Genomic DNA, 144,179 nt, shown 5'->3' with positions numbered 1-144,179 from the left:
TGTAAAACAAAGAACTAATAACTACATAGAATCAACTCTGTGAGTACTCATATTAGTAGCTCTCATCGTGCACCCGAGAGATGTATTCCTCAATAGGATTGATAATCTTGATTGTAGCAACCAAAGCTTGTGCGTGACTATCTGTTTTCCATATTGGAATTGGAAGGAATGACTTCTAATTTAGAGGATTAGTCAATCGTGAGAGTCAAAGATAACTATGTGCTTGGATCCTCAGACTAATTGAAAGTAGTCTTGGTCTTAGAAATTCCAGTTGTGTTCTTTACAATACTCTCAAAGGGAGGTTGTCGATCTTTGGTTGTCCCTTGTGGATCCTTTTCTTTATTAAAGCAATTGCACTAGGTTGCTACTAGATTTTTAATTTCTCCTTAGGTGAAGGTCCGTTGACTTTGGGAGCATCTTGGGCTATTGCTTATTATCAACATTCAATGGCTCTATCATGTTCTTCTTGTGACTTTCTCTTTAGATTGAGCAACCTCACATGGATGTGGCTACTTTGTATCCTCCTCTTGGATTGATGACCTCTCAGACACCCACAGGTTCCTCATGTCGATTATCAACTATCTTAAGTAGTTGCTTTGTTGGGGGTAAAGTCACCTCCACCTAGTCTCCCGTGTATTACTACAGTGACAGTACCCGCCACTGCACACTACACGTGGGCGCCTATCACCTTCACTTTATTCTTTATTCTTTTAGTGACAGTTTGAATAAAGGAAGGCCCGGTCACACATTATGACTGTTGGAATTCCCATTTGTGTCTCTCTCTCTCTTCTTGCTCTTTCTCTCTACCATAGCTCACTTCCAAGCAAGCTTCTCTTGGATCGTGGCATTCTTAGCTTCCATTCAAATACCTACAGCATTGGGTCTCCTTCTCGGCAACCATAGCCAACCTTCCTGAGCTCCATCACTCCCTGGCTTCTCGAGCTCCATCATTCCCTGGCTTCCCGAGCACCTTCCCGCCCTATTGAGGCACCCTCAAGGCATTACTACAGAGGTATTGAAGTGTTCTTTAGTGTTTTTCTTCAATTCTCAGGTTGCAATCAAACAGGGCAGCCATAACCTTTAGAGCTTGGATCTTGCTCCCTGTTGCATTTGAGCACTTGAGGCTTGTTATGGGCCTCCTTGGGCAACCCTCGGAGCCTCCAACCACTACCATTGAGGCCACATGGATGCACACGAGTAGAAAAAGGGATCAGCAAATTTGCACCATTTTTTGGCTCTTCTAGACAGCACACTACAGCAGCTCACCTACTCCTCATTGATGGCTATGTCATGCTTCTTGGGGCTTGGCAATGCACTTGGCAATGGTCTCTAACTTTGGTTGAAGCCTCCTTGATCATTGGCATAAATTTTGGGTCCGATTTGTACATTCCCATGACTATTTATAGCAATTCCACAGTCATCTTATGCAAAAGTAACATTGGCATCTAATACTATGCTTGTTTGGGCACTTCTACTTAACCAGTTTGGTACCTATTGATGCCCTATTGTTTGGGGGATGCAAGGCACATGTTATGCCATCATTTTGGACTGATTTTCTTGCTGAAAATACTCAGTTTTGAACAATAAATCACTATTGTACCACAGTGGGCTGAAGCCTTTTATCTCATGTTTGGTTATGCCTATTGGTTTCGGGCTATGTCTTTGGGATATGCAGTGAAGTATTGACCTTTGAGGTATGACATCGATCTTGTCTTTGGTTTTGGATCTTTATTTGTACTTGACCTCGGTTTTGGAATGCATTTGATGCTCCGTCTTGGATGTGCATATGGCATGTATGTTACCTATGTCTGACTGATCTTGACATGCTTGGTCTATGCCACTACTACATCCTAGTTACATTGTTTGGAGCCAATTGCTACAAGTGCCTTGTCTTGGCTTGCATCTAGATTCTCAAAACTTACTTGGGATATTTCTTGGCTTGCCAGAGTTGTATTTGGGATACATTTGATGTCTACGGATGCTCTACTTGGAGGCTACAAAGCCTATATGCTCATGATGTCTTATTGATGTCTAGTCTTGGATCTTTCATCACTGGTACTCTCATATGCCTTTCTTGAGCTTCTTGGCTTGATCCATATAGCTTTTGTGCCAATGGAAGCATCATTGGATGTTTGACAAACATTGAGTAGGTGGTTTATGCTATTGAGCTTTAAGTCTTCTGAGACTGGGATCTTCTTCACTTGGATGTTGCATGGTTGATATACCGTGGTCTGTATACATGTACTTGGGCTGATTTGGGCTTCGCACTCCCTGAGCATACACCTCTTTTTGTCAGGTCTTACCAATGTTGTGTACACTTTGCCCTATTACATAGGGGGTGTGCCGGCTTACTAATGAATTCATTTGACATGCTTGGATGTTTGCTCAATGTCCATATGACTGTCATATGATGATTTATGCCCACTTGATGTTGGTTATGCTTTGACAGTCTGTGGTTGACTTGGTGCATTGATTTTGCCTACAATTTGCTCTCATTGTACCTAGCTGTAATTTATTACAACAAGCAGTTATGTATGGATTGATGTGGAATTTTCATGCTGAATCATCTTGATTTTAAGTACTTTTGATGGTACTTGGTGGGTAACATCATTAGCTATCAGTTCATGGTCATTGTGCCTTGATTTTGGTGGTATTTAGGCTGTTTACAACAGAAAACAACAAGCAGTTTTGAACTGTCTACACTATTTTGGACTGCATTACGGGTTCTTCTTCCACTAACAGTGCTATCTTCAGCCTATTGGAAGAGCCAAGTTTGGTAGGTATTGGTGCAAAAATCACAGATAAAGCCACTAAGAATGCATAGCGAGCAGCCTAAAACTATGACTAATGACGAATTGGATGAGCTTGATGAGATATACAAGTCCACCCTCATCTTGTCTCTCATTGAATAGGTCCATTACAATGTGGTTGAGGAAGCACAAAGTGCTTGGCATCTTTGGAATAAGATCAAAAATCTCTATGACAAGAAAAGTCTAGTAAGTCAGATATATTAGTTGAAGCAACTTATGGACCTGCGCATGAAGGAGAATATGATGATGTCTGCTCACTTGAGCCACTTCCATGCTATTCTCAAGAACTTAACTTCGCAGGGTATTACCTTTAATGATGAGGTTACTCGATTGTTTTTGCTTGGGACTCTAAGTGAGTCATGGGATGTATTCCGCACTACCTTATGTGCTCTTGTTACTATTTTGAACTTGCCTGATGTAGAGAGTGCTCTTCTATAGGAAGAGATTAATCGTAAGAACTTGGATGCCTGTCATGTGTCGTATGCTTTGACTGTTAGAGGCAGAGATGGTACTGGCAAGAATGACTGTGGGAATGGCCGTAGTAGAGACTCGTAGAAGTCTAGGTCCAAGTCACATGATAAGTCATACAGCAAGTCTCGTGGGAGAAATGATAATGTGGCATGTCATCATTGCAGTAAGAAGGGTCATATATGCTTACCGTGTCATGAGTTGCACAATGATAAGCGCAAAGAGAAGGGGAAAGACAAAGTACAAGAAAAGTCCTCTGATCGCAACATTATGCCTGTGAAATCCAATGTGAAAATCAAGGAGATAAATGTCATGCAAACTGATGACTTCGATGGGGAGTACATACTTGCAGCTAGTTTTTGTGCTGCTACATCGTTGACCGATATTCACTCTATGTATGTGCAGTGCTAGCTTTTGGATTCTAGTGCTTGATTTCATGTTACACCATGCCGTGAGTGGTTCCACTTCTCCTACCGCACTGTCTCCAGTTCAATTTGCCTGGGTGATGATAGGTCACTTGCTATTGTTGGCATTGGGGATGTACGGCTGTAGTTCTCTACTAGCAGTACTTTTCTGTTACAAGATGTACGTCATGTACCTGCGCTTACACACAGTCTTATGTCTGCAATGTAGCTTGATGATGATGGGCTTCATGTTTCATTCAGGGATTCTGCCTAGAAGATCACCCGTGGCAGATTTGTGCTTGTTAGAGGTGCCAAAGCTGGCAGCCTCTATCCTCTTGTAGTTGATGGGTCCTCTGTTGACCATGTTTTGTCAGTGGGTTCCATCCCACATGTATCTCTTTGGCATGCCCGTTTGGGCCATATGTCCCTGAAAGGAATGAAAATACTTTCTAGTTTGCAATACTTACCACCCCTTGACTACACCTGTTTTGATTCATGTGAGCATTGTCTTTATGGCAAAAAGACTAGGAATACGCATAAGAAGTTTGGTAGGACACACATGAGTGAGCCCCTAGCATTGGTACATTTGGATGTCTGTGCGCCCATGCCCTGTCAGTCTATGGGTGGTGCAAAGTATTTTGTGACGTCCATTGACAATTTCTCACGTAAAGTCTAGGCTTACCCCATTAAGCTTAAGTCCGAAGTCTTGGCTGTGTTTCAGAGATGGCTTACATTGATTAAGAACCAGACTAGGCATAGACTGAAATGCCTTAGGACTGACAATGGGGGAGAATATGTGTCACATGCTTTTGAGAAACTATGTGATGAGAGGGGTATTAAGCTCAATTGACTGCCCCCTATATCCCACCCCAGAATGGTTTGGCTAAGCAGATGAATAGAACCATCTAGGAGTGTATACGCAGTATGCTTAGCCATGCAGGCTTACCATAGAGCTTTTGGGCTGAGGTAGTCAATACAGTTGTGCATGTCATAAATAGATCACCTTCCAGTGGTTTGGATTTCTAGGTTGCAGAGGAGGTATGGACTGGAAAACCTCTATCTTATGCGCATCTATGTGTCTTTTGATGTGAGGCATTCTGCCATGTGCCCAAAGACAAGCATACTAAGTTGGATCCTAAGAGTGTCAAATGTATTTTCCTTGGCTATGGGGATGCAGGCGAGATGGGTTACCGCCTCTAGGAATTGCAAGCGTGAAAAGTCATCCACAGCCATGATGTAGTCTTCAATGATGACAAGATGCATAGGCAACTTGAGAAGGTGGTAGAGATATGCAGGGTTATATTCCAAGAGGATCCCCGTGCTCAAGTACAGTCTGCACAGTCAAATCGTCAGCCTGTCGTCGCAAAAGTTGGTACACATGGCTAGGGTGTGGGACAAGCAGTAGAGCTTGCCGCAATGAGACGGTCTACTAGAGATAGACGTCCCCCTGATAGATTTGAGACCTCAATGCATTATGTCTTGGTTACAGATACAGGAGAGCCTCTCACCTATGATGAGGCTATGCGTAGGGGTGATAGTCACTCCTGGGAGAGGGCTATGTAGTTTGAGATAGACTCCTTGCATAAGAATATGACTTGAGATTTGATTGCCTTGCCTCAGGGTAAGAAGACTTTGCCATGCAAATGGATGTACAAGCTGAAAAGTACCCCTGGAAACCCCAAGATGACTTATAAGACAAGACTTGTCGCTAAGGATTTTAAATAGGAGAATGGAGTTTATTTTGTTGAAGTCTTTTCTCCTATGGTCAAGATGACCACCCTATGCTTGGTTTTGGCCTTAGTCACGCAGCTTGACTTGGACATGTATCAGATGGATGTCAAGACTGCATTCTTGCATGGGGATTTGCATGATGAGATATACATGGAGCAGCCTAAGGGCTTTGCAGAACCTGGCAGGGAGCACCTGATGTGCAAGTTGAAGAAAAGTCTTTATGGCTTAAAGCAGGCATCTAGGGAGTGGTATCATAAGTTTTGCACCTTTATGCGGCCATAGGGCTACATCAAAAGTGCTATGGATCCATGTCTTTACACGAAGACAGCCCGTGATGGCTCCTTGCTTATTTTGGTACTTTATGTGGATGATATGTTGATAGCAGGGAAAGCTTGTGATGAACTGGATGCTCCTAAATCTCAACTAAAGAAGAGCTTTGAGATGAAGGATTTGGGACATGCCTCTCACATTCTTGGTATGTGTATTAAGTGCGATAGGCATCAGGGACTACTCTACTCTCATAGAGGGAGTACATTCATAAAGTCCTTGAGCGTTTCTACATGCAGAACGTAAAGCCTATTGGCTATCCACTACCTTCTTATGTGAAGGTTTCACACACCGATTGTCCACAAACAGATGAGCAGAGGGCCAAGATGGCCAAGATCCCTTATGCATCAGCCATGGGCAGTTTGATGTATGCCATGATAGCCACTATTTCCTTTGCAATTGGTGTTGTGGCACGCTATATGGCTACACTTGGCAAAAAGCATTGGGATATCGTAAAAGGTATCATGAGATATTTGAAGTGCACAACAGATATGTGTATTTGCTATGGCAGCTAGGATACATGGGTTGTAGGCTACACCGACTCCGATTATGCAGGACATGCAGATAGTAGGAAGTCCACTTTTGGCTACTTCTTTATCTATGCTGGAGGTGCTATTTCTTGGATGTCTAGGGTTCAAAAATGTGCATCTCTCTCTATCACTAAGGCGGAGTATGTTGCAGCCACTGAGGCTTGCAAGGAGGCTATATGGTTGGGCCGTTTGGTTCAGGACCTTGGGATTGGTAATATCCCTACGCTACATTCGGATTCTATGAGTGCTATTCAGCTAGCCAAGAATCCAATCTTCCATGCAAAGACAACTGACAAAAATCATGCATATCTGCTCATGAAAAGCCTCACTACTGAGCGCTTTGCCTTCCGAAGGAGAATGATGGGCATTGGATGAGATGACGTTTTTCCTCATCCTATTGTAGATATGTACATTGTTTTGTCTTTTTTTTTTTTCCCTCCTCACTGGGGCATATTCACCTTTAAGTGGGAGGTTGTTGAGGGTAAAGGCACCTCCACCTAGCCACCCATGTATTACTACACTAACAGTACCCGCCACTAGACACTGCAGGTGGTGGGCGCCCGTCATCGTCACTTTATTCTTTATTCTTTTAGTGATAGTTTGAATAAAGGAAGGCCCAACCACACATTGTGACTGTTGGAGTTTCCATTTGTGTCTCTCTCTCTTCTTGCTTTTGCTCTCCACCATAGCTCACTCCCAAGCAAGCTTCGATCCTTCTCACCTTTCATGCTCTTTCAAAATTATGGGCTTAAGTCCCACAATAGCTAGCTTTTTGATTGCTAACTTGTATTTTTATATCTCCTCAACCATCTTGGTTCTTGATCTAGATCTATGCTTGAGTCTATTTCTGCTTCTCTTCAAATCTACTAGGGTTTTAGCTATGGTCAATAGAAGTGGTTGTGTGAGCACTTTTGTTAACCAAATCTAATAATTTCCTACATAATACCCTTGAGCATGTAGTAGTGCTTTGAAAACCCATCATGATTTAGTGCTAATTGTTTGTGGATAATTCTAGTTGTATGCATTGGGTCTCCTCTTCCATTTGGATATGGTTGTTTTCTTGACATTGGTTGTGTATTCTCCTTGATCTAGGAGGATTCAAACTAAGTAGCTCCCTCTTCTCCTCATGTGCCTTGAGTAGTTCCTTCAAGACTCTTTGGTTATCCTCACTAGGGTTCTTGTTTCACTCTAAGGCAAGCCACTTGACCTTCCCTTGAGAAGAGACAAGGTTTCCCTTATGGAAAGTGGCAACAATCTTGACACTTGGCAAGCTCACGTGTATTTAGTGTGCCTTATAGTCCACTTTGCATTGGGTTGTGTGCTTGAAAGGACTTTGATTAGGACTTGCTTATGTTGGGGGTAAAGGCGCCTCCGCCTAGTCGCTCGTGTATTACTACATTGACAGGACCCGCCACTACACACTGCAGGTGGCAAACGCCCGTCACAGTCACTTATTCTTTATTCTTTTAGTGACAGTTTGAATAAAGGAAGGCTCGGCCACACATTGTGGTTGTTGGAGTTCCCGTTTGTGCCTCTCTCTCTTTTTGCTCTTGCTCTCCACCATAAGCTCACTTCCAAGCAAGCTTTGATACTTCTCACCTTTCAACTGGTATCAGAGCGAGGCTTCCCAACTTCCCGAGCTTGGTTCGTGGCATTCTTAGCTTCCATTCAAATACCTACAGCATTGGGTCTCCTTCCTAGCAACCATAGCCGACCTTCCCGAGCTCTTATCACTCTCCAGCTTCGCGAGCATCTTTCCGGCCTATTGAGGCACCCTCAGGGCATTACATCAGAGGTTTTTCTCCATTTTATTTCAGTTCTTTATTGGCTTACAGGTTACACAGGGTATTCACAGGAAGGGGGCAGTCATATCTCATGCTCATCGGAGCTCCTATGCCTCCTGCCTTCCCTAGAGCTCTTTGGGGCTAGCTTGGGCCTATTGTAGACTAGCTTTACCACCATCCCAAGCCCCCAATTAGCCACATTGGAGCACAAAAGTGCTACTATCCAGCCACGCCAGTTTGCGCTTGTTTTCTTGCAAGTCTGGGCTGCTTCTCCACTACAAGGCTTTGGCTCCCTGGTCATTACTCTTTGCATCGAGCACTAAAGCAATGCTTGACAATGTTGTAAACAATGTATTGATGCTTTGCTTGAGCTCTAGAACTTTGGTTTGAGCACACATTTGTTGTAATATACAGTAGATCTGTCTAGGTTTGCAGCAGAAGTATACAAGTCCTGGAGCTCATCTACATACACTATCTCATACCCATATGCTATACCATTGATGCCTATGCATGGTAGATGTTGGGCTAATTCTATGCCATCATTTTGGACTTATTTTCTTGCTGAAAATACTCAGTTTTAAATAGTAAATCATTGATGTACCATAGTGGGCTGAAGCCTATTATCTCATGTTTGGTTATGCCTATTGATTTTGGGCTATGTCTTTGGGATATGCAATGAAGTATTGACCTTCGGGGTATGACATCAGGCTTGTGTTTGGTTCCGGAATGCTTTTGAGCTTGTATTAAGCTTTGACTTGGTTGTTCTTTGCTGGCATTTGGCTTCAGTTGGCATGCTTTGGACCGGTCTATGCCTATTGTCACTGCTTGACATTTAGGCCTCTTACATTTATGCTTTGGTCAGATATGGATGCCACTTGGTTTGCCCATGCTTGACAGTTACTTGGAGCTTCATCTTTGGATGTATTTGAGCATTTTGGATCTACTGGGCATTACATTTGGTTGTCAGTCACATGCTCTTTGAATGCTTTTAGGCTTATACTTTACGAATCTGAGATAGCTTGGGATTTATGCTCTGGACGTACCCTACTGGGATCTGGTATGTCTGATGCTATGTATTTGATATATTAGAGTGTTGCTTACTCTCTTTGCATCTGACTTCACTTTCAGTGGAAGCTTCTTAGTATATTTGGATGTACACAGAGTCTTATTTACAGATGAGCTTGAGCTTGTGGGACAGTTACATGCATTTACTCTCTTGAGAGCTTTATGTCTGCAATTTGTCTGTAGTGGGCTGATTTGATGCGACTACTGAGGCATGCACCTATCTCTGTCCAGGTTTGTTAGTTTTGTATGCATCTTGGATGGTTATGTATTGAGCTTCTTGCTCTATCAGTTGTGCTTGTGCTTGGTCTCTTTCTTACCCCGAGACCCATTACATGCATGACTTCTAGACCTATGAGATATCTCTTGTCTGACAGGTTATTGGTTTGACAGTTCTTGGTACCTTCTTGCCCCTGGAAACTCACTGTTGGATGTATCTTGTTACCTAGCAGTTGCAGTGACATATGTATCAGTGTGATTACTTCATTTTTAGGACAATTTTACATACTACTATCATTTATTACAACAAGCTGAAATCTACAGATTTTGAGCCCTTCTATAAGGGTCATGCTTACTATTTGATGTTATCTTGGTCATATTTGGTGGATATGTGCTTCTCTTGGTGAAATCCACCCTTTCAGCCAATTTTAGCAGTGCTTTTAGTGCATTTTCTGCTAATTACAACAACCTACAATTTTACTTTTTTGGTTTGATTTGGGATAGTATGGCTAGTCATTTGAAAGATACAGCTCTCTTTAACATTGTCAAGTTGGATGGTGCCAACTATGGGTATTGGAAGTCCCAAATATGGCAGGTTTTGGTATAGAAGTTGCAGATTAAACCCTTGCATTTCAAGGTTGTTAAACCTAAGGATATGGATGATGATGTTTGGATGGAAGTTGATGAGCTATGCAAGTCTACCATTATTTTGACACTCTCATCATAATGTTGTTGAAGATGAGAATCAAAGTGCATGGGATTTATGGGAGAAAATTTAGGAGCTCTATGCACAACCGAGTTCTACGTCACAGATGTATTGGCTGAAGTAGTTAATGGACCTTCGCATGGAGGGGACCTCCCTTTCATCTCATTTCAGTCAGGTTCATGCTATCATGAAGAGTTTGTTGTCATAGGGTATTGAGTTCAAAGACAACTTGCACCCATTGTTTCTGCTTGGCACCTTGCCTGAATCATGGGATGTATTCCGTACTGCCATATACACGAGCAAGCTTGATGGGTTGAGAATCAAAGATGTTGAGAGTACTTTATTGACTAAGGAAATCAACAGGAGAAACAATGATGCTTCCCGCTCTTCACGTGCATTGACCGTTAGAGGTGGCAGAAATGGCAGGCATGCTAATGATCATAAGGGCCGGGACTCTCAAAAGTCCAGGTCCAAGTCACGTGGTCGCAGTAAGTCTCCTGGACTGAAGTATGATCTTAGCTATCATTATTGTGGGAAGGCAAGACATATTAGGCCGCAGTGCCATAAAATGCGCGATGATAAGCGCAAGGAAAAGGGAAAAAAAAAAGTGTACGAAAAGTCTTATGAGCGTAGTATTGTACCTGCAAAGTCCAGTGTGAAGATAGAAGAGGTTAATGTCATGTAGGCCACTGATTCAGATGATGATTACATACTTGTAACTTCTTCATGTGATGCCTTACAGGCTTCTGAGATACATTCTATGTATGCACAGTGATGGCTCTTGGATTCGGGTGCATCCTTTCATGTGACACCTTGTCGAGATTGGCTTCATACCTACCGTACCATGTCTAGTTCTGTGTGCCTTGTGATGACAAGTCTCTTGACATTGTGGGCATTGAAGATGTCAGGTTACAGTTTCCTTCTAGCAGTTTTTTTGTTTTGCATGATGTACGCCATGTACTTGCATTGACATGCAGCCTTATGTCAACTGGACAGCTTGATGATGTAGGGTATTTTGTGTCTTTTGGAGACTCTACATGGAAGATTACTTGTGGTAGGCTTGTATTTGCAAGAGGTGCCAAGTCTGGCAGCCTCTATCCCTTACTTGTATCAGGAGCTACATTGGATCCTGTTTTGTCTGTGGGTTGTATTCCCCACATATCCCTTTGGCATGCTCGTTTGGGGCATATGTTTCTTAAAGGAATGAAAATGCTCTGTACTTTGCAGTATCTTCCGCCTTTTGACTCTTCGCATTTTGATTCTTATGATCATTGTTTGTATGGAAGGCAGACTAGAAATACACATAAAAAGTCTGGTAAGAAACGCATGGGTGAGCCCTTGGCTCTTGTGCACCCAGATATATGTGGGCCCATACCCTGTTAGTCACTTAGTGGGGCAAAGTACTTTATTACTTTCATAGATGATTACTCATGTAAGGTTTGGGCTTATCCCATAAAGAGAAAATCCGATGTCTTAGACACATTTCAGCATTGGCTTGCATTAGCAGAGAACCAGTCTGGGAAAAGGCTCAAATGCCTAAGGTCAGATAATGGGGGTGAGTATGTATCACGTGCTTTTGAGCAGTTTTGTGATGAGCGGGGTATTAAGTGTCAATTGACCGCCCCTTACATCCCACCCCAGAATGATATGGTTGAATGCATGAATAAGACCATTCAGGAAAGGGTCCATAGCATGCTTAGCCAGGCTGGCTTACTGCAACACTTTTGGGCTAAGGTAGTTACTACTACAGTGCATCTCATTAATAGGTTGCCTAGTAGTGGCATTGACTTTCAGGCTGCAAAGGAGGTATGGGCAAGTAAGCCCCCCTCTTATAATCATTTGCGTGTCTTTGGATGTGAGGAATTCTGCCATGTGCCCAAGGACAAACGCAATAAGCTGGATCCTAAAAGTGTCAAATGCATTTTCATTGGCCATGGAGATGCAGGAGAGATGGGTTACCATCTATGGGATCTGCAGGTGCGAAAAGTGATTCACAACCATGATGTCAACTTTCATGAGGACAAAATGCATATGCAGCTTGAGAAAGTGGTTGAGGTATGCCACCTGCTCCCGTTCAGCCGGCTCCATGGCCCGCTAAACAGCGTGCAGCATCACCTGATGCTCATGGCCCAAATGCTAGACATGCTGATGTTAGACAATATGTCGATCAAGCAGCAACAGAGCCTGGGTTGAGGTGCTCTACTAGAGATAGATGAGATCCTGACCATTTTGCACCCTCTATGGATTGTGCACTGGTTACAGATGCAAGAGAGCCTCTTACTTATGATGATGCCATGCACAAGGGTGATTGTCACTCTTGGGAGAGGGCTATGCAGTCTAAGCTTGACTCATTGCATAAGAATAAGACTTGGGATTTGGTTTCCTTGCCTTAGGGTAATAAGGCTTTACCATGCAAGTGGGTGTACAAGCTGAAAAGTACCCCTAGACACCCCAAGCTAGCATACAAGGCTCGATTGGTTGCTAAGGATTTTAAGCAGGAGCATGGTGTTGACTTTGATGAAGTCTTTTTTCTTGTGGTCAAGATGACCACCCTACGCTTAGACTTGGCCTTGGTTGCACAGCTTGATCTAGACTTGTACCAGATGGATGTCAAGACGACTTTTTTACATGGGGACTTGCATGATAAGATTTACATGGAGCAGCCTAAGGGCTTTGCAAACCCTGACAAGGAATACGTAGTGTGCAAACTAACTATATGGCTTAAAGTAGGCAGCACCTAGGGAATGGTACCATAAGTTTGATGCCTTCATACAATCACAGGGCTACAACCGCAATGCTATGGATCGGTGCTTGTACACAAAGAAAGCCCGTGACAGTTCTTTATTGATTTTGGTACTCTATGTGGATGACATGCTTTTAGTAGGGACAGCTCATGAGGAGCTAGATGCTCTTAAGGCTCAGCTCAAGAAGAGCTTTGAGATGAAAGATCTGGGACAAGCCTCTCATATACTTGGTATGCGCATTACATGTGATAGATCTTAGGGACTACTCTATCTGTCACAAAGGGAGTACATTCATAAAGTCCTTGAGCGCTTCCGCATGCAAGATGTTAAGCCTATTGACTATCCATCACCTTCTCGTGTGAAGGTTTCACAGGCCGATTGTCTACATATAGATGAGCAGAGGGCCGAGATGGCCAAGATTCCCTATGCATCAGCCATGGGCAGTTTTATGTATTCCATGATAGCCACCTATCCAGATATTACTTTTGCAGTTGGGGTTGTGGCACGTTATATGGCTACACTTGGCAAGAAACATTGGGATGCTGTAAAGGGTATCATAAGGTACCTAAAGGGCACAACATATATGTGTCTTTGTTACGGCAGCAAGGATATAGGAGTCATGGGGTACACTGACTCTGATTATGCAGGACACGCAAATAGTAGGAAGTCCACTTCTTGCTATGCCTTCACTTATGCTGGAGGGGCTATCTCTTAGATGTCTAGGGCGCAGAAGTGTACGGCTCTTTCCACTACAGAGGCCGAGTATATTCCAGCCATAGAGGCTTGCAAGGAGGCTATCTGGTTAGGCATTTTGATTGCAAACCTTGATATGACAGATGCTATGTCTACACTGCATTCGAATTCTATGAGTGCCATTCAGTTGGTCAAGAATCCGGTCTTCCATGTGAATACGAAACATATTGAGGTGATGTATCACTTCATTCGCGAGGTCGCTGAAGACAAGTCTATTGACCTTGTCAAGATTTTGACTGAGCAAAATCCTGTAGACTTGCTCACGAAAAGCCTCACTACCGAGCACTTTGCCTTCCTTAGGAGATTGATGGTCATTGGATGAGATGACGTCTTTTTCCTCATCCTATTGTACATGTGTACATGTTGTACTATCTTTTCTTTTTTCTCTCTCATTGGGGGAAATTTGCCTTTAAGTGGGAGGTTGCTGGGGGTAAAGGCACCTCCGCCTAGCCGCCCGTGTATTACTACAATGATAGTACCCGCCATTGCACACTGCAAGTAGCGGATGCCTGTCACAGTCACTTATTATTTATTCTTTTAGTGACAGTTTGAATAAAGGAAGGCCCGGCCACACATTGTGGTTGTTGGAGTTCCCATTTGTGCCTCTCTCTCTTCTTGCCCTTGCTCTCCGCCATAGCTCACTTCCAAGCAAGCTTCGATCCTTCTCACCTTGACTTGCTTGCCCATATCATCTCAATTTAGAAGCATGTAGAAAGTAGTGCTTTTCTCTTGCACTAGGTGCAATTGTCCTTGGGCTTTTCCTTGATGTGCTTATGTGCTTGGCTTGGGGTTTGATGTTTCTAGATTAACTAAGTCAATCACTTGGCCAATGAGATCCTTGAGAGATGTGGTCACAAGGATTGAGCTGGTGACTAGATGGACTTAGAGATTGATGTTGTAGTAGTAGTTCGTTTTGTGCCCATAGTGAAGGTATCAAAAGAGCATAGATGGAGGGCAACTACTAAAGTTTCATCTTTGTGCTTATGCGAGAGCTTTTCTTGAGGTTGAAAGTATCATAGCTTCTCTTCTTTCATAATCTCTTGAATATTCTCTCCTCTTCCTCTCTTGCTCACCTATGCGGTTGTGTTGAAAGGATCAAAGGAGTGAAAATGGAGAGGAGACTGAAGTTTCATCATGAATCCAAAAACCATTGGAGCTTCTCCCCAAACCACTAGGGTTATGGTTGCAAAGTTTGAGGAATCAATGAGTGCTCATTAAGCTCTTTATATTTCTTATTATTTTCTCACTTATCCTTTGAAAAGGAGATTGAGGTATCAAAAGTGCTCGTCAGGATCTTGAGAAATTTTCTTATTTCTCTCATGCATTCTTGGAGTATGAGGAGACATGTGGAGATAAAGTAATCTATGTGAGAGGTAGATAGCTCCTAAGTGTAAAGAAGCCCCTTAGAAAACAAGTGGCTTGTATATTGAGCTTGTGTTCATCAATATACTATATACATAAACACAAAGATCTCTTTTGCTCTTTACTACAACATAGACAAGTACCTTTTGTTGCAAATTGCAAACTAGGAACTTGTGTAACATATAGTGACCAATATCTCAAAGTAGTCTTATTTATACATACTAATAGCCGCATCAATATCTTCTAAGTTATCCATGTCCCCATGACTAATTGGGTCCAATTCACTCATGTGATAAAGGGAACAATAATGTACTGGGCTTGAAATGTCATCATATTAGGGTGGAGATAAGCACAAAGACTTTGTCTAACATTGGACATCAACACACCTTGGATGCACAACTTAGGGGGGAGCTTTATTCCTTTACCAACAAGTGGTGCACTAATTGTGGGGCCAACCTAGTTCACATATATGTCCATTAATCATTTAATAGTGAGAAGTACTCACTCCTAGGAAATAATGAGATGGTATGATTTATTCACTATGTTACTTATGCCCTCCTTAGCAACCTAGATCCATCCTATTCCCTTATCCCCATTGATTTGGCAAATTTTGTGACCAGGATAGAAAGTAAGTACTATCCTAGCATGCCTCTCTCCACCAATATTCTTTCTTCCTTCCATACCTACCAAGTTCACCAACTATCTTGACCCCTCCTTCATTATTATACTACAATGAGTTATTTCTACTCCTCATATTGCTTTCAAATACCCTTTGCGTTATTATGAATATCACTTCCCTCTCACCTTTTTTGATACTAATGCATGAATAGACCCACTCACAATCATGCAACTCTATCTTCGTGGCCTTGCTACTTTCCACCTACTACATCAAAGTTTTAAAATAAAAATGAGAGCCAGCTCAAAGCCTTGTCTCATAAATTTCTCCTTTGAGCTCCTCTCCAATGGAACACACCTCTCTGCACCTACCTTCTTAGTTGATCCTTCAAAATCCCTTCAATCTATATATCTTTCTTTATTACCATCCCCATAACTTGCATCTTCCTTTATCCATGTACATGTGGTTTTCATATTTAAAATGAAATAAATTAATAAGAGCATCTAAAAAGAGAGCAAAAGCTCTAACCACCCGACATTGCAGACACAATCACTGCACATAGTGATCCACAAGTTAGTGATAGGCCTAAGTCAGTTGAAATGCACTCACTTGAATTGTTTCCTAGGGGGTAACATGAGTAGTTGCTCAGGGTCCTATCCTAATTGATGTTGTACAATTCCCATAGGATTCATGAATTTCACTAATTAGATAGTCCCTCGGTCTATCTCTCAATGAAGCACCATATCTTTAACCCACGAGGACCAACTTAAGGTTCCAATGACTCCTTGGTCTCAATCAACAATCTAATTCCCACTCATACACCCAATTGTTTTATGTTTTCTAAACCATATGTGCTACTCATGTTGTGAAATAATTGCAACCATATTCCTTAATTGATCCTTTAGATTGGGTTTTTAATATGTCTAATTAGAAGTAGGTACATGGATATGAGTAAAATAGTCTTATAAAAAACAATATTTATTTTACTATATTGGGTATCTACAAGTCCATAGTCTGCTTATGACTAGCTATATTAATAAAAAAGAAATCACCCTTCTCGAGGGTAACCACCTTGCCATTATCTAGTTTGGGCCTTCAAATGTTTGCCACATCAAGGTTGAAGTGGATTCCTTCCCTATTGTATGACAGGATGCGAGAATTACCCTATTGATGACTACAACCATGTTGGTTCTTGCTTCACCATGAGGAGGAGCCTTCCACTATGGAACCACTATCTAGCGATTGGTAAACCAATCTCAATTAGCATTTTTTGGCTCAAGATGATGGAGCCTTGATGAGGCCCTTGGGTGTAAAGCCCATTAATCTAGTTTGCTAACTAGAAGCATATACTCAATCAATAAATTATTATTCTTTGGAATTCACAAACAAATTTGATGCTAATTTAATTAGCATTTATTACCAAACAAGGTAGTAGAATGACACTATCCAATACTTTAGATTTTTGCATAAAATAGCTCAACTTTGGAGTAGTAATAAATGCATACTCATTAAATTAAGATTTCTACCTAAAGGGTTTTCCTTATAAATGTGTCAAGTCACTATTGTCCTAATCATTTTAAATTTAATCCATTTCTTGCAATTTTGTAAACTCAACTCTTGATTGCACTATTTCTTTAGGGATGAAACCCTATTTTCCTACATGCAACATAAATTTATGTTTTATAAATCTATTTACTTAGCATCTTACCCATCGTTTGTAGTCTATTTTTTCTATTCATTTCAAAATCCAAGGTTGGCTAAATAATTATAAGTTGTTTATCTATCATGTTTGATCACTTTCTTTCCCTTAAACTTCCTTTGATTTATGTCAATAGCTCTAAGTCATTTTCCTTGATTTGACATTGGAGGTCTTTCACTCATTACAAGGATTTAAGCCTATAGCGATGGCGGGTAGCAAAGCAGGTACCGGCGTCGCTATTTGCGTCGCAAAAGCGTCGCAAAAAGCAACGCAAATAGCGACGCTCCGCAAGGAAAAAAAAACAGGCCGAAATCGAGCGCGGCTTTATTTCGCGTTTTTGCGTTTTGTGTTTTGAGAGCAAGAGCGAGAGAGAGAGAGAGAGAGAGAGAGAGAGCAACCGTCATGAGAGAGGGAGAGGAAGAAGACTTGTCGCCGCTGCCGCCATTGTTCACGAAGGAGAGGAGGAGCCTTCATTGCGAAGAGGAGCCACCCCACAGTCGCCATATCTCATCGATAAGTCTCCCTCTCTCCTTCTTTTGCTTGTTTAAGGTTTTCTCTTTTGCTTGTTTAGGAGAGGAAATGAGAGAGAAAGAGAGGGAGAGGGAGAGGGAGAGGGAGGGAGAGAAAGAGAAAGAGAGAGGGAGAGGGAGAGAAAGAGAAAGAAACGGAGGGGGAGAGGGAGAGGGAGAGGGAGAGGGAGGGGGAGGAAATGAGAGAGGGAGAGAAAGAGAAAGAGAGGGAGAGGGAGGGAGAGTGCACTCTCTCTCTCCCTCTCCCTTTTGCTTTTGGAGAGTGTTAGGATATATTGTGAGAGGGAGAGGAAATGAGAGAGAAAGAGAGGGAGAGGGAGAGAGAGGGGGAGGAAATGAGAGAGGGAGAGAAAGAAAAAGAGATGTATACTCAAATGGATAGCTTTATGGAGATGTATGTCTACTCAAATGGATAGCTTTTGTCTACTTAAGATGTAGTCCACCTGTGTGTGTATATATTGAAACTATAACATATCCATGATTATGGTAATGGTATGCACTTTGCTTTTTTTATGGGTACCATTACATCGACTCCATAAGAGGGCTAAAAATTGGTCATACACTTTATAAAGTCTAATTAGGAGATTTAAGATGCACGATAATGGACTTATCGATAATGGTATGCAATGTGCTTTACCATGGGCCACGTACATTGGTGACTCTTTAAGATGGCTTAAAATTGGTCATATCCTTCATAATGTCCAAGTAGGGGATCTAATTGTGATATGCATAATTCCTTGTTTTTGTATTAACTTTATAGGCATAACAAATTAGTAATCATGCCAACTAGTCAACGGAAGGACTAAAAGAAAATGATCCACTAGCTAGTGGTCATTATGGTACTTCATCAAAATGAACCCAAAAGTATTGCCATAGAAGAAGAATCCCTTAAATTGAGCATAGGATATTTTCTTCAAAGGTTATGACTATGAGTATAATTGATTGGAACAAATTTTATAACTATGGTACACACACACACACACCCCCACACAGGCACAAACATTTATACTATTTGATATTGTCTTTGACATGGTAACCTTGTATTACATTGTTGCATTTGATGTCTTCCAATCATTACAATAAAAGTTGATAAATTTCATAGATGGCATTAATTTTATACCTAGGACAAAAAAACCACATTACTAAGATGTTTTTTGTTGAGATTGGTTTATTATTAGACTAAGAGATCCTCAATGATACTCATAAATTTTCTATACCATCAATGTTGATGTTGTGCTAGAAAGAATATATGAATATATGGGTAAGTGTACATAAGCATATAGAATTTACTTGACATCTTGTTATCCCATAACTAGGGTGCACGTTGACACATATCGCTACTTCATGATATTACTTCACACACGCACACGCACATGCACACGCGCGCGCGTGTGCGCGCACACACACACACACATGCATGATTAATGCATGTTATGATATATATGTAACATTTGAGGGATGAATATGAATGTTCCCTATTGTATTTCTCTTTAATTGATGATTATTTTCTTTAGTTTATTTTATGGCCTCAATAGACCATAATAGAAACACAGAAACACTAGTTTTGCCTAAAATATTCCTACTACTACATATAACTTCTTGAATTGATTTACATACATATTGATCATTAATTCTTTAGGACTAATATGCAGACATAAGATACATATCATAATCATTTACAAAGCACTGCTCACCTAAAAATTATGAATCAAAATACTCTCAGCACAATCGTTCTTGAACAAATAACTTATTATAGATAGGACTAATTTCTAGGAAAGAAGAACAGAGTAGTAGAATCAAGCATCATCGACTCTATACGGGCACTGCCCTAAAGATCTTTCATTCGTCATGATTGAAAAGATACTTATATTAATTTCATGCACCTACATGCTTACAAGTACTAAGATAGATGATGCAATTTGAGCCCTAACACATGGCACAACCCAGTGTATCACTGGGATAGTCAAGACTCAAAACCCACTAGTATGCAATTAAGTAGTATATAGCATGAAAACTAAGGAGCATGAAGACTAACGCATAGAACATAGTTGTACCTTGCTAAAGGCCTTGCATCCCTTAATAAACCACACTGAGCAAGCAACATTGAGTAGAGCCCCTCTAAGATACTCAAAGCCCTTTAGTGTAGTTGTATAAGTAATCCTAGGTGTCAACAAAATGAGACTAAGAAAGAACTATGATGAAACAAAGTGGAAAGTGATATTCATCAATGGCACCTAGGATTACTTATACGACTAGGATTACTTAAAGTACATAACCTAGAGACCATTGATGCCAGGAGGCATATTCCACGGTGGATTCCGTGAGGTTTTACGGTGGATTCCGTAAACTTAGATGACCGGGGCTCATACGCAAAGAGGATTCTTTGTGCGAGAAGTTGATGGGAACGCCTGTCCTTTCCACTGGTGCGCAGATCGGTCGCAGATAGCTCACGTGGTGAATCCCGGAAGGTCCCCAAGAACAAAGTACTCTACCTTTTTGCACAAAAAACCATGTAAAAGCATGCACGACAAGAGGCAAGAGACAAATTGGGTTCAATCTCCCCCATGCCTTGTGTGAGCGCTTCACAAAGCATGTATTTTATGTATATTTCCAATCTTCATGCTCAATAATAGCCCAATTACAAAAATATGACAAGCTTTTTAGCTTTTGAGTTTGCTTTCTACAAAAATAGGAAAATAAAGCTAATGGACGGTGCCCATAGTGTCTGGCACGCCCAATCTCAATGTCCAAATAGAAATAACATATCCGGGCGCATAAGCACATACGAAATAATAATAAATAATCGATGTCTCTATAGACATAACAAAATATAGGCGTGGCGCCTATCAAAATCTAGTCCAAATGTCGAATACCCGCTAGACTCCAATGCTTTCCTCTGCCACTGCTGCTATCTCTACACATCAACTGAAGCATTCACAATCGTTAGTAAAATAATACAATTAAACCGACAAAAGTGAATACCTAGCAGTCTTCAGCTACATAAATAAATCAACTGGTTAGAAATAAATCCTAACCTTAATTTATTACGAGTGCGCACTCTAAACTCATAAACGTTTATTAATTTAATATGCATTTTGCGGAATCACCCGCTATGGAATCACCCATGTACACACTAAATTAATGAAACACCCGAAAAGGATAGGCGTCCCCATCAACTTCTCGCACAAAGAATCCTCTTTGCGTATGAGCCCCGGTCATCTAAGTTTACGGAATCCACCGTAAAACCTCACGGAATCCACCGTGGAATATGCCTCCTGGCATCAACCATAGCTAGGTATATAAGGTATAATGGCCATACAAGAAGACACCTCAATAATTGACTGATCACCACTAAATCCCAAAGAAGAATCGTGTTCCATCCCCTTCAACTCTATATTCACCTCGTGAAGAACTTCATTAATCATAGCATCCTTGTCACCAATCTTTTTGTTGCAATGATGAAGTAACATATTCATCACTTTTCCTTTTAGCATCTAAGGCATTATCCAATCTTTTAGTCAATTCCAAACATTTAGTCTTTAACTCATGAACCTTATGAACCAATGCCTTTTTTTTCTACAATAATGAATAATTATCTACTGGGACAAACAAATCCTTGAGCATGGTATATATATGGCCGAGATATAACATCAATAAATCTCTCAACTACTATGTCCCATGCATTTTTTACATCAATCAGTAAAGCATTTCTTATATCTTGAAGTTTAGATTTGAGCCTCGTTTTCCCAAATTGTATTACAAGTCATTAAATTGTTTGTTGTAACGTAGACAAGATGGAAAACGAAGAAGGTCATGTTGTTCAAGATCACAAGGCGTATCTTAATCAGCGTGTCCCATGTCCTTATTCTCAATGCAAGCTAGTAATTAGACGAAAATGCCAATTGTCTATAGAACACGTATGACGATTTGGCGAGTTTCAATCTGAGATCATTGATCAAGCCTTGTGAATTTTCAGCAAACGGTAATTTGAAGTTAATATCAATCATGCATTGTACTTGCAAGCTAATTGAATACCATATACAATAAGATTGGGTCTCGCTAGTAAATTTTCTATCCAGGGAGGTGATGTCTCGTCCCAAGGGGGAGTGCATCCTTTGCATCCAATTAGAAGAGTTCGTGGGCGTGCGATGGATGGAGTGCAAGAGCCTATCCATCACTCGCAAGGCCAATCTATACCGTCAATGCCAGAGGAGACAGGCAACCTTCCAGACCTACCTACAATCTTGGAGCCTGAGATGGAGGCAATGATCGGATGCATTGATTCCCATGGATGTCGAGACTTCTGATCCACTTAGAGAGGAAGCATCCATACCATTATATGATGGGTGTCGAGTATCTCGGCTGAAGACGCTGCTTGCACTCTTAAGTGTGCAAGCAAAATACGGGTGGAGCGATACGAGTGTGACCAAGTTGTTCAGGTACCTTGTACATACGCTTCATTGATTATTTTTTTCGACACTATTATTACAAACATTTGTGCTTTTTCAAGGTGTTTTATGATTTTTTTTCAGGTTATTGAAATATCATATATTACCACTTGCAAATACCATGCCAGAGTCTCGTGATGATGCACAACATGTTTTATGGAAGCTTGGCATGGACTACAATAACATCCATGTATGTATCAACGATTGCTGTCTGTTTCAAGGAGAATACGAGACTATGGAGACATGTCCAAAGTGTGGTGCTCACAGGTATCGACAGGACTTGCAAGGGCAAACCATCCCTCAAAAAGTTCTCAGACACTTTCCGCTCATCCCATGCATAAACCACATGTTTCGTACATCCGGCATGGCGAGCTTGACAATGTGGCATGCGCAGAATAGATCCACGGATGGAGTTCAACAAATATCAACGAATTCGCGCGCATGGAGCCACATTGACTCTACCTTCCCAAGCTTTGCGCGAAAGCCAAGGAATCTTCGGCTCGGTCTCGCAATGGATGGCGTGAACCCATTCGGTCTGCGCTCAACTTCTTACAGTGTGTGGCCTATAGTCCTTGTCAACTACAACATCTCTCCATGGTTTTCTACGAAGAAAGGATATCTCATCATTAGCTTGCTCGTCCCAAGCCGCTACAAAGTAAAAAATATGGATGTATATCTTTGTCCATTAGTCGATGAGCTTAAGATTTTGTGGGAGGAGGGCGTCATTGTGCAAGATATGAGCAGGCGCGATGATCGGCGGTCGGCCAATATTCGAGCCATTCTCATGTGGACGATGCATGACTTTCCGGGATTGGGAGAGTGCTCAGGTGAGCAGACCTTGGTTCTCACTGGTAATATCTATATTTTGTCTCATTCAATCAAGTATTCACTAGGTCGTGGTGTTGGAACAGGTCTGGTTACCTCAGGTTATCATGCATGTCCATTGTGCGGGCCACAGTTAGACTCCCGAAGGTCACGAACCATAGAGAAGATGGTATATCGAGGACATGCTGCTTTCTTATCGGAGGATCATGAACTCAGGGAAGGTTTTCTTGGATTACCTCCAACACGTATGAACGCCACAAGCTGGTACAAGCTGAAAATGGTCCACGTGGAATCACATCCAAATGAAATGCGGTGATTCTCCATCACAGGAAAGAGAGACACTATAGGGGCACGAATGGATTTGAAGGAGGTAGGTAAGATGGAGGCACTTTGGCCGCAGTCGAGTGCTGATGGTCGCGTGTAGCTTCCTCACACTCCTTGAGTTTTGTCCACTAAAGAAGAGCGCATTGTGAAGCAAGTAATCAAGTCTATCCGCACTCCGATGGGTATGATGCGTTCTCTCAAGTCCGCATTTTCTAAAGATGACCAATTATCAGGGCTAAAATCCCATGATTGGCATAAGATATGTCAAGTTTGTACTACGAATGGATTGTAATTAGCATGGGCATTTTGCTATTTGGAATGTGGCCATTATTCATAATGCTTTCTCATTTGTGGCAGTTTGTACTATTGATCGCGATCGCAGGATGTCTTACTCCAGAAATTCACGGGGCCATTTACAAGTTGTCGACTTTGGTGCAATGGATCTCACAGAAGGAGATTAAGACGTCCTCTATTGAATCCGCAAGGCGGAGAGCAGTGGAGATGGTCTGTCTCTTTGAGAAATACCTGCCCACCAACATGCTCACAATACAAATCCACCTTCTTGTGTGGACGAAGTGGAGATTGCTGGACCTGTCCATACGTGATGGATGTTCTTCTTGGAGCGCTTCATGAAAACCCTGAAAGGCTTTGTGCGACAACGAGCTCGGCCAGAAAGTAGCATGACCGAAGGTTGGTTGCGCTAGTGCATATTTCACAATGGCTACCAACAGTGGAACTAGACAATGAAATGCTATGGTGTTGAAGGACGATGATAGACTGACTCGAGATGTGGTGGTTGAAAATGGGGTAGAAAAAAGAATGGATGCCTCAATAGAAGAGAAGGTGAATTGCTTTTGTATGTTACACCATGCCTCCATGGAGACGTGGCTCGCCAAGTACCAGATTGCAAGGCAAGATCGAGAGGAAGCCCGAGCTGAATTCCGACGTATTATGCGTCATCGACCGATTTGATATCCAGAAGGCATGGAGGAGATGCCGCGGTTTATGTCAATGCGATGGTTGCATGAAGCCTTGACCGTAGCATCCCGCGAAGGGACAAAAGGTCTCAATGGAGGAGTGGGAATTCTCAAGGGGATGTAGTCCAAAGGTGATGAGGGGTTTAGAATCTGTCGTATCTAAATTTTATATGCGACATATAATTTGAGTGTTTCAATGTATAGTAAAAAATATATAGTGCAGTGTGGTCGTGCGGATGGCATTTTCACGTGGAGCATATTGACAAAATGCGCTCCACAATGGACTGTGGTGTCATGGCAAGGTTCGAGCAAGAGAGCCGGCAACAAGCAACGGATCCAAACACGGTTGTGGATGAGATGGAGTATTTTGGGAACTTGTAAAGTATTATTACGGTGGATTACCATAGCTTCTCCATGATACTATTCGATGTGCAGTGGTTCAAAGTGGTACTTGGAGGAGCTCGAGTAACAGTTCGACGAGGTCCATCTAAATTTCTCGAAATAGATTCCGAAAAAAAATGGACGGATTTGCGTGACACCTTTGTGTTGCCGGCCTATTGTGAACAGGTGCATGGAGTCATTTGCTTGCTAATTGTATTACAACATGGTTTATGTCACAATGGTTTGAACTCTCTTGTACGTGTTTGTGAACAGGTAATCTTCTATCCAAACCCCCGACAACCTCGATGGTGGTATGTTATACCTTCAACTCCCCGAAGTGCAAGAGTATATGATCAAAGCGATGTTCCGAGCATAGATGAAGATAATATGCAAATAGAGGGGTCGATATTGCAAGGGGTGGAGGCCGTCGAAAGCTTGGAGCCAGTATCGACTAACAATGATGGAAATACAGGAGTCCAAGAATTCTTTGAGAATGAGGCGGACTCATTCTTTTGTGGTGACATGTCTATCGACCTTCCAGTGTATGCGGAGTTGTGTCAGGAGATTAACATGGGACCATAGGATACTTCATACTTAGAGCATCCACTTACTCAATTCGTTGACCAATCGCTTATAAGGGTACATAAGATATGTAAGTGAGATTTTTTTAAAATGATTTATATTACTATGCTTTGTATGATTTAAATTCATTATTCTAACATCATTTTTTGTTTGTGCAGGTGACATTTTCAAGATGAGTTGAGGGATGAGCGATGAGGAGTTACACGACATCTTCGTACGCATGTCTCCAGACCAGATTGCCAGATTCAGAGAGATGGCAGACCAGGAGATGTCTCGTTCTTCGTCAGGGCGCTCTACTAGATCTGCTTCAGCACAATCGGATGCTTCGGCTTTGAGCTGACGGTCTCGACAATCACGACTTGGGCCAGAGGAAGGGAGTGCATCGGGATTAGGGGGATGCTGCAGAGATACAGAGATAGTGAGCTCGCGGTCGATACGGGATACAAGTGCGACTCCTCGCTCTCGTGGCTCAGGTGGATGCTGTGGAGACAGGGATGTGGTGTCTCCGTCTCGTCGTTCAGCTGAAGCTGCATCACCTCCAGGATTTGTCACACCTGTGGGGACGTCTACTCCAGTTACTCTGGCTTTTGTGCAGCCGTCAGTAGAGGTGGCACCCCTTTGGGTGCCACTCCGAGAGAGATTACCCCTGTCGGTACACCGGATGGAGAGGGGTCTCCTGGATATGCCCAAGAGCGTGGACGTAGATGGGAGAGGAACCATCTTAGGTAGACTCCTAGGGGTTATGGATATCTGGTTAATAGTAGGTTAAGAGCCATCATCATGAATGATGAGGGAAGGAGGGTGATGGCTCGCATGAGAGAGTTGTGCCAACAAGTTTTTCGGCACAACGTCTTGGATCATTGGAAGAACATACCAGAGGGGAGCAAGGACTATATAGTTGGAGCACAGATCGGATGTTGTACGCTCGCGTAGTGAATGCCGGAAGGTCCCCAGGAACAATAGAACTCTACTTTTTGCACAAAATTCAATGTAAAAAGCATGAACAACATGAACAAGAGACCAATTGGGTGCAATCTTCCCCCATGCCTTGTGTGAGCGCTCCACAAAGCATGTATTTTATGTATTAATCATCTTCAAGCTCAAATAATAGCCCAAATTACAAAATAGCAAGCTTTTAGCTTTTGAGTTTGCTTTAGCACAAAATAGAAATAAAGCAAACGGACGGTGCCCAAAGAGTCTGCCATGCCCAATACAATGTCCAAGTACAAATAACATAATCGTACGCCCATGCACATACAAAATAATAATAAATAACCAATGCCTCAATAAATAGGCGCGACAAAATATAGGCGCCATGCCTAAGGTATGCGCCCATCAAAATATAATCAATAAATCGAATACTCGCTATCCTCCAATGCTTTCCTCCGTCACTGCTGCTATCTCTACACATCAACTGAAGCATTCACAATTGTTAGTAAAATAATACAATTAAACCGACAAAAGTGAATACCTAGCAGTCTTCAGCTACATAAATAAATCAACTGGTTAGAAATCAATCCTAACTTTAATTTATTACGAGTGCGCACTCTAAACTCATAAACGTTTATTAATTTAATATGCATTTTGCAGAATCACCCGCTATGGAATCACCCATGTACACACTAAATTAATGAAACGCCCGAAAAGGATAGACATCCCCATCAACTTCTCACACAAAGAATCCACTTTGTGTATGAGCCCGGTCATCAAAGTTTACGGAATCCACCGTAAAACCTCATGGAATCCACTGTGGCACGGAATCCACCGTGAAATATGCCTCCTGGCCCACTCTAAACTCAATTCCATCAGATGATACTATATGATCTAAATACTCAATTTCTGTTTTAAAGAATTCACTCTTTTTCGAATTTGCATACAGTTGATTATCTTTTAATAACTGGAAAACCAATGACAAATGCTCATAATGTTCTTTCTCATTTTGACTAAACACCAAAATATCATCAAAGAAGACAATTACACAATACTGATATTTCAAAAATATAAGGTTCATCATTCTACTAAATGTGTAGCAAGTGCATCAGTCAATCCAAAAGGCATCACTAAAATTTCATAATGACCAAATTGTGTCCTAAATGCAGTCTTGAATATGTCAGACTTATCTAGTCTCACCTGATGATAACCAGATTTAAGGTCTCTTTTACTAAATATAGCAGATCCTTGCAGTTTATCCATAAGGTTATCGACTCTAGGAATTGGATATCTATTCTTTACTGTGATCTTATTTAAAGCACGATAGTCAATGCACATACGATAAGTATTATTTTTCCACCGTAAAACCTCACGGAATCCACCGTGGCACGGAATCCACCTTGAAATATGCCTCCTGGCATCATATTAGATATTTATTATTATTTTGTATGCGCATGGGCGCACGATTATGTTATTTATACTTGGACATTGTATTGGGCATGCCAGACTCTTTGGGCACCATCCATTAGCTTTATTCCTATTTTGTGTTAAAGCAAACTCAAAAGCTAAAATCTTGCTATTTTGTAATTTGGGCTATTATTTGAGCTTGAAGATGATTAATACATAAAATACATGCTTTGTAGAGCGCTCACACAAGGCATGGGGGAAGATTGCACCCAATTGGTCTCTTGTTCATGTCGTTCATGCTTTTTACATTGAATTTTGTGCAAAAAGTAGAGTTCTATTGTTCTTAAGGACCTTCTGGCATTCACTACGCGAGCATACAACATCCGATCTGCGCACCAGTGGTATCAGAGCAAAGCTGAGATCAAGAGCTTTCAATCGCTACCCATCTTGTGAAGGCGGAGCTCATGGAACGATCGGGCTCTACGGTCAATCTCGTTGCAAACGGTCGATACAGGCGGATTCCTGGCGATCAAGAACCTCTGTTTCCATCATCAGACTGCGAAGGACCAGCCTGCAGAGGCGGAGGACCACTCCTACATCCTCTTTTTCAAGTCGTCAAGAACAGAGATAAGCTCTCTCTTAATCTCAAAAGTTTTAAAGCCTAATCAAGCTTCATAAGCCTAATAAGCTTGATTTAAGCTTAAAAAGCTTAACTTAACCAAATCGTCAACATCTGGTACAAGAGTATGGCCGCGGAATTTTCGGCATCAGGAAAAACGCCCCCCCCCCCCCCCTTGATTTTATGATTTTTATCAATTAAGCTTAAAAGCTTAGTTACTAAAGCCATAAATCACATAAGCCTTACAAACTCTGTAAGTTTTGCAAGTATTCTAAGTTCAAATCCTGCAAGTTACATAAAGCAAGCAAGTTCTGCAAGCCTTCAAACTCTGCAAGTCACATAAGTCTGATACTCTGCAAGTTAGACAAGTCATCTGAAGTCAAAACTGACTTTTGTTCAAAACTCATAGAAGGACTGTTCCTGCGCAGAAACTCCAAACTGCAAAGTTGTTCATTGGAAGGTACTCTACGCATACGCAGGTTTGCTAAAGCATTTTCAGCATATGTAGAAGGAAAAAATGCAGATCTTTCAACGATTGTGAAAGCCACACCCAAAAATATATAAGCCTTGTATTCCCGAACTTGAGCTACGCTCATCCCGCTAACCTGATTTTGAGAGTGAGAGGTATTTTGAGTTTTACAGGATGACGGAACCACATATGGATGATTTTATGGCTGAAGGCGACCTACCTAAACCTACGATGGAGCAAAAGCTGGACTTAATTATGATGCAATTGGATGAAGAACGACGAGCTAGGCAAGCATTGCAAGTTCAATTGGCAAATTTACAAAGATCGTCTACCGACAAAGAAGAACCTCAATATGAAGATCTTATTCGACATACCATCAACGCAACTCTCGAAGCTCAATCCATCCGCAAGGAATCAAAGATAAGTAAAAGAAATTTCAAATTCCGTACTTTCAATGGCACTCGAGAGGAAAAAACTGTTATTGCATTCATTAGTCAGTTTGATGACTGCTTTCATGAGGAAACCTTTGCAGAAAAAGATAAAATCAAGTGTGTCACTAATTATTTAGTGGATAGAGCATCTATTTGGTGGACTGTGGTATGCAAGAGTATAGATTGTCCCGCTACTTGGGAGAATTTCAAGAAGAAGTTTATGCAGAATTTCCTTCCTCCATAATTTCATGAGAAAGCCACAAAGCAATGGGACCTTCTTCAGCAACGGGATCGTGAGCCTATTCCTCAGTACACCGAACGTTTTTGGAACGCATTACTCGAGTTACACATGCTTGAAGACGTACCTGAAGCGACACACAAGCACAAGTATATGTTTGGACTCCTTGAGCATTACTACGCTGAAGTTAACATGTTCAAGCCTGCAACTCTTGAAGACGCAATTTCATTAGCTCATGACACTAAAGACAAGCTGCGAGGTAGAGACAAACGTTCACAGCAATTGCCAGGAGGCATATTTCATGGTGGATTTCGTGCCACGGTGGATTTTGTGAGGTTTTACGGTGGATTCCGTAAACTTTGATGACCGGGGCTCATACACAAAGTGGGTTCTTTGTGCGAGAAGTTAATGGGGACGCCTATCGGGTGTTTCATTAATTTAGTGTGTACATGGGTGATTTCGCAAAATGCATATTAAATTAATAAACGTTTATGAGTTTAGAGTGCACACTCGTAATAAATTAAGGTTAGGATTGATTTCTAACCAGTTGATTTATTTATGTAGCTGAAGACTGCTAGGTATTCACTTTTGTCGGTTTAATTGTATTATTTTACTAACGATTGTGAATGCTTCAGCTGATGTGTAGAGATAGTAGTAGTAGCGGAGGAAAGCATTGGAGGATAGCGAGTATTCGATTTATTAATTATATTTTGATGGGCACATATCTTAGGCATGGCGCCTATATTTTGTCACGCCTATTTATTGAGGCGTTGGATATTTATTATTATTTTGTATGCACACGGGTGCACGATTATGTTATTTATACTTGGACATTGTATTGGGCATGCTAGACTCTTTGGGCACCATCCATTAGCTTTATTCCTATTTTGTGTTAAAGCAAACTCAAAAGCTAAAAGCTTGCTATTTTGTAATTTGGGCTATTATTTGAGCTTGAAGATGATTAATATATAAAATACATGCTTTGTGGAGCGCTTACACAAGACATGGAGGGAGATTGCACCCAATTGGTCTCTTGTTCATGTCGTTCATGCTTTTTACATTGAATTTTGTGCAAAAAGTAGAGTTCTATTGTTCTTGGGGACCTTCCGGCATTCACTACGTGAGCGTACAACATCCGATCTGTGCACCGATAGTAGCATCCTTGCACGAGGAGTTTCCGGTGCCAGCCGCAGTAGATAGATTCTCTATGGGCTGGATGATGGATTGCATGCGTGCATACATGTCACATAGACGATCCGACGCACGCAAGGCAATCAAGAGTGGGGCTGCAAAGCCCGAGTGGTTAGATGCAGACGACCGGCGCCGACTGAGGGAGGAGGCTACAGATTCTCCAGGACGTTGGAGTCAGCAGCGCAAGGCGGCGGGGCACGACTTGAGACTGGAGCGGTCCATCATCTTGGGAGTGGCGGCCACAAGACATATTTGGAGGACTTTGTAATTTTTTCTTTTGTTTTGCTTGTTTGTTTTTTGAAATATTCTTTGTACTGACAATCATGTTTCTAACAATTAGCATTTTGTTTTCTTTGCAGCACTCCATTACAAATTGTGATCCGTCTGGCCTTGAGACTCGATATGCAGAGAAGCACGGTCTCAATGCATTGATCGACTAATTGTATAGACGCAGCGGCCCTGTAAGTCACTCATCTTTCTTGTCCATAATTACCATGAGATAGTTGAATGCATTATTGTATGGTGGACTGATGTGTTGTTTCTTTTTCTGCAGAGTCCGTTCGATGCTCCTTTGCGGCGAGACGAGCTTTCGGGGGACGAGGATGCGTAGCTCGCCCTTGGATCCTTGGAGCTCACACACCTTTATTTTTGAGTCGCCTGATCTATGTAGACATGTTCTATGTATTAGTGATATCCTGTCATGATTGTACCAATCGCTTTTTATGCGATCATGTATTTATTTCATGTATTAGTTTTATGATTTCAGTATACATTCTTTTTGTTTGCAAGCGCATTGTACACACTATTTTGCTACCTTGCCATATTTTTTTTTTAATCCTTGTTACCGTCACTATTAGCATCACAAATTTTACTGCTCGCGTCGCTATTGGCGTCACTATGCATGTCACAAACCGTCGCTATCAGCGTCGGTATTGGCATCGCTATCAGCGTCGCATTTGTGACGATGATAGCGACGCTAATACCGACATTTTCATGGCATCGTTAATAATGACGCTTTTTGCGACGACGGGGGCAAATTTTGTTGTTTGTATTTTCGTCGCTTTAAACGTCGGTATAAGGCCTATATCTTGTAGTGACTTGTGTTCATAATACAACTAGAAACTTCCAATAAGCTTCCTGAGTTTTATCCCATCTTTCCTATAGATCCAGTCTTGTCACTATGGCTTCAGATTTATCTCATTTAAGGCTTCCACCTTGCTTGTTACACTTGGTCCTCCCATAGGTAGTTCATGGGTGTTTGTGGCAATTTTTTTGGGCATGTTTTGTCATATAGACTTATGGTTGTGATTTCCTTTACCTTAGTGAGCTCATCAAATTGTGCTTTCACACTCCTCCAAGGCCTCCACCTTGCTTGTTGCACTCTGTCCTCCTATAGGTAGTTCATGGGTGCTTTTGGCAAATCTTTTGGGCATGGTTTGTCATATAGACTTATGGTTGTGGTTTCCTTTACCTTAGTGAGCTCATCAATTTATGCTTTTACACCAACCGAGTCATTAACTAATGAAGAGTTGTTGACTCAATAATGGACTCCTCTAAGACCTTTTCTTTCTGCTTGTATGAATCTCCTTCCTTTTTGTCCCAACCATATGGTCATTTTTGTTATAATTTTCTAATAGCATTTCCTTTTATTCTTAATTCAAAACCCTTTTTCCATTTAATGCATACACCTATTTTACTAATTTTTTGTCATTCAATTTTGCCCATATTTTAAGTTTTTAATATTGAGATTTATTTTAATTTTCCTAAACATGTTATTTATTTATCCTTTTATTAGATGATAGTTTTATAAAATTTACAAATAACTTTTAAAGCTAAATATGTGGGATAACCCGAACTTCTTCGGTTATGTTTAGGTGCTTGGATTTGTTATTCATAAACGAGGATGGTCCTGCAAGTCTCTACAGTGCCATGATGACATAGGATGAAGTGAGAAATAAAGAAGAGAAGATAAACGGGTTATTGATGTAGAGCCCCCATGCACATATGGTCTCATTCATTTTTCCGACATGTATTGGGTCCATTGAGCTCTTGTCCCCCCGCCCGCCCTTGTGTGTGTGTGCGTGTGTGCGTGCGTGTGTGTGCCATCTTTAACATGGGAGGGGAACAAGTGGGGAGATGTGAGGTTTAGTGAATATGCATTATAAACTAGAGTGTCGAAGATTCTCATGTGCAAGCTTTAAAATCCCATAATAGTAAATGTTGTGAAGGCCAAGGCAAATAATCAAATATTGTAATCCTAGGAGATGGGCCAAAGAGCTTAATGAGGACGTGGAAATCCTATTCAAACTTGTGTCTAAAGTTCAAAACAACAATGAAATGTTAAATCTTGTGTGTACAATCTTGTACATTGTTTTTCTCGATCTTTTTTTCTCTTCTCTATATTTCATTACTTGAGCTTGAATGAGAGTGAGGTAGTGTGCTTGTGTGAGAGCTTACTTAAGCTTGAATGTGAAAGCTCCTCAATTATTTCTCTCTTAAGTGCTCTCTCTTGTCTTCTCTCTTGCTCACTCGTGTGCTCATAAGTGAAGGGATCAAAACAATGCAAAATGAGGAAAACTACCATAGCTTGCACTATAGATCAAGAAACTTACCAAAGCTTGCATTATAGATCTAGAAACCATCACATTTCTCTTAGAACCATTCAAACTAATGCGGTGGGGGTTGAGGTACCTATGAGTGCTCATTGAGCTCTTGAGGTATTTTTTTTCTTTCTTGCTTGCATTCTTGGGGTAGGAGCAAATTTGGAGAGTGTGAGTGACGATGAGGTTGTGTCCTTGTATGAAATCTTTATTGAACTTGAAAATGTGAGATGTTCTCATCATTTTCTCTCTTAATTATTCTACGCTCTTTCTTTGTTAAATACTTACATGCTTACATTGAAGGGATTGAAGGAGCACAAACTAAGAGAAGCTACTTAGAGTTGCATTTATGTGCTTGTGTGAGAGCTTTTTCTCAAGGTTGACAGAACAAGAGTTTCTCTTATTTCACAATGTCTTGGATGTTCTCTCCTCTTTCTCTCTCAACACCCATGTGCTTGTGTGAAAGGATCAAAGGAGTAAATTGAGAGGAGCTATCAAAGTTACATCATGAATTAAGAAACCATTGAATCTTCTTTGCAAATAGTTTGGATTACAATGGCAAAGATTGAGGTACTGGTGAGTGCTTGTTGAGCTCTTGAGATTCCATATTTTTTTCTCATTTGCATCCTTAGGAAATCGTCAGGATTATAGTGGCATGATGAGTGCTCATTGAACTCTTGAGATTCCTTATTCTTTTCTCAAGGAGATTGAGGTACCAATATAGGGACCTTTAGAACTTTTGTTATTTTTCTCTCAAAAACTCAAAGTAGTAGGAGAGATGTGGAAATTAAGAAATCTAGGTGAGAGGTAGATAGTTTGTGAGAGCATGGAGAAACCCCTTTAGAACATGCAATTCCATCACAATGTTGAGCTTGTTCCTCACCATGTATATACACATAAACAAAAAAAGCTAAAGTAGAGGAGCTTTTGAAGTTGCATTATGAATCAAGAAACCATTGGAGCTGCTCCCCACACTATCAGGGTTATGATGGCAAAGATTGAGGTACTTTTGTGAGTGCTCATTGAGCTCTTGAGATTCCTTATTCTTTTCTCACTTGCATCCTTAGAAAAGGAGATCAAGGAACCAAATGTGCTCATGGGACCTTTAGATATTTTTTTAATTCTCTTGCTCAATCTTAGAGTAGGAGAAAAGATGCGGAAAAAAAGTAATCTACATGAGAGGTCAATAGTTTGTGAGCATGGAGAATCTCCTTCAAGAACATGTAGTTTCATTGTAATGTTGAGCTTGTTCCTCAACATGTATATATGCATAAATAAAATGGGCGAAAGCAAATGAGCTATTGAAGTTTGATCACTAATCAAGAAACCATTGGAGCTTCTCTCCAAACCATTTGGATTATAATGGCAAAGATCGAGGTATTGCTAAGTTCACATTGAGCTCTTAAGATTCCTTATTCTTTTCTCACTTGCATTCTTAGAAAACGAGACTAAGGTACCAATGAGTGCTCATTGGGATCTTTAGAAAATATCTTATTTCTCTCCTACAATCTTGGAGTAGGAGAAGAGATGTGGAGATAAAGCAATCTAGATGAGAGGCAGATAGAGTTTATGAGCATGGCGAAGCCCCTTAAAGAAAAGGTAGTTCCATCGCAATATTAAGCTTGTTCCTCAACATGTATATACAAACAAACAAAAAGAGGTAGATAGTTTGTGAGTGTGGAGTAAATCAAACTTGTTCCTCAATGTGTATGTAAATCAATCTAGATGAGAGGTAGATAGTTTATGAGTGTGGAGAAGCCCCTTAAAGAAAAGGAAGTTCCATTGCAATATTGAACTTGTTCCTCAACATGTATAGATAAATAAACAAAAAGAGATATTTAGCTATTTTCTATGATAAAATCAAACACCTTTCTTTTTTAAGCATAAATCAATAACTCATGTAAGATGAGGTGACCAATATTTCAAAGTACTATTCTTGATACGCACTAGTAGCCACATTAATATCTTCTGAGTTCTCCATGTCCCATGTCTAATTGGGTCCAATTCACATGTGACAAAGGGACCAATCATGCAGTATGCTTAATATGTCATTATATTAGGATGGTACAAGCATGAAGGCCTTATCTAAAAATGGCACTCACATATTTTTTGTTGCCCACCTGGTCTTACATTTTGTAGCCATTTAGGACTAGTCAATCAGCTTAGAAAATGTAACTTGATTAGGTAGTAGGGTCCAACACAATTTATACCATTTTTTGTAAGGTGTTTCCTTAGATATAATAGTAAGTGCGGTTGATTTGTTTGATGTTTTCCTCCAAAAATCTTGATCCTACAAGTTGAACTCAATCACAATTGACAACCTTCATGTTGTAGATTTATGGTTGGCAAGAATAAATCACCATTGATCTCCCTCACCATGGTCTTTTTACCTAATCTTTCCACCAATTCAATATCAATGTAAACAAATATGACAGCATCAAATAAAATCTTCACCTCGCCATAGTCTTAATATCGAATCCTTATAAGTGAGTCCCATTCTAATGAGGCACTATGCTTCAGTGGCATTGTCCATCTAGTCCCTCGAGTCTACCTTGAATCCAATGCATCTTGCACACCATATTTCCATGTGTTACACGTGCCATCTGTGTACAATGTAAGATGATTGATGCTAGCATTTCATATGTGAGGTCAATCTTACAGTTGTAATTGAGATATGAATCATCATCATCAATCATCAATGTGCATAATCGAGCTTTGCAATCCTTGTCAAGTAAACTTACCTTTGAGGCACTATCAATCATCAATGTGCATAATCGAGCTTTGCAATCCTTGTCGAGTAAACTTACCTTTCAGGCACTATTAAGTAGTGACGTCGAGAAGACCAACACGATGGGCGGCCGGATGACAGAGGGACGGGGCCGACATGGCTGCTGGTTTTTGGAGGAAGCGAGGGAAAAGAGAAGAGAGCGGTTGGCACAAAACATGGCTTTCAGTCTCGTGTCAACTATGGCTTCACCCTAGCTTTACCTTACGATGATGAAGGGGCCAGCAGGCCGAGGATGTAGGCTTGAGCATCGCGGCCGCTAGCAGAACCGTGCCGTCTTGCGTACCACCATGAGGGGCCGTATCTCTCCCTGCGACCAGCCTAATACTTCTAATAAACGAAGTTGCATCAAGGACGACCAGGACGACAACCTCAGAGAGAGACTGAGGCAGGCCATCTTTGAGCAAGAGCAGGCATTTCTGCACCTTGTCGAAGAGCGGCGGTCTCAAGTACGCCGGTTCGAGGAGCAAGCTCGAGACATTCAGGGACAGGTACACTTCCTTACAGCTAAAGATAGGACTTGTGTAAGTTGCAATCCAAGCAATAATCCAGCGTTCGACCATTGGACTACATGCCTGTTGCATTCAACAGTGTCTAGCATAGTGCAACTATACCAGACACGGGCACTGCAATGGCATAGGTACTCTTCTTACAGCTAAAAGATTGGACTACATGCAGGTTGCACTCAACCATGTCTAGTATAACGCAGCTTTTTGACATTTGGCAATGAAATGGATTTAATGCGTTCAACCATGTCTGCCCATGTGCAGCGCTAAAAAATTGGACTGCATGCAGGTTGCACTCAACCATGTCTAGTATAGTGCAGCATTTTGACATTTGGCAATGGAATGAATTTAATACGTTCAACCATGTCTAGCTATGTGCAGCTTTTTGACATGGGCAATGCAATGGATCTCCATTATGTAATATACATGTGGCAAGGGATGAAAGAACAGAAGAGGAAACTTGAAGTATAGATGAAGATGATGATTGACCATTATTCAGGCCCTTTCTGGTGTGATGCATGCCACCGGTGGCATCAAACCATGTGTATCATCAAACTGGTCACAAAAAAAATCCTAACATACTAGTCTGTCCACTAGAAACATGCCACAAGAACTGGTTATCAGTTAGGAACAGGCCCTTTTCCTCTCTTCCCTTTCCCTTCTAACTCTTGGCTTCAGTTGCTAATACAGTGCCAGTGGGGACATGCTAGAAGGACACTTGAAGGAGGTCCTTAGCCTATTATCCCCTCCCTTCTGTCACCAGCATATACAGTGGGCAACTTGAACTGTTGAAAAATAGCTCTCAAAAATGGGCCATAAATGACAAAAAATTCTAGCAAACACTCCATGTTCTTGATACCAATGGTGTGGGGCCATTCTACTCCATTCAAGATGCCTTAAGTTGCCCTACAGACTATGTGTAGCTGCTAACAGATCATGTGATGTTGGATAACAATGTTGCCAATCTTGAATTAGGTGAGTGGCATAAGATAGACTGCCATCTTCCCCTTAAATTTCCCAAGCAATAAGTCCAGCATTAAATTTGATGATCTCACAGCATAGAGCAGTAAAGTGACCAATAATCTAGAGAATGGTGCACCATTGCCACCTCATCTATTTGTAACTCACAAACCTTGTTGCCATTTGACTTTCCCCACTATTCATTCATATGTTTGGAAGTATCCAGATTTCAATGACATAAGTAGGCCTTCGGGCTGCTGCTCACAAGTTGAAGTTCTTTCATGGATAGAATGGCCACAATTTTGTGGCCTTGCTTGCTATTTGTGGTTCCCTCTAAAGGCTTACTCCCACGAGGATTCTATAATGTGTAGGAGTCCCCTATCTAGACTTTGATATGTCTACAATTCTTTGCCTTTGATCACCTCCTTCCATCTTGGGTTTGACCATATTGCCTTTGATCACCTCCTACCATCTTGGATCTAACTATAGTGCTCATCATGGTTTCAGAATAGAAGCTGTCTTTGGGCTTTCGTGACACATTAGCATACCTAGGAGCTGTTTGTCAATTTTGGGTAAAATGGCTTTGACTTCCCATTGCAACTAGAATATCCTTTCTCTTTCATTTTGTTTTTTGGACTAGCCTTTGGGATATATGGAGGATAGTGATTAGGTATCCTTGGTCATATTGGTTGTGTATAGCGTTGATTTGTTGTTGCAAGTTGGTTGTCTGATTTTTACTAGGATTATGCTTTGAGAGGTTGTTGGTCCATGGCTAGACATTGTTTGTTCCACTTTTGTGTGCCTCCTTTGTGGTGTGTCTTCCTTCTGTTACTAGCCTTATGGCTTCTTAGATCATATCTTGGCAAAAAGGCTAGCCAAAAGGCCTTGTTAACCTACCTTAGATTTAGCCTAAAGTTAATTCCAAATTATTGACTTATTGGAGATATTTGCTTTAATTGTGGAAGAGGAAGATTCCTACTAGGGCAAGGTCTTTGTTTGGAGGGTTTTGATAAGTGGTTTCTGTGTAGGTGATTGGCTATGACTCCCATGGTAGATGTGTTTTTTGCACCTCATGTGATGAGATTCCCTACCCATCTTTTCATTTCTTGTGCCCAATGGCTAGTTGTTTATGCCATAATTCTTTTGAGTGTTGACTTCTGCGACACCTCTATCCATTCGCAGCCATTCTTGGAGGATTTCTTTCATTTTTTAAGCTCTTCTTTGTAGCCATAGATCTTCACGTTCAAAATACAACACTCTCTTGAGTTCATCTCTACCTTGGTCCACTTTGAGACATGGAGTTTCCAAGTTGTTGTATTCACTTTGTGTAGAATGTTTTCGAACATTTGTTCTTCTTTCACTTTGAGTTCTACTATTTATTATTGTGTTTTATTGTATGCTTTGTGCTTATCTTTTGAGCTCGAGTATTTCTTGATAAGGTCCCTATATTTGCATTCCATGTAGTTATGTGGATGTGACCAATGTATCAAATAGCCATAGCTTAGTGGGGGCAGTTGGAATTGTACCTTTGAGCATATTCTCTCCAACCCACCCAATGTTGTATACCTCCATGTCAATCTAGTCCCTATTGTCTCTCTCATAAGGAAAGTGCCTTGTGAATAAGACACCAAGATATGTATAAGAATCCACATACTACCTCCTCTCGCCCATAAGTAGAAACTCTACGTTGATCCCCTAACCGGTTGTGGTATTGATATTAAACACTAGAATCTTTGTCTTGCCAATGTTGATTGAAAGGCCATTGTCCTATGCATAGGAGTATGGTGCATCCAAATGTCTCTATAGTCCTTGCAGAGAATCAGCTATCAACATATATTTGCATATAGCAAGAGGGTTATCTAAGTACTTGTCAATTCGACTCCTCTATCCCCTTGAAGATATAGTTGGAGATCTCATATAGTTGCTCAAAATGGTATTTTGGTCCTTGAAATAGAGATGGGGAGATTGAAAGGTCTTGGGAACTTTGAAACATATTTCAAAATCGATTGCATATGTTGTTGTCTTTTTTTTTGGGGGGGGCGATAGATATTTTTTGAAAGAAACTTTGATTTTTTCTCGGGGGGAGACCTACATGTGTTTTTGGTTTTTGACTGATAGGCAAAGTGTTACAGTTTTAGCTTTCATTTCCAACCTTCAAATTTTAGTTTTATTACATGCATTTGCATGGTAGTTTCTCTTTAATTAAGCCATCTATAGTGAGAGGATGCATGGAGTGACACAAAGATTTGTATAAGTACTAACTTTGAAGTCTTGCGAGCAACATTACTAAATAGTGAGTGTAATGTGTATGTTTGGAAATTGGCGATGCAAATATCTACTTGTGTCAGGGCTAAAGTTGTAGCTTATACAATATACTGCAACTACATATGTTCACATTAATATTTACAAGGCTCAACTTGTAGCTTATACAATATACTACAACTACATATGCACACATTGATATTATTTGTTTATTTATTTATTTTTGGGTTCCTATTTTGCGATTTCAAATTGAGGTTAAAACACTATTTTGCGACTTTGAAACACATTTCCATTTCCCATACTCGAAACTCTTAGTGACTAGGCATCTCATCAATACATAATTCAAAAAGTGTTAGTGAGAGAGAACATCACACTTCACTCCAATGGAGGATTGAACAAGGGTCAAAAGACTCTTAGATGTGCTGACTCGATCGAGCACCTCATAGAATGCCATAAACAGAGCAGCGTAGAAGGGCTGATTGATTGTGGGTAGACCTGATCAGGAGGATTCTTTGCGACAAATGTTTGAGTTTTTAGTTTGTAAAGTTGCACTGAACAAGTTGTGCGTGGAGAAGGAGCGAAGTTGCTGTTTTTTGGAGGTCTTTGCTGTTCGTGGAGGAGGAAAGGTTGTGTTTTTCAGCCTTCTAGCACCATGTGCGGAGTTAGAGGGGGCTGCCCTTGTTTTTGTGTAGGTCATTCTATTTACAATGTCGATCGAAATTGACGTGGAGTTTCAGGCTATTATGGACTGTAAGGTCCCTTGTTGCTGTCTCTTTCTTTAGATCAAAGCTTGATGGGGGAAAATTCTTGCATATGGCGCATAATGATGCTTGCCATCTTGGAGTCTTATGATTTGGCGGAGCTCCTGACCGAGGCTATAGACCATTCTACAACTCGTGATGCCTCCAAGCTTTCTTCAGATGAGAAAGCCAAGTTGATGAAGGTATGGGCGCATTGGGATAAATTGAATGCCCACATCCATTCTTTCCTCTCTCTCCTGTACTCCAGTTGTCATTACTCACATTGAGCACTTTATTGTGGCTTGGGACATATGGTTGGAGCTTGATCAAATGTAAAATCGGATAACCGTGATCAAGCTGATGTCTCTGGAGGTTTAGATGAGGGCTTTGAGTCCGAAAGATTCTTCCTCTATATGGGAGCATGTTAAAAAGCTTTGACAATTGCAGATGTAGGTCCAAAACAATGGAAGGTGGTTACCTCGAAGGACATGGCAATAACTCTTCTTTCTTAGTTACCACCCCGATTTGGTGCATTTTACTCTGCCTTGATTACTTCAAGGTAGCCAGAGACTCTTCATTGGGAAGAGTTGGTTTCTATGGTTTTGGACCAAGAGGAACAATTGAAAGGACAGAATGCTTCCAAATCAAAGGCATTGATGGCTCAGTTCTCTCGGAAGAAGGGGAAGGACAAAAAGGAGGAGGACAAATCAAAGAAGGACAAAGAGAAGCATTCCACTTGTCACATCTGTGTGGCAAGACAGGTCACTAGAAGAAGGATTGCCTCGACAAGGAGAAGAGGAACAAGGAGAAGTCTTCAAAGGATTCAGGAGCGGTGGTTGCTACCTCATCAGGTGCCTTCATCCACTTGGAGGTGATTGAGGCATATGGCCCTACACCGTCTTGAGTGGATTGTTGACAGTGGTGCCTCTCAGCACATAACTCCTTTTGCAGCAGGTATTGCACATTTGCGGCCTTCACATGAATAGATTCTCATTGACAATAGCTCTTTTGTTTCTATCTAGGGGAGGGGTAATATATAGCTTATTCCAAATGGGCAGGGTGGTGCCTATACTTCAAAGGTGCTTTATGTGCCAGGCTTGGGTTACCATTTGCTTTTAGTACACAAGATTTGTGCCCTAGGCCTCTTGGTCGAGTTTAATGAGGATTCCTTTTGGATTCTTGGTTGTGGGTCAAGATAGGTTCTTCCTTCCGGTTATGAGGAGAATGGAGTCTACAAGCTAAGGTCTCCTTTGACCTCGACCTCTTTTCTTATTACCTCTCTGACACAATCCAAGCATTGGCACGCTTGATTTGGCCACCTAAATTATGATTACCTTTGGAAGGTTCCTTGAGGACAACTTGCTTGAGGTATGCCGAACATTGTGGTGAGCTATCAACCGTGTGTATCTTGCATTTATGGGAAACAACATCGTGATGCCATTCCTAGCAAGGCTTTGAGGTGGTCTTTAGCACCCTTGGAGCTTGTTTCTATAGATTTGTGTGGACCTATGAGGACGGAGTCCCTTAAGGGGAGCTTGTATTTCATGCTGATTGTGGACGATTTTAGTAGGATGACATGGGCTTATTTTTTGTAGCTAAAGTTAGAGGCTTTCTCCCACTTCAAGGATTGGTTAATCTTTGAGGAGAACCAATCAGGTGTCAGAGTGCAGCGATGCAGAAGCGTAGGACAAAGACTGAGAGAGAGTGAACACAGAGAGAAGAGAGAGAGAGAGAAAAGGAGAGTGTAAACGTAGAAAATCTGTGGTGTAGTATGCTGTATAAGAGTGCAGAAATACACAAGAGGGCAAAGGAAATATTTGCGTATGTCTCCGACTTAATGACCTCAATCTCCGTCAGCCCAAGCACAGTCTGTCTCAGCCAACAGATCTCAAGATCAGAATCTGAAAATAATGAATGCTGAAGTGTGCCACAAAAGCGACTATCAAGAGCTCTTGGTGACTTTTGAGATGGAGACTTGTCGGCCCATTACTACTCCTATGGATCCGAATTGGAAGGCCACTTCACACTCAAATTCTCCCATGATGGATGCTTCACGCTACTGTCAGATGATTGGATCCTTGATATGGCTTCTCAACACTCGTGTTGATCTTTGTTTTGCTGTGCATCTTTTGGCAGGGTTCATGACGGAACCCAAACAGGTGCATTGCAGGCTGCCCTGAGGATTCTTCGGTATTTGAGGAGAACCTCTGACTTAGGGATTTCTTATCCCGCAGATACAGATGCTTCAGATCTGGTTCTTGCACGTTGGAGTGACTCGGACTGGGCGTCACACCCAAAGATCCTGAAATAAGAGACATCAGGCTTAGTCTCAAAGTAAGCGTCAAAAGGTGTCATCTTGTCAATGGCTGAAGTGGGAGATTGATTAAGGATGTGAATTGCGTTAGCCATTGCCTCGGCCCACAGAAATTGAGGTGTTTGTCAGTGCTCCATCATGGTGCGTGCCATCTCGATTACTCTGCGGTTCTTCCGCTCCAAAATGCCATTCTCTTGGGGAGTGTTGGTGTTAGCAAACTCCTGGTGAATGCCCTTATCTGCACAAAAACGAACAAACTATTAGACATAAATTCACCTCCCTTGTCTGAACGCAAGGTCTTCAGTTGCCGGTCAGAATGGTTCTCCTCAAAGAGAAGCCAATCCTTGAAATGAGAGAAAGCCTCCGACTTCAAAGTCAATAAATAGGCCCAAGTCATCCTGTTGTAGTCATCTACGATCAACATGAAGTACAAGCTCCCCTTCAAGGACTCGGTCCTCATCGGGCCACAAAGATCTGTAGATACAAGCTTCATGGGTGAAGTAGATCTTCTAGAAGCTTTGTTGGGAATCGCATCTTGATGCAGTTTCCCACGAATGCAGGAGACACATGGTTGATGGCTCACCACTATGTTCGGCAAGCCTCGGACAAACGACCTTCGTGACGCCTTCCAAAGATACTCGTAGTTCAGGTGGCCAAACCGAGCATGCCATAGCTCGGACTGTGTTTGAGAAGTAAGAATAAGAGAAGGAAGAGCTGAAGAAGACTTCAATTTGTAGACTCCATTCTCCTCATACCCTGCAAAGAGATCCTTCCTCGATCCATGATCAAGGACTCGAATAGTATCACTGTCAAACTCCACCAAGAGGGCAAGAGCTCAAATCTTATGAATCGAAAGTAAATGATATCCCAATCCTGGCACATGCAACACCTCAGAGGTGTGGGTACCACCACGTCCACCTGGAATAAGCTGCATCTCACCCTGCGCAACAATAGACATAGAAGAGCTGTTGAAGTCGATGAGGCACAAAGATAGAGGTAGACAGACCTTACGCTCTGAGAGAGAGACAGAGAGAGTGCGAGTAAGCAGAGTAGAGAGTGAACACGTTTCTTGGTACAAGGACGAGTGTACCACTTTAGGTTTTAGATAGATATATGTATGAAAGTACAATGTGCTAAGGGTGTGTTCACACCCGTGCACATGAGCGACGCTTCCGTACACTACGTGGAGGAGTCCAGTGACGAAGAGACCTACATATACCCTTACGTCTCGCATCACGACGAGGGCAATGTGGTCCTCATGGATTATCGATCCGTGCTGGTGATGGCGTTAAGACGAGGACGGGTTAGAGGCCTAGGAGGGCAGCCACAGGATTCGGTCACTTGTTGGACTTGCGGACATCTCAGTCATGTCTCATCGCGTTGCCCTGAAAGAGAGCAGCAAAACAGGGACAAAGCTGACCAAAGGTGTGCAGAATGCGGAATCACCTATCTTTTCATAGACTGCCCAAAGCGGAAGTTATCCTCCGGTTTAGCTGTGCGAGTAAGAAAAGTAGAGAGTGAATACATTTTTCGGTACAAGGACGAGTGTACCACTTTAGGTTTTAGATAGATATATGTATGAAAGTACAATGTGCTAAGGGTGTGTTCACACCCGTGCACATATAAAAGGCACGATGGCCCTTTATTTCCAACAACCTTCCACCTAAAGGCAATGTGCTTTAAGAGGAGAAAAGAATCAGCTAAGTCTAAGTATGTACAAAGTTGAAATAAATATATCTATCCAACTTCCATCATCCGTCAGCAATGAGCAAACTGCTTTGCTGGAAGACCCTTCGTGAGAAGGTCTACAGGATTATCATCTGTATGCACTTTGACAAGCTCAATGCTCTTGCTGTCAAGTACATCTCTAATGAAGTGATATTTCACCTGTATGTGCTTTGTCTTTGCATGATAGACATGATTCCGTGCTAGCATGATAGCACTCTGACTATCACAATGGAGAACATGTAACTCTGTGATGCCAAGCTCTCCCACCAGATGTGAAAGCCATAAAGCCTCCTTGCATGCCTCAGTGGCAGCTACATACTCTGCCTCTGTAGTAGACAATGCAACACACTTTTGTAGCCTGGAGATCCAAGAGACCGCTCCTCCTGTGAAAGTAAACACATACCCAGAAGTGGACTTCTTGCAGTCCGCATGACCAGCATAGTCTGCATCCGTAAAGCCAACAACAGATGCCTTCTGCTTTCCAAAGCAGATGCACAATTCCTTTGTTTGAGGTATCTCATAATACCTTTCATTGCATCCTAATGCTTCTTGCCAGGGGTTGCCATGTATCTGCTAACCACTCCCACTGCAAAAGCAATATCAGGACATGTAGCAACCATAGCATACATCAAACTGCCAACAACTGAAGCATATGGTGTCTTGGCCATTTCAACCTTCTCATCATTAGATGTAGGGCTGTCCTCTGCACTGAGTTTCACATATGGAGGCAATGGAACCCCAATTGTTTTCCCCCCTTCCATATTGAAATGCTGCAAAACTTTGGAGATATACTCTTGCTGAGATAGATAGAGTAAACCTTTAGATCTATCTCTAAGTATTCACATGCCAAGAATGTGATTTGCATCACCGAGATCCTTCATGTCAAAGCTGCCATGAAGACTTTGCTTCAATGAATCCAAGGCATGAGTATCCCTGCCAGCAATCAGTATGTCATCAACATACAAAACCAATATAATCAGGCTGTTATCTACTGCCTTCTTGGTGTACAGGCAGTGATCCACTTGACTTCTATGAAAGCCTTGGGACTGCATGAATGTATCAAACTTATGATACCATTCTCTTGGTGCTCGTTTCAGGCCATACAAACTCCTTTTGAGTTTACAGACCATTTGTTCTTTCCCTTGTTCAACAAACCCTTCAGGTTGCTGCATATATATGTTTTCATGCAGATCACCATGTAAAAACGTAGTCTTTACATCCATCTGTATGAGCTCCATATCCTCAACTGCAACCAAGCCCAAAATGGTTCTTAATGTAGTCATCTTGACTATAGGAGAGAAAATCTCATCAAAATCAATTCCATGCTCTTGCTTGTATACCTTTGCAACCAATCTTGCTTTGTATTTGGTGAGGAACCAGAAGTGACCTTCATTTTGTAAACCCATTTGCATGGAAGGGTTTTTTGCCCTTTAGGCAACTGCACCAAGTCCCAAGTGCCATTTTTGTCAAGAGATTCCATTTTTGACAGCATGGCTTTATACCATTTCTTGCTGTTCTGTCTGTCCATTGCTTCCTTGAAGCAAGACGGTTCACCACAGTATGTCAACATGACATATTCAGCCACATTAATTGCACCAGGAACAAATCTGTTAGGTTGTCTAGTAGCCCTAGACGATCTTCTAACCCAATGGTCATTGTTTGCTGGCTGTTCTTGCAAATTTCCATTTTCAGCATGCTGTCCTGGCATTTCAGCTTGCAAATCAGCATTAACAGCTTGCTGTCTTGGCTGTTCTTGAACATGTAATGGCTCATTTTCATGGGCAATAGCTGGCTGATCATTTCCAGCATCATTTCCTGCATTTACAGGTTCATTTACAGCAGGTATTTGCTGCTGTACAACGGGCACATTTGGCTGTCCAAAAGGTATTTCTTCCCGGAATATAATCCTACGGACCTCCTCAGCCTTTTCGGGCTGTTTGTGCATGCAATCTTCCTGGAAGATAACGTCATTGCTGCGTACTATTTTCCTTTTCTTGGGATCCCACAATTTATACCCCATTTCACCCTCGTCACCATATCCTAGGAAAATGCATTTACAGGGCTTTGGCTCAAGTTTGCTGCGTTTTTCTTTACGAATGTGCACAAAAGCCTTGCAGCCAAACACTTTCAGATGAGCATATGAAGGTGGTTTGCCCGACCACGCTTCTTGGGGAACTCCCCCACGCACCCCCCCCCCCCCCCCCTGAAAGACCTGTTTGGTGACCGATTAATCAAGTGAACGGCTGTTATAACAGCCTCTACCCAAAAAACATGGGGTAATGCAGCATGAGACAGCATCGTACGGACCTTATCCTGTATGGTCTGATTCATACGCTCGGCAACTCCATTTTGGGGTGGATTATGAGGGGCAGTGAGCTCCCTCTTTATCCCTTTGCTGTCACAAAATGCTTGAAAGGCTTTGGACACATATTCCCCACCATTGTCAGAGCGAAGACACTTAAGTGTCTTATCTGTCTGATTTTTAGCCAATGCCAAGAATTTTTTAAACTTATCAAGCACTTCATCCTTGCTACAAATAGGGTAAATACTTTCCGTGTAGCATCATCGACAAAGGTGACAAAATATTTCTTTCTCCCTAAAGATAATCCTGGCATTTGACATACATCTGAATGTACTAACTCTAAAGGAGAAGATTTCAAAGAAAGAGACTTTTTGTGAGAAGTCTGTGCATGTTTGCCATAAATACAATGATCACAGTGCTCAAAATCAGCATAACAAAGACAAGGCAAGTAACCCAAACAAGAAAGCACTTTCATTCCTGTTGGACTCACGTGTCCCAACTGGCTATGCCACAAAGAAACACTTGGCTGCTCGGTCACGGCAACAACATGGTCACGCACACTAGATACATGAAGTGGCTACAATATATCACTCTTTCAACCTTTGGCAATAACCCTAGATCCCATATAGATATTCCATTTTCCATCACCAAAGGTGATATGAAAACCATTATCATCTAGTTGCCCTGTGCTGATCAAGCTCTTCTTGAGCTGAGGTACATGCCGTACATGCTGAAGTGTAAAGACAGAGCCATGCTGAAACTATAACTGGACACTGCCAATACCTGCAATCTCACATGCATAGTTGTCCCCAAGATGGACAACACCATGTCGACCCCCTGTATATGCGGAAAACCACTCACGGTGAGGGGTGACATGAAAGGAAGCATGCGAATCAAGAATCCAGGTATGCATGTTATCATCTGTATTTGCAAGTAGAGCATGTGCACCAAAATGTGAAGAGACAAAGAGTACATCACTGTCACTGTCACTGTCATGAGTGACTACATTCACCTCTTCAATTTTTTACACTGCTTTTCTTAGGCTGTCTGTCCTTCTTCTCTTCCTTGCAATCATTTGTCTTCTTGCCTTTTCCTTTCTCTTTCTTCCATTTGTAGCAGTCATGTTTAAAGTGACCCTTCTTGCCACAATGATGGCATTTAACATCTTTGCCACGTGATTTACTGCGTCCCTTGCCATCATATTTGCCCTTTTGCTGTGATTTGCCCCTAGTATGCAAAGCACTGTAAGACTTGCATTGTTCTGCCGATTCATTTCTTCCATAAGTAGAGCACTCTCTACATCAGCATACAAAAGGATCACATTAGAATTGCTCATGGCAGTCCTGAATGTATCCCAACTCTCTAGTAGAGTGCAAAGCAAGAAAGTAGCCTTAAAGTCCTCATCAATCATGAACTTCAAGGCAACCAGCTGGCTGAAAATGGATTTAAACTCACTCAAGTGAGTAGACATTGCTGTACCTTCTTTTATACACAAATCCATAAGCTTTTTCAGCCAATACACTTTACTTGCAGCGCTCTTCTGTGCATACAGTTCTTCCAGTTTAGTCCATGTAGCATATGTAGAATCCAAACCTTCAATGTTGAAGAGCAAGGCATCAGAAATCGATAGCTCTATGGTTGAGCATGCAAGCTCATTCAACTCATCCCAGTCATCCTGATCCGTGTCCACAAGGCTTTGCCCCTTTAGTTTTGATCGGCTTGGCCTGCTTCCTTTGTAACAGGATATCGTAGCACTGTTTTTGCCACACTGCAAAATTATGTGCACCTTCAAGCTTCGTTATATGCATCAAATTACTGCTGTCATTGCTGCCAGCCATGGTTTTCAGCTCAAAAGTGACAAAAAAACCAGTAAATGCAGGCCCAAATTGTCACCCAAGTGACCAAGGTATAGACAAGTATCAATCAGCAATAAATGACCATGCAGAAGTACAGATTTCAGATCTGTAATTCAGTTCAGAAGCACCAAACCAAGTGCTACAGCATTATCCAACTGATTATAGCTGTTCCAAAGGGCATGTGCATCACATTACATGAGAAATCCCGAAATTTCAGCTGCAATTTCTGTTGTACGTGTATCCACGGGCCTACAATTTGACACGAACGGTCAAAAGCCCCAAAATTTTGTGCTCAAAAGCCTCAAACACACATCTGCATTTCCTTTGTCATGCATAGGACTGTCCAATTTTGCCAAAATAAAGCAATTTCAGCAAACCCCCGAATTTCACCAAGTGTTGATGTCCAAATTGCGCGGAATTCAACTTGCATGTACATAAAATGACCAAATGCTGCACAAATTTTGCCCAAATTGCAAAAGCCCCAAATTGCACGTGGTCCAATGTGCCTCAATGTCGAGAAATTGGGTTAATTTCAGCCCAATTCGTACATGTACATGAAAAGCCCCAAATTTCGGGGACAAAATGTCACAAATTCCTGCAATTTTTGAGACAAATTTACTTGTCATGCATCAAAATTTTCAAATCTGGAAACCCCCCCAAATTTATGGGCTAAATGTTGAGAAATTTCACTCAAATGAGCAAAAATTCAACAATTTTGGCGAAATCCCCAATTCAAATGCGCACAATGTCTGCAATTCCGACGCAGATGCCTCAATTTTCCACGAACAGTGCTCAGTTTGGCAAAGCCCCAGCTTTCTGGTTCAAAATTACACAAAGTTGATGTTTTGTGCTTGCACGCGCGAACCCCAATTAGGGGAAGGATTTTTTTTTTTTTTTTTTTGGTTTTTTTTTTGGGGGTTTTTTTGGGTGGTTTTTTTTGGGTGGGAAAAAAAAAACGGCTTGAATGACGAGTCCCTTGATCCGTCAGGCCTCCCTGTTGCGCGCTCGTCCGCTAGCTCCGTCACGCGTTGCACGCCCCGTCAAGTCTCCTTGCCCACTTGCCCGCTGGCGTCGAGCGTTGAGTGCTGCCTACTATCGCCCATCAGTTACAGCCGTTTTGGTCCACGCTGTTGCAGCCCGTCACGCTACTGCCCGTGCAGTCGACTATTGCCCGCCTGTCCTGCCTGACTTCCTTGCAGATGTTGCTTACCGCTTGACTACTTGCTGGCGCCGTTGGTCTTCTGCTCGACCTACTCGCTTCACTTGTCAAGTGGACTTCTGTCAGTCCTGCGACTTGATACTCCTTGGAAACGCGAACCTTGTAACCACCGCTCTGATACCAGTTTGTTGAAGTCGATGAGGCACAGAGATAGAGGTAGACAAACCTTACGCTCTGAGAGAGAGATAGAGTGCGAGTAAGCAGAGTAGAGAGTGAACACGTTTTTCGGTATAAGGACGAGTGTACCACTTTAGGTTTTAGATAGATATATGTATGAAAGTACAATGTGCTAAGGGTGTGTTCACACCCGTGCACATATAAAAGGCACGATGGCCCTTTATTCCCAACAAGAGCTATCTCCAATGAGAATTTGCCCACGCAAAGGTCGCAAATGGGCAATACCAACGGAAGGAGTCATGTGCCGTGAGGCACCACTGTCCACAATCCACTCACGAGCCAGGAGAGCTGTCATCGCAACATCATAAGTCTTCGATGTAGAGTCCTCAACGACTGCTAAGTGTAGAAAAGCAGTTGATGAGGGTGCAGCCGCCGCTCCAGAGTCCTTCGTGTTCTTCTTGGTATCCTTCTTGTCTTTGGCGGGGCTATCCTTCTTCTAGTGATCTGTCTTTCCACAAATATGGCAAGTCGATTCCTTCTCCTTCTTCTTTTGGTCCTTCCCCTTCTTCTGAGAGGCTTAGCCAACCAATGCCTCTGATGTGGAAGCATTCTGTCCCTTCAATTGTTCCTCCTGGTCCAAGACTATAGGAACCAACTCTTCCCACCGAAGAGTCCACTCCCGCCTTGAAGCAATAAGAGCGGAATAAAAAGTACCGAATCGTGGCGGCAATTGGGATAGTAAAGTGATCGCCATGTCTTCCGAGGAAATAAGCTTCCTCGCATTTTGAACCTGCATCTGAAGTTTCCAAAGCTTGTTGATGTGTTCTCAAAGCGAAGAAGACTTATTCACAAACAAAGTCTGCATCTGCACCTCCAAAGAAACCCTCTTCATCAGGGTCATCCGGTTGTACATCTGGTCGAGCTCCAGCCATATCTCACGAGCCACCGTCAAGTGCTTGATGTGAACTATCATGGCTGTGGTGCAAGACAGAAACAGAAAAGATTAAATCTTGGCATTCAGTTTGTCCCAATGAGATTGGGCCTTGGTCAACTCCGCACGAGCATTGGAAGAGAGTTTGGACTCATCCCTCACCAAGGGCTTGTTAATCTCCTCCATCACCAGTTCTGCCAAATCATAAGACTCTAAAATGGCCAACATCATCGCCCGCCAAATGCAGTAATTGTCACCATCAAGCTTTTGATCTGTTGGAAGAGCCGGTAGGACAGGCACCTTCCTGTCCATGATCGACTGGAACTCCAAATCAGTCTCTGTAGACATGTTAACCTGCAATACGCAGCTGCACAAACGTAAAATCAGCCCCCTTTGATTGTGAAAACATAGCCTTCTAGGGCTGGTTCCTCCGCTGCCCAAACCTTCTTCACCCGCTGGAGGCGATGAAAAGGTAAAATCTGCAATGAAAGGCCTCAAACGCAGCCTTCCTCCCCTTCGAACAGCAAAAACCTGCAGCAAATTCACCGATTAGACTCGCCCTCGAATCTTGGAAACACAGCCTTGTGTCGTGCTGAAATCTCCTCTTCAGATAGGTTCAACGGTCAGCCAGTCCATCTTCACCGCTCTGATACCATGTCAGAGTGCAGTGATGCGGAAGTGTAGGACAAAGACTGAGACAGAGTGAACACAGAGAGAAGAGAGAGAGAGAAAAGGAGACAGTGTAAACGCAGAAAATCTGCGGTGTACTATGCCGTATAAGAGTGCAGAAATACACAAGGGGGTAGAGGAAATATCTGCGTATGTCTCCGACTTGATGACCTTGATCTCCGTCAACCCAAGCACAGTCTGTCTCAGCCAATAGATCTCAAGATCAGAATCTGAAAATAATGAATGCTAAAGAGTGCCACAAAACCGACTAAAAATAGCCGAAAAAATAGGAAATAACTGCAGCAGTTTGGCTGCATTAAATGCAGCCTACTGCAGTAAAACCTGTCCGATTGCAGGTGCTGATGTGGCACCTGCTGATGTGGCACTGTCCAGGAAATGACTGGCTAACATCAGGCCGGTAACTGAAGACAATATGATTGGATAAGGGAGGAGAATTTGTTTCTTATGAGCTTGCTAGATTTTATGTAGATTATGGTATCCACTAGGAGTTTGCAAACACAAACATACCTTAAGAATATGCCATATTGGAGTGGTAGAATTGAAGTGTGATTAAGATGGCTTGCACCATGATGGAGCATAGATAGATGCTAGCAGATTAGTCAGCTCATGGTTGAGTTGAAGTATTTAGGCATTTTATTTGCCATTGTTTATTGTGGATTGGCATTATTTGCAGCCAGTCGGCTAGCGTTTAATGCTGGCCGACCAGTCATATTTTGGGCATTTATTTGTCCTATATATTTTTTGGCTCCCTCCTCCACATATTCATTCATCACTGGATAGTTCTTGGAGAGAGGGAGCAGGAGCCAGTGCCTCCACAGCCGGTGACTCACATTGTATCTGTACTGTCTCATGTCTTGGTATATGGATTCCATTTCCCAAGTATACATCTGAGTTCTCATCTGTATTGTGTTCTCTCTTTCTTTTCTTTTGTCTTGTGTTCAACAGTTTATTTCAGCACATGTTTATGCTTCCACTACTATACCACTTTTGACATAGTATCAGATTTCAAGATTTGTGTTTCTGCTATGTTTTCTTGCTGATTTCAGGACTGTTTTCACCCTTGCTGATCAGGTGGCTGCTGCTCCATACAGGCGACCTGTTTAACCTGCGTTTTCTGCAGATTTGCCATCGCCTGCCGTCCAACACCTCCTACTGCTTGTGTTTATGCAGTGTGCAGCTTGCATTTTGTTGTTTTCAGCACTACTTTGGGCTGGGTGACTGGCAGAACAGGCCGTTTTTGTTGCTTCTAGCAGTTTTTAACTCATTTTTTGACTTTGTGCAGCAGATTTTTGGCTTATTTTGATCAGATTTTGAGTTATACTTTACGTGAACTCTTGTTTTTTGTAGTCTGTGCTCGTGTTTTGGCTGTGTTCCCTCCCTAAATACCTTCTTTTCTCTAGTTCTCTTCTACATCCTCTACATATGGCTCCTCTGTGCACATCCACTGATGATACGCTACATGAAGATTCTAATGAGGCTTTTACAGCTTCAGGGAGGGGTTTGAAGACATAGAAGTTGAAGGCCCAGTGTCACCACTGTGGCAAGAAAGGTCATTACCGAAGGACTGCAAAGAGTTAGCGGCTTCCAGGAAGACACAGGAGTAGAAGACGATGCGGGATGCAGACTCCTCTGATGAGTCCTCATCTGCCTCAAATTCCGATTCCAATCCTCCGGCCAAGGTGAAGTCCAAGGTGCGGAAGGGATCCTCTTCTTCGGATCGTGGAAAGGGCTTGGTGGCCCCTTCCTCAATTGTTTTCTAGTGGTGGTGATGAGGTGATCCCTCGCGACTCTCCGGTGCTGGAGAGGGAGTGTGAGAGGGTGGTGAGATGGGGTAGCCGCGCCTCATTTTTATTTCTGTATAGATGCACAGGATCCAGAGAGGGACGTTCCTGACGCATCGACCGAAGTCTGGCATGTACAAATCCTGGAGCTGGGATTGATATCCAGGTTCATGATGGGCTGGTTACTTGACAGAGAGCGGGTGGCTTTCGTCTGGAGCTCACATGAGGGGACACTTTGGCGGTTTGCCAAAGACAGGGAATCCATGGTCATTTATGTATTGCGGCATTGGTGATAGGATGGTCACGTATGCTACATTAGAGGCATTGTTGATAGACATTGAGAGCTGCTATGATCTTCTCTATCTTCTGGAGTTGGTACGATCGGCATCGACATCAACATCAAGTTCTCTCCAAGGCACCTTGGTGGTGGCTTGCGCACCCACTACTTGGGTATCCATGGTTCTACTATGATGGACATTATTGTGTGTACTATGATGGTACATTATCATTGTATATTTTATTGTATCAGATCACCCATGATCTGAGAGAGGGTGTTAGCAGATTAGTCAGCTCATGGTTGAGTCTGGATTATTTAGGCATTTTATTTGTCATTGTTTATTGTGGATTGGCATTATTTGCAGCCAGTCAGCCAGCATTTAATGCTGGCCGACCAGTCGTATTTTGGGCGTTTATTTGTCCTATATATTGTTTGGCTCCCTTCTCCACATATTCATTCATCACTGGATAGTTCTTGGAGAGAGGGAGCAGGTGCCAGTGCCTCCACAGCCGGTGACTCACATTGTATTTGTACTATCTCGTGTCTTGGTATATGGATTCCATTTCCGGAGTATACATCTGAGTTTTCATCTTTATTGTGTTATCTCTTTCTTTTCTTTTGTCTTGTGTTCAGCAGTTTATTTCAGCACATGTTTATGCTTCCATTGCTGTACCACTTTTGACAATAGACACCTCAGTGTCTTCGGGTTGAGGCTGTGGCTATTGGAGTCCACATCCCTAATTGATCCCCCCACTTCTGCCATTGTTGGTATGACACCCTATGAAGCGTATTTTGGGTCTAAGCTTGATGTTCCTTATTTCAGGGTTTTTGGGTGTGACGCCTATGTCCACATCCCAAAGACACAACGTGATAAATATGAAGCGGCTTCTTAAAGACAGGTGTTTATGGGCTACAACTCGCAATCCTAGGGTTACTGATTGTATGATCTCATTAAGTAGGATATCTACACAAGTCGAGATGTTCGGTTTGTGGAGGTTCCAATCTCAAAGGTGGGTGAGAAGCACCTTGTACTTAGAGATCTAGGAGATAGTTGGGTGCTAGTGATTGTACCTTTGGAGTCCTCGCCTCGTGGAGATGCTTCGTCTTTGGATGAGGATACTACTTCCCCACCAACTTCCCAATTGCATCCACTTCGGTGAATGTTCCAGAGACTTTAGTAGATGGTGCATGTAGAGGAGAGATCCAGCCTTCTCGTTGGGCACGAGACACACTCCATGATTCAGGGATTGAGGGAGCCCCTGAGGAGTGGCATCTGCAGGATGGACCTTGGTGGTCTCGGAGGAACCAGGCACATGCTACCGAACTTGTTTGTCCTAACTATTTTTTGATGACCCGTGTTATACAAGATAGGGAGCCCACCTTCGTGATCACAGCATTGGAAGAAGGCTTTGGAGTAAGAGTTGGATGCTATTGAGTGGAATGGCACTTGGGATCTTGTGCCTTAGCTTGTTCATCAGAAGGTGATTGGTGTGAAATGGGTCTTCAAGACCAAATATTACGGTGATGGATGGTACTCTGGATAAGCACAAGGCGCAACTCGTTGCAAAGGGCTTCACATAGCAACCAGGGGCGGATTTCCATGATACCTTTGTACCAACAGCTCGGATGGCTACCATTTGGGCCGTTCTTGCCTTAGCTAGCCATAGGAGATGGCCGCTTTATTAGATTGATGTGAAATTTGCCTTCCTCAAGGGTGATTTGAAGGAGGAAATCTATGTTGAGCAGCCTCGTGGCTTTTCCTCATCAGATGGACATGCATATAGGTTAAAGAAGGCCCTTTATGGCCTCAAATAGGCTCCATGTGCTTGGAATGAGAAGATAGATTCGTTCCTCCAAGAGAAGTTGGAGTATCGACGTTCCTCTTCTGATTCACAATTGTATATCCACACCTTAGTTGTGTCGGCACACTTCAAATATTGAATCCAATTTTGTTACCAAATCCGGTTATTCCATTTATGACTTGCATTGGAGTAACGAAGTGTTCATGCTTTATGTGGATGATCTTATTTTGATATGTGACTATGTTTGCCTAGAAGGTCAAGGAGACTAAGGTAACACTACATGAGGTGTTTGAGATGACGGATATAGGCCTTCTTCATTTCTTTTTAGGCCATGAGATTTACTAGACTCGTAGGGCGGTTTTTATCTCCTAGTAGTGGTATGTGTAGGAACTTTTGGCCATGTTTGAGATGGAGGGATGCAAGGCCATTTCTACTCCTATGGATCCAAATTGGAAGGCAATGGCCCATGTAGATTCTCAAGTGGCGGATGCTACCCGCTATAGGCAGTTGATTAGGTCCTTGATCCTGCTTCTTAGCAGGGGTTGATTTTTGCTATCCTATAGGTCTGTTGGCTAGCTTCATGAGTGAACCCAAGATGGTACATTGGAAGGCTGCCATGAGGATTTTGCGGTTCTTGTGGGGGATGTCAGAGTGCAGCGGTGCGGAAGCGTAGGACTGAGAGAGAGAGAACGCAGAGAGAGAAGAGAGAGAAAGAGACAGTGGATGATGAAGATCTGCTGTATAAAGAATGCTGAATACAAAGATATGCAGATATATACACGGGCGCAGTGCGCTGGACTGCGTGTCTCCACCTCGACGATGCAACCTGCTGTTCACCTCGAAGTCCGCTGCAGTCTGCACTGTCTGCTGTCTGAAATCTGCGAACAAAGACGGAATTTGTGCGTGTCACCGGTCTGTAATCTGCGAGCAGAGAAGTGCACCAGACTGCTGAAAGTGCCAGGTATAAATAGCTGAAAAACCGGGGGAAAGAGGGCGCCAAAAATAGCCAGGCGGCTGCAGGTCGGACTGCCATGTGGTAGTCCGACTGTGCAGTCTGACTGCCAGTCCGACTACACCAGCCTGCTGCCCTTGATCAGGCTATGATCTGATCTCTAACACCCCCTCTTAGAGCCTGGGCAGGGCAGAAGCCTGAGGGATCTGGAATGTCTCCGAAGTAGAGCTTGAGGAAGCGCCTTCGTAAACAAATCCGCAAGATTGTCCTCCGTCTTGCAATACTCCACAGTGATGGTCTCATCCAGAAGCTTTTCTCGGATGAAGTGGTACTGGATCTCTATGTGCTTCGTCCGGGCATGAAAAACAGGGTTCCTTGCCAAGGCAATGCAACTCTCATTGTCACATCGCAGCAATGTAGGACGAGTCTGGGGGCACCCAAGCTCCTCCAATAATCGCTGAAGCCACACAACCTCGCATGTGGTGGAAGACGCGGCCCGATACTCTGCCTCAGTAGACGAAAGGGCTACCGTGGGCTGCTTCTTGCTACTCCATGAAATAACGCCTGCACCCAAAGTAAAACAGTAACTTGTAGTAGACCGCCTGTGGTCCACGTCACCGGCCCAATCCGAGTCGCTCCAACCTGCAAGTACAAGATCTGACCCATCTGTCCCTGCGGGGTAATGAATCCCTAAATCAGACGTCCCCCTCAGATACCGAAGTATCCTCTGAGCAGCCTGCCAATGCACCGTCTTAGGTTCACTCATGAACCCTGCCAAGAGCCCAACAACAAAACATAGATCAACCCTGGTGTTGAGAAGCCAAATCAAAGACCCAATTAACTGTCGATAGCGGGACGCATCTGCCAAAGGAGAAGGTGAATGGGAAGTGGCCTTCCAAATCGGATCCATAGGAGTAGATAGGGCCCGACAATCCTCCATCTCAAAAGACACCAAGAGCTCCTGTACATATCTCTGTTGAGAGATAAAGATCCCCCTCTGAGACTGATAAATCTCATGGCCCAAAAAGAAATGGAGTAGACCCAAGTCCGTTATCTCGAACGTCTGATGTAAAGCTGACTTCGTCTCTTGGACCTGCTGTGCATCATCACCTGTGACAATCAAATCATCAACATATAAGACAAACAGCACACAACCATCCTCGGAAGTGTGAACATACAGCTGCGGATCGACCTTGGACCGCCGATATCCCAACTGAGACTGGAGGAACGAATCAATCTTCTCGTTCCATGCACACGGAGCTTGCTTGAGGCCATACAAGGCCTTCTTGAACCTGTAGACTTTCCCATCTGAAGAACCAAAGCCAGGAGGCTGCTCAACATAGATCTCCTCCTTCAAATCACCATTGAGGAAGGCCGACTTCACATCCAACTGATAAACAGGCCATCTCCTATGGCCAGCCAAAGCAAGAACAGCTCTAATGGTCGCCATACGAGCTGTGGGGGCAAAAGTATCATGACAGTCAATACTTGGGCGCTGTGCAAAACCTTTAGCAACAAGGCGAGCCTTGTGCTTATCCAAAGAACCATCACTAAGGTATTTGGTCTTGAAGACCCACTTGACTCCAATCACCTTCTTCTTCGGGGGGCGGGGCACGAGTGACCAAGTGCCATTCCTCTCAATAGCCTCCAACTCAGCTTCCATAGCTTTCTTCCATGGTGCGGATTGTAAAGCCTTCTTCACGGAGGTGGGCTCTCGATCCTGCATAACATGGGTCATCAAACAATAGTTGGAGCAAACAAGCTCCGTAGAGTGTGCCTGGTGCCTCCGTGACCGCCGCGGACCATCCTGCGGTCCCCACTCCTCAGGAACCCCCTCGATCCCTGAATCACGGAGTGTGTCACGGGCCCAGCGAGGAGGCCGAACCTCCCCTCGTCGTTCTCCATCAGCAGAAGACTCTGGAATATCCACCGGCGGTAACTCCTCAGAGGTGTCCGGTGGAACAGTAGACTCTGTGTCAGAAACAGAATCATAATCAAAAGGCACGGGCTCCAGTGGAACTGTAGAAGGAGCCCAACTCTCCCCTGGATCTCCAAGAACGGGATGCTCCTCACCCGTTGAAGTAGTCGGAACCTCCACAAACCGCACATCACGGCTAGTGTACACATTCCGCTTGACGGGATCATACAGTCGGTAACCTTGGGACTGGGAGCTGTAGCCAACAAATACCTGTTTTCGGGAAGCTGCTTTAAATTGATCACGGTGAGCCTCGGGAATGTGAACATAAGCATCACACCCAAAGACCCGAAAGTAAGAAACATCTGGCTTCGTCCCAAAATAAGCCTCAAATGGAGTCATCCCTTCCACGGCCGAAGTAGGGGATCGATTAAGGATGTGAATTGCAGTAGCCACAGTCTCGGCCCACAGAACCTGAGGGGTCTGTCGGTGCTCCATCATGGTGCGCGCCATCTCGATCACACTGTGGTTCTTCCGTTCAAGAATACCCTTTTCTTGAGGAGTATTGGTATTGGCAAACTCCTGGTGAATTTCTCTATCTGCACAAAACCGAGCAAACTCATTAGAAACAAATTCACCTCCCTTGTCGGATCGCAAGGTCTGCAACTTCCGGCCCGATCGGTTCTCCTCAAAGAGAAGCCAATCCTTGAAGTGCGAGAAATAGGCGCATGTCATCCTGCTGTAGTCATCCACGATCAGCATGAAGTACGAGCTTCCACGCAAGGACTCATTTCTCATAGAGCCACATAGACCCGTAGATACTAGCTCCATCGGTGAAGTAGACCGCCGCGAAGCTGTGTGGGGAATGGCATCCCTATGCTGCTTCCTCCGAATGCAGGAGACACATGGCTACTGGCTCACCACTATATCCGGCAACCCTCGAACAAGCTGTCCACGTGACGCCCTCCGAAGATAGTCATAGTTCAGGTGACCAAACCGAGCATGCCATAACTCTGACTGTGATTGAGAGGTAAGAAGAAGAGTAGAGAGGGCGGTGGAAGACTTCAGTTTATAAAAGCCATTCTCCTCATATCTGGATGAGAGAACCTTCCTCGATCCACAATCAAGGACTCGCACCGTAGTACTGTCAAACTCCACCAAAAGGCCAAGGGAGCAAATCTTATGAACTGAAAGGAGATGGTACCCTAATCCTGGTACATGCAAAACCTCTGAGGTATGGGTACCTCCTCGCCCATCGGGAATAAGCTGCATCTTACCCCGACTTACAATAGAAACTGAAGAGCTGTCTCCAATGAGAATCTGCCCATGCTAGGGTCGCAATTGGGCAACACCATCTGATGAAGGAGTCATGTGCCGTGAGGCACCACTATCAACAATCCACTCTCGAGCTTGGGGAGCCGTCATCGCAGCATCAGAAGCATTCGGTGAAGCGTCCTCAGTGACAGCTGGATGAAGAAATGCAGTTGATGAGGGTGCAGCCAGTGCTCCAGAATCCTTGGTATCCTTCTTCTTGGTGTCCTTCGTGTCTTTGTTAGGGCAATCCTTCTTCCAATGGCCAGTCTTTTCACAAATATGGCATGTGGAATCTTTGTCCTTGTCCTTCTCCTTGTCCTTCTTGGACTTGTTATACCCCTTCTTCTTCTTTTGGTCCTTCCCCTTCTTCTGAGAGGCTTGACCTGTCAACGCCTCCGACTTGGAAGCATTCTGTTCCTTTAACTGTTCCTCTTGGTCCAAGACCATAGGAACCAACTCTTCCCACCGAAGAGTAGACTCTCGCCCCGAAGCTATAAGGGCAGAGTAAAATGTACCGAATTGTGGTGGCAACTGGGACAAAAGTGTGATCGCCATGTCTTCGGAGGAAATCGGCTTCACCGCATTCTGAACCTACATCTGAAGCTGCCTTAGCTTGTTAATGTGCTCCCGCAGCGAAGAAGACTTATTTACGGACAAGGTCCGCATCTGTACCTCCAAAGAAACCCGCTTCATTAGGGTCATCCGATTGTACATCTGATCAAGCTCCAACCATATCTCCCGAGCCACCGTCAAGTGCTCGATGTGAGCGATCACGGCTGTAGTGCATGATAGAAAGAGAAAGGATCGAATCCTGGCATTCAGTTTGTCCCAATGAGACTGGGCCTTGGCCAAATCCGCACGAGCATCGGAAGAGAGTTTGGACTCATCTCTTACCGAGGGCCGGTCAATCTCCTCCCATACCAACTCCGCCAAATCATAGGACTCAAGAATGGCCAACATCATGACGCGCCAAATGCGGTAGTTGCCGCCGTCGAGCTTCTGATCTGCAGGAAGAGCCGGTAAGACAGGCACCTTCCGGTCCATAATCGCTTGGAACTCCAAGTCAATCTCTGTAGACATCTTCACCTGCAATGCCTTCTCAAACGCAAAAGCAGCCCCCTCTGACTGGGAAAACTCAGCCTGCTAAGGCTCTTCCGCGTCTTGAACCTTCTTCACCCGCCGGAGGCGATGAAAAAGCCAAAACCTGCACTTGTAGGCTGAAAACTCAAACTTCCTCCGCGTCAAACAGGAGTAAACAGCAGCAAATCCACCACCTGTACTCCTTTCCTGTGCGCCCACACTCGTTTCAGCCTTGTTCCAAGGCGCAGCCCTCCTGTCTGCCCTTAAACGCAAAAAACACAAATTTGTGTCGCGATGGAAACTCCTCTTCAGGTTGATTCTGCACTCAGTCAGCCCTCAAACACTGCTCTGATACCATGTCAGAGTGCAGCGGTGCGGAAGCGTAGGACTGAGAGAGAGAGAACGCAGAGAGAGAAGAGAGAGAAAGAGAGAATGGACGATGAAGATCTGCTGTATAAAGAATGCTGAATACAAAGATATGCAGATATATACACGGGCGCAGTGCGCTGGACTGCGTGTCTCCACCTCGATGATGCAACCTGCTGTTCACCTCGAAGTCTGCTGCAGTCTGCACTGTCTGCTGTCTGAAATCTGCGAACAGAGACGGAATCTGCGCATGTCACCGGTCTGTAATCTGCGAGCAGAGAAGTGTACCAGACTGCTGAAAGTGCCAGGTATAAATAGCTGAAAAACCGGGGGAAAGAGGGCGCCAAAAATAGCCAGGTGGCTGCATTAAATGCAGCCGACTGGTTGCTACAGGTCGGACTGCCATGTGGCAGTCCGACTGCCAGTCCGACTGCACCAGCCTGCTGCCCCTGATCAGGCTATGATCTGATCTCTAACAGGGGACCCCCGATCTTGATATTCATTATCCCACAGGTACTCGAGATTTGCCTTTGGTTCTTCCAAGCTGGACTGCGGATTCAGATTGGGCCAGTGATGCTGATCATTGGAGGTCAATGATAGGATATTGTTTTACTTTGGTGGGTGTAGGTGTTATCCCGTGGAGTAGCAAGAAGCAACCCATTATTGCCCTTCTTCCACCAAAGAGGAGTATTGAGCGGGATCTTCCACCACATGTGAGATGGTATGGCTTTGGAGGTTACTAGGAGAGCTTGGCTGTCATGAGATAGGTCCTACGACACTTCATTGCGACAATGAGATTTGCATTGCTTTGACGCAAAACCTAGTGTTTCATGCTAGGTTGAAGCACATTGAGATTCAATACCATTTCATTCAGGAGAAGATCTTGGATGAGATCATTGTTGTGGTTTACTGCAAGAGAGAGGATAATCTCACAGATTTGTTTACGAAGGCGCTTCCTCAGCTTCTTCTCCGACAGCACTCTAGATCCCTGAGCCTTATGCCACATCTAGGATCTGAGAGGGGTTTTTAGAGATTTGTCATCCCCTAGACTAGCATTTCTCAGGCTACCATTGGTGCAGTCAGTTCTCTTGAAGGTACTCTTGGAGGGCATTATTCATTATTCTTGTCAATTGTGGGCATTATTTCTAGCTAGCAGCAATGTAGGTTTCATGGGCAGGATGGTGCCATGTAGGCAGGCTGTATTTGTTGCAGCTGTTTAGTCCACCATTTTCGGTGGTTATGACCAGATCTGGCAGGTTGGCCAAATCTGGCTGCAGTCAGCCAGATTTGGCTGGTTGACCTGCCTTATTTCTCCCTTCTTTTTTGGCTATTTATAGCCCATTTTCAGCCTGCCCTCTTTTAGTTCATCTTTGCAGGGATTGGTGGGACTGGTCCGGCTTGAGGAGATACATTGACACCCCTTGTATATCTGCCCTCTTCATTTCAGCATTCATTAACTGCAGATTTCTGCGTTCTTTTGTCTCTCTCCCCCCCTTTCTCATGTTCATTATCTTTTAGTCTTGTCCATACGCTTCTGCATTCATTGCATTCTCACAATCACGGCTTTGAGTTTGAAGATACGATCAACGTTGAAAAGCCTCTCCTAAATCCAGACAGTCCTTATATTTTGAGGCCCACCCTTTGCCCATCGACTCAACTCCTACTAGAGTATGGAGGCATATAACTTGGCTAATGTGTGACTAACCATGATGGTTTTCAAATTACTGGGTAAGATGGATCACCTGGCTTGAGAATGGGTACGATAGGGTTAGTGCTCTAGCTCTATGGGAAGCCTTTACACATGGCTTTATTAAATTTGTATGCAAGAAACTTTGCTACCATATCCCCAGTATGTATATTAGGTGCTCAACTACAAGTCATCATGATCATGTGTCTTGTGCAAAGTATATCAATGGCCTCTCAGACCATGCTCTTTGTGAAGAAGGTAACTGTTTGTGGGTAGGTCTCAATGGAGGTTTGCTACTATGTAAAGATTGGTTGTATACTATCCTTTTTGATCAAGAGATGTAATGGGCCATGTAGGTAGTGCTCTTTGAAAATTCTCAAGCTTGTCATGGTGTTGAAGTTCCATAGCCAAATGACATCAAAGACACACACACACACTCTCTCTCTCTCTCTCTCTCTCTCTCTCTCTCTCTCTCTCTCTCCCCCTCAAACTCCTAGTACCCAAATGTCCTTACCCATGATTGTGTATGGTGATTGCCCCATAGGAGGGACATATTTGAGACTTCATAGGAGGGAACATATTTGAGACTTCATAGGTGGGAAGTAACATATATGGCAATATATAAGGTGCACTCATCACCACACACCCTCAAACCACAAATTTGGCTTACTTATCTATATGGACTAGGTGGATCAATGGATATGGTTCCTCTCCAGCCATGACTACCACACCACCCAAGCCACGATTGTCGTGCGTGGTACATGCCTCCATCTTGTGTACTGACTCTTGCTTGTATCTAGCTATGTGTAGGAGCATACAAAGTGGACTCTAATGTGTCTTTGAATAGAAGATAATGTCACGACCTCTAAAAGTCTTCTCAAATGTATTGACACGAAGCCATAGTGAGCCGTTTGTAGTTCCATATTGCTAGTTTTAGGTAGGTCTCATTTCTCGTATCATCATTTAGTGGCTTCTCCAAAATCACAACTCTTCCTCTCTTGTAAAAGGCTAGCTTGTTGAGAAACCACATCATTCGATACAGTTTCCCTTCTTTGTTCCCATTTTTGGGTTTTCGTTTCTAGCCCCAAATGGCTTTCTAGGGCCTTCCAAGAGAGTCGGAGTGCCTTTTGAGAGACTTTAGTGGGTGCGATTCGAGACTGTTTGTGCCTATATATTCGATGCCACCTATTCATTCACCACAATTACCACTGATTCATTCCATTAGTCACCCATCATCATATCTCGCTCTCTCTTCTCTCTTTTCACCATCATCATCTCCTGCTTTTGGGCGCTAGCCTCCACCATCATCTGGGCTGCGTTTTAGTGGCAGCCTACCTCCTCCTCAGTTAGTGCTTTCCTCCACTACATGGCGATAGCTTCATTGAGCCCTTTCCTCTTGCCTTTTGTGCTCACCCCCACCTAGCGTCAACTTTAACTTGCTTGGTGACAACTTCCACCCTTTAGGCATCATTGCTCCTTGCATTTGGCTGCCCGGGAGGCCTCCTTCACCTGGCGTCTTCATCATTAGCGTGGTGTCAATTTCTATGCGTGCGTTTGCTTCTTGGCTGCTCCATTCTCCATTAGGTATCACTTCTCCAACCAGCATTTCCATCACTAGAGGTGGTTCATCCTTGTGTTTGGCAATTTCAGTATTCCTTCCTTAAGGCGACGGTGCACAGTCCTAGGCAGTATCTATCATTTGCGTTTGAGGTGTCTAGGAGGTCTTCATCAACCATCCATCATCATGCTTGCGTTTGTAGATTCAGGGCTTCTTTGGTAGTTTCCTTGCTCCATGGCATCTTTCGTTCTACAGTACCCTTGTATCAAATTCACTTCATTATTTCATTCATTCATTATCTTGTTCATCTGTGTTTCTCTTCTCTTCTTAGAGTTTGCTGTACACTTTGTGTTTCCCCCGCAAACCCTACTTTCTCTTTGGTTGCTTGGTATCAAAGCCAGAGGTGTTCGCCGCAAAGATCGTCTACGTTGGAGAGGGCAAAGACAGGTTGCAGGTTTAGCATCAACATTTGATTATTACTCTGTTTCGGCTACGTCATTGGGAGATATCCTTCTTCTCCCTCCCACCCTCCCTTTTATAGGTTGTCACTCTGGGACCATGGCATCTCCATCGATAGATGGTGTGTTTATTGGGTGCTCCTATTGGGGCAAGGACGGTCGTACCCTTGATGATTGTCGACATCAACCTTTGCTCCCCACTCCACGGGAGTATGCACGTCTTTTGCCAAGCACTCCTTGTGCTACCTCTCCTTTTTGGGCCACAAAGATTGTTTTGCATTGACTCTTACCTTACTACGCTCAAGGCAAGTAGATGCATACAATGTGCACCAAGTCCTCATGAGCAGTCGAAGGTTAAAGACCTCACAAGGCGATCGGTTCTCTTGGAGACCACCACACTACGTGGAGGTTTTCCCTACCCATTTTTGGGTCTAGTGGCTTCCATGGCCCACGTCTCCTCCATAGTCCACTCTAGTGAGAGCCGGCGACTTCTTCCCACCCTTGGCTCACACCCTGAGCCTCCTTCTATCCCACCCTCTTCTACTCAAGTTTGAGAAGACACCTTTGGGCGCTTTTGTGCCTATATATTCCGCACCACCCATTCATTCCGCTACACTTACCACAGATTCATTTCGTCAGTCACCCATCATCTCTCTCTCTCTCTCTCTCCCCCCCCTCTCTTTCCACCATCATCATCTCTTGTTGCTGCCAAGTGCCAGCCTCCATCATCATTTGGGCTGCGTTTTGGTGGCAGCCTCCCTCCTCCTTTGCGGGCACTTTCCTTTACTACCTAGTGACGGCTTCCTTCAGCCTTGCCCCTTGTGTTTGGTGCTCACCTCCACCTAGCATCAGCTTCCACTTGCTTGGTGACAAGCTTCCACCTGTAGGCATCATTGCTCCTTGTGTTTGGCTGCCCTAGAGGTCCTCCTTCACTTGGCATCTTCATCATCAGCTTGGCGTTGGTTTCTTGTGGTAGTTGGTGCTTGTGTTTGCTTCCTGGCTGCCCCATTCTCCATTAGGTGTCGCTTTAGTTGGTACTTCCATCATTAGAGGCTGTTCATCCTTGCGTTTGGCAATTGGGGGTATCCCTTCCTTCAGGCGATAGTGCACTAGTCCTAGGCGGCATCCAACATCTGTGTTTGGGCTGTCAGGGGGGGTCATCTTCATCAGACATCCATCATCAGGCTTGCATTTGCAGACTCAAAGGCTCCTCACCCTTTGACGATAGTCTCCCTGCTCCAGGCAACACCTCATTACCCTTGCGTTTGTAGATTTAAAGGCTCCTCACTCTTTGATGGTAGTCTCCTTGCTCTAGGCGACACCTCATCACCCTTGTGTTTGCAGACTCAAAGCCTTCTTTGGTAGTCTCCTTGCTCCAAGGCATCTTTTGTGCTATGGCACCCTTATATCAGATTCACTCCATTATTTCATTCATTCATCATCTTGTTCATCTTAGTTTCTCTTCGCTTCTTAGTGTTTACCATACACACACTGTTTCTCCATGCAAACCCTAGTGTCTCTTTGGTTGCTCAGTCACTTCTTGACACATCTTACCTTCCTCTCTAGCTGCCTTAATTTTGGGTTTACACTTCCTCATGGGCTAGATGAGTGGGGGCAAGCTTGTCTCCTATAAACACGTGTTCGTTTTAATGTCTTGCGTCATGCTAAGGAGTCTCTCTTAGCTTGTATTGTGGGAAAGTGCAGGATGAGAGCATGTTCCTTTGAGCTCTTGCCCATTCCATTGTGATTATCTAGCCTTTTAACCAGTCTCTAGGTTGATGTGTAGGGCTTCTTTGATACATCTTCACTTATGAAACCTTGGTGTCCTCCTTTCCATGGACTTATAGCCCAACCCACTCGTACATGTAGTGTATGTACCTTCTATCATTGTTCTTCTTCTAGAGTGTGATTAGTGATGGTGGTGGTGGGAGTAGAATTTGTGAGCTTTTCTTTTGCCTTCTTCAGTACCTGAATCCATTTTTCTGCTTCCTCCACCTGCTTTTGTGTCTTCTTGAGTACCTCCACCCAAGAAGTGGCCTTTTTTTTAGGACTTTTCCTCCTCTTGTAATAAATGGTGTACCTCTTCTTTGATTATTGTAAGCTCATTGACGACATTTGACTGTATTTTTCCTTCTTTCAATTTGAGAGCCCCTTTCAATTGTTTTTTAGTGTGTTTATTTTTTCATCTTGAGCTGAGACTCTTGAGTGACACACCGAGTTTTCAGCTTGTTGATCATCTCCACAAGCTGCCTATTCACTTGGCAAGGGCATTGTTGGCTTCTTTCTTTGCCTTGCTGTAAATGGTGCACATCTGCTTTGATTCTCATAAGCTCATTCATGACATTTGGTTGTTTTTCTCCTCCTTTCAATCTGAGAACCTCTTTCAATTTGTCTTTTAGAGTGTTTGTTCTTTCATCTTGATCTGTGGCTCTCTCATGGAGTGAGACACTCAAATTCCAACTTCTTGATCCTCTTCACAGGCTGTCAACCCACCATGTTAAGGGCATTGTTGACTTCTTTCTTTGCATTGTCTATATTGTTGGTGAGATTAATTATTGCCTAAAGGAATTGTGGAAAAGGACAAAGTATCTTTTTTAATTAAGAAGGAAATATTATTAGCTATATTTTGGCATCGTTTCCTTCGTTTTCAATCTCCACATGTTTCATGTAGACCAAAGGGAGCTCCTAGTTCTGAGTGTAGGGCTTGTCTTGGTTCAAATTTATGTGCTGGTTGGATTATGTGCCATCTTTTTCTGAAGAACAGGGAGTTATAATGCAAGCAATGTGGGAAAATGGCAGTGCATACAGGCTGCAGTAAAGCAGGTGGCAGTGGTTGCCTAGGATGGGAGGCAGGTGGCGCTGGTTGCCTAGAACAGGAGAGGCAAATGGCGGGTTCAGGAGCAGCTGAGTGGAGCAAGAGTAGGTGGTGGTGGAGTAGAGATAGGAGGTTGGGGAGTGGGAGCAGGTGGTGGGGAAGAGGAACAAAGATGGCGGGAGCAAGAGTAGGTGGCTGGGGAGAAGAGACTGGTAGTGAGAGCAGAAGCAGTTGGCAGGGGAGGGATAGAGATAGTGGGAGCTGGAGTAGGTGGCGGGGGAGCAGAGATGAGCGGCGGGAGCAGGATCAGGCGGCAGGGGAGAGAGGTAGAGATGGCAGGAGTTGGAGGAGGTGATGGGGGAACAGTGATAGATAGTGCGAGTAGAAGCAGTTGGTGGGGGTGAGAGACACAGGTGGTGGGGGAGCAGAGCAGTTTTTTTTTTTTTTTTGAGAGAGAGAGAGGGGGGGAAGAGGGAGGGAGGGAGAGAGAGAGAGCCTCATCACTTGGTGGAAAAATTAAAATGAAAGTGAAAATGAAAATGAAAGCAAATGCTTGCAAGTTACTCTCCAAGAGTAGTACAACAACAAAATAGGGAGGTGTTCTTTTGGTATCAGATGGATGTTACCTATAATGTAAGATTCAATTTACTTAATGATGTGGAAGAAATAATAACAGCTGTTTAGATAGTGCGAAATATTTTGGCCCGACATGCATTAAAATGGTGATAGGGAATGTGCACACAAAGTATGAGAAAGTGGTTAAAGTCTTTTAATGTATGGCAAACAGAAACTTTGAAGTTTGTGCACGAGGCCCCCCACACACTAGCCTGTGCTGCACAATATGCCGTGATGAGGAGCCTCAGTGCTTTCATGTGCCTGATGCATATCAATGTAGCGCCGATTCACCTTGCTTGACATTTTTGATTGCCCAGTTATAGACATCTACTCATTGTATCTCAGTGTGTAACACACAGCAGCCAAATCCAAGGTTAATAATATAGAACCCATTTTATAATCCAATAGAAGGATTCACATCTTTGTTGAAATGGTGTGTAGTTGTGAGTTTCAAGTGAAAGTGCTGAAAAGAATATTGACTAGCTCTCGATAATCATACTATTGAATATCAAAAGAATGCTGGCTGGCTAAAATACTATTAAATCTTGGTTGTTTTTACCGCAGTTGCTTGAAGCTCAACAAAAACTATCAGAAGCAGAAGCTCAATTAAGTAGCTTTTGTGGGCGAACCCCATCAAGTAACTTTTCTAAAGGGGCAAAGGATGCTTGCCCACTTCTCGGCAAAGTGAGAACTGAGTCATACAGGGATGGTTCTTCAGACAAAAGTGCATTTGGAGGTGTGTGATTTTCAATCCAAAGCTATCAAAGTCTTGGTTTTTGTGATTTATTTCTTTTTGAGTTTCATTGTAATTTTATTGGAGAAAAGCATGCAGATTGCTCAGCTTTGTCTCAGGAACCAAGTTTTGTCAAAGCTAAATGCATGCAGGGGGGCACATCCCTATCAGATGTGAGTGTTGCAAGTGATTCAAGGTCTAGTCCCACACTAAACAGTGCAATCCATAATCAATCTGGCGTCTTGAATTCATCATTCAAAATACAGCCAATGAATGTGAAATTAGAATCTGGGAGATCATCGGATAGAAAAGAGACAATGGAAGTAGCAGGTAGGTCAAAAAGTTATGCTTAGTCTTCACAATGATTTCTAGCTACTTTGGTTGGTGTACCGGTCAAATTGTCTTGTTGCTAACTTTATTTTGTTAGTATTTCTCTTAAAATATGTAGCCATTTTCTAGAAACATAAAGTGCATCCATGTTGATTGCGTTAATGTTTTTCCATGTATATTTTGACAAAGCAAAAACAACATATGTTCTCATGTAAAGGAAAAGATTTGGAGGTTCTGTATGCACATTTGTGATTGCTTAGCATCTAATATCTGTGACAGCAGAGTCTGAATATAAGGGTATTGAGTCACGTTTCTCAAGAGGCTGTTGCAGGTGACACTCGTGATAAATCTCTCTTAATATGCTTGGAAACAGGACATGTACAAGCGGTATGCTCTTCATTGCCTATGGCTTATATGCCACATTTCTTACCCCTCAATTTGCATCTGAGTATTATGCCCAAGCCATGATCTTACTGCTGCAATATTTTGTTTGAATCTGCAGTAATGTGGTGGCTCTTCTTGGTTTTCCTGGAATTAAGTGTTTGATGTATGGCTGAGCTCTTTGCTATCTTTCTTCACATTGCAGCCAATATCCTCGCTAAATATCTTTATAAATAATGTGCCATAGGATTTTTCTTACCAAGGCTGTTTGGAAGCTTCTACTGCAAACCTTCTTTCTTTATATCTGTTGATCAGAGATATATATACGTTTGAAACACCACCTTATAAACGAGCAACTTGTGTTGTGTACCCAATTGTTTGAGAGCATTTTATTTTCGTACCAATAGAGGCCCTTTGGAAGCTTCTACTGGAAACCTTCTTTCTTTATATCTGTTGATCAGAGATCTAAGTACATTTGAAACACCACCTTCCAAAACAAGCAATTTATTTCATTTACCCAATTGTTTGAGAGCATTTTACTTTTGTCTCTTTTGTGGTTTCAAGCTCACCTTTCTGAGCCACCTTTTGTACTCATGCAAGCGTATGCATGAGTTTTTGTATGTGTCACTTGTACAATCATTCCAGTCTAGCATTTCTAAGGGTTGCATCCCCATTTCTAAGAGCAGCATGGAGTGGAAGGACAACTCCATATATATTATGTAAATGTTTACCGCAGCACAGAGGAGCGGGAAAATGGAGCAGAGGAGCAGGAAAATGGAAAAAGGAGATAACCAAAAGGGCACAAGACAAAGGAAGGAAAAGGCGCCCCTGATGGAAGTCAGACCTTGAAAAATTTGAATGACGACCTCTCCAGAAGGCCTCAATGTCTCCTCGAGAAAAGAAAAGAGTAAAAGCGTACCATTAATTGTGAAAGTGCTTCCGAATCCTTGTAAAAGAGTGCTAGGCTCACTCTTGTGCAAATTGTATGCACTAGTTGGGAATGGGATAAGTTAGAACGGTGGGAAATAGGAAAAGAGGGCCTAGGCTAATGGTCGGCCATGTAAAAAGTGGAGATGACCGCTCAAAAAGTAGAGCATGTATGTAAAGTTCGAAAGTGAATGAGAAGATCATTCTTGTGTGTGGTCAAAGCTTCTTCTTCTTCTTCTCTTGTTTCTTGTCTTCTTGCTTGTGCTTGAGTGAGGGATTGAGGGAGTGAGTGTGTAAGAGTGAGGGATTGTGGAGAAGAAGCTCCCTATCTTCTCTCTTCATCCTCTCTTCTTCTCTTCTCTTCTCTTTTTTCGCGCGGCTATGGAGGATGGAGCTTGACGGAGAGAGCTTGAGGTTGCTTGAGCTTGCCGCAAGGATCATGGAGCTACCGGAGTGCAAGAGAGAGGAGGGAACTCAATCAAGCATAAAGGTAAGCTCACTACACTCGTAAGATAGGTATTGCACGTCGGCTATGTGAGAGGTAGCCATGGCATCTCGGCTTGAAACGCTTGATCAATAAGCGGTCCGTAGGTCTCGGGGTAGAGCTCCGTAGCTCCCCTTCAGTAAAGAAGCTCGTAGGAGAACTATTATAAAAGCCAAGCTTTTGTGGACAATTTTGTCAAGAAAAACAGATATGCTCTGATACCATGTCAAGAAATGACTGAGCAACTAGAGAGAGAGTAGGGTTTGCAGGGAGGGACATAGAGTGTGTACGAGAAACAGTGAGAAGAGAAGAGAAATGAAACTTAGATGAACAAGATGAAATAATGAAGTGAATCTGATAAAAGGGTGTCGTAGCTTGAAGGATGCCTTGGAGCAAGGAGATTGTTGAAGAAGCCTCTGAGTCTACAAGCACAGGGATGATGAGGTGTTGCTTAGAGCAAGGAGATTGTCGTCGAAGAGGAGCCTCTAAATCCACAACTCAGGGGTGATGATTGGTGATGCTTGGAGCAGGGAGATTGCTGTCGGAGAATGAGAAGCCTTTGAGTTTGCAAATACAGGCCTAATGATTGACGCCAACTGCTCTAGAGTGATGTTGGAGGTGAAGGAAGAGCTAGAAATTGAAAATGCAAATGTAGGCAATCTTTGAAGATGGAAGCGCCAGCTGGAAGTGTGATGCTTGATGAAGGGAAGTGGCTAGGAACCAAAACGCAAATGTGTGGAATCTAGAAAGCTAATGCCAGACTGATGATGTAGACACCAGGTGAAGGAGAAGTGTCCATAGGTGAAGGAAGCTGTCGCCAAGCTGGGGATGTTGATGCCAAGTAGAGATGAGCCGTTGCCAAGGTGAAGAAGCTGACACCAGTAGGATGGGCTCCAAACGCAAACCTGATGTTGAAGGTGATAGGGTGCTTGAAGAAGATCATGGAAGGACAAGAGAGACGAAAGTTTTGGAAGAAGTGAGAGAGTGTGTTGAGTACAAGTGAAGAATGAATGGGAGGTGCCATATATATAGGCACAAACAGTCTCGAGTCTCGCCCACTGAAGTCTCTCATAAGTAGTAGTAGTCCCCCTTGGAAATTGGAGGAGTAGGAGCTCCCTTTGAAGCTGAAGAAAAATGAGATGCTTCCCTTTGAGGGCAAAGGAAAAAGATCCTCCTTTGGATTCTCCTTTGAAAGAGATAGGGACGCTAACTCATGGATCATAGACTCTGAAGGAAATCAAATGTTGATGCCGAACCTGCAACCTGTTTTTGCCTTTACTGATGTAGAGGAGATTCACAGCTCATTGAGTGTCTCTGGTTCTGATGCCATGTCAAGAAAAACAGGTATGCTTTAATACCATGTCAAGAAAACAAGTATGCTTTGATACCATGTCAAGAAAGACATCTATGCTCTGATACCATGTTAAGAAATGATTGAGCAATCCAAAAGACAGTAGGGTTTGCAAGGAGGAACACAGAGTGTGTATGACAAACATTGAGAAGAGAAGAGAAGTGAAACTCAGATGAACAAGATGACAATGAAGTGAATTTGATACAAGGGTGCGGTAGCACAAAGGATGCCCTAGAGCAGGGAGATTGTCGAAGAAGCCTTTGAGTCTACAAACACAGGGATGATGAAGTGTTGCCTAGAGCAGGGAGATTGCCGTTGAAGAGGAGTCTTTGAATCTGTCACCAAGCGGTGATACTTTTTGCAATTGCTTTCCTTATTTACTTATATAAATATTTTATTTTTCTTTTCTTTAGTTGCTGTTGCTTTTTACCCCCAGAGTTCTCTTGGATTAAGCCGAGATCTTTGTATGGCCAAAAGAGGCAGCCATTGAGACAAATTGGACTAATGGTTTGTTTGAGCCTTGGGACCGGTTTTATATTGAATAGGCATTGAAGAATAGAATGCCAGTGGTTTGGGATTGTGTGCTTGGCCATTGGAGATGGTGCACAACAATGAGCTTGGCCAAGACAGAAGATGCACATGTGAGAATGCCCACGGAATAAAAGTCACTATAATTGAGTCACATTACTCTTTTTGATGTGGTTGCAATGATAAAAATTGCTCAAAACAACTTGAGGAATGCAAGGGTCACCATCCCTAAAATTTGGGGAGTTACTATTTTTGGACCCCAAAATCTGTTCGCGTCATTATCTTCATTTTTGCATGAGAATTAATTCTTTGGTTTGTGCCGAGGTAAAATTTTGCACCGATCATGAAGAATTTTAGGACGGAAGGTTTAAATGGGAAAATTGTTACATGTATGCCATGTGTCACAATTTGGGCACAAATTCCCAAAAGAGAGAGAGAGAGCATTTTAAAAAAAAGTAGTCTTTCTCACCTATAATCTTTGTAAAATCTGTGTGTATGGCCTTTTTCACCCAAAACTGCACGAGCTTAAATTTTTACAAAAAAGAATTCAAATCCTGTCTCTCTCTCTCTCTCTCTCTCTCTCTCTCTCTCTCTCTCTCTTTCTGTCCAAGCTTTATGTGTTAATGAGCTTTTAGAGAAGGGACTAATTCAGCCTAGTATTTCTCCATTTTGTTCACCTGTGTTGCTAGTTCAGAAAAAGGACGGCTCTTGGCGAATGTGTTTTGACTATAGAGTCTTGAATAAGAACACAATTAAGAATAGGTTTCCGATTCCAAGGATTGATGACATTCTTGATCGATTACAGGGAGCAGGAATGTTTAGCAGGATAGATTTGAAAAGTGGGTACCATCAGATCATAATCAAGGTAGAGGATATCCATAAGACTGCTTTTAGAACGACATCTGGTCTCTATGAATTTTTAGTCATGCCGTTTGGATTGACCAATGGCCATGCCACGAGTTTTGTCGGTATATGATTATCTTTTCAAAGAATAAAGAGGAGCATAGAAAACACTTAGTTACAATCTTTAATGAGCTTAAGCGTAACCGATTGCTCATTAATGGCAAGAAGAGTGAATTCTTTTTGGAAGAGATTCACTTCCTTAGCCACATAGTTTCTAAAGATGGTGTGAAGATGGATCGTGCAAAGATAGAAGCAATTGTCGCTTGGCCAGACTTGAAAACTGTTCATGATGTCCAAGGAAATCCGCAGTTTCCTTGGCCTATGCTCTTACTATAGAAGATTTGTAAGACACTTTGCAAAGATTGCTTCTCCTTTACATGTGCTTGAAAAGAAGGACGTCAAATGGCAATGGATTGACAAAGAGAAATCAGTGTTTAGATGTTTGAAGGAAAAAATGACTACAGATCCAGTATTTATTTTGCCAGATCTATCTAAGCCATTCGTAGTGCAGTGTGATGCATGTGGAAACATTGTTGCTGTATTAATGCAGAATGACTCAGTTGTGGCACATGAGAGTAGAGTACTCTTTGTTGTTGAAAGGACTTACCACCTTTACATGTGCTTGAAAAGAAGGACGTCAAATGGCAATGGATTGACAAAGAGAAATCAGTGTTTAGATGTTTGAAGGGAAAAATGACTACAGATCCAGTATTTATTTTGCCAGATCTGTCTAAGCCATTCGTAGTGCAGTGTGATGCATGTGGAAACAACATTGGTGTTGTATTAATGCAGAATGACCCAGTTGTGGCACACGAGAGTAGAGTACTCTTTGTTGTTGAAAGGACTTACTAAATTTATGAGAAAGAGTTATTGGCTGTGATCCATGCACTTTCTAGCTGGAAGTACTATTTGCTTGGTGCTGATTTTGTAGTGCAAAAGGATCATCAAACACTTTGGATACTTTCTCTCACACAGGCTAAATTGTCAGAGAAACACATGCGTTGGGCAAATTTCCTATCTATGTTTCATTTTCAAATAGTGCATGTGGAAGGCAAGAAGAATGTAGTTGTAGATGCTTTATCTCATAAACCACAGGTGTTAGCAATTTCAGTTTCTTATCACTGTCAGCAATTTTAGTTTCTTATCACCATGAATTGGATGATATGAAAGAGTAGTATACTGATGATGAAGATTTCTCTGAAATCTATGAATAGTTGATCAATGGCCAACATCATGATCATTATGTATTCAAAGAAGGCTTTATCATGATGCATGGAAGACTATGCGTTACAAAATAGCTAAGGCCAAAACTTTTATTAGAAAGTCAAGCTCCACCGTATGCAGGACATTGTGGTATAGATGCTACAGTCAAAGCGGTAGAGACTTCCTTCTATTGGCCAGCCTTGAGATCTAATGTTGATGCATATGTCAGATCTTGCCTTATATGCCAAAATGTCAAATTTGATAGACAGAAGGTACCAGGGTTATTGCAACCACTGCCTATTCTAGAAAGGCCATGGGAAAGAATTGCCATGGATTTCATTTTTGATCTTCCAAGAATTTCTTCAGGGAATGATGAAATCTGAACTATCATTTGCAGATCCAACAAATAGGCACATTTCATTCCTGTAAGGAAAAAGATTAAGTCAAAACACATGGTAAAGATATTAATGCATAATATCTTCAAATACCATTGAATGCCATGGTCAATTGTCAGTGATAGAGACCCAAGGATGACTAGCTTGTTTTGGAAAGCATTGTTTGAAAACATGGGCACTATGTTGAAATTTTCGTCTTTTTTCCATCCACAAATTGATGGACAGTCTAAAGAAGCAAATTCGATTGTTTTAGATCTACTGAAGTGTTATGTTTCAGATCATAAGACTTCTTGGGAACACTACTTGCCATTGGTTGAGTATGCATACAATAATACTGGCAAAGCACCTTTTGAGATTGTGGAAGGTGGAAAGAAATTGCCTCCCATTTTGCAAACAAAAGATAACATTTTTGAAGTAGATCGTTATGTAAAAGATTGGGAAGAAGCATATAAAAAGGTCAAGTATGCCTTAGAAAAGTCATAAGCTAAACAGAAAAGAGCTACTGATAGTTATCGTCGGAAACTCTTGTTCAAAAAGGATGATTGGGTCTTATTGCGTTTTGGAAAGGCACGTTTGAGAAAACAGAAGGGCAAGGAACGTTTGTTTCCAAAGCTGAGTATTCGTTACTATAGCCCTTTTCAAGTCTTAGAGAAGATCAATGATGTGGCATATAGGCTGAAATTACTGGAGAATTGGAAAATTCATAATGCATTCCATGTGAGCCTATTGAGGCCTTTTATTGGTGAAGTGCCAGAAGATATGGTTCAAGAGGAACAACCTGAAGTAGAGGAATTAGATGAGATTCTAGTTCGTGAGTAGATCTTGGCACATAAGGATAGGAAAGTGAATGGTAGAGTTATAAGAAGATTTTTAGTGAAGTTCAAGAACTATTCACCAATGAATGCCAAATGGATGGAAGAGGCTGAATTGGTGGATTCGCCTCAGTTATTGCAACTTTACCAAGAAGCTTTCTTGCTAGAACCTACATTGACTTAGAATGCTTTTTGAAGCAATGTACATTCTCTATTGTACAGTTAAATACTGTATCTCATCGAATAATGCACAATGTATGGTTTACACTTAGCATTAACATGTGTATCATTGAATGAAATCTTAGTGCTTTGAAGTTGTATTTGTTACACTTTAGTTGAGTGATTGTACATGTTGTGACACTAATAGTTCGGAGATACGTGCTATCGCCTTGTGTTGCATCCAAAAACATGTATATTAGAAAGACTCCTAGTAACCATAGTTGGATACATGATGTGATTCTCCATCTATGTGAGACTTGAACTTGCAATGGCACAAATGGTAGTGGGGAAACTCTTACCATAGCCCTGTGTCATTTGTTAGCAAGTGATACATGCGATGTCACTAATAACATGGAGAATCTTATTATCGTCCTGTGCCATCCATTAGCATGTGTGGCATGCAATCGAGGTCGCTTGCTTCTTTCAAGAGGGGGGTATATTACTAGGTGGTGATACTTTTTGCAATTGCTTTCCTTATTTACTTATATAAGTATTCTATTTTTCTTTTCTTTAGTTGTTGTTGCTTTTTACCCTCAGAGTTCTCTTGGATTAAGCCGGGATCTTTGCATGGCCAGAAGAGGTAGCCATTGGGACAAATTGGACCAATGGTTTGTCTGAGGCTTGGGACCGGTTCCATATTGAACAGACACTAAAGATTAGAATGCAAGTGGTTTGGGATTGTGTGCTTGGCCATTGGAGATGGTGCAGGACGATGAGCTTGTTCAAGACAGAAGATACACATGTGAGAATGCTCACGGAATAAAAGTCACTGTAATTGAGCCACATTATACTTTTTGATGTGGTTGCAATGATAAAAATTGCTCAGAACAACTTAAGGAATGTAGGGGTCACCATCCCTAAAATTTAGGGAGTTACTATTTATTGACCCCAAAATCTGTTTGCGTCATTATCTTTGTTTTTGCACGAGGATTAATTCTTTGGTTTGTACCGAGGTCAAATTTTGCACCGATCACGAAGAATTTTAGACCGGAAGGTTTAAATGGGAAAATTGTTACATGTATGCCATGTGTCACAATTTGGGCACAAATTCCCAAAAGAGAGATAGAGCATTTAAAAAAAACGTAATAGGCATGAGGGGCAGATTCGAGAGTGAAGTTTTTAGGGCTGAGGGCAGATTGTTGTAAATACATCAGTTATGGAGAGCACTTTTTCGTCTCTAACTCATGTACGGAGGTAGAGCTTGCTCCCTCTGGTCAACTCTCTCTCTATTCTTAGAGGAAATGCCTCATTGTTCAGGTTCCATCAAATGTACAATTCTGTGTTTAATTTGCTCTTCTACTGTGGCAAGTGCCTCATTGTTTAGGTTCAGAGCAGTTGGTTGCTCCTCCAATGCAGGAACTAAAGAAAGTGTTGATCACGACACACAAGAACAGGGTTTTCAGCTCTGATTTAGTGTTTACTACTGGAATGATGCCAGGGTTAAAGGGTTTGTAGTCCAATTGATATGGAAGAGATCTGGAATGGAATAAGACTGAGAAAGGTCAAGAAACAGGTGAAAAACAGTAAATAGAGAGTTTTGCAAATTGTAATTCTACACTTGAATTATTGAGTTGTGCTCACAAAAAATGTTTTCCTACTTGGGATGTTCTTCTAGATATGTTGTATTGTCCTTATGCAACTGAAATTTACTTAGAAAGGGATGTTGTTCCAGATATGCTATACTGTTGTTATGCAGCTGAAATTTACTTAGAAAAGATAAAAGCCAACTGTTCACAGGTTTTGTACTTTGAACATTTCATTTTTTGTAACTTTCCATCTTTTAATTGATAAAGAAATACTGAAAGGGGTGCTGTACTTCGGGACGGTGTTAAGCGAGGGAGTGAGGTCTCTGTTTGTGTGTGTATGTGAAAAGACCAATTATTAATTGAAGGGACTACCGCTTTATGTGAGTCATAGACCGGTTTCAAAATTCGCAACTTAGGGATGATGATTGGTGATGCTTGGAGTAGGGAGACTACCGTTGGAGGATGAGAAACCTTTGAGTTTGCAAATGCAAGCCTAATGACTGACGCCAATTGCTCTCGAGCGACATCAAAGGTGAAAGAAGAGCCAAAAACTGAAAATGCAAATGTAGGTAGTCTCTGAAGATGGAAGCGCCAGTTGGAAGTGCGACGCTTGATGAAGGGAGTGGCTAGGAACCAAAATGCAAATGTGTAGAGTTTGGAAAGTTGATGCTAGGCTGATGATGCAAACACCAAGTGAAGGAGAAGTGTCCACAGGTGAAGGAAGCTATCAGTAAGCTGGGGATGTTGACGCTAGGTAGAGATGAGCTGTCGCTAGGGTGGAGAAGCTGATTCTAGTAGGATGGGCTCCAAACACAAATCTGATGATGCTGAAGGTGAGATGGCACTTGAAGAAGAAGATGGAAGGAGAGTGGAGAGACGAAAGTCTTGGAAGAAGTGAGAGTGTTGAGTACAAGCGAAGAAGTGTTGTATGTATAGGCACAAAAAGTCTTGAGTCTCGGCCATTGAAGTCTCTCGTATGGCGCTCCGACACTCTCGGAAGACCCTAGAAAGCCTTTTTGGGGCTGGAGACTAAAACCAAAAATGGGAATGAAGGGGGGAAATTGTATGGAATGATGGGTTTCTCAGCAAATTCTTGTTGGTCGGAACCCTTTCATCCGTCTTTTTTAATATTTGTTGATGAGAGATACAAATACATTTGAAGCCCCACCTTGCAAAATGAGCAACTTGTGTGTTTACCCAGTGTTTGAGAGTATTTTTCTTTTGTCTCTTTTGTGGTTTCAAGCTTATTAGCTTTCTGAGCCACCTTTTGTACAACCGCATTTCTAAGAGCAACATGGAGTGGTATGGGAACTCCATATATATGATGCAAATAAGCTTGTAGGAGAATTATCGTAAAAGAAACTTTTGGGAGATGCTATTTTGAAAAGAAGCATTATGGAGAAGCTCCTATGGAAGTTAGCTCGTGGAATAGGTGACCACGGTGGAAACTATTGGCACAAGATTTTTTGAACAATTCTTGTTGGCGTAGAGACCCTTTCATCTTTCATTTCATATCGATGCATTTATTTTGAGTGCTCGTCGTCGTCTCTCTTTCCCGTTGTGTCTCTTTCTTCTCGATTGCCTTTAAATATGTGCAAAGACTTTACAGGTTGGATAAGCTAGGTATTCAACCTTAAGTCCTGTTGATACCACGCTGGCACAAAAATTACATTGCTACTGCAATGGTACAAAGAGATGGAATATCTATGCTTGGCTCTTCAGCACACGAGTGACTCAAGCTAGTAACTTCTCTAAAAAGCTTCCTTTCATAAGCTGCACCAAGAAGCTTTCCTTTATAGTAGCTTCACCAAGATCATATGGTTGTGACCAATCAGCATCACATTGATTTGCAGTCTGTTTCTTCTTGCCATACAATGACTTCATGATTATTCACCTTTGGTTGTTGATGCTGTTAGTATTTCTAGCTTGCTTTGATTTTTTGGCTCTTATGTTTGGGCATTGAGTTTTCGGGTATGCCCAAAGGATGGCTTTAGTATTTGGTGTAATGGCTGCCTAATTTTTCTTATGTCAAGCTATTTCTTTCTTCTTGTCTCAAACTCATTAGTCATTGCTATCTACTTCGTCCGCCCGTTAGAGTTCTTGTCAATCTTGGCTTGCCTCTTTGAAGAAGTGGAAACTGAAGTCTGCTTTGAAGATGAAAGAGGACCTGTAGTCTTATTGTTGACCATTTGTAATGCAAGAGCTGACACTTTAATCTATAGAATGGGACACAGCTTGTTGAGACCTAAGATGATGTGATTGTTGTCTTGCTTGGGGGAGTCAGTGGTGGCAAACTCAGTGAGTATATGCCGATATTGAGCTAGGTCAACTTTCAGGTTATCTCCTTTCATAATGGGAAACTCTTGATAGTCATTTTCAAGATTGCTAAGACTATATCATGGATAATGAGATGTCTATAACTGCAAGGGGGAAATGATGCAATGATAATGGAACTCAGGTAAATCCCCTGCATCAACTCAACATCAGATGTAGTATATTGAGCCTTCCATTGATGGACTAGATTAGGGTGTGCAAGTTGAAGATTGGGCAGCTGATGCCCAGCCTACCATGTCATCAGAAAACTGCTGGCCTGCTGTCGTCATCTTGTGGAGAGCCATTGCTGTGTTTTCCTGGCTGCTTCTGCTCTGTTTTGATCAAGAGCAGGCTGCCCTGCTAATATCTTCACCTATGACGTGCTGTGACCTGCTGATGTCATCATTGCACATGCCACATGATACAACGCAAATTTGGTCATGCTACATGCATTTTGTTAATCCACTGTTTCCTTGACATAGGGCACACTCCGGAGGGCTTCGCTTCGCTTCCTCTACTGTCGCCTACAGGATCATCATCGTTGATGGGCTGTTGCTGCTTCAATTCTGGATCCTTCACAAGTATGACACACTCCGACACCATTCTCAGTCAACTCTGCCTCAGTCCTTGAGACACCAAGGTTGGAGGCCCCCTTTAGTAGGGAGACATGCATGGAGATGAGTTTGCAAATGTTTAAGTCATGCCTAATGGGCTCTATATGTGGCCCTAGTAATTATGTACCTATGTTTTGGTGGGTATTACTTAATACTTCCTAGATTAATGACTCTATAATTTAAAGGATCCAGTACATTAATTGTGCAACATCCCATGACAGCAGGAACAGACTTAATGTATTCATGTCATGACCAAAATGCTATCTCAAAAGCAACAATTAAATTCTAGGAAGGAATTTACCTACTCAATTTCTTTTAGTTCACTGTTGACACATCTTTAAATTAGGGTGGTTTGTCTGAGTCAGCAGCAATAAGTGACCCTCCCCTATTTTTTCCACGTGGCTAGTTTAAATCACATCCATGCGTATCTAAGCTGGCATCCGTTTTTTGGTAGATATAATACCTTTCAATTGCCTTGTGCACCTTCTCCCAAAGTGTCAAGAAACGTGATGATTAAAACAGTATTTTCCAGTTTTTGAAGACCAGTATATGGAAAAAATATTGAGGCTTTTGAAAATATGAAAATTTTGGGGCAATGGAGATCTCATTCAAATTTTCTTCAGACCAAGCTGTTGCCTTACATCAATTGAGTACCCAGTTTTTGAAGACCAGTGTATGGAAAAAATATTGAGGCTTTTGAAAATATGAAATTTTTGGGGCAATGGAGATCTCATTCAAATTTTCTTCAGACCAAGCTGTTGCCTTACATCAATTGAGTACAAGAATGACCCTGTCATGATTTAGAGCATGGTTTTATGGTCAAACTAAGCTGCAGCTTCAGTGGTTGTTTTGTAGGGACAGGTCATAGAGTTAAAAAATACTCCACGCTTTGTCAGTTTGCTTCCCATAAGGCAGGTTGTGGAGTCCATGAACAGTTTATGCTTTCTCAGGATTATTGCACAGAGGACACCTCTTTGTGTCTTACTCTTTCCATTTTACAGTTAGTGATAGCTACTTAGGTCTTCAGTTTTCTGGTGCCTTTTCAATGAACTATATGCATAGGTGTCTCATACAAAAGTACCCCCCTTTACTGAAGTTACATAGTAGTGTCCTGATGCAGGGTGTGATCTTGGAGCCAGTGCAGATTTGGTGTGTCAAGTTGGTGCTAAATTGGCACCTTCCTTCATTAATGTGCCACAACATCTCTACATTTCGAGTCAACACAAGCGCAAGCTTAGGAGTTTGGAAGTAAATCCTGTTTCAGCTGAAATGTGTGTTACCAGGTGGATCACATATGCTTTCATTTTTGTCAAGTGATATGTATGAAAATAATCTGGCTTGGATTTTTTCTTCTCCCGTGCATGCTTACATTTTCAAATTTCTGGTTGATTTTTAATTGTATTGGGAAATTGCATATCATGAATTGTCCTGCCCACCATTAATATCACATGACATTAACATCCTATACCTCAAGTTCCCCATAAAGAACTGGTCTGTTCAAATTCTCCAATTTGATAGGGTTTGCTTGCTTTTTACATGGAAAGGAAAAATTTCTTAGTTTTCACTTTTATTGGCAGCCTAATTTCATGGCTGCAATACACAATCCTCTAAGCAAAGGTGCATATGGTTGTGTATTGTTCTGATAGAAGCATCTGAAGTGGCTTTTTGTATTAGACAGTGGGTCCACACAGCCTTCAATTACGCTTTGAACTACTATCCCAATTTGAAACATCTTTCAGTTATAGTTCTGTTTCCATTTGGGGTTGTGTGGTGGGGCGGAGGGCACATTGGTGGCTTGCAAGGCCAATGTATCTCAACACCTCCAAAAAAGTCAAGAAATTTCAAAGAGGGCCACTTGATAATAAGTCAGACAGGTGGTAATAGCTAGGCGTTCAGTCATAATGATTGCCCAAAAAACTGCTTTTTGGTTCCCTTCCAAATAAAAAGTGGTTTTTACTTTAGGCAACACTTAATAAAGACTCTGATCATGTTGCACCAACAAACTAGTTTTCTCTTCCACAGTCAGCATCAAATATTCTGTTTCAATGTCACATAAGGTGACATGTTCCCTATTACTGGTGCCAATAAGTTGATATGGATGGATATTCAATCTATTGTCATTCTTTAATGACGGTTTGCAATCTCCTGATACTTTGGTTTGTGATGCTAAAAGTGCCAAATTTCTGAAATTGGACTGCAAACTGCCTGTTTATCTACACTCTTCCTCTCTTGTGCATTCCTTGTCAGTAGCTTGACAAGTAGACTTACAAGTAGAAGTTACAAATAGAACAGCAATAAAGTAGTATTTCCAGACATAATCTGGATGCTAGTGGTTGCTTATATGAGAAAGAATGATTGATCAGTATCTTCTGTGTTATTGTCACTACCAGAACTAAATTGTAACAATCTTTTATCTGCAGTGCGCTGGATGGACTTGTCAATGTTTGGAAGATTGAAGGCAAAGGGTATGTAAGAAAATGCTTACATATGTTGTTATGGAGTTTTAATTGTAATTCTGTTGTTCAAAGTGCCAAGATTGCTGTGGTTTGCTGAAATAAGAGTAATAGTTGTATTAGTTTGTGAAGTTTATTCCTAGTTTTGAGATCATCACCATAGTATTGCTTGCATTAGAAGAATTGCACTCACTTTGGTTTTTGCCATTGGGAAGCCTCCTGATATGTAAGGAGGAATACTTGAGTGCAGAAGTTCTCCAAGATTTCACAGCTCTTGTGCCCCGTAGGTGATGGCCTAGGGTTTAAAACTTAGGCTTTTAACTGTGAGGTTGTGGGTTTAAGTCTTTTGGGTGCATCGCTCGGCTGAAACCTATGCTCACGTGGTGTTTATATAAGTCCAGGCTCATTGCCATCCCAAGTTCGAACGTGCTTCTTCTTGGGACAGTCACCAAGGAGGAGAATCCTAGTGTGACCAAGCTCCACATTCTTGTGGCTTGTGAGCTATTCTATGTGCACATAGGAACAATGTCCCCGCGCGCCCCCCCCCCTGTAAGGGCTTTGTAGCTATACCATGCCGTTGCTACCGATTGCACCTATATAGGGAGTAGTAGTGACTCAAAGTCCTGCCTTGTTTCCACTCTACGCGTGATTCCCTATGCCCAGTGGTGAACCCTCTTATGTGCGGCGTCACGAGGGTGTAGTCCTGGGATGTGTCTATGTTGTCCCGCTTTTGGATTGAATAATACAAGAGTATACCTTGAGCTCATATCGTGTTACCTTTCTGTGCCGTGTTGAGTGCGTAACGAGTGCAGGTTTATCACACTTGGTATCAGAGCTACTCTTGCCCGGAGTGAAGGAGTGCTCACGGAAGTAGGAGACAAGATGGAGTGCCTCGAAGAGATTGAAGTCGTAACAACCCACAGCGCGACGCCCCACGTCGCGTTGACCCACGTCGTGTCGCCCCACGTTGCGACGCTCCCCCGACGCGTCGCCCCGGCGTGACGCCCCAACCTCGACATCCCACCGTCTGAAGACGTGACGCGGCTTCCCCGCGGCACAACCCACACCACCATAGGCGAAACGCGGCTTTTCCGCGTCGACACCACCACCAACCACATGGAGGAAGAAAGGGAGAACATCACCCTCCCGACACTGGAGGAGAGGAAGAAGAGTAGGGGACAAGAATGGAGAGTGGCCCAAGAGGAGAAGGTGGCCGGACTAGAAAGACAATTAGATAGTATGTCAGGCATGCTAGAATCAATATGGAGAAACATGCAGATGAAAGAGGAAGAGGAAGAAAGGAGGAAAAAACTAGAAGTAGAGCAGGGCTATAGAGAATGGGTGAGTCAACAACAAGAAGAGGAAAAGAGACACCGAATGCAAGAGGAGATGGATAGAACGGGTAGAGAGGAGTCATCTAGGAGGGCGCAAGATACAAGGAAGGAGAAGGAGAAAGTAGTAGAATTAGGAAGTAAAAAGAAAGACAAGAAGAAGGAGAAGAAGCACCATTGCAAAGAAGAGGAAGATAGCAGTAGTTCAGAAGAGGAAAATTCAAGATGCCCCAACCCGCCAAGTACAAGGGAGAGAGAGATGGGTTGGTTCTGAAGAAATGGATCGCAGAGGTGGATAGGTACTTAAAGTATTCAAGAATTACCGAAGACAGGAAGGCAAAAGTGGCAGCCATTTACTTGGAGGAGGACACTGCTAGTTGGTACCTGTTAGAACAAGAGCAGGGCCACACAATCTGTTCGTGGGAAGAACTCCAGGAAGAACTGAAGGACTACTTTATTCCAAAGCTGGAAAAATTCAAAGTGAGAGATGAATGGAGGAACCTCAAGCAAGCACAGTGAAAGATGAAAGAGTATGTCAGCAAATATAGGCAAATCATGCTGCAGGTACCAAACATGGATACCGATACTAAGCTACATGGATTTTTGTTTGGGATGCAAGAATGGGCTAGAAGAGATGTGGAGAGACAGGAGCCAATAAGCTTAGCAGAAGCCACGAGAATGGCCGAACGACTGGTGGACCTGGAAGGCAGAAGAACAGCACAAGGGAATCAAAACAGGTTCAATAACAACAACTTCAACAACACCTTCAACAACAACAACTCCTGGAACCAGAGGCCCAATGCTCCTAGAGGGGTATTCATAGATACAAGGAGTCAAAACACCACTAACACCACGGCCGTATCCCAAACCGCATTAGTACCAAGAGGAGCAGCAGGGAGATGGGGAAACAATCACTACAGGTCAACCCCTAGCACATCATATGGGCCCGCAGGATCAAACACATCATGGTGGAGACCCCCAGGCCCTTCCACGGGCATCAGATGCTTCAAATGCGGGGGTCCACACTACCAAAACAGGTGCCCAATAGAAGACACAGCTTCATCGAGCGGATCAAGGGTGAATGCAACTTGTGCATATGGAGGAGAAGAACCACTATCACCGTGTATCCAGGAAATCCCAAATGGGGGTGAAGAGAGCATGGATCACCCAAGGGTAGGGTCAGTTAGTGCCCGACCCCAATGCATGGCAGCCAGGGTAGCGGCAGTCCACCATCTATATATCAAAGGCCGAATGGGCGAAGGAAACCAATCTACCATGGTGAACACAGGAGCAACACACAACTTCATGACACCACAGTGTGTAGCAAAACATGGATTGAAGCTATCAAAAGCCCCAGAAGGATTAACAGTGACATTTGCACAAGGAGAAGCCAAGGAAGTAAAACAAGTCTTTGCAGTCCAAGTGGAAGCCGACAAGTGGAAAGCGAAACTCAACTTCTTAGTAATCCCCATGGATGATTTTGAAGTGATATTAGGCTTATAATTCTATGACAAGTATGTCATTGCAATGTTTGGTAAGGGTGTGAATGAAATGATGCTAGATATTCAAGGAGAAGGCGTAAGAGTACCATGCGAAAGAATGCAGCTACCTGGTAGGACCCCAATCAAGGTGCAAATGAAGGAGAATAAGCCAGGAGTATCATACCAAACAGTGAAACCAACTACAAACCAACCAAAGGGCCAGACCCAAAAAGCACCGGTCCAAGGGACCGTTATCAGGCCACGTATCATGACATGCAGTGCAAAGCAAGTCGAGAAATCAGTCAAGCAAGGAGATATGGTCTATCTGTGTATGATCCGACCAATTGAAGAAGAAGAAAATGGCAAGAAACCCAAACAATAGAAGAGGAACACAGAAGTGGCAGAAATACTTGAAGAATTCAAAGATGTAATGCCAACCGAACTACCCAAGGGTTTACCACCCAGACGAGATGTGAATCACAAGATTGAGCTGGTTCCAGGGTCTGCCCCACCGGCCCGAGCTCCCTATCGCACGAACCACACCGAGCTCATGGAATTGAAGAAGCAACTACATGACCAGAAGAACAAGGATTCATCCGCCCTAGCAAATCCCCCTTTGGTGCTCCAGTGTTGTTTGTAAAGAAGAAGGATGGGGGACTTAGACTCTGTGTAGATTATAGGGCTCTTAACAAAATCACCATAAAAAACAAATACCTTATGCCCCTAGTGGAAGACCTCTTAGATAGATTGCACGGGGCTAAGTACTTCAGTTGGATTGATCTTAGATCAGGATACCACCAAATCCGCATAGCCGAAGAAGATATCCCAAAAACAGCCTTCCGTACCTGATATGGTAGTTTTGAGTGGTTAGTATTAGGATTTGGCCTAAGCAATGGGCCAGGCACATTTTGTGGCCTCATGGATGGAATTTTCAGACCGGAGATAGATATCTTTGTCATTATCTACATAGATGACCTCCTAGTCTACAGCAAGACCTTAGAAGAGCACAAACAACACTTACGCAAAGTTTTTGAGAAATTGCGGCAGCATCAATTATATGCCAAGCCGGAAAAATGTGAGTTCGCAGTGAAAGAATTGAAATTCTTAGGCTTTATTGTAGGAGCAGATGGAATCAAAGTGGACCCTAAGAAAGTGGAAGCTGTCCAAAGATGGCCTGTACTGAAAACTGTAAGAGAAGTGCGGAAGTTCCTAGGCTTCACAGTATTTTGTCGAAGATTCATCAAAGATTACAGCCTTATCACTGTCCCCCTCTCCCACCTCACTAAAGAAGACCACTCTTTTACATGGGGGAATGTGTAGCAGGAAGCCTTTGAGCAGATGAAGAAGTGCATGAGCCAAACTCCCGTCCTAAGGGTGCCGAACTTCACCAAACCCTTTGAAATCTCTAAGATGCATCTGACTATGGCATAGGGGGTGTACTTGTCCAAGAGGGTCACCCCATTGCGTATGAGTCAAAGAAATTTACCGATGCTGAAACAAGGTGGAGCACACATGAGAAAGAAATGTTGGCAGTCATCCACTGCCTTAGAAAATGGAAGCACTATGTTCAAGACAAGCATACAATAGTCTTCACCGACAATATCTTCCTCAAATACTTCCAATCCCAACCCAAGTTATGAGCAAAGCAAGCCCGCTGGCTAGACTTCCTAGCCGAATTTGACCTGGAGATTAAGCACAAACCCGGCTCTACTAATAAAATAGCAGATGCCTTGAGCCGGAAAGTTGACCTGAAAGATGTCAGTGTGGTCAGCAGCAACTTCATAGAACTTGTCAAAGAGGCCCTAGAACAAGATCAAGAAATGCACAAGATAATCAAAGATGTGGAAGCAGAGAAGACACCACATGGAATGTACACCTTAGAAGAGGATATTCTATTTTTAGGCAAGAGATTGTATATCCCCAACAATGTGGAATTAAAGAAACTCATCCTGCATGAGATACACGACGGCAAGATTGGAGGCCACAAAGGGCAAAGCAAAACCTTGGAGGCCCTTAGGAAGCAGTTCTTTTGGCCGAACATGAAGGAAGAAGTGATAGACTACATCAAAACTTGCCCCACTTGCCAAATGGTTAAAGCACCAAGATCAAGACCAGCTGGACTACTACAACCATTACCAGTACCTAACCGCCTATGGGATATCATCAGCATGGACTTCATTGTGGAGCTACCGGAATCCCATGGGTACACAATTATCTTTGTAGTAGTGGACTATTTCTCTAAACAGGCCTACTTCATCCCGGCCAAACCACCACTGAATGCCAAGGAGGTAGCACGCCTCTTCTTCACACATGTATTCAAACTGCATGGCTTACCACTGGCCATTGTATCAGATAGAGATGGAAGATTCATGAGCGACATGTGGAAGGAACTCTTCAAGACTCTGGAAACCCAACTGAGATTTTCATCATCCTTCCATCCGGAGACAGATGGACAGATAGAACGAGTCAACCAAGGCAACGAAGATTACCTCCGCAGCTATGCGAGAGTGGATCAGAAAGATTGGGCCTTGTACCTTGACGTCTTGGAATTCCACTATAATAGCTCCATCCACTCGGCTACGGGGTACACTCCCTTTGAGTTAGCCACAGGAAAAGAAGTCATTACACCACTGGCCTTAGCATCCGGAGCGGCCAAAGCGGAGGATCAAGATGTAGAAGAATTTTTGAAGAAATGGAGAGATCGCAATGCAGTAGCTAAGCAAAGTCTCGAGCAAAGCAAGATAACAATGATAGAGCAAGCAAATAAGAAGAGAAAGGCGGTACTATTCGCCAAAGGAGACCTGGTCCTAGTGAGCTCTAAGAATATATCACTTCCCAAAAACATGACCCCCAAGTTCAATCACCGCTACTATGGACCCTACCGAATCACTCAAGTGCTGAACGAAGTCACCTACAAATTGGACCTGCCAGACAGTGTTTGTGTTCATAATGCATTTCATGCTCGTCTTTTGCGCAGGTTCTATCCCGACAACCAATGGGGACGGCACGTACCAATGCTCCATTCCAATGGTCCTTTCGAAGTAGAAGCATTCCTCCGACGCCGGGAACAAAGAGGCTTCCCCAAATACCTCACCAAGTGGCGCGGGCGTCCACTCAAGGAGGCCCCTTGGATCTCAGAAGCGGAGGCCCGTGAACGCGGAAAGGTTGCCTTCGCCCTTTGGCTCGAGGAGAATCCCCCTGCTCCTTCTACCGACCCTTGAGCCGCCTCAACACTTCCACAAATAATGCGGTTCTCAATCATAGGCCCCAAATGTGCCTCCACTCCTCAAATGTAATCGATTCGAGGGTGGACTTGCATGGTAGCAATCCTCACAAATAACTCCATCAAAAAAGAAAAAGCCCCAACGTTTTAGTGCGGTAGACACTGGCCAGTCTGATAATATAGACTGTGTTAAGACCCCGCGGTCCCCTTAGACCGGCAGACACTGACCAGCTTGCTAGGAAAAGCTGCGTTAAGACCCCGGATGAGTCAAATAACAAACGCTACCCTTAGATTGCTGAGGTCAGCAATCCAGTAAGTGGGGGTGAGTGTAAGGGCTTTGTAGCCATACCATGCCGTTGCTACCGATTGCACCTATATAGGGAGTAGTAGTGACTCAAAGCCCTGCCTTGTTTCCACTCTACGTGTGATTCCCTATGCCCAGTGGTGAACCCTCTTATGTGCGGCGTCACGAGGGTGTAGTCCTGGGATGTGTCTATGTTGTCCCGCTTTTGGATTGAATAATACAAGAGTATACCTTGAGCTCATATCGTGTTACCTTTCTGTGCCGTGTTGAGTGCGTAACGAGTGCAGGTTTACACCCCCCCCCCCCCCCCCCCCCCCCCCCCCTCCTTCCCAAAAAAAGAAGAAGAAAAAAAACAGGGCAATGGGCTCTTATTGTGCACTCATACTAGTGCACAAGCACACATACATACACCTTATTGCACTTGTTCCATGTCCTATTAACAGAACACAACAATTGAGGTTTTTTTTTTCAAGGAAAGTGTTATATATTTGGGTGACTCTTGATTGAATATCAACAGCAAATTCAGATGATATTTGCATTCTGGCAAATATTCATATGCCTTGCACCACCACCAAAAAAAACATCACAAGCAACTGTAAGGAAAACAGGAAGTCTATCCCTGGCTAGTGGCTCTTTGGGTTGGTAATATGGCCAATGGAAGATATGACTACTTGAGTATAATTCATAGTAACAGCAAGTAGACTACACTCCCATTATAATGGTTGAGTGAGTAGAAAGAAATGTGCCACACGCACATTTGGCCAAAAAACATGATGCAATCAAGGCTGGCTCTCAATTGTCTTGTAAATGATCCCAATGACCTCGAGATCACCATTGTTACCATCTTTCTCGCTCCTTGCTGTCCCAGTCACCTGTGCACCTGCTCTTCACCATTAGCGAGATCATCTCAGCCCTGGAAGCTACTCATAATGAGCCCTCAATTTAGTCTCTTGTTTTTGGCTAACTTGTTCATCTCTTGTAGAGCCCTAAAACATATTTTTAATAGTTTTCGTTAGTGTGAAACTCTAGAGGATTTGGTAGGACAAAAGGGCCATTAAGTTCAACAAAAGGGATGCATGCTCACTCTTTCTCAACTTTTTTTCTGATATCATCATACCATTGTCTCGGAGTTTTGATGAGCCATCATCATCACCGTCATTGCCATCTTTCTCGCACCTTGCTGTCCCAGCCGTCTGTGCACCTGCTCTTTCATGCTTAGTGGCATCATCTCAGCCCTGGAAGCTACTCATAATGAGCCCTAAATTTAATCTCTTATTTTTATTCATCTCTCGTAGAGCCCCAAAACATATTTTAAATAATTTTCTTTAGTATGAAACTCCAGAGGATTTGGTAGGGCAAAAGGCCCATTAAGTGCTATAAAAGAGATGCATGTTCACACTTTCTCATCTTTTTTTCCAATATCATCACACCATCGCCTCACAGTGTTGATTAGCCATCATCATCACCATCATTGCCATCTTTCTCGCGCCTTACTGTCCCAGCCATCTGTCCACTTACTCTTTCATCCTTAGCGACATCATCTCAGCCCTGGAAGCTACTCATAATGACCCGTAAATTTAATGTCTTATTTTTGGCTAACTTATTCATCTCTTGTAGAGCCCCAAAACATATTTTAAATCATTTTCGTTAGTATGAAAGTCCAGAGGATTTGGTAGGGCAAAAGGTCCATTAAGTGCTATGAATGCATCTTCACACTTTCTCATCTTTTTTCCAATATCATCACATCATCATCTCAGAGTGTTGATCAGCCATCATCATCACCATCATTGCCATCTTTCTTGCGCCTTGCTGTCTCAGCCATCTGTGCACCGGCTCTTCATCATTATCAACATCATCTCAGCCCTTGTGACCTGATTTGCAGCTGGCAACATCACACAGCCTGATGACATCATTGCTGCTGTTGCGGCATCCAGATTGCTGTCATATTTGTGGCTGGCAATGTTGCTACTCCTTTCCAACAGCCCCTGAATGCTGCACTGTAGTCTGCTTCTCACACAGCTGTTACCCTGCTCCTGAGTTGCTGTGCAGTGCATGCTGTTTCAGCACTCTTCGATCCAAAAGACTGCTGTGTTTTGCAGTTTCTGCACTTCTGAGTCTTGGAGTCTTTGTCCTCACCTTGGGCGTCGAGTAACGATGGTCTACCACATTGGAGACTTGTTTAGAAGACGACGTTCTTCTTTATCATCCCTCAGCCAGCTGTTGACAGCCTTCTAGTTCCTTGAGGCTCAATTGTATTGCATACATCCATATCATCAGTTTGTTCACTTAGTTGTCGTGTTTTCTTCTTCATTCTGTAACATATTCATTGCATTCACTTATAGAGTCATTGAGATCCCACCCCTTGGCCTTGATCATGGCCTTCTAGAAGTGCTATAGTTCATCTTTTGCTCTAACACCATCTCCTTACCATTTGCCTGGGAGTGCGCACCAGAAGTAGCAACACGGAGAGAAGAGAACAGTAGATGAATCGCAAAATAAACAAAAAGAAAACACTAATCTGAACCCTGATACAAGGCTGCACACACAACCCTTGCACACCATTGAAGTGTGTCAATGTGGGCACCAAACTGCAAGCAGAAGATGGGAATTTGTTTGAGGAAGATGTGTGAATGATGATATGCTGAACATATGGGAGGCATGGGCTGGGCTGCCTATAAATAAGCAACAGAGGCAATAATAGGCAGACCTAATGCCAGAAGGATGGCAGTTACCAAAAATGGCCTCCTTGATGATGAAAGATTAAGCAACAGCAGTTGATGCGAGCTATAAGGCTGTGTTTTGATCAGGTGCAGCAGTGTGGACACCTAGAGCAGCAAGCTAAATTTCCTGGAGTGGTTAGAATTGTCGAGGGAATGATGGTTGCTGTCAAGGCAACTGCTGGGCAGCCAGTTGAGGAGGAAACTTGAAAGTGGCAGTAGGTCAGAGCCTCTAAATAGTAAAACACACAATGCTGAGCGATGGGAAACTGCTGTGGATGTCAGATGAGCTGCACAACTGTCTGCAAGCAACAGCAGCAGAAAATGCAGGTCTTTCAGCTCTGGAAGACTTACTGGACAGCAAACACAGATCTGAAGCAGATGTTGAACCCATAGGATACAGGGCGGTCTGTCTCCTGACTGTTCTGGACAGCTAGAGGTAGAGTAACAGCTGTAGGAGCCTTAGAACATGCTGGGAGGTGGCACGCATTGCTTAACTAGAGGTTGGTGAGGTTGCCTGCAGTTGATGATCCTTTGGGAAGGTTGGACAACCTCTGGTAGCACTTGGTGGATCCAAACATAGGAGTAACAATAGCGGGAATGAGGGCACTAGCTATTCGGAGGGAAGAGAGACAGAAGGATGATCAATGGAGAATGAATGAAGGTGGCGAATGCCCACAACATATCCTATTCATAGGTAATTTTGAAGCATTTGTCCTACCTTGTGCAATAAATGTCAATACTACAAATAATGCATTTTCTGGGGGGGTTAATGGAGAACAATAGACAAGGTGATAGTTGAGGGTGTGTGAAAGTAGACCTTGGGAGAGAAGCCACTAGCTTCGTGTCCATGTTGGTAAGAATACAAAGGTGTGCCTGGCCTCAAGAGAGAGGACACTATGCTTGTCTCTATATGGGACAAGATGGGAAGGTGCAACCGCCGAGTTTTTGCTTGAAAAATCCAAGGTGTCTAGGTAGAATCTTTAGATTCTTAGTAATCAATAGGTGAGAGAGCAACTCAAGGCCAACCACCCCATCCAAGCCTCAAGGTTACTATATTAATCTGCATACTATAAACTTGAGGTTGCTTAATATTACTATACTGATTGATTTTCAGACAGACATTGACCTATGCTTCATGCAGGGATGGTTTGTCTTTAGTAGGCACTGTGGATTGTCTATCACCTGTCCACAGAAAGTGGCCAGAAAACCTTGCATGGCATCCATCTGGAGAATCCTTGTTTGCATGCTACAATGCTGATGGCAAAGAAAATCAGATAGCTATAATCAGCTCTTTGCCCAAGGTATTTGTTCCCCCCTGGCTCTTTTGTGTGAAGTGTGATTCCTTGTCTGGAAAATTTTCATTTTTGTCAAACCCTTACTATGTTCTCTCAGTTTTATACAGGCCAAAATCGAGTTTTTGGAAGAGAGGCCTCATGACAAAGGAATCATAAAGTGTGTGGTGTTCTTGCCATGGAATGGTGGAACCTCTTTTGCCACTGGTGGTTGTGATCATGGTGTTGTTTTTTGGAGAAACAAGGGAAGCTGTCAATGGAAACCTGAGATATTGCACAAGTCACTGCATACCTCGGCAGTTATGGGTGTTGCAGGCATGCCGCACAAGCCTTTAATGCTATCTGCTGGAGTAGATAGGCGTGTTATCGGGTTTGACACAGAATATGGCAGGAGTGATTTTCACTTTAACCTTGATAACAAAGCACTGGGGATGCTACCAAATCCAGTGGATCCAAATCTTTACATGGTCCAAACTGGGTGAGTATACATGAAATTTAATGTTTTTGTTTAGTTGTTATGTTATTGAGTAGTCAGTCAGCATTGAGCTTTGCCATATCAGTGTCATATTACTATCTGCCATACTATATGAGGGACATGATGTGTCAAAAAAATTTGTATCCCCTGGTTTTCCAGGGCTCTGTGTAGGCAGCTTCGATTATTTGATCTTCGGATGCATCGCTCTGAGCTTCATGTGCTTGGCTGGAAACAAGAAAGCAGTGAATCTCACTCAGCACTAATCAGTCAAAGTTGGTCCCCTGATGGCTTTTACATTGTGTCTGGATCAGTGGATCCCAAGATCCATATTTTTGATATTCGCTATAACAGCAAGGAGCCTTCACAGAGTATACAGGTGCACAAAAGGCGGGTCTTCAGAGCTCAATGGCATCACAAACTACCTCTGCTTGTGTCAATTTCATCAGATCTCAATGTGGGCTTGCTAAAGCTCTGCATTTAATACAAACTCTCTCTGAGAGTCCTCTCTTGTAATCTCTGAAACAGATGCAATGCAATCTCTTGGCGTAAGTCCTACTCTCAATTCAAAGGAGCCCCACCTCATCATATCTGACTCATTCTAGCATGTTCTTCAACTATTGTCATCTGAAGGTGATGGACTTTGATATTGTGCCAAAACGCCATTTGATCATAAAATTTGGTGGTGCTGCTGGGGGTGGGCACAGGAATGACCGCATCTGCAGCTTCTTTAGCTGATAAGGGGTGCTGACTGAAAACTTTTCAACAAATTAGGTGGGCACAGGAATGACCGCATCTGCAGCTTCTTTAGCTGATAAGGGGTGCTGACTGAAAACTTTTCAACAAATTAGCTGAAATGTCTGAAGATTTTATCTGATCCCAAGTGTGTCTTGCTAATTCTTGGTTGGATTTGCGAGATTATAGACTAATATTTGTCCAAAGATTTTGGAAAAGTCTGGCAACATTTTGTGTGTTAGGTCAAGTGTAGGGGTGTGTGCATGTTTTTTGGGTGAAGAGATATTGAAGTCTAAACGAAAAGCAACTGTAATGAATGTTCAATAAATCTCATTGGCTGGATGAGGGAAGCAATCATCATCATCTATAATTTATTCTTTTTGCTGTGGCTTTGGAGTACCAAACCTCTAGTAGTCGTCCCAAACCTGGGAGCCTAGCTCGAATAAATATGGAAAATATCTCCTATTTGTGATTGGAATCTCCTATTTGTGGCACATAAATCCTCTCTCTCTCTCTCTCTCTTTCTATGTCCAAATGAGCACATGGGAACAAGATAGAGGTTCTACCACCTTTTGGCTACAGCCTTGGATGCCCCCATATTTCACTCAGCTGCTCAAAACGAAATCAGGTAATTAGGATAAATATTGTGCGACTAGACACTAAAGAGGACTTGGATGAAACCCAGTGCAGCCATTTCGTAGGAAGAAGCTATAGTATTTGCCACATCTTCTTTGCCTCTTTGAGGATGGTTTTACAAGATGACCAGGATGTATGGTGACCAGGATGTATGGACATCTACCTTTCACACTGCCTTGGGTGCACACTTGGATCGGCTCCACACCTCATTACACCTGTTGAGGATAGAGACATGGAAGCATGAGAATATAAATCCCAAAGGATTGTATATGCCAGGTATGGGGAAACGAGGTTGAGTCAGAGGAGCAGTACACTTGTCAGTCTAAAGTCTATTATGAGTTTAGAGGGAGATATCATTACCACTTTGGGAGGGCTTTGGTCCCTTAAGGTAAGTCATGGAGTATGAGGACCAGAGATGTTTGGGACTATTCCCAATAGAGCTTCAAGGACATAAGGAGGTGCTTCAAACAGATAGCGGTACAGCCTCCTCAGATCTACCCAGACAGGGAGCATTATAGGCTTCTTTACTGAGATGAACAGCATGGCTAGCACTCCCTCGCCTGCAGGATCCCCAGGTCAGATGAAATCTTGATCACGATGAGTTTCCCTGGAGTGAGCCACATTTTTCTGCAGGGCAAGACAAACAAATTTCTTAGAGGACAACCACGTGGCACTTACCATTGACAGATCTAAGTCACCATCGCCCACCATTGAAAGTGCCCACTAGGAGATCTCACTCTCAACATGGAGTAGATATTACAACAGCCGATGAGATGGATACTGAAGGCTTAGGCCGGCATTTGTGATCCTATAATTGTAATCCTTGAGAGAGCATTATATCAAATCTTTTTACTCATCAGTGATCATTTTGGTTCACAGCTTTACTTTTCATTTCATTTCTTTTTCTTTATCATAGTTTGTACAGTTTCACAACCCTTTAGATCTGAATGGTTTTGAGCTTCTGTATACCTTATGATGAGATCTCATCACACTTGTATACATGCTCCGGTCTCATATGCCCGCCCTTTCTCTCTCTCTCCCCCTCCTTGCAGATGGAAGTATGAGAATATATCCCCAAAGGATTGTATATGCCAGCTACGGGGAAACGAGGTTGAGTCAGAGGAGCAGTACACTTGTCAGTCTAAATTCTATTATGAGTTTAGAGGGAGATAGCATTACCACTTTGGGAGGGCTTGGGTCCCTTAAGGTAAATCATGGAGTTTGAGGACCAGAGATGTTTGGGACTATTCCCAATAGGGCTTCAAGGACTTAGGGAGGTGCTTCAAACAGTTAACAGAACAGCCTCCTCAGATCTACCCAAACAGGGAGCATTATAGGCTTCTTTACTGAGATGAACAGCATGGCGAGCACTCCCTCCCCCATAGAAACAGGGAATGCCCGTTCCGGCGCATAGGAACGGATTAACGCGTTCTGGGAGGTACGAGCCCAGGAAACGCCGGCGAAACGTTCCAGCCCGTTCCTTGGCCCGTTCCAGCCCGTTCCATCCCGTTCCCTGGCCGTTCCCTGTTTGGAACGGCCGTTCCAGCCCAGGTATGTAAATTTTTAATTAAAAAAAAAAAATCTGTTGATGTTTCGCAGCTCGCTCCCGCCTCCCGCTGTCGCCTGTCGCCTGTGTCTGTCCCCTCCGCCTGTCGCGTGTCCCCTCCGCCTGTCGCCTGCGTCTGGACTTGTTCCCTGTTCCCTGTTCCCTATCCCCTGCGCCTGCGCCTGCCCCGCCTGTCCCCTGCACCTGCGCCTGTCCCCTGCCCCTGCGCCTGCCCCGCCTGTCCCCTGCGCCTGCCCCGCCTGCTTGTGCTCCTCCGCCTGCTCCTGCTCCTCCGCCTGCTCCGTGCACCTGCGCCGCCTACTCCTGCTCCTGGGACCTGCTCCTCCGCCTGCTCCTGGGACCTGCTCCTCCGCCTGCTCCTGGGACCTGCTCCTCCGCCTGCTCCGTGCACCTGCCCCGCCTGCTCCTGCTCCTCCGCCTGCAGGCTGCTCGGCTTTGACTCTCCCACCTGCCTCTGAGTCTCCCGCCTACGTCGCGTGCGGCACACGGTACACTTTGGACCTTGGTTTTCATTGAACTTTGACGCATGGATGTTGAAATGTTGGCTGCAAATTTCTGTAATTACTAATTTCATTGAAGTTTACAGTTTACTGATTATTTGTCACTTCTATATAGATGGCAGCATTGACATCTATGGGATCTTCATCATCCTCAGCAGGTACTTCGTCAACAACAGGACGAAGTCGAAGCACTACTTGGTCATGGTGGGATGAGGTAGATGCAGGGGTGCCATTGAGAGGTGGAGGGGCTCGCCCTTGGAAATGCAAACTTTGCCCTTATGCTCGCACTAGTGGGGCTGATAAAGTGAGAGCCCATCTTCTACATGAGGAGGGGAAAGAGGTGCGTTTTTGCACCAATGTATCAATTGAGAAAAGGCAGGAGTTACTTGACCGCATAGCCACATCTATGGGGAATTCACATGCCAGGTGGACGCCAAATATAGCAGTGGATCCAACAACATGGACTCCAAGACCAACAGGGCATGGTGCTTCATGCAGAAGACCACCAGGATTAGTGGCTACGCAGCCTTCTCGTGGGCCATCAATGGCAACAGGTCGTGGTGCTAAACAGAGTTCATTGCACACTTCATGGGAACCAAAGAAAAAAGAGGAAACAGATGCAGCAGTGGCACGCTTTTTTTACCATGACCATATTGCATTCAAATCAGCCAGGTCACCTTATTTTTTAAATATGGTGATAAAGATTGCAGAGTATGGACCCACATATAAGCCCCCTTCATCAGAAACTATCAGGACTACATTGCTTCAAAAGGAGAAAGTAGCCATAGAGATTGCAACAGCAAATATTCGCAATCAATGGGTAAGAAATGGAGTGACATTGATAGCAGATGGATGGAGTGACACACGCCATAGTTCCATACATAGTATTGTTGCATATTCTCGTGGAGATGTATACTTCATTGGTAGTCATGATGCTTCAGAGACTGGAAAGAGTGCAGATGTATTGGCATCCGAGTGGTGCGAGGCAGTGCAGGCTGTTGGGGCAGAAAATATAGTGCAGTTTGTGGCAGATGGTGAACCTACAAACAGGGCAGCAGGAAACATTTTAATGGCAATGTATCCACATATCACCTTTAGTCCATGCATGGCGCATTGCTTGAATAACTTGTTGAAGGATATTGGGGACTTGCCATGGATTGCATCTCTTGTTGCGAAAGGCAATAAGATTATCACATTTATATGTAATCATCAGTACTTGCATGCTGAGTTTCGCAAGAGAAGTGACAAAGAACTTAAATACTCGGATACACGATTTGCATATAACTTTCTTATGCTTGGTCGATTGCACTATTGCAAAGGTGCAATTAGGGAGCTATTTGCTAGTGATGAGTATGAAAATTGGACTGGGGCTGCCACTGCTACTGCTGTGTTATGTAATGCATATGTTTCTGATAGAGATTTTTGGGATGAGGTTAATCGCACCAACCAAATGGTTGATCCTATTATGCACATGTTGAGGCTTGCAGATGGCATGGATCCATGCATTGGGAAGATCTATGAAGGTATGGATCGCATGATTGAGAGGTTGGAGAGTTTGGAACCAAATGCAGATAGGTATGAGCAAATCAAGGAGTTATGCATTAGCAGATGGAATGAGTATGACTCTCCTATGCATGCTGCAGCATATGTGCTTGATCCTGAGTTTCAAGGAAAGATGCAAGAAAGAGACCTTGAGGTGGTCAAGGCTTGGAACACATTGCTTGCAAGGCTTTATCCTAGCCGTGAAATGCAACGCAAAATTAAAAATCAGCTCTCTGTATATCGACAAACATTAGGGATGTTTGGTACAGAGGATGCACTAGAGGACAGGACAAATATTGGGGCTGCTTTATGGTGGGAGGACTATGGGGCAGAAGCTCCAGAGTTGCAGAGTTTGGCTATTCGTATTCTTAGCCAAACAATTAGCTCTTCTTGTTTAGAGCAACTATGGAGCTCCTTCAATCACATTCACTCAAAGAAGAGAAATCGTCTTGGTACAATGAAGACGAATGACCTAGTTTATGTGAGCTCCAATCTTCGCTTGCTAGCTCGTATATCAGTTGCAAAGGCTGATTCTTTTATATGTTGGGAAAAAGATGACGATGATGATGATGGTGATGATGATGGGCAGGATGTTGTTCAGCAGGATGAGCATTCAGGCACAGTGGAGCCATCTTCCATGAATCAGAGCACTTAGTAGCTAGCCTTTTGGAACTTTAGAGTATTGACTTGGAAATTGGAGCTCTTGTAACTTGGATCTTTACTATTTAGGCTTTAAAGTTTACTGTTTAGTGCATATTTTGTGTTTTTGCAATGCACACTTGTTGCCAGTTGGACTTATGCAACATTGTTGATTACAGTGTTGAATTATGAATGCGACAATCCATTGCTGGTTACAATGTTTTGAATCTTTATTATTGTTGAAAGTTGAAACTTGATTATTATGTCTCTAGAGTCTAATTTCATGAATTATAATTCATGGTTGATAATAGATATGATCTGTCTCTCTAGATTCTAAGACTAGTGTTGACTCTCTCTCTCTAGAGGATATATATATATATATACCATTCCCTCCGTTCCCGTTCCCTCGCTTTGGGCGTTCCCCCCGTTCCCGTTCCCCGTTCCTGGTAACTATGCCCTCCCCACCACAAGCAGTGGGATCTCTAGGTCAGATGAAATCTTCATTATGACGTGTTTTGCTGCAGTGAGCCACAGTTTTCTGCAGGGCGAGACAAAACAAATTCCGTAGAGGACAACCATGTGGTAATACCATAGACAGATCTAAGCCACCATTGCCCCCTCGCCCACCATTGAAGGTACCGACTAGGAGATCTCACCCTCAACATGGAGTAGATATTACAACAGTCGATGAGATGGATACTGAAGGCTAGGCCAGCATTTGTGGTGCTATAATTTTAATCCTTGAGGGAGCATTATATCAAATCCGTTTACTCATCAGTGATCACTTCGCTGCCTAGCTTTGCATTTCATTTTCATTTTCATTTCTTTTTCTTTATTATAGTTTATATAGTTTCACAGCCCTTTAGATCTGAATGGTTTTGAACTTCTGTATGCGCTATAATGAGATCTCATCACACTTGTATACATGCTCGGGTCTCATATGCCACCCTTTCTCTCTCTCCCACTCCTTGGAGCACCCTTTGTCGGCTATTCTTCTGTTACACCCTCCATTTTCGTATCCCAAAAGCATTTGAATGACTTCTCCAAAGAGAGAGAGAGAGAGAGAGAGAGAGAGAGAGGACGACTCGGGGTAGCAATGACACGGGACCTTCGGACCTGACATTTTGCCCCGTCGGTTGTGATTGCGACTTGCAGAGAGAGAGAACCCGGCCATCTGCCTGCCAGGCGTTGACCCTCCTGTGCCCAGTCACCTCTGACCTACAACACCTTGCCTTGCTCTTGCATACTTAGGGCAGATCGCCGAACTTGCAAACCGCCTCGTCTTCAGGCTCACGAGCTGTAGAACCACGAGATGTGTCAACACAGACGACCTGCCTGTTGATATCGACGACCTACCATGCAACCGATAGACACTGACGACCTGCGACGCAACCAGCAGACATTGACACCATGCCTGTAGCATCATGAAGTGACAGCAAACCCACACATCATCTCCCCTTGCATGCAGCGAACACACGCGAGAGAGAGAGAGAGAGATGCCCTGCCCTGTGCGCTCCTTGTTCTGTGTGGATACCGGCCGTGTAGAACACTTCCACTGCGTGAGGTGTTCTGCATACTGACAACACTCCCCGGAGGACCCATTGTGTGCGTTGTGAGGTTTGAGATGGATACAAAAAAGGGAGTATCGTGTCATCAATCTGATTTGTAGCAGACATGTCCGAGTTAAACACTGATTTTCTCGACCAAGTGGTGGAGGCTTTGGGACCTGATTCGGATGCTGAGGAAGGGGAAGCCATGGTTCCCTGTACCGAGATGGTGCTCCCCTGTTTCGAGGTTCCACTTGGGCCTAATGCGCAGCCACTGATCAAATGTAGTAAACGTACCTCTAATGCCTTGATGGAAGAAACTAGTGGAGCACCCCCAACTCATCATGGGGAGTGCTCCCATGTGCAGGCCACATATGCCACTGAGGACTCTCAATTCCTTGATTGGGAATACTTATTGGAGTTTACCAATACTTTGATGGGTGATTATATTCAACAGAATCGTGAAGCATTCTTTGCTCATGATGGGGATGATGTTTTAGATGCAACTATTGATATCTTTAGTCTTGTTGCATTCTTTCTCGGCATTTTATGAAAGAGGGGTCATCCTCTTATTTATGGGTAGGTTCCCAATGCTTTCATGGATCCGTCAATGGCTGAATTGAATGCTATTGGGTGGAGGAAATTTTTGTGGGACCACAAGGCTTTTATGAAGTAATTCTCAAATCGACAATGCTCCATGATAACCTCTTGGCAAAGGTGCATTTGTTTTTTGATGGACACCTTGATCATGTGGTACCATTGAGACCAATGGTTGACTTTTAGCACTTGCTCTAACAGGAATGGATTGTGTGGATGGAAGTGGAGACTTGCCCCGTTGTGTATTGGCCTTTACTTAAGGAAGCTATGGTAGCTATGGGCACAATCTTGGTGCCCCCTAGCTTGAGGGTACCGATCTTAACCTTATGTGTATGTTGTGAGATATTGCTTGCAAGTGGCCTAATTGTTGAGGCTTCACTGTCTTGGAATGCCATCCTTGCATTGTCGTTTGAAATGGGGCACCTTTATTGGTCAATATTTCTCTTGTGGGTGGTTGGGGCATTTTATGACTGAGTGCCCGGATAAAAAAGCAATGCCAAAGCCAAGAATTCCACTAGTGGTTGAGGAAGATCTCATGGTTGAAGGCCTTGAGGATGAGAAGGCTTCAACTACCAACATAGACAAGCTGAAAAAGCTTATGTAGTTCCAAGTTCAATTAGAACAATGAAGTTACAAAAGGAACAAAAAGATTAATGTGGACATCTTGGTTGCTAAATCTAGTGCTACCCATGATTCCTTGCGGACGTATGTGCGATATAAGGATAAGCAACCCGTGGTTTGTACATATGTTGACAAGGGTCTCTTTTGCTCCACAGAATGCTTCTAATGGGAAAACCCTTGTGGATTGCTTTAAAGACCATCCACGCTTGCTTTTGACACACGAGGTAAGGTGATCATCCATGAGATCGGCATTATCCTAGGTTTATTCCCAAGAAGGGGAATGATCCATCTACCTCTAAATCAACAAGTCAACACATGAGCTCATTTGTAGTATTGGCAAATTTCTTGGATGATGGAACGCTTGAACTGTTAGTAGAAAAAGTTAGAGTGAGACATGACCAACCTGTCTTATGCGCCCTCGAACATAAAAGTCATGGCAAAGTAGGAAAGATTGCGGATTGCCTTGGTTTTTTTTTGTTTTATGCTGGGAGCTTTGCACACCATTACTTTGTGTTCTCATGGTGGTTCATGAGAGATTTCAACCAGTCCTAAAAAATGGTATGCATGGTTGCTTCATGGTGATTGAAATTGTGCTTAATGGGGAGGTCGTGTAGTGGGTTGGTCTCTATGCTTCGAATGATCCCTTGTTTAGACGTGATTTGTGAAGTAGACTCACAGTCTCCTCGACACTTTGCAGATTGAGATTGTTGATGGGAGACTTCACTATATGTGTGGATTCATTCTAGTCTATTTATGGGCATTCGATGATGGATGCTCTTTAGAATCAGATTTGGCCAGAGTTTGCCTTAAATGTTCCTAAAAGAGATCTTTGGTCCTGGTTGCATGTTTTGGATTGGGGATTCACATTTCATTCGATGTAGTATTCCGCTACATGGTCTAGATTGGATCATATATATGTCATCCACGATGATACATTTTTGCTAAAGATCTTGGACATGTAAGTCCTACAACAATATGCCTTATTAGATCATTTTTCTCTGTAGTTCGAGATGCTTGCACAATCTATTGTGCCTTTTGGACAATTCTTGGAAAAGCTTCCTTTTTGCTTCAATTACTCTTATATGAAACACTATTTTTAATGGCTACATGGGACAATTACTTGATGGCTTTTTGCAAGGCTTTCCATCAAGCAACAACTCTCCTTTGAGAAATTGATTAGTAGTGTGTAGCGGGTTGCTCGACAATATAGTATTCACTATGCATCCCTTTGCAAACAATGCTAATAGGTGGCATAGGAACTCCTAACCTTGGTTCATTCATTGCTTTTTGAATCACGAGTTGATGCATTTTTTTCTCCCATTGGCCTCAAGATGAGTTGACCTTATTCAGTAGTTCCACTTGAGATCTTATCAACAAGTGAAAACTTTGATCGAAAGCTCGCAAGATGCCTTCTACTAGAGGCAATTTTTTTTTTAGGGTTTGCACCCTTTCCTTGCATAGGAAAATATGGTTAGACTCTAAAACTCGGAGGGCAACATGGTCATAGATTCACAAACTATTGTTCAAATGTGTTGAAACTATTTTCTAGATCTTCTTGGCTCAACTTAGAGCCCTTCTACATAGATATCTAACACTTGTGTGGCATTTTATTATTTGGTTAGGAATAATGTTTTGCTCGATATTCATGATGCCTTGGAAAGTGACATTTGTGAGGACGAGGTGAATGATGTATTATTGCATTTACCCATGGATAAAAGTATTGGTTGGGATGTCCTTGGTAATGAGTTTTTCACACTTATGCCACTAGTTTGGTGAAATCCTTGACCGTCATGTGCCAAACAAGTTTGTGAAACAAGATTTATGTCAACATCATGGAAGGAGGAGTCATTAAACTAATCTCGAAAGTGCCTTTTCTTTTCATGTTGAAACATTGGAGATCCATCTCTCTAATGGAGTCAATGCATAAAATCTTCACCAAAGTCTTGGCCAATCACCTTCACAAGGGCCTTCGTGACATTGTGCACCCCAATCATTATGGATTCATCAAGGCTAGAAACATATTGCACAATTTGCTAAATTTATAGATGTGAATCGACTATTCCAAGCATTCTAATTAGAAAGTGGTCTTAGTACAATTGGACTTGGAAAAGGCATTTGATTATTTGGATTGGGAGGCAGCTGTTTGGTTTGTCCCTTCCTCTTGGATAATATTTTATTGCTCAATCTTTGGCCGATGACACCTTCATGATTCTTAATGTAGAAAGGGATAATCTTCGTAAGGCGTTGAATATCTAGGATCTCTTTGGTCATGCTTTTAATTTTCATGTCAATGCTACCAAGTCCTCCCTTGTCAGATGTAATGAACTTGATATTTAGTCCCTAGGATGGCAAGGGTTGATCATACCTCATGGTAGTGTTGTTAGATATCTGGAGTATCCCTTGGGGATTGATATTTAGCCTAAAGTTTTGTTGGATTGCATTTCATGAAAGATAGAGGCAAAATTTGTCTATTGGAAATCCTAGACTTAGCCCTTCCATATACCTCTCAAAGTTGCACAAGCCATCATGTAGGAATTTATTGGATTTCTTGGAGTCATGCATGTACCCCTAGAAATATGTATGGATGGTGGAGCTATTCATGATGCAAAGACTCACATGGTGGACCTTCTCTAGTCAATATTTTGAGCTATGTGCGTTGATTATTATCCCTAGGTCTTCATTCATTTTTTTTCGGAAGGCTGGGGCCTCATCCATGGCAATACTAGCATACAGGCTTCTTGGAGACACATTCTTAAGTATGATGTCCACTTTTGAAACCTTTCTCCTCTTTGGTGAATCATTTGGTTTACACTTGGCACTTGCTTTGTGTTGACATCTTACAGAGGATCACTTGATGGCTAAGTCTTTTTAGCTAGAGCCATTGGCTTAGGATGGGAAACATGGGGATCCAACTTCTAATGTTGTTGATGCCACTCTCGTAAGTTATGGGGTGTTCATGTCTTTTTGCATAGCTAGGAGACTTTATCGAATACCTCGTGGGTATTGTGAGTTATGGTGTCAACTCAATAGGATACTACAACCTATGTAACCCTTTCCTGTACCTGCTCTTGATCATCCCTAGTAGGACTGGGACCTTCTTGGCCGTCTTAACCTTCAAAAGGCTTTAGTGAACCAAGTTTATGATCTCATGATTAAGGATCATCATTGGCTGGTCAATAAAGCTAATGCGATTGGGGTATGCATAAATCTAAGGTTTGGTGGAAGATGATTGTGATGGAGGGTTGGCTAAATAAGGCACCTTTAAATGCAAGATATTTTTTGGTGAGTGATTATTAGTGGATTGCCTCTCGCCTTAGCTCTTTTGAATCGTCGAATATTGAATGGTAGCTATTTCTTTTGCACGATTGTTGTGGAGTCCTCATGTGATAGATTTTCTCCTACCCTTTAGCCAAGAAAACCTAGACTTTCTTGTAAGATATTTGGGGAATCATGCATGGTTTGTTTTTATGCTATTTTGATGGCCAAAATATCCCACCCCACTCCAGCAACATATGAAGCTTATGTTTCATTCTTTCAAATTTTGGGGTTGTTGACATAATGGGGTTGCTCAGAATGCTTCCATCTTTGATTTGGATGCAAGTTTCAAAGGCATTGCCAAAATCAAGGGTCTCCTACATTGGCAGTTAGATCTTATGTGGTATGCTGATCTTCTCCCTTGGGAAGATTGAATTCCTTGGCATACGGCAATCTCCTCCATCCTATTGCTGTGACCTTGTATCTTTTTGTGCATGATGACCTAGAGCCATTCTGTATATTATAAACTTGTAATCTTTTCGTAATTAATACAATTGCCTAGAGAGAGAGAGAGAGAGAGAGAGAGAGAGAGAGAGAGAGAGAGAGAGCTTCTATTGTGAGGAGCTTACTGGGCCTTCCTTCCAATGCTTCCCTATCACAAATTTGACACGCAGTAGTGATTTACAGTCCGTCGTCACCGTCTAGGCAATCTGGATGACCTGCAGACAGGCGTGACCTGGAAATGACCCCTCCAATACATTTCTTAAACCAGGGACCATACAATTTCAACCTGTGGCAGGCAGTTGAATCCTTACAGGTAATCGTGAGCTACCAGACAGTCTGCCGTCCAATACAGACAAACATGACTCGAAAGTGACCAAATAACCAGTTAAACAGGCACTCACAGGCCTACTAACCAACATGGTTATTCTGCTTTGGCTCTGGCATTGACTCTTCCTCCTACTTGGGAACATCTGACCGCTTGTGAAATGGAAGAGAAGTCATTGAAACCTGCACGAAAGAATATCAAATTAACAGGGATTTCCGAGAAACATGTCTTCATTGCAGATTCGCATGCTATCCTGCAGATCGTGTAAATCGATAAGTGCGCAAGATGCCTGGCCTAAACGCATCCTTTATAGACCAAGTGGTGGAAGCCTTGGGAACTTGAAGAAGAGGACATGGTTCTGTGCACCAAGGACATGGTGCTAGGCTCTCATAATCAGCTGACAGTCAACCGCAACGAGCATGCTGTGAACGGATCAATGGCGGGTTGACTCGGAACAATGGTCATTGGTTGGAATCCACTGATACTTTGTTGACTCATTATGTTCACCATAATCACAATGCTTTTCTAACGAGCATGCTGTGAACGGATCAATGGCGGGTTGACTCGGAACAATGGTCATTGGTTGGAATCCGCTGATACTTTGTTGACTCATTATGTTCACCATAATCACAATGCTTTTCTTGACATTGATAAGGACGATATTCTTGGGACTCGTGTGGATATCAAGAGAGTACTTACTACTACGTTATTTTTTGAGCTTTTGTGAGAAAGGTGTTATTCTCTTTTTCACGAGAAGGATTTTGTGCTTTTCTTGATCTATTAGTGGTTGTACTCACTATTGTAGGGAGAACATGTGGACAAAATTGCACTTGTCCAAGGGGTTTCTAGGAAGTGCTATTCAAATCATGTATGCATCATGATGCACTCCTAGCAAGGTTATCTTTGTTTTTTATCATCAATTGGTATATGTTATGTCATGGAGGCTGATGGTGGATTTTCAAGGTTGTTTTAGCAAGAATGCCCATTTTGGATTGAGGTTGAAGGCTATCATCTAGTGTACTAGCAATTGTTAAAAGATGCCATAGCAGATGTTGGTACTATTCCAATTCCCTCTTCTATGAGGGCGGCAAACCATAATCACATGTGCGTGTTGTGGGATAGCTCTTGAAAAAGGCCCATTGGTTGCGTTTACATTATTCGAGCATGGATCCATTGCTCTTTGTATTGTTTTTGAAATGATATCCCTTCGTAGTAGTGGTTAGCAAATGCTAATGTATTTTTTTATTGTCCTACGCATCCACTAGCCCATCTTGTCTTTGATAGGGAAGGAAAGGTCATAACTCCCTTCGATCATCGCTATCCAAAATCAACTCTTAAGCTAGGGGATCATCTCTCTACTTCGAAGTCTAATAGTCAAGTGTAAAATGCGTTTGTAATGTTGGTTGATGTTTTGGATGACGAGGTACTTGAGGCATTGGTAGGGCGAGGTACTTGAGTGAAGTGTGAAGCTCGAGTGGAAGTACAAGTAAGCGGAAGTAAGAGAGATGGGAGCTATAGCGGATGGAGCAAGAGAGCAAGAGAGAGAGACAAGATGTGGGAACTTCCCCAGTCACAATGTGTTATTGGCCTTCCCTTATTCAATAATTATTGAAAAAATAAAGAATAAAGTGATAGTGATGGGTGTCTACCACTTGTAGTGTATAGGTGTATGATTACAATGTGTGTAGTAAAGACGTGGTGGTGTAGGCATAGGTGCCTTTACCCCCAACAACCTCTCTCACTTAAAGGTGAATGTGCCTTGAATGAGGAGAGAATAAGAAAAAGTAACAAAGTAAAAATGTACATAAAGTACAATAGGATGATGAATAGATGTCATCCCATCCTATGCCCATCATCTTTCTAAGGAAGGTAAAATGTTATGTTGAGAAACTTTTAGTGAGTAAACTTGTAGGATTCTTGTTTGATAAGCTCAACAAACTTGCCCTCTACCATTTCCTTGATAAAGTGATTGTACACCTCAATGCACTTTGTCTTTGCATGGAAGACCGAGCTTTTGGCCAAGTGAATAGCACTCATAGAATCCAAATGCAATGTAGGAGTAACAATAGTACCAAGTTCTCGACCTAGCCATAAGACCTCCTTGTAAGTCTCAGGAGTTGTAATTACCATCTTAGTAGGAGTTAAGGCCATGCATTTTGCACCCTAAACATCCAAGAAACATTACCTCCAACAAAAATGAAGACATACCTAGAGGTGGATTTTCCACTATCTACATGCCCTACATAGTGGGAGTCAATGTAACCCAAAACTATAGTATTCTAGTCAGCATAGTAAATGCATGTATTTATAGTGTCTTTCAGGTATCTCATGACACCCTTCATGAGCTTCAAGGCAAGTGGCTATCATGGCATATATCAAACTGCCCAGTGTAGATACATAAGGGATATTGGTCATCTTGGACTCTGCCTCATTTGACTGGACAAAATTTTCTTGATTGACCTTAATATGGGAAGGTAAAGGATTGTGAGTAGGCTTAACATCATGCATATGGAATTGCTCTAGTACCTTTTGTATGTATGCCTATTGTGACAAGTAAAGGAGTCCCTTAAAGCTATTGTGTGTGATGCACGTACTAGTAATATGTGAGCCCTAGTCCATGTCCTTCATCTCAAAGCTCTTCTTGAGTTGAGTCTTCAAAGCATCCACTTCATCATGAGCTCTCCCAACAATCAACATATCATTGACATAAAGTATCAAGATAATAAGTCTATCTACCATCATGGACCTTCCTTGGGTAAAGATAGATCCATATCATTGCGAGTATATCCATGCGAATGTATGAAAGTATTAAATTTATGGCACCATTTCCTAGTTGCATGCTTAAGGCTATAAATGCTTTTTTCAACTTGCACACTAGGTATTCCTTGCCCTTTTTCATAAAGCCCTTATGTTGATACACATATAGATATTGTAATGTAAGTCCCCATGCATAAAAGCCATTTTCACATCCATCTAATAAAGGTCCAGATCTACCTATGTAACCAAGGCTAAAACTAATCATAGGGTAGTCATCTTGTCTACATGAGAAATAACTTTATCAAAGTTGACACCATGCTCTTGCCTAAAACCTTAGCAATAAATCTGGCCTGATATGTTGGCTTGGGGTATGTCAATGCATGTTTCCCACACTGCAAAAGAATCAAATCCCTAGTATGGTTTTCTTTGTACTAAATCAAACTCAAACTGCATGGCCCTTTCCCAAAAGTGACTATCACCTCTCCAAATGGCCTCTTCATAAGTAAGAGACTCATCAAAATCTGTCAATACAATATAATCCATGGAGGGCACTGAATGATTTGGTTGACATCTATATCTAATAGACCATCTCAGACAAGTTGTGGGGCTTGTACATCCTATTCAACACCATAATCATGGCCACTAGAAAATTAGCTGGCTGTCTAGTCAGTTGTATGCTAATAAGAGGGTCCTCTTGAAAGATCACCTTGCATACATCAACTACCTACTCAGGTTGATTATGCATCTTCTCCACATGGAAAACAACATGGCTGCGAATGATCCGATCCTAGAGGTGATAGTCCATCTCACTTGCATCCCCATAACCAAGAAAGATGCATTTCATTGACTTAAGGTCCAACTTATTAGATTTGTCCTTGGGTACATGGTAGAAAGCCTTATATCCAAAGACTCTAAGTTGTGTATATTAGGGAGGTTTTTTAGACCATGCCTCCTTTGCAATAACCTAACAACCAATAACAACGCATGGGGATTTGTTTATCAAATATAGGGTAGTAGTGCCTAACTTAGTCCAAAAATGTCGTAGTAAACTTGTTTGACAAAGCATACTTTGGACTTTTTTGTGAATGGTTCTATTCATATGCTCGATGACACCATTCTGGGGTGGGATGTATGGGGTAGTCAACTAACACTTAATACCCCTCTTATCATAATGTTGCCCAAATGATTTAGAAACATACTCACTTCCATTGTCAGACCTTATACGTTTCAGACTACACCTAGATTGGTTCTTAATAAGAGCAAGCTAACACTAAAAAGTAGATAATACATTCAAATTTCCCTTAAGAAGATATGACCATCCCTTATATGAATAATTGCCAATGAAGGTAACAAAGTGCTTCATGCCACCCAATGACCGATAGGGCATGGGACCACATACATCAGAATGCACAAGAGCTAGAGGCTCACTCATGTACCTAATGTCTTTTAAGAACTACATGTCTGTCTACCATAAAGACAATGATCACAAGAATCAAAATATTTGTAAGCACATATGATAACTAAAATATGGTCAAGGGATCCAAATATAAATAAAGGATAGAGACTGCAAGCCTTGGCACTTTGAGCGAAAACAAGATTCCTATGGTGGAATCAAACAAAAATATATAATAGCCTACACTATCCAATTGTCCAAGAGATAGAAGGCTTTTGGTCAAAGTTGGTATATGACGTACATTATGCAGGAGTAAAAGAGTTGCTTGAGGAAAACTACAACCTTATATCCCCAATACTAATAATATCCAATTTCAAGTCATTTTCTGGTCTAACAAAACTTGTCATGTTGCGACATGACTAAAATCAGTCCTTATGTTGGATAACGTGAAAAGAAGCCTCAAAATCAAGTAGTCAACATTGAGAATATAAATAAATGATGGGAAAGATCCTTGAACCTTGCTTTGATACCAATTAAAGGGAGAAGCCCCAAGTGGAAGCATGTGAGCAGAAGCAAGAGCTATGGTGAAAGGAGCAAGAGAGCAAGAGTAAGAGACACATGATGTGATAACTCCAATAGTTACAATGTGTGACTGGCCTTTCCTTATTCAGCTATCATTGAAAGAATAAAGAATGAAGTGACAATAATGGGTGCGTGCCACCTGCAGTGTACATGTGTGTGGGTACTATTAATGTAATGAATACATGGGTGGTTAGGCACAAGCGCCTTTACCCTTGACACAAAGGATCAATCAACTGAGAAGCATGAAGTAGTTAACATTGAGAATATATAGATAAAGCATCAGTCAATAGGGTAGCATCAAGAGAGGAAGATGCTATGATGTACTCATCATTTGACTCTAGCTACGCTATATTTATCTCTATAATATCTACACTAGACTTACCAGGGACAATGCTACAATCATTAGATTTTTCTTGCAATTTTTCCTTACCTTTCTCTTTGTGCTTATTTTGTGCGTCTTATGCCATTATGGCCAAATATGACCGTGCTTTCCACATTAATGATATGTTAGAGAGAACTTAAGACCATGGGACATACTGCCAGATTTCGTCCAAGATTGAGGCCTCTATGACTCTCTACCACAGTGGTCATTACCACTCTTCCCATCATGTCTACCCCTAACAATAATGCATGAAAAGTATGGGCTGCATCCACATTCTTTATGTTTATCTCCTTTATGAATAAAGCATCCTCAACATCTTGGAGTTCAAACCATCCTAAGGTATATTAGCACACATGGCTGTATGAAAGATGTCCCATAACTTGGAAAGTGGCACAAACAAGAACAAGGGATGTAGGTTATCCTTGAACTCAATGTCCTATGAAGTCAACAACCTAAAAATTGAATGAAATTTATTCAAATGCAAAGACACACTAGTTCCTTTCTTTATACAAAGGTTCATAAGCTATTTTAATCAATACATCTGTGATGCAAGACTTTGCTTGTCATAGAGATTACATATTTTTTTTCCATGGTTTCAAGGAATTATCCTCACGTGCACAAACATTGAAATACACCTATTTAGACAATGATAGTATGAGGGTGAATTTATGATACATATGAAGATTGCCACTTAGAATATGCATGGAATTTGCTCTCATAGCAAGTAGCATGACATGTGGCATATGTTGCACTGTGCTCTTGAGTATGAGTCATGGTGAAGTAAGGAAAATTATGGATTACCATGGGTTTCTTGTTTTATGGGAGAGGTTCTATGACACGTTATTCTAGTAAGATGATAGTTGTTCATGAGAAATTTTAGTTGGTGCTTGTTAAGAATGATGTGCATGGATACTTTTTGGTAATCAAAATTTTGTTTGAAGGAGAGGTTCTTTGGCTAATTGGGTTCTATGCCTCAAACGATCCCTTGTCTATATGCGATTTGTGGGATAGAATTAAAAGTATGTTTGTCACTTGGTAAACCATGTTTGTCAATGGGGAATTTCAATATGTGCATTGACCCCTTGTAGTCCACTTCTAAGCACTCAGTGATGGATCCTCTTGACAGTCGTACTTGGAATGATTTTGCTTTGGTTGTTCTTAAGCAAGATCTTTGGTTTTGGATTTGTTAGTCATGCTTGGGATACATTTTTCATTCAGTATAGGATACAACCACATGGTCTTGATTGGATCCTATATACATCATGCATGATGATGATTTTTGTCCATAGATTTTAGAGATGCAAGTCTTGCAACAATATGCTTTGTATGATCGCATTCCTTTATAGTTTGAGATACTTGCATTGCCCATTGCCCCCTTTTGCACAGTTTATGGACATGCTTATCTTATACTTCAATTCATCTTACTTGAAGCACCTAAATTTTAATAGTTACATGGTTGCTTGGTGGATTCTTGCTTGACTTCCCATTTGAGGGCATCATTATTTGAGCAATTGATCTATAATGTGCAAAGGGTTGTTTAGCAATAGGGCATTCATCATGCCTCCCTTTGCAAGTAGCATTAGTAGGTTGCATAAGAATTACTGACTTTGGTTCATCCCTTATTGCCTGAATCCTTAGATGATGTGGTTATGCTTCCATTGGCTATGAGGTTGGTTGATCTCATTCAATAGTTTTAGTTGAGAACTTATCAGGAATCTAAATTGAAAACTTTGATTAAGAATTTGCAAGATAGCTCTTATTAGTCTTATAAATTCTTTCGAGGTTTGCATGCATCTTTGCTTGAGAGAACATGGTTAGACTTCAACATGCAAAGGGTCAAATGGTTACAAATCCATAGACCATTATGTATATGTGTAGAAGCTTTCTAGAGCTTCTTGACCCTACATAGGCTCCTTTTGAGTACACTTCAGGTGCATGTTTAGCTTTTTACACCTTGGTTAGGGATTAGGTTTCACTTGACATTCACATTGCCTTGGAGGATTATATTTAGGAGGATGAGTGTATGGATGTCTTGTTGCATTTACCCATGGATAAAAGTCACATGTCTTGCATAGTCTTTTGAGTTGGCTTTTGCTACATGCTCAAGATGTGGCATTATGATGCATGCCTATGGACTATGACACGTGCATGATCCCTACTTTGTAGACCCATGGGACACCATGTGTCAATAGGTTTGGAACCTTTCTAGCCTCTATATCAATATTGCAAAATCCTCCCTTATTAGCTATGAATCGATTTGCAATCCTTGGGATGGTAGGTGTAGCAATACCTAGTGGCAATGTCACTAAGCATCTGCGGTATCCATTGGGCATTGATGTTCAACCACAGCACTTGCTAGAATGTATTTTCAATTAATTGGAGATCGAGTTTGTTTATTGAAAATCTTAGGGCTAGCTATTTCATATTCATCTTAAAGTGGCACAGACTATCATACTACCCATACTTACTTATTTTTTAGCACTTATATAGACATTTCTTGGATTTCTTGGAGTCATGTTTGTATCCAAAAAATAGGCAGGGATGAGTTATTTTGGATATTGACACAGACGATGATTGTTTGTTGGTTGTCTTCTCACACATTGTGTACTAATAAGCACCCTTGGGTCTTTATCATCCACTTTTTCTAGAGGTTTGCAATCTTATGCATGGTACTACTAGCGTTCGTGGTTTATGGTGGCACATCCTTAACATTGAGGCTTGTTTCTTGACATCTTCCTCCCTTTTGGTGAATCATCTAGTATGCTCATACAAGCTAGTTCTCCAAAAGGTGTGCTAGAACCTAACTAGTAGATGATTGCTTGGATGCAAACATGATTGTTGGAGTGTCAAAGCTACTTTCTTGGGATGAGAAACTTGAGAATTGACCCAAATTTAATTGCATGGCACATTTAGGCTTGTCTTTTGTTGTTGATATGCCACTTTGGTGAGCAATGTGTTGATGCTTTTCCACATAGCAAGAGGCTTTTTCAGATCCCTTGCATAGAAATTGTGACTTATGGGGCTAGATTTTGATAGTACTATAGCATAGGTAGCCATTTCTTGCTCTTGATTTTGATTTTCCTTGGTAGGATTGGGATTTTGCGATCCTACTTAATCTTGAAAAGGCTCCGGCTAATCATATGTATCATCTCATGATCAAAGATCATCATTGGCTAGTCACCAAAGCCAATACTATTTGGGGCTTGTATAAATCTAATGGAAAATGATTATGATGGAAGGCTCACTAAATAAGACTCTATTCAAATGTACAGTCTTTCTTTTGGAGAGTGCTGATTGGCAAACTTCCTCTTGCCTCGACTCTTTCAAAGCATCACACTTCAAACAATTGTTTTTTGTTGTTGTTGTTTTTTTTTTTTTGGGTACTACCAATGTGGAATCCTCTCATCATAGATTTATTTCTTGCCTTTCAACCATGAAAATCTAGATCTCCTTATTTGATATGTGGGGAGCTATGGTTGGGCCATTGATATGCTCTCGTGATTGAGTCTTTGCTAATGGAAAATATAATGTTCTAGTGTAGCCACATAGGAATATATTGTTCTACTTGTTTTGATTTTAAGGTTGTTGGCACAACTTGTTCACTCAAAACACATTCATTTTTTACTTTTTCTCTGGTGTTCACGGACATATTGCTAGCCTCAAGGATTTTCTACATTGGTAGTTAGGTCTCATTCATTATGATAACCTTCTTTCTAAGGAGGACTTGGTTCCTCAATATATAAAAATTTCTTATGTTTCCTTATTGTGAATTTTGCATTCCACATGTGATTTAATATAATATAACTACTCATTAAGAGAGAGAGAGAGAGAGAGAGAGAGAGAGAGAGAGAGAGAGAGAGAGAGAGAGAGAGAGAGAGAGAGAGAGAGAGAGAGAGAGAGAGAGAGAGAGAGAGAGAGAGAGAGAGAGAGAGAGGCCAAACAGATGTAGCTCAATTGGTTAAGTTGATGAGTTGAAGGTGTTGGGTTCAACTCCTATATTTTGAATGGTATTTAATATAGGTGTAGGATTTGAACCTGAGCCAGTGGGTTAATAAAATAAGTGGCTTATCTCACTAGGACACTAGGATAGCCACTTGATTATTAAAAAAAGAACACACATACACGCACAAAATAACTTCTTTATTGAGATGTTGAGCTCTACATGAGTTGGCATCCATTACGCGTCTTAGTGATGTGGCAAGATAATATTCACTTGCATGTTAGGTGACTGACATGAGGAGGGCCGGTGATTCTACAATTGGACTACACCCATATAGTCCATCCTTAGTTATGGCACATTCATAGTGCCACCTCTTCTTTTCTTAGCAAGTTCACACTTAGTGATAATGTGTACATACATTGTGGTACTTTCGTAGTAGTCTTTTATCATGTTGTAGACTTAGTTATTTTTTGTGAAAGAAGAAATAGGAAGAAGAAGATTTTGGCCCTATCTCTCTATGTGCTTAAGTCTCCATTGCTTTTGTTTTCGATCTCCCCTTTTGTCTATTTTCATGGTATCAAAGCTATCCCATGACTAGATGGAGCTTGATTGAAGGCTAATGTGGAGGCATTGGAGCACGAAAGTAAGGAAGCAAGCAATAGATAAGAAGCTCTTCCATCTTGCTTGATTTTCCTTGGGTTATAGCTACATGAGGCTCTTGAGGCTTATAGGGCTACAATCTTCATTTTGGATATGTAAGTGATTCAATAGTAATTTTTGGGTATACTATAGTTTCCATTGTTTATAGGTGAATATGTTAAAAATTTCGAATCTATAATATTTCAAGTTTTGTTGGGTTGTAGAAATAGAAGGCATTTGTATATAGATTAAAGATTGTGGTTATTGTTGTGTAGTCAGTGAAAATGGTTGCAAATTTAGTTGTGGTGCACTTGGTATCAGCCTGCTTATAGATTATAGTTTTTTAAAAGTTGTTTGTTTTGCTAAAACATTTGATATTTTCAACCAAATTGTTGGTGAGAAGCTTGATAAGAATAATTATCTTGTATGGAAGTTCAAAATGACCAATTTCTTGAAGGGCAAAGATGTTTGAAATTATATTGAAGGAGATATGACAGTAGCACCTAAAGTTCTTGTGTGAAATGCTATTGTAGGTTATATAAAGGCTAAGAAAGATTAGAAGAAAACCTAGAGTAAAGTCATGTATTAGCTTTTTGTTAGTGTCATAGATAGCATGGTGGGCTATTTGTAGAAATCTAATATCCTTGCTATTGCATGGAAGAATTTGGCAAGATTGTTTGAAGTAAACACAAAGGCCAAAAAGTTGTAGCTCAAATCAGAGCTGTGAACCAAGTGAAAATAGAAAATTTATCCATTAATGACCATGCCTTGAAGATCAAGAGTATTGTGGAAACTCTTGGATCTATCAGTGTAGTAGTTGATGATGATGATGATGATGTAGTTAGTTTATTCAAGTGTATTTTGTAGGCCAAAAAATGGAATTGTGTGTCTTGGAGAGTATAGACATTAAGTTACCATAAAGCAAAATAAGATCTTCCAAATTCTCAAAAGAGTATGCTGCATGTTATTTAAAGAGTTTCCATTATGTCCAATCTATTGATGGCAACAAAAAATAATATAAATATAGTTTTAAGATGAGTGATGTCATTATTTTCACTTACATTAATGACAAGCCAAGCCCCATGATAGAAGAGTTTAGTTTCCAAAAAAGTTTGTCCATCTATAATTAAGATGACATCTTGACTCATTACAATTATTGGGTTTGCCCAAAGTTACTTAGAATTTTAGTTCTTGGATAGTAATGTTTTATCTACTTTTGTAGTCACCATGTAAGACCTTTGAGAATCCAAAAGATTTGTGTCATGCATGTTTCATAGAAAAAGGATGGATATGAGTATGAATAGAACTCCAATTTGATAAAAGACAATGCTTTTTCTTAACTCAACCTCTCATATTCCCAACCAAGATTATTCCTTTAACAATGTGTGTCCTTGTTTATTTGATATTTGTAGCATTGAAGCATTAGCGATTGGGGGGCATCTTCTTAGGATGGGCACTAACTCTCACACTTGTGGCACTTCTTTTCTTAGTACTTTGCACAGCAAAGTCATTGGGAGATCCTTATCTTCAAGATATTGGCCTCCTTTTGGACAAGTCAAATTGACTCTGAGGAGGGCATCTTGAAGATCCATGGGTCAATCGACTTCAATTTGGTATCCACTACGGAATTCATCCCTTAGAAACACTTGGACACCTATTGGGTGGTATTCATGGATGGGACAGTTTTGGAATATAACAAATTGGGAATAGTAAGTTTCCAAGCTCAACTCCATCTGGCATAGAGCAAAGAAGTTGTTCATCTTTATCCCTGTGGTAATATAGTGGGAGGTTAACTTTCACACATGACTTCTTTCAATTGTTACCATGTGGTGACCAACTTTGATGTTCCATCGGCTCAACACCATTGCTTTCACTGTAGATGTACTCCTATAAACTTGAGCTTGGGTATCATGGCATGGCTTGAAGTACTAGTTTAGGTGGCCACGGTGAGGAACTAATCCTCCATCATCTCAATCCATACATCATTATTAGTTTCAACATCTTTCTCCTTACCATCAAAATCTAGTGGCTTGACATGCTTAAGAAGAAATTTCTTCTCTTGAGCCTTAGTATGGTTAGTAGGAGGTGCAACGACCTAGTTATAATGCACAAAGTTAATATAATATAGGTTAGTTAAAAACTTGTGTAAGCCTCTACACATCTTTAACATAAGACTTAAAGAGATACCAATCTTTTTAACAAATGGAAGGAAAAGAGACATCCTTTATTCATATTTGTAATAATCAAAATATGATCCATCATTTGAGGATCTCTTCTACAAGGCTTATCCATGAAACTCGGATACATTAATGGTAGTGGAGGCTCAACATGACCATCTAAGGTTATGTAGTGCGAAGGAAGGTTTAGGTAACCTTATTTACAATAATTGTGGGTGTAAGAGCAGCCTAAAACAGTCATATGCTCAGTTGGAATAACTTGAACTATTTGTCCAAAGATCTAGCAATTTTGTTGAATGCACTATCCATGTATGTAGAGCTCCGGTAAGGTTTAAATTAAGTTCTTAAAAAATAAATAAGTAAGCAACATTGACACTTTCCATCCATTTAATTTGCCTTAAGTTTGTTTGGATATGAGTAAGGTGGTTGGCATTGATAAAGTAGTAATGCCATCATGTGTCCAATGCCTTTGATCCAAGGTAAACATAAATTGATCTCTCCAATTAAAACCTAGAGAGTGTAAGGCTGAAGTGGACATAGCTCAAAACGCTAAAAAATGTGATAGACTTCATCATTTTGGAAAATCCATCACTAGTTAGTGGTAATCAACCATTTTGTTGAGAAACACAGATCTAGAGTTATGCTAGCTATGGCGGATGGAGGTTATAAACATAAAACATAAGAATTGTAACTCAAGTGAATTAAATTCCATTATAGATTAACTTGGACTCATAAACACAATCTTGAGTGACACAGAATGATAGTACTATATCATTGAAGTGAATGTCAAGTACAAGCTTATATAGCTTTTGGATCGTATGACTCATCCTCATTTTGCTTATGGGACTCAGGACATCCCTTCCTAGAGCATTCTTAATTGTCTACCTCTCATACAAAGCCAATTATGGGAAAACCTCTATGGGCATACATATAAGGTATCATTTGCTATTTTCAACACCCCTCCTCAAATGATGAGTTCCTACCCTTGCTGGATTTTGCCCCCCCCTACATGATGACATGGCCTGGGAGACTAGTTCATAGGTAGCCTAGTCAAGTTAGAGCTTGAAACTTTACATATTTGGTAAGGGCTTTTACATCTACTATGGGAAACGAGATTCACTACTGGAAATAAAGATCCACTATGGGAAAACATGATCCACTTATGGGAAATTCTTTGTTGTCAGCAGTGGAAGCAATTTCTTTATCTTCTTCTTGCTTCTTTGGCAACCTTTGGTAACATCGTTGTTCTTCTTTGTGTCTTTGATCTTCTTGGACTTTGTCTTGGTATTCATGCTCTTTCCCTTGGTTATGCTCTTTGTCCCTTTTGTTGGTGCATGGTACTTGCCTTTTACTCTAGTCTTGTTGACAGAGTCTTTTTGCTTCATTGATGGATTCATGGTCTTGTCTTGACAAGCTCTCTTTTGACATACATGACATAGATTTTGGGAAACATGGACTTGGAATACATGATTTTTGTAATTTTGGCTTTGACTTACTGAAAGAAATGGCATTGAATTTTCTCTTGACATTGGATTCTCATGCAAGGTGCAAGCAAACCATCTCAATATCAAGAATGTCTTACCGCGGGTATTCTCGAGCAGTGTCTAATCCCCTTCTACAAGTGGTATTTGTGATCACAGATATTGAAATGGCACACAATTCTAGTGTCAAAAGACACTTGATAGAGGAGAGTGAAAGAGATTGGAAGCACACATGTTTTAAAACCGAGATCAATGTGAATGGGTTGAGAAGGCTGGTTTGAGAAAGAGGGCTCAAGTGTGGACAAGGTTTTTTAGTGGAGGAGGCTTTTAACCTCAATGTTTGAGGTTTAAGGATTAAAGGAGAAAATAGGGATAATGTGCTTGCTTGTCACTTTTCGTCCTCACCTCTAAGTGTGCAGTCATCGGTGCCGATTCAGCCACAGACATGTTGAGGCAGCATACAATGTTTTTGTATAATACTTGAGCTCTTTGCTCTCTTCTTCTTTTTCTCTTTGATTCTTCTATTTAGGTTATTATATCAAAGATGGGATGATAAGCTGCAACGGATTGTGTTTTCAACCTTTGAGTTCTCTATGCAACACATAGATAGCTATCCTCTGCAGCTGCTTGTTTGCTTTTTGCAATTGTAGATGCTTTTCTTCTTCTTAGCAACTAAAATCCTGGCAGCTTCCTGATCTTCCAGTTTTAAATCTTATTCTCCATTCAAGAGGAGTAAAATCCCAATAGCTTCATGCAAACCTGCTTGTCTTAGTATTGTTTTGTGGTTGCTTTCCTCCATAGCATGCCCTTCAAACAGTAAGATCACTCAAGAGCTTGTCTCACAATGACTCTGTTGTTGTAGAGCTTATATGCGTGGATGTGTTTTGTAAGGTAGCGGCTGGACACACAAAGTATGTGAGACTTGATGTAGTTTGCCGTGTTAAAGGTTGCTCTCCAACTACTCGCTCTATCACTTCAATGGCCTATTGTGGATTTTTAGTGAAGAGAAGAACGAGAAAGATATGAGATGAAGAATAAGCCTAAGATATGGATATGGCAAAGGACCTTAAGGTAGGTTCAACTCCTACTATCCATTCATAATAAAACAGGGCTAAAGAAGGACGGTACTCTAATGAAGCTAGTCATAGCTCACCATGGCTCTAATACCATGTTGAAAAACACGGATCTAGAGTTATGCTAGCTATGGTAGATGGAGGTTATAAATATAAACCATTATTGAGATAAAGAATTGTAACTCAAGTGAATTAGGTTCCAAGATAGATTAACTTGGACTCATAAACACAATCTTGACTGACACAGAATGATAGTACTATATCATTGAAATGAGTGTCAAGTACATGCTTATATAGCTTTTGGATAGTACCACTCTTCCTCATTGTGCTTATGGGATTTAGGACATCTCTTGCTAGAGCATTCTTCATTGTCTACCTCTCATATAAAGCCACTTATGGGCATATGTAGCAGGCATCATTTGCTATTCTCAACACATTTCACACTAGAGTCAATCAATTTCAATATAACCTTATATGGATATCTAAGTTTTATAACTACAATTTCCTTTTACTCTAACACCATGCATAATGTGTCTATCTAATGAAACCCTGATGGTATGTATTTGATAGTCCATTAAGAGATATAACTAGGCGATTCCATCTAGACCTGCCACAAAATATCCAAACTTTGTGGCCTAGGATCACTTGAGTCTACTCTCTTAGGGGAAGCTTTGTCCTATTTCCACCAGGATTGACCTGCAACAAAGGTCCCTAATTGACTCTAGGTTCCCTAACAAGTTTCTAACATCAATTATGGCTAGCTGCTTATGCAAGACAACTCGAAGAACTAAAGTGGATCATTCAATTCTATAGACCTTATTTGATTTCAACTATAGCTACTATGCCATGAGCATCATGTTAATATGAGATATGGCTATTTATTTGGTTATTTCTTGATCTTTTTTAATGCAGATTGAGTTTCTTTTTAATTAGAAGTTTGTTGCATTTCAGGTGTTATTAGATCACGATCTTTGGTCCATATCTAGTGTCATGTTTGAATAGAAATTTCAATAGAGGAAAACATGCATAGTGTGGTCACAGTTTAGTCATAAAGAGATATCTATCATTAGTAGACTTTACACAATTAATCGTGGTTATTATAAAGTAAAGTGGCTATCCACCATGTGACCTAGTAGTACCACAAAATAGGATGGAAAAAGAATGGTGTGTATGTGTAATTGCATCATGGCACCTTCTCTATGCTTAAATTGACATCAAAGAATAAAGGGGGCACTCTTTCCCCATAATGGATAATGCCTTGCTCCAACAACTTGATCAAAATGCAAAAGTAATGATAGGTGGTGATGAAGGTCAGGAAATTTGGTGAAGTGTCTAAGGAATGTGTAAAATAGTGGTTGCAAGTATCTAGGTTAGAACAAGTATAACTTTTCTCACACCGTAGCATTGACATTGGGGAACTTTGGATAGTTATATCTGATATGGATTTGTGGATTATAAGGATAGAAGAGTTCATTTTCCCTCTCCTAGCTTTCAGCATACCAAAATGCTAACCTTGTGATATTGTCCATCTCTAGGACAATGTATCGCCATTCTAGTTGAAGCTTCCAAATTTCTCAATGTTGATAAATTAATTACTTACCTTGGATTTTTCCTTCTTAAAGCTAACAAGCTTTCCCAAGGGTGTCTTCATCTTGTTGCTCCGTTTATTTTTTTGTAATGCTCTTAGGCTTCTCGAATCAATCTCTTCTTCGGATAAAGTCTTTTATAACTTTCTATTATAAAAAAACCTTAAAATTAAATGCTACAACCTGATCTTCTTTTGGGTCCTAGTACTTTTTCATTGGTTCATCTAGATCTTCATATCCCCTATAGTCCAACGGGTGATCAATTACTTTTTGAGAAGGAGGTTTTAGCATCCTTAACAATGTTAGGCAACACTCTTGTAATGGTGGACTTTGTATAGCATTGCCTGTGCAAAGTGGATGTGGCTTCTTCAGTGGTTTTGATATTCTCTATATTGATGATCTTGTTCTGCAAGCCTGATATATGGTATACTAAATATTGAAGCTCCTTTGGGTAAAGGGTTTGCAAGCTCTCAACATTCTTTTCTTTTCTATTGCTCAAGCTACCTTTCCCCTTCTCTACCATAATAGCTTGAATTTGTAAAACAAGTATATGGCTAATTTCTTGTCTTGTCTCAGCAAATGACTATAACATAATCCTTTGAATATTCAAAGAGTATCCATCTTGACCTCTATTATTTTGCCTTCCTTCTTACTCATTTTCTTAGCAGAAGGCACTACTGCTCGTTCCTTGAGGGTATCTCTATCATCAAACCTCAAGGTAGATGACTTTTCCTCTCTCTCCTCTCTCCTCCTCTTTTTCATGTGTTGGCTACTCTATTCTTTGCTAAAAGTTTGACTTCTTCTTTCTTACTCTTCTTGCTCTCTTTGTCTTCTTTCAACATTTTCTTTTTTGCTCCCTCTCCCCCCCCGCCCCCCCTCTTTCCCATGTTCCCTAGATCCTCATGTGTATACATGCTCATGTAGTGGCGGCTCTTCCTAGAAATGTGACAATTCCTAGCACTGGTGGTGCATCAATAGAGAGTCCTAATCCCACATTGATCACCCTAGTGAGTGTTATTGTGAAGCCTATGACCATCCCTAAATTAGTCTCGGAGGAGCTTTTATCGAGAGTCTAGACTAGTGATTTTTGCACCTTTATAATAGTTTCATAAACTCCTTCTATCTAAATGGCACTTAGGTCTCTAGCCATGAGTTTGTTAGTGAGTATGTCTTCCATGAGGTGTTTGGGAATCCTCATTTTGGAAGAAAAAAGTTTATTATAAGTGAACATATGGTGGAAAAATCAAGCCTAAAGTCCTTGCTTATTTTGTATTCCTAAGTCAAGATCTATAAGTTGTGATGTAAGCATCGCTTTTTTAATTACATGTTTACCCCTTGCCTAATTGGCTAACATGGTCATTTTAGAGTTAGGGTCATAATTATAGGCGAAACTCAAGCATGTGATTAAGTGAGCTTGTTCACTACACACTTTAGTGTAACATTGCATGACACAACATTCTACAAGTTTCCTAGCCATGTCATTGTCATTAACTAGCTCCTCAAAGTTTTTAATGAGATAGAATTTAAGATCCCCTAGATTCCATATGGTGGGTTGTATGTTTTATTTGTCACATTGATCTATGCTAATGAAAATTTTCTCTTTGATTTTAGGGTAATTGATTAACATGAAAAAATTAGGGTCAATCATTCTTATAGGAGGAATTGTCATCTGCACATTTGACACTAACAAGTTGTGAGAATTCTAAGAACAAAAGATAATTCGATATGGTTAACATTACCATTCAAGCTGTTGGGGTAAAAGGCCTCTGGGCCTACCCGTGTATACTGTGACTGCCCATTCTTTATTCATATATAATATGATAGTGCAATAAGGCTGTCAGTTTAGTTGGACAGCACCTACATTGTGTGTGCTCTTCTCTCCCGCATCTTCCTCTTCTCATTCTCCACTGCCATTGCATCCCCTTCAACTGGTATCAGAGCAGGCCTTCAAGAGCTCATCCCGACCTTCCACACGAGGTATGAGATCTTCATTCTCACTCAATTTTTAGCTCGACAGGGTTTTCACAGGTTGTCGGCAGCCATAGCTCACACCTCTTGGAGCTTCCTTCACCTGGATCTTGCTTCCAGCCTATCAAGGCTTGCTGAGGCTTGGTGTAGGCCTTCTTTGGCCCCCATTTGTGCCCCCTTTGGGCCCCATTGTTGACACGTGGGACAGTAAACCTCCCCCAGCCAGCTCACGTTTTTTTTGTGTATGTTTCAAAATCTAGCCCAAAAATCACTCTTTTTGTCATATCTTGGGCATTCGGAACCCGATTCAGGCAAGGTAAGAGTCTAAGTTGGGGTTTTGGCATGCTCCGGATGCGATGGTGATGTCAGATTTTCCAAATTCTGATGACAGAATAATCTGCAACAGATTTCAGGTATGAGATAGCATGTATTTGTATGCATATGGCTTATTTGATGCTTCTACTGATGTCTGTTGATACCGGATCACTTGTGGATGTTATGCCTCTTATGTGAGATGCATTTGGAGCTGATTTAGCTCGGCCATTGACTGTTTTGAACAATCTCAGATTTGTCCAAAACAGGGCAGCCACCTGTTACTTCAATTTTATACTTACAAGTCTTGGCATTTGATGCCCGATTATGCCCGGTTGGTGCCTATACATACGAGAATGTATGCATATGGTTTGCCTATGGATTTGAGCTTGGATTGAGCACTGATTTGCTCAGTTTACAAAGGTTATATGCTGTTGGAAACTTCAGGGCTAAAGAGCTATTTATGCTACAGTTGGGTTATGCCTATTGGTTACGGGGTTCTCCCGGCTACTCGGTATGATGTCATGATGTATTTGGACTATGCCACATGTCTTGTTTATGCTCCGGAATGCTTTTGAGCTGAGATTAGAGCTCGATTTGGGTTTGAATGTCACTTCTTTGCAGTTGACATTTCATCTATGACATGGTTTATGCCTAGGCTACCCAGTACGGGTTATGATATCTTAGTGAATACTTTATGCATTGGCTGTGGATGGCAGTTGTTTGAGCTCGTCTCAACATTCATTTGAGTATTCCCTTAAGCAGTTGGACATTGACTTGGATTTTTCCGTTACAACTTGGCTTTTTCTGTTACGACCTTGGATACTATATGGGATTTGATGCTCCGATTATGGATCTTGGTTATTACTTGGATGCACTTACAGGTATTGAGCAGTGAATTGCTCCCTTGTTTTGGCAGTTGCCTATTGAGCTGTGATTGCTCGTTTGCATTTAATATGTGGGATACTTACTGATCAGTGGACTTGGATAGTGCTTGGGATTTACAGTTATGGCTTTCTTGCTCCTCTGTTGTCTAGGTTCTATGCTAGTTGGGCTCCTATTGCCCATCCATGTTAGAGAGGAGATGCTATGTATGCTTACCTATCTATGCACATGGTCTATTGATGTATATCTTACAGAGCCACTTATTTGGATATTGTTATGTAGATGTTTAGGCTTCACCTGGAGCTTGACTCTTGCAAGATGCTTTGCCACTTGTCAGTCTTTACTTGACTTGGATGTTCCTTGGTGGCATGATGTACTGCAGAGCTATGCATATGCATATGGTTATGGGTTGATTTCATGGCTGAATATCATATACTCTTATGACAGATGTCTTATGCTTTACTATACTGTGGTTGGTTATGTCATGCAATTGGCTACGACTCTTCTTCATGTGGGGGCTTTTGCATCCTTGATTGATGCCTTTATGTCCTCCCATCCATTGAGGTTTCATGAGCATTTGCAGCATGCTTCTACCACTGATGTACTAGCAGATGATTGTCTTTATGAGCATGTTCCCTATGTTGGGACAGCCCTCGACTGCTTAAGCTCCGTGGATGCTATGGATAGCCCTATTCATGATGACTTTGATTCCTTGTCATCTTCTAGAGGTTCTTCTACTTCAGATGTTGTTTGCTTCCATTGCGGGAAGCTTGGGCATGTTCAAAGAAAATGTTTTAGACGAATTAGAGAGCAACAAAGGCAGAGACGGACTCGACATGAGCAGAGAGTCAGCGATGCATCAGGTATTACCACTCTTTCTAGTTGTGAGGTACATGTAGTTACTCATGATGATGCAGTTGAGCATGTCCTCCTGTCATCTAGTTTCCCTATATCTTACTTGCTCAATGATCAGGCCCATGCCTTTGATTGGATTTTCGACTCTATGGCATCTTGTCATATTACCCCTCATAGCGCATGGTTCTCTTCTTACAGGGAGGTTGATGGATGTATTGATTTGGGCCTTGAGCAGACTTATTCTATTGTTGGTACAGGGAACATACACCTAGCTTTGCCTAATGGGACTTCTCTTATGCTCAAGGATGTTCTGCATGTTCCCATGCTCAGTAAGAGCCTAATTTCTGTCAGTTAGTTGCATGATGCAGGTTACTTTGTTTCTCTTCAGGATAGGTCATGGAAGATCTGTCATGGTTGCTTGGTTTTGGCCAGAGGTTCTCAAGTTGGTTCTCATTACCCAGTGCATGTCTCTCATGTGGGAGATTCTATGATTGAAGTTATCCGGATACTACAACTTCATAGTCACCTGTAATAAGAAGGTCGTCCACATATAAGACAATCACTACAGACTTTTCACCATCCCTGTAAACATACAAGTTAGCATCTGAGGCACATGTTTTGAAGTTTAAGCTTAAAAATAACTTATCTATCCACTGGTACCATGCTTTGGGGGCTTATTTCAGCCCATACAATGCCTTCTTCAGCTTACACACTTTTTTCTCAGAATGGGGGGCCTCAAACCCTGGTGGCTGAGCCATGTACACCTCCTCCTTGAGGTCACCATTTAAGAACGCTGACTTAACATCCATTTGGTAAACTGGCCATTGCTTGTGGGCGGCCACTGCAAGTACTGTGCGAATAGTGGTCATCTGGCAGTTGGGGCAAATGACGCTTGAAAATCAAACCCTTCAACCTATGAAAATCCTTGTGCAACGAGTCTAGCTTTGTACTTTTCTATGGTACCATCGGCCTTGTATTTTACCTTTCAGAGCCACTTGGTGCCAATAACCTTCTGCTTTGTTGGTCGATCCACTAGTCCCAAGTGTTATTCTTCATTATGTTATCATACTCGGCTTGCATAGCTACCTTCCATGTTAGCTCTACAAGTTCTTCTAATTGGCTCCTTTACTTCTCTCATAATCTCAACCATCAAGGTCTCCATATTGACTATGTGAGCAGAAGTCCTCCTTTGCTCCTCTATCCTCTGAGAACTCCTTGGTCCCGCATGCCTTCTCCTCAACATATGTGGGCATAGGATTATTGTGGTCATAGAGCTGCTTCACCCAAGGTGGCAATGGCTTTTCCGGTGGGGTGATGTCAAGTTGGTGAACTTTTTCCTCATCATTTGAAGATGATGCTTCCTCCTCCTTAAGGATAGGGACAACTCTCGGAACAGATTTATAGTGGACTACTTCTTCGCTTGATGATAAAGTGGAAGAACTTGCATTCTCCTCCTCCACTGTATGTAGCTACTCCTTGAACACCACATCACGGCTCGCGATGATCTTCTTTGCCTCTTGGTCGTATAATTTGTAAGCCTTCTACTCATCACTATAACCCAAGAAGATACATTTTCTGCTTTTTGGTTGTAACTTGTTTCTCTTCTCATCCGGAATATGTGCATAACATTCACATCCAAAAATTCTGAAATGTGAGACAGATGGTTTCTTACCAATGTAAGCATCATGAGGTGTTTTCCCTTTAAGAGTCTTTGTGTAGCTCTGATTTAAAATGTAGACTGCAATATTAACAACTTTGACCCAAAAATGGTTAGGCAATCCGTTGCCCTTTATCATGCATCTTGCCATCTCCACAATTGTGTGATTCATGTGTTCCACAACACTGTTCTGCTAAGGTGTGTGAGGCGTTATCAAATGACGCTTGATCCCTTTGCTCTTGCAAAAGACTTCAAACTCCTTTGAGTTGAACTCACCACCACTATCTATTCTAAATTTCTTCACACTTTTCCCTATTTCATTCTCAACAAGTGTTAGCCATTCTTTAAACTTACCAAAAGCTTGAGCCTTATCACGAAGGAAGTACACCCACATATTCCTACTGTAGTCGTTGACAATCAACATAAAATAAAAAGATCCCCCCAAGGCCCGTGTAGGCATCTTTTCGCACAAGTCAACGTGCACCAACTCTAGAGAAGTCTGTGCTCTATTCTTACTTTCTTGTGGAAATGACTTTCTCTATTGCTTGCCCATCATACAAGCTTCACATGGTTCCTTCAATTTTGTCATTGCAGGTAGGTGAGCAACCATACCTTGCTTGTGTATCTCCTTCAACACTGCAAATCCAATGTGTCTATACCTTGCTTGTGCATCTCCTTCAACACTGCAAATCCAATGTGTCCAAACCTTTCATACCAAAGCTTACTTGTGCCCACTCCAATGGTGGCTATAAGAGCACTTAGCTCATATAGGTTGTTCCTTCTTTCTCCTTTGCCAACAACTTTGCCATCACTATTAAAAATTTCTGCACCTGTCTTCTTAAACCTCCCTTCATGACCAAGATCAGTTATGGCAGCAAACTGATGACAGATTTCTCCTAATTTTGAGAATATACAACACATTTGAAAGCTTTTTGACATCACCATTTGCAACAAAAAATGAAATAGTACATGTGCCCGCATTAGGGCATTTTGCATTATTTCCAACCATCATAGTGATGGATTCTTGCAAAGGCTACATAGAACTGAATAGACCTTTCTTGTTGGTCATGTGACGAGAGGCCCCACTATCCAACACCCATGAGTTAGTGGTAGATTCTTCTTGTGCCGAGGAGCACACCTCCTTAATGGTTGCCATGAATAACTCCAACTCTACTTCAATTGTATTGGCTGTCTCTTTCTCTTTACTTTTAAGGGTACCATTCTTTTCATCTACCTTCTTGACACGACAATCTACGATTGCATCTCCTTCCTTCTTGTAGTAGAAGCACTCTCCTTGAAACTTCTTCTTACCTTCTTCTTTTTGTCACCATCATTTTTTGTGGAGGAACCACCTTTGCCTTTTGCATTGGCAGAGAATGCAACATCTCCATTTTTGCTTCCTTCTCGGGCTTTCAGCCTCAACTCCTCCTCCAGCAATAATGCACAAAACTCCTCAAAACTCAAAGCTTGACGTCTCACCTGAGTATTAAGGGCAGTTACTAGTCCATCAAAATTTTCTGGACAAATCCAAAGACACCTCTGAGCTAGCTCCTTGCTAGTCTTTTGTATCCCAGCACCAACCATCTGGTCGCGCAAATTTTTAATTCGAGTGATGAATGCTTTAGCTGTCTCTCCTTCAGCAAACTTCTCCGCTGCTAGTTGATTCTCCAAGTTTTGAATCCTTGTTTGGTTTCGCGTTTCATACTAACTCCTCAGTACATACCAAGCCTCTGATGCTTTGGTTGTATGCTGAATCAAAGTCAAAACACTATCAGAACAGCCTGTAACTAAGGCACACAATGCATCTGCATTCCTTCGTTTCCAAGCTCGTAGAAGATCTACATTCGGAGGAGTCATCACACTAGGATTTGATGGGCCGGGGGCAGGCTGTGGTTCTATATCAGTCCCCAACATAATCTCCAATAGCTCATAAGACTCAAGGATAGTTGTAATTTTGAACTTCCACAAGGTATAGTTTGTACCATCTAACTTTGAAGGTTGGTGGATGAATCCTCAGTGTTTGAATAGCTGATACAGTAGCACCACCTCCTGCACCGCTTCTTGATGCGCCAGAACCGCTTTCGAAAGATGACATTGTTCCTCTTTGTTGTTGAAGCCTTTGCCTCTTGTGCACTCTTCGATCCCTAGAGCCCCCTGGGCTCTGGTACCATGTAAAAATTACACAGTGTAGCAAATAGAATCTGAGAAAGAGATAGAGATAGAGAGTACACAACAGATAAGAGGAGAATTAGAAAATTTATTTAGCTCCAAACAACTGATACAGAGATGGATCTGTCTACCCGTACGCTTCCACAGTGAAGCTTAGATGGCGATCTAGACAGAAGATAAGTGAAGAGCTTAAGGCTAGTTGGAGCAACTATGATTGGGTGAAAGATAGATGATTGATGGCTGTGAAGGGGTTTAGCTTTTATAGCCCGTGAAGGGGGTTAGGTCGGCATGACCCACCTACCATATGAGCCTTCACTAGTCAGCCAGGGAATATTTTCCTTTACCGTTGATCCCCTCGGACCCCAAAATAGGGGCCCCTTTTAACTCCCTTACCCCGCAACTCGATGCAATGTGCCTCGAGTTGCTACCAGCTTAACTACTTAGTCCAACCCAAAGCTTAGACCCACAATGGTCACTTTTTTGTCATCCGGTCACATAGACCTCATCTGATATACAAGTTAGGACTCAATCAATGTTCGAACTCAATCTGATGTACAAGTTAGGACTCAATCAATGTTCGGACTCACATTTGGCTTCTCCTCATAATGGGGGCCTTACAACTTTGAGCACCATGGATCATTGGTGGCACCTTATGAGGGTGGGGCATTGAGCATATCTAACAAAGGATACAACTATGAAAAAAAAGCCAGAATTCAGGAAAAAGAGAAAGAAGATGTTGGAACAAGCACAAAGAAGACTGAAAGCACAACTACTAGTGGCCCCAGAAGTGACCATCCCTCATAGAGAGGATTGTTTACTTGTGAATTGGAACACAAAGCTTGCAATGTGGAAAAAAAGAGAGAATAAATGCCAGCCATTTGAGTTTACCTTCTGATACCCACCCACACTAAGCCGAATGTTATCACCTAAGGTGGTGGAGGAGGTGATAAGCATGGGCAAAAGGCTTGGAGATCAATGGAATGCAGAAAGAGAGAAGAATCCAACATTGTAGGTGACGGAAGCACATGACTATTGGGAAGATAAAGTTATGGAGGTGCCCAAGACTGTGAAGAGGTATGAATCATAGCCAAAGTGGAGGAGAAGAATTTGAGACATGAACATGGATGCATGGATGTCATTTTGTAACACCCTATCCTACGAGAGGAATGACCCAACATACATGTCATATCCAAGGTTGGTAGGAGTGGACTTTAACTTTGACATCCATGGTCCTTATGATTTTTCTAAGATATATGATATAAATGCTACTAAGCTAGAGGAAGCCCTTACATTCTCCAAAGATGACCTAGGGCCCTCCATCTCCCATTTCCTTAGTGAATTCTCTTCTTACCCTGATCTAGCTTTCATTACAATGTGTAACTACCTTGGGCTACTTAGAGTTTTACTTAAGCAAGATCCTACCTGTCGTGAGTATCGCCTACCACCTCTATTTTTTGATTTGAATGCCGACATCATAGATAGCTATGCAATGGCTAGACTCATGATGAGAGCCACCCTCCTTCCATCCTTTTACATGGCCCTACTAGAGGACATGAACAACAGCCAATTTACTGGATGTAATCATCCATTTTTGTCAACAACCCCTGTAAACATGCGTATGAACCTAAAGGGTCATATGTAGGGTAAGAGCTTTCTTAGCGAGTCCTTTAAGCTCCCAACCTCTTCCTCTCACGACCATGAACACGAGGACTAGTTCTTCGTGTACATATTTAAAAAAAGAGAGAGAAAAAAAAGAAAAAGAAAAAAAGAAAAAGAAAAAGAGAAAGAAAAGGAAACAAAGGAAAATACAAGATCAAAGAAAGAAAAGAAAATCAAGTAGAAAGTAGGAAAACACACCTCACTTGATGAGTGCCACAATCACTACACCTAGGGGTCCTCAAGTTAGGCACATCCGGTGACCTTGATTAGCACACTCCATCCCTAACCCCCTAGCCCTTTTGCTCCCCACTTCATGTTAGAGCACATCAATGTCAATACATACCTAGGGAGGTCACATTTGCATGTGATTAGACCTATCTCCCTAAGCTACACCCACTACACCTTCCCTATGCACAAACTGGGTCCTCAAGTGTGGGACAATACCCTAGGCTTTGATTTGACCCAACTCCCAATTCCAATGGCACGAACACAATGGATTGCACAGTGAGGTAGGCATACCCCCTAGGTAGTGCACTCTCTTTTCTTTCTCAAGTGAATCCGATAACCCATGCTGCCTAACCACCGACTTCCGAGGCCCCTATCATCCACTTAAGATACCCTTGGTCTCCCCAACCTCAACCATTTCGACACTCTTCTCTCCCATGTCCAATCCCCACAAAAGCCCCATCATCAACTCACATGACCACCCTTTAATCACCCGAGCCCTCATCAACAAAGTCCCTCAAGTGCCATGGGACTGGCATTCAACTAGGAGGGGTAGTGTTAACAGCAGTGCAAGACAAAGAAAAAAGAAGCAAAAGAAAATTCAAGAAAATTCAAAAATGCAAAGCAAAGCAGAAAAAGGTGACTCGATAGAAGGATAAGAGAAGAAAAGGCCGCGCAAGGGTAACCTTAAAAGTTGAGGCAAAGGAAAAGGCACACCCAAATTTTTGTAAAAGAGCCCTAGGCTCTCTCCTATGCAAGATTTGTAAAGAGTAGATGGGCATAGGTGAAGGCACAATGTAACTTGAAGGGAATAGCAAAAGAGGACCTTGGCAAGATGGCTGGTCATGCAAAAAAGGAGATGGGTGCCCAAAGGGATAAGGGCATGTATAAAAGCCAAAAATGAATAGAGAAGCCAATTCTTGGTGCGTGGCAAAAGTAAAAGTCAATAGAGAAGCCAATTCTTGGTGCATGACAAAAGTGGCTCTCCTCTTCTTCTTCTTCTCTTCTTCTTCTTACTTGCTTGTGCTCGTGCTTGAGAGAGGGAGTGAGAGAGTGTGAGGGAGTGAGTGTGTGAGGATGAGGGATTGTGGTGGAGAAGCTCTCTATCTTCTCTTCTCTTCTCTTCTCTTCTCTTCTCTTCTCTCTTGCATGTGGCTATGGAGCATGGAGCTCGAAGGTGGAGGATTGAGGTTGCTTGAGCTTACATCTCAGATCATGGAGCTACCGGTGTGCTTGAGAGAGAAGGGTTCTTGATTAGGAATTGAGGTAAGCTCACTACACTCATAGGCTTGAGAGCACATATGGCTATGTGAAAGGTAGCCATTGGCATTCAACTTGAAACACTTGAGTAATAAGTGATCCGTGGGTCTTGCCAGTCAAGCAAAAGCTCCCACAGATACACCAAGAACTTAACTTAGAAATTGAAGCAACTCAATCCTCTTTGTCCACTTTGCGAATGTTTCAATGAAGATGTGTCCCAAGGTTGGCCTCTCTAGAGAAAGCTTCAACTATGAATGAACAAAGCCCAATTGCATGATCTGATCTCTTGGAAGCAAGCCTTGATTGGCCTACTTCCCTTTTTGGAATGATGTCTCACACTTCATATTCTTTCTCTAGTTGAATGATAAGCATCATGCCTTGCACTTCATGTCATGGAGCAAGGGCCTCAATACCTTGTCGAACCTATACCTGATTCTACTAACCATACTAAAATCTTTGTTCATCAAGGTCACCCTATGAGCATAAGCAGTAGCAATGTAAGCATCATTCATAAAGTCAATAACAAATTCTTTGGCTACCTCCTGTGAAGACAAATAATGGCTGTAAGTTGCCATTTCTTTTGCATGCTAGTTTTAGTGGACACCCTTGATATTCTATCAAAAATATCCTTAACAACTTTGATAAAAGCTATCTTTGGAATGATATGTTGTGTAGCTCTCTGTGCCTTCCTTATCTCACTAAAAAACTTTTGAATTTAGTGAAACCTAGACCTTCTCTTTCTTCTGGGCTTGGAAGGATCTCCTCCATGAGTAGAAGAGAGTCCAGGTTGATCTGTTTGCTAAATAGGTGCTCTAAGGGAGGTTGAAAACTTGGCAGTTGTAGGAGAGGATTGTCCAGAAAGATCACAGGGTTGGTCGTTAACCATATGGAGCTTGCCATGGGTAGGAGGAGAACACATAGTCTCTACACTTCATTACTTTGATTGCATACCAAGGGTAGGAGGGATCTCAAGAGGGAAATCTTATGGTACCTCTAATGGCCTTGCCTCTTCTATTTGCTTTATCTTTGCCATCACCAACTAGAAAATGACATGACGGCCAATCAAAAAATCTAAACCACATGGGGTAAGATACAACACGAGAGGAGGGAAGTGTGATCTCTTAAAGGGTCTATTCATGCTTATCGTGCAGCCACAGATATGGCACGAGAGGATAGAACCATGATCTCCTAAAGCTCCTAGTCGCACCGTATCATGGAGTTACAAATACGGTGCGAGAGGAGGGTACCGTGATCCTGCAAAAAACCTATTTTTGCCATATCATGGACTACAGATACGACGCAAGACTCGACAAGAGTGTGATGCTGTTCAAGTCCTATTCTGGCCGTATCATGGACATGAATGTGAAAAAGTAAATGCAAGAAAGATGTGAGGATGAAAAGGCTAATATGATGCGATTGAAGTTATTCTTACCTTTGGATTAATTTCTCTTATTTGGTACTGTGGTAAGATGATATGGAACAATCTCTATGACGTATGATCTTTGTAGGAGGTGCTCTCGCTTTCTATCCTGAGGACCCAATACAATGCAACAAAGGAGAAGCATCAGCATTGCAAGAGATCTCATCGCTCTATATCATTGACCAGCAAACAAGCACACGCAAAGCAGAGCAGATATGGTGCGACAAGCATGAGAGGCAATGTGCGAGGGGTTGTTTTTCACCTCATATGGTGGATGTCTAAAATGAGCCACATAAGCCAAGATCGGTCTTATATACTTGTGTGGTGCATGACATGTGGCATTTATTATTGACTAGGGTTTGCCACAAGCATCCACGTGGCCATCCACATGGAAAATCCTTTCGGTTGTCTATAAATACGTGTTATAAGGCACATTCTTTCTTTTTTACCAAATTTTACACTCAAAATTTTTTAGTCCTCTAAAGCTATTTTTGAGTTTCTTGTGCTATTTTGGGTACTATTTCATTTCAATTGTTGTGGGAATCGCGATATGAAGCAGGAAGTGATGTTCGTCACATACGATCGAGTTTGTTTTTGTGTCGTTTTGGCATTTAACAATACAAAGTAAGCATGCATTCTTTGTGTAGTTGGATTCATCTATTTACGTCGTATCATGCATCCTTTGATATTTAAACCAAAGGATTTTGTAGGCTCCCAAGATGTGGTCACTCTAAAGAGGAAAAGAAGAAGGTTGTCTTCAGGGTCAAGAGGTTCTAGTTGTCCTATCTTTTCTCTTGAAATTCCCACTCCTTCTCCTTGCTCAACAGCAAGCGTGGAATACCTAAGAAGTCTCCACTCAACGGGTAAGTCACCATTGAGGGTTTCTAGATTGTCTTAGATCACAGAGGTTTCTCCCTCAAAAAGGCTCCTAGACTTTCTTCTTTAAAATGGCATAGAGTTATCTCACTATGAAACTACAAATGATATTTTCAATCCTAATTGGGATATTGGTCATGTCTTGAATTCTTACAAAAAAAAGTATGTGGAGGAGTTCATTGAGTTTGAAAGCCTTGCATTGCCTGTGATCGAAAAGGATGCAAAGGAATATGTTGATATATTTATTGGGAGCTTACCTTCAGAGAAGGCATTGTTCACAAGGAAGTGTGGATCTCATTCTCTCAATAGGTTTTGTGCACCAGATGTGTTTTGTTCTACCCATTCTAGGAAATGCATGCTTATGTCAAAAGTAGTTGCATTCATTGTGTATACTTTTGTTAAACATATTGTCAAATCTTATGAACAACAATTGGGGAAACCAAAATCTTTCAGCTTCTGCTTTTTGGATGAGGTGGCATATGAGAAGGATGTAAAGGAATGTTTGGACTCCCAGCCAGCACATATTGCTGACAAACTAGATGTTACCCAATTCAAAGTTGAGACCATAATCGAAGAAAGCCATGTAAATATAGATATTGTATGTGACTCCTCTTCTTTCTATATTGTTCCTTCTCTTCTACCTTTCCCTATTAAGGACAAGAAATACATACTGCTATCAAACATCCAAAGGCTCTTCAATATTGGGGAGGATTATTGTTTAGCGATCATTGTAGAGGCTTCTGATGCTACAAATGGCATTTTTTATGTTGAAAATGAATCAAAAGAAGAGCTCCTTGAATTGGACACTGAAATTATAGATGACAAGTTTATTGATGTAGGGGGGGTGCCCTTTCTCTTTGTTTCAACAAGGCAAAGGATGCTAAGAAAGAGTTAGGGACTACTAATGAGGAGTTCAACTACCTTCAAGACCGACGTGGAATTTCCAATTTTGGAAGAGAGGAGTCGGAGTATGTTAAATAATTGCAAGATACCAATGAGGCATAATCATCAATTAATATATGGAATCCAACTAAGCTAGAGAATGATGAAAAGCAATTGATACTATTATCTCCAATTTTGAAAGATACATTAACATGTTTGATTTCAACTATCATTTGACATTCATCTTTTTTGTAGTTGGAGATTGAAGACTTTGATAGCTTCTTGAGACAGGGGAAAGGGTTGAGAGCTAGTGCTACTTCATCTCTTGAGAGCTAGCTTTGTACTTTTCTATCTTGAAAAATACTATGAATTCTCAAATTTCATTATTATCTTTAGTATTCATTGTTTAAAGTTGTCATCGAAAAAACCATTGAATAGCTCCTCAAAAGCATTGCTTTTTGTAACTCCTCCTCCATGCCTTGTGCTTCAAAAAAAACTTGAACGTGCTTGATAGTGAGATTTTTCCATGCCTTGGCCGCTATAAGTTACTAGGGGACCTTGCTCCTCCATAAAGTAAGAACCATGGATATGAAGGATGTGGTATAAATACAAGAGAGTAACAATCATTTTACACCATTGGAAAATTTATCAAAGAAAACTTGGATTAAATATTCTCTCTTACCAAATAAAATGTGATATCATTTTCTCCCCATGCCTCCTTTATTGCTTGAACAAGATTTGTAATCGAACATTTGAACTCTTTTGGATATGTATAGGTTGTCTTTTGTTACTTGAGGAGCTTTAGAAAGACATTGAGATGTCTCCAAACCTCCATCCTTAGAAATGCAAGTTGTGGTGGTGTGCTTGCAATATTTGTCATTATCCCATATAGCTCTCTCCAATGCTCCCAATTAATACTCATATGTTTTCCTATATGGGTTTCTAAAAAACATCTAGCTTTTGAGCCCCCCATATTGAGACATCAGCCAACCAAGACATCTCCTATTTTCCTTGAAAGTGTTGGATCTTTTCTCAAGTGAACTTTTCCTCCATGAAAATCCATTTTGAAGAGTAATGACTCACATTTGTCAATGCACTCATCTAATAAAGACAAGGGCTTAATCAAGTATGCATAGTCGAGATGCAACCTGATAAGTTTGTCAATTATTCTAATCTCTGCATACAAAGTACATATATGAACATTTCTAAGAGGAATTGAAAGAATGGGATCCCATATGTCTTCTTTGTTTTTAAATTTACTCAACTTTGGGAAAGTTTTCTAACCTTTGGAAAGGATGAATCTAAGTTCAAAAGAGCTAAAACAAGTGGAAGAAGCAATTGCTGAAGACTGAAGAGAAGACTGAGTGACAGTGACAGTAGTGAACTGTGAAAAGACACTGTAGTGGCTCTGGTGACTCTTCATATCAGACATACCTCTTGGGAGGTGCATCCACGACCTAAGAAGGATTATTGAGAGTTATTATGAGAGTATTGTAGTGAGAAGATGATGTACTATTGAGAGAGAGAGAGAGAGAGAGAGAGAGAGATATCCAGAGATAGTCAATTGTGTCAAAACAATGTAACTGTGTATGAGAAATTGAGAGAGAGAACTATGAAGACATTGAAGATGAATAATATGTGATTCATTTCCATTCAAAAGATGGTGTATTATTTTGTGTTCTTTGTTATACTGGTGGATTCTATGAAGATGTTGAAGATTATGGTTGATTCTATCAAATCCATGGGAGAAATCTACTATGATGCTGCGTGAAGAATTACTGTAATCTTTATTTTGATAATCAAAATAATGAAATAAAAGCTTGTTGATGTTACAAGATAGATTTTCTTGCAAGAGAATTCCCTTTTCCTTGGTGTTCCTCTTGGGGCTCCATGTTTTTGGTGCGCAGCCGGGGAAACTTGCCATCAACAAGTATCAGAAGAGGCTGAAAATGAAGGAAATGGCCTTGTCAAGAAGAGGAGAATTCAATGGATGTTTGCAAAGTTCCTTTTTCCACTGAAGAGTTGAAGATTCTTATTATCAAAGCCACTTTCCACAAGAAGTTCGTCCCACAATGGCGGAAACATATCACCATCATGATGCATGCTCTATGTGGTGGACTGTTTCCTCTTCCTGTTGAAGCAGCAGAAACTTGCATCTTGGTGGCAAACTGTTTGGGAACAAATTGAAGAGCAGAAACAGAGAGAATGACCATTCATGGAAGATTTGACATTCATTGAGAAGTTTCCAGACATCATCAAGTGGGAGATCGTGAAGAAGCTTCAAGTTTCATGGTCTGTGGAGGTTCACGAAAACAAGAAAGAAAAGAGTTGGAATTTGTTCGTGGATGCTCAACAGCAAGATACGTGGGATGCTTGGTGCACTGACAATCTTCTATTTGTCCAATTATCAACCCACTAGAAGTTGGTAGACAGAGTGTTTTTCACAACATACACTGTTGAAACCCTTAGAAGCTGGCATTATTATAATGACACAACAACGATACTAAGAAGAATGAGTTTTGATACTTCCAGAATGGAATATCTCCCCCTCTATAGTGGTTTGAAAGCCGAATTCAAAGATGTTGAAAAGAAGGAAGTAGAGGTGATGTTGGCTAGAGAATCCCTCAGAGACTGAAGCCCCCTCTCTGATTCTATCCTGTTGAGTATAGACCAACTGGTTGGAGCAAACCCCCTGATGAACGACACAATAAGGAGGCAAGTGTTAGAACGAGTCCAGAGGTACGTGAAAAGAGAGAAGGCAAAAATCAAAGCTGAGAACGAGCTTGCAGCAGAAGTCTCCTTTGACGCCCTAAAAGCACTCTTTACAGAAGTCCCCATGGTGACTCACGGTCCCCTTCCTAGTCAGATTCGTCTTGGAAATATTGATGACAAGCCAGCAAATGTAGTCTCATTGCCAGTTTTTAAGGGAGAGTACAATGAAGACCCTGATCTTCATGTAGTAGAGTTCATGATAGCATATGTGGCTAACAATGTTAGAACCCCTGAGCATTGGTTAGCAATCTTCCCCGCCACTTTCAAGGGTGCAGCATTTCAGTGGTATGAGAGACAAGCAGCATGAACTTTTGGCACATGGGACGATGTGAAGTTGGCCTTCCTCACTAAATTCAAGCGTGAAGGTTTTGAAGAGCGGATGCAAGAGGAGTTCATGAACCTAAGTCAGTCCTGTGGAGAAAGAGTAGAAGCTTATGTCTCGCGAATGGAATCCATCTTGAAGAGATGGACTAACCATCATTTGGACAAAGGTATTCAAAAAGGAGTGTTTCTCAAATGCCTATAACTAGAAGTTCGCAAGTTCGTGGAATTGAGAAGACCAGTCAATTTGCAAGCTATAGTGGAAGGTGCAAGATTGTATGACGAAGTTTAAGCAAGGCTGTCAATGACTCCAGAAAGAGGAGTCTTACCTCCTCCCATTCCAAGAATGGTATACCCACCAAATGCAATCCCAAGGACAGTTCCCTACCCCTATCTCCAGATGCAAACGGTGCCGTAGTATAATGCATCTAACCCACTGTGGTCACCGTAGACGACAATGCCTCAAGTGATGGTTCAACCACAACAATAGTGGCCTCAAACAGTTCCTCCAATGGTGACTCAACAATAGTGGAACCCTACTAACTGGAATCAACAACCCCAAGTCTCAACAGGAGCTCTGAATCAGAGCCAGAACAAAGGACCCTCTGGATCGACCCAACCAGTGTATGTAGCAAAAGCTTCCCAAAATCTTGCTATAAGCACTCCAGGAGGTGAAAATCTAAAGGACTATTTATCCAACTCAGTTGCAAGTATCAAGAAAGAGCTTCTGGATGTGATTACAGAGCAGCTATAGACGCTGAAGGTGAATGAATACCACCAACATATCCACTCCTATGGGAGCTTAAAGAGATGTGATGCGCTCTAACACATGGTGCAGAAAGTGTCATCAAGCGGGACATTTAGCCACTGAATGTACCTGAAAACCAACCATTCCTGAGCCTTCTGTTCCTATTGTTTGCGAAAGAACCATACAGAGGATATTTTCTCTCTGAAAGAGATGTATGAACAAAGATGGAAGGATGAAAATGCAAGATTCAACTTACTGAAATCCAAAATGACAACACATGATATTGGACCAAAGCCTAGGGAGTTTGGTCCTATTTTTGGTCCGATGAGGTTTCCCTCTCAAAGTTACAGAGGCCGACAGTCAGAGATTAGAGGTGGAATGTTATAGGTATGGAGAAAAGGGTCATATCTCCCCAAATTGTCCAAACCCTAGACGATCTATGGATTACAAGTCCTTATGCAACTGATGCAAAGGAGAAGGCCACACTACAAAGGACTGTCCAAGCCCAGCCCCTGTGAAGGCCAATGCCACTAATACCCAACAGAAGGTACAAGAGCTTGCCTCCAATCTAGTAGAGTTGGAAGTTGCTGCTGTTACGCACATCAAGAAGAAGGAACCAGTGGTTAAGAATGAAAATGACTCTCCCGCCAAGACTATGAAGTTTAACTTGCCAATAGAGGGACAGAGCAATACATAATAGAACAATGCAGTACAGAGCACTACATTGCCACAGAGAGTTACAAAGACAGTCCCAGAAACAGGATCAAAGGCCCATGAGATAGATGATACAGAAGCACTTCCAGAAACAGAAGAAGTGTCGATTCTGCAATTATTAGAAGAAAAAGGAAAGATGAAAATAGGTGTAGCCCCCTTCCCTAGCAGGCTGGAGAAGCCTGTGGATCCTATCAAAGATTATGACTTGGTAAAAGACCTAGACACTTTTAAACCAAACTTAACATTCAAACAGTGGCTGATGTTGTCTCCCAGCTGTCGAAAGAAATTCAAAAGCATCTTGACAAGAAGGCGTGGACTAAGAATCACTCCTTCAACAGCGACCAAGACCAATAAGGCCCTAGAGCCTGTAAAGGAAGTCGATGTTGCTAATGCCTTCCTAGATCCTGGAACCCCAGAGATTAGTGTATGAATAGAAGGATGATTCATTTCAGATGCATTGATTGATGGAGGATCATCAGTAAACATAATGACGGATGTGACAATGAATGACTTAGGGTTGCAAAGAATTCAATCTACATAGTGGCTTATCAAATTGGCAGACCAAAGCAGAGTCAGACCGTTGGGCATCCTCCCATACGCAAAAACAACCCTTGTAGGAAGAGATTATTGGCTGACATATCTGGTGGTCAAACCAAATTCTTATGGGACCTCATACCCTTTGTTGTTGGGAAGACCTTGGCTTTTTGAAGCAAGAGCTAGGATGGATTGGTTCAAAGGAACCCTAACCCTAGGCAAAGGACCCAACAAAGTGGTGTTAAAACTGTATGGATCGCAAAAAGGCAATGGATCCACATCCGTCGAAGTCATAACTGACTCCTCCAATGAGGTAACAGATGGTACATCAAGAGATGAAGAGGCTGTTAAGCAGATCTTTCCTAAGAAAATAGAGGCACATTCCCTAACAGTGGACACTATAAGCCAACTGCCAAGGGAAGCAAAATCCTTATCCATGGGTGAATACCTCCTGCCTCAACTAGAATTAACTTCTGAAATCACCTCTGATAGTGAAATAGAAGCATGGATGTACTATTCTCCCTATTACATGATAGTCGCAGAGACAAACCTGAGACAGTACAGTTACAGAGCAGAGACAATACAGAGACAAAGCGGATACAGAGACAGTAACAAACACAGAGCTTGAGCCAGAGCCAAGACCAGAAGCAAAGTTAGAAGCTGTGACAGAAGCAAAAGCAGATACAAAGGCAAAAGATTTGTTCTTCTCTTACAAAGCCTCTACAGAAGCAGAGACAGAGCCTCCAAAGGACGAGGATGAAAATGATGAGGAAGAAAATGAAGTAGGTTATGAAAGTGCAAATGAAAAATTTCCTCTGATAATGGATGATCTTCTTGATGTCCCTACAGAGACCTCAGAGTTTGAAGATCTCCCGATGCTTGATGGAATGACTATGGTTCCATTTGGGTTGATCAATGGACCACAAATTATGCAAAATCTATATAAGCAATGGATTAAAAGTATAAAAATTAAGTTCACCAGTGGCTCCTGTTACCCTGACTGTTCAGTCCAAAGAAAAGATGATGATGATGCCCCCTGCCAACAGAAGCTAGAGCCATCAGAGCCCCAGCCTCTAGCAGGTCCGTGCTATGTGGCATTCCTGGACGCATCCTCTGAAGATGAATCCTTAAGTCCTGAAGAAATCACTACTCATACAAAAGCAAACAAAGCTCTGATACCCTTCCAATAAACTAAGCAGACGAATGAGTCATCTGTTCAGAAGGACACTGGTTCTAGCGAAACATCAGATGAGGATACTACTCTCTTGAAAGAGTCAGACCTCTATCTAGAAGCAATCCGTGGGACATTCATCCGTGAAGTGGAAGGTGAAAGACAAGTAATGTTCCTGGATACGGATGGTACTGAACGTCACCTGAAAGTGGGTCTCAATCTTCCAGAAGAAGAACTAGTGGTCTTGCGAGATCTACTAAAGGAGAACTTAGATGTGTTTGCTTGGTCATATAAAGACCTAAATGAGATTGATCCCACAGTATGCCAACATCACATTGACCTAGAGCCTGATGCCAAACCTGTAAGGCAAAGGTGAAGGTGTATGAATCCTAATTATTCTACTCTGGTGAAGGCCGAATTATTGAAACTTCTTGAAGCAGAGTTCATTTATCTCGTGGCTAACAGTGAATGGGTTTCGCCCATTGTGGTAGTACCCAAGAAGAACGAGAAACTTTGAATATGTCTCAACTTTCGAAGGCTCAATTCGAAGACAAAGAAGGATCATTTCCCTATCCCTTTTACAGACCAACTGTTGGACACAGTGGCAGGCCATGAGCTTTATTCCCTCTTGGATGGATTCAGCGGATATAACCAAGTCCAAATCGCAAAAGAGAACCAATCCAAAATAACCTTCACCACAGAATGGGGGACCTATGCCTATAGAGTGATGCCATTTGGGCTCTGTAATGCTCCTACCACCTTCCAACGAGTAATGATGGTTGCCTTTCAGAATCATCTGCATGATTTCATTAAGGTGTATCTTGATGACATTTGTGTCTATAGTTTGATCCGAGAGCACTGGGGACACCTAGAGCAATGTTTTGACAGATGGCGAGAGTATGGGATTTCTCTCAACCCCGACAAATGTGTCTTTGGTGTCTCCTCAGGAGTTCTTCTAGGCCATATTGTCTCGACACAAGGGATTGCAACAGACCTAGCAAAGATAGAGAAGATTGCCGCATTAACAACACCAACAAACCTCAAGCAATTGAGAGGATTTCTTGGCCATGTGGGCTACTAC

General features: G+C 42.1%; 1 protein-coding gene across 5 annotated transcripts; it reads left to right on the top strand.

The window, feature by feature from the left end:
• The first annotated feature begins 35,991 nt into the window (after positions 1-35,991).
• On the top strand, positions 35,992-100,134 carry LOC148041780 (uncharacterized). 5 transcript variants are annotated; one of them, XM_087682394.1, is made up of 8 exons: positions 35,992-36,443; positions 68,762-68,933; positions 69,030-69,260; positions 82,037-82,199; positions 83,337-83,381; positions 93,570-93,729; positions 93,831-94,198; positions 97,746-97,886. In XM_087682394.1, the coding sequence occupies exons 1-8, from the start codon at positions 36,243-36,245 to the stop codon at positions 97,756-97,758; spliced, it is 1,353 nt and encodes a 450-aa protein (XP_087538520.1). In that variant the 5' UTR covers positions 35,992-36,242; the 3' UTR covers positions 97,759-97,886. The 5 variants fall into 5 exon arrangements, with proteins under 5 accessions (XP_087538520.1, XP_087538511.1, XP_087538505.1 ...); XM_087682379.1 differs by lacking the exon at positions 97,746-97,886 and adding an exon at positions 94,355-95,435 and having other exon boundaries at positions 35,994-36,443; positions 69,069-69,260; XM_087682373.1 differs by lacking the exon at positions 97,746-97,886 and adding an exon at positions 94,355-95,431 and having other exon boundaries at positions 35,995-36,443.
• The last annotated feature ends 44,045 nt before the right edge of the window (positions 100,135-144,179 follow it).

Source organism: Lygodium microphyllum, chromosome 1, assembly GCF_053477565.2.
Source record: "Lygodium microphyllum isolate KBCC chromosome 1, Lygodium_microphyllum_v1.1.10, whole genome shotgun sequence".
Taxonomy (NCBI): Eukaryota; Viridiplantae; Streptophyta; class Polypodiopsida; order Schizaeales; family Lygodiaceae; genus Lygodium; species Lygodium microphyllum.
Note: the sequence above shows the minus strand (reverse complement) of the source record. Positions and strands in the feature narration are given on the sequence as shown.

Bases quoted from the DNA above. Each gene is read 5' to 3' on its own strand.
- LOC148041780 (XM_087682367.1), top strand. From the start codon at position 97,746: ATGGCAGCATTGACATCTATGGGATCTTCATCATCCTCAGCAGGTACT.